Source organism: Antechinus flavipes, chromosome 3 (genome assembly GCF_016432865.1).
Source record: "Antechinus flavipes isolate AdamAnt ecotype Samford, QLD, Australia chromosome 3, AdamAnt_v2, whole genome shotgun sequence".
NCBI classification, from domain to species: domain Eukaryota; kingdom Metazoa; phylum Chordata; class Mammalia; order Dasyuromorphia; family Dasyuridae; genus Antechinus; species Antechinus flavipes.
The window spans coordinates 375,954,912-376,099,090 of NC_067400.1; positions in this window are offsets into that span (position 1 = coordinate 375,954,912).

Genomic DNA, 144,179 nt, shown 5'->3' on the forward strand with positions numbered 1-144,179 from the left:
ATTTAATTTTGAGTAAATTTGAGTAAATTGAGTAAACAAATATTTGAGCAAGCAAAGTTGTGGGTGATGTATAGTGTGGCAGAGATATATGGTAGGTGCAAGTAGGTTCTAGCATAACTCTTAACAATAATGGACAAGAAGAGGTGTAAGAGCTATCAACCACTTCACAAACATTATTAAGCACTAATAAAATCTATACATATGTGTATGAAATAGTATGTATATTTTGTTGTGTATATGTAGATACATATACACATATTCATATGTACACACAGAGACACACACCAACACACAGAGAAAGAGCCACATAGTGTTAATTCAGGTATTAATTTAAGAGGATGGATCCACAGACCTTTTCGGTCTGTTTCCACCTCCTCCATTGCTCTGCAATCAAAGCCAGAATTGGCTTCAGTTGGCCTCCTACCAGACCCACCCATGTAAAGGGAAGGGGCTTCAATGTACAGGATTATACCACTTTGTTGCTGTCCCCTAGGTGCCATACCCCAGAGAAATGGAACAAGATACTCAAATATGCATAATGTAAATTTACTCAAAGCAAAAATTTTGTATGTGCAACTGTGAATAGTTAGAAAGGTTTCTTATAAGAGATAGGATTTGAACAGAAGACAGGGAGACCAGGAGAAGGAAACAAGGAGAGACAGTATTCTAAATATAGGAAATAGCCAGTAATTGTAAGGAACTATAAGGAGGCCAGCGTCACTGAATTACAGGGTGGATGTACAGAGTCTTCATGTAAGAAGACTAGAAAGGTAGGAGGAAATCGGGTTATGAAGGACTTTGAACGTCAGATAGATGGATAGATAAATTATATATATTTGATCCTGGAAGTGATACAGGAAGTTGTCAAATTGAATTGAATTAAATAAATATAGGAGAGGGGAAATAGATTTTAGTATTGACACCATTTTTACCCTCAAAAACTTTATAGACCAACAGGAGCTAGATGGGAACTATGGATGAAGTTTTCTCCTATTGAAAAGAAGTTGCTTATGTTCTTGCTCCCTAGAGGAGGTGGGATTAGTACTGGTGCTGAGAAGATAAGCAGCTCCATCAAACTGAACATGAGCTTTGCATTGATGGGATCAATAATAGTATCTTTCTCCCACTGTTATAGTGGGAACCTGAAGTAGGACAAGCTTCTCTTCCACAGACAAGGTGATGATTGTAGCCTAGCAAATCAGAGCCATATCTCTTAGATCTGAGACTACTGTTGCTACTGCTGCTTCTACTATTTCTATTCTATTAATCTATATTCTATTCTACTATTTCTACCACTACTACTATGACTACTTCCACCACCACCACCACCATCACTACTAATATTACTACTACTGCTTCGAACACAATGACTTCTATTACTTCTATCAACATTACTATCACAACTACTACTATTACTTTCATCACTACTACTGTCAGCACTATGACTACTACAATTACTACTATGACTACTTGTTATTATTATCATTAATTTTAATTTTTTAGCTCTGCTCACATAATTCCTCATTATTTGACCTCTGCTTAGGTTATTTTTCCCTTAAATCATATTTTTATGAGTCACTAGTGCAGTTCTTTTTAACCTGGGGTTCATAGATGCCCTCAGTGAAGAGATTAACCTTCTCAATCATGTGACGTCCATGACAACTTCAATAGTGCACTTGGGTTAAGAGGCAAGCAGTACTCCAAAAGTGTTTTGGCTTCAATCCAAATCAGGCAATCACATCCTCCCTTGATATTCTTATCTGTTCTGCATTCTTCTTGCCTTCGTGTGTGGAAATCCTATTGGAAAATAGTAACGTCTGTGGTTACATACACAACACATTCTCCCACAGAAACAGATCCTCTTATGCAACAAGCTTTCAATGAGTACTTTCAATATGCCAAGTTCTGTGCTAAGCATTATGATTACAAAGGTAAAAAATGGTAACAATCAGTGCCAGGAAAAAAATTCATATTCTATTGAATGGATCATCTTCTTCCCTCTGTGTGTGGGAACCTTATTTGAAAGTGTTTTAAGACATTTGTGAACTTGAGACTTTTCTTATACTAAAAGTTGCATTTCAATAAAATTAGTTTCCTTTGTAATCCTGTGGGTTTTATGTTATGCATTTTAAAATATGCTAAGAAAGGGTGCATAGATTTACCAGACTACTCAAAGTGCCTATGCCACAAAAAAAAAAAAAAAAAAAAAAAAAAAAAAAAAAAAAAAAAAAGAATCTCTGGTTTAAAGATTATGTCAGGGCAACTAGCTAGTGCAGTGGATAGAGCACCAGCTCTGAAGTCACGAGGACCTGAGTTCAAATCCCATCTCAGACACTTAGTACCTCCTAGCTGTGTGACCCTGGGCAAGTCACTTGATCCCAATTGCCTCAGCAAATAATAATAATAATAATGAGATTATGTCACCTTCTTTATGAAACCTTCCCTGATCTCTCCAGCTATCAGATCCTTCTTCCCAATATCACTTTGTATCTATTTGTGTGTGCTTATATATAATTTGCTTCCCATGTCTATAACTTCCTTGAGGACTGACTATATTTGGCTTTGCCTTTGAATTCCCAGCATTTCACACAGTGCCTGGAATATGATAGATGTTCAATACATGCTTGTTAGCCATCTCCAGTGCTTTCTCTCTTTAAATATATTGAACAAAACAACCTCAATATTGTTAGAAGCAACTATGGACTTATTAAAGACTGACTTGTCATGCTTTTTTCCCTTTGAACTCTATAACATCAGTTATAACAAGGTTGACATCAGCATGGATTGGGGTGCAGGGAAGAAAAAGAAAGTAGGCTAGGTAATCAGAGTTTTCTAGCTTCTATTAAGTCTAGAGCTTTATTTTGTTTGACACAAACTCCTAGGGAAGCATTTTTCCAGATTATGTTAGACCCAGAACACATTTGGGCATGAAATATATTCCTAAAACAACACTTGCCTAAGGGGGACTAAAATATGAGATACACCTGGGAAAAAGGAGGCAGAAAATTTTAGAATAAAATATAAAAAAAAAGCCCATTGTCATACAAAAAAGTCTAAATGTTGAAACTCTTTTAAATGCATCATTTTGTATTTTAGAGGGAAAACCTCACTAGGCATTATTTTCAAATGGATCTATTCATATACTGTGGAATAATGCTTTTTAAACTATGGTCTCTGACCCTACCTGGGGTCACTTCACTGAATAGGGGTTATGAAAAATTATGAAACATTTGGCAACAGTAAAATATTAAATATTGTTAAATATTCTGCCAAGATTTAATTTTTTATGGAAAAATAAATCAGCTCTTTGCTTTTAACTTTAATACATGGTAAATTTATATATATACCAAAACCTTTTTAAAATAAATTTCCTTATGATTTATTTTCAGTAAATGTTTGATTTGTATACTTATTTTATATCTATGTACCTAGAGTCACATATAAATTTCTCTGCTAAAAAGAGTTGTGAGTGGAAAAAACTTTTAAGAAGCCTTAATGAGAGATCTAAAGAACACACAGTTTCTAAAATAGTGTGCTAGAGTATTAGATGTACTTTTCAAATGTGCAAATGTAATTCAGTTCAACACATATTTTCACTCCCCCACATCTTTGGGGCAGCTAGGTGGTACAGTGGATAGAGTACCAGGCCTGGAGTCAAGAAGACTCAAGTTCAACTCCAGCCTCTTATATTTACTACTTATGTGACTCTAGGCAAATCACTTACATTTTTTTGCCTTATTTTCCTCACAAATAAAAGGATCTGGGTAAGGATATGACAGACATTACAGTATCTTTGTCAAGAAAAGCCCAAATGTAGTCAGACAAGATTGAACAACAATTGTTTTCCCTTTATATTGTAAACTTCTAACATACAAAAATACTGGCTTTCATTTTATTAATTGTATTTTCAGTCCTTGGCACAGTGTCTAGCACATAGTTGGTACTTAATAATTGTTTACTGTGTTAGATTATCATTATGATCATTACTATTATTATTAACATCTATCCTGTGCAGTAATCCGAACTAGAACCATGGCCATGTGAAAAGAGACATCCATTGATTAATGGATTAATCAAACAATGTCTACTATTAGATATCTGCTATATGATAGGCACATAAGTTGTAAATATAAAGAACAAAATAATCCATACTCACAGTGAAAGTTAACAAAATTTCATTCTGATGTTCATTTCTTATAGAAATTTAAAAAAAAAAAAGCTAGCATGCAGCCTTAGGATAGTGTTGGTACCACAATTACTTGAAACTACACTAAGAACTAAGTATTCAAAGACAAAATTAAACAGGCTATATATCCCAAGAGAGCTTAGATTCTATCAGAAGAGAAAAGATGTGTGTTTGTGTGTGTGTGTGTGTGTGTGTGTGTGTGTGTGTATAACATTAAGATGTGTGTGTGTATATATATATATATATATATATATGTTAGGAAGTATTTTGAGGGGAGGTAGATGAGAGGAGAACATTGTAAAAGGTGGACTAGAAACATAAAGTCTTAAAAAGAAAGCATTGCAACAAGTTAACAAGTTTGGCAAAAAGATAAAGAGCAGGTCTGTGTGGGACAGGAAGACAAAAGTTTAAAAAGCAATCAGTCCTCTAGGAAGTTGCATTCAATTCAAATAAACTTTTTAGAGTCAATACAATGGATTCTGTGCTAAGTGCTGAGGATAGAAAAAATAAACAGGACCTGCCCTCAGAGAGTTTACAATCTGATGAGGGAAGACAACATACAAAAGGAAGCTGGAAAGGGGGGGTGAGAGTTATTGACAAGGAATATCATTTCCATGAAGTCTAAATCCAGCATAAGTATAGATTGAAAGTGAAAAATTAGCTGGAAAATCCAAGTTCAACCCTCCATAAAGGGCAACTTTATGCAAGAGGTTAATATTTCACCTTTCAATCCTTTAATCAGAATGAAAAGGAAGCTTCTACCCAAGGAATAAGTAAATACTTATACTATAACAGGGAATAAGGGAAATTTGAAGAGAGAAAAGAGCACTAGTACTGAGAGCTAATGAAAGTTTCCTGTAGGATAGGGTTCTGAACTGTTTTTATGTCAAATATTTGCAGCTTTCTGAAATCTATATATATTGGATCAAAATAAAAATATATATTCACGTGTGTGTATTATGTGTCATATATAATATATAAACATATAATTATATGTAATGCTTATATATTCATGTCTCAGAAAAAATGATGGCAAACGAGGTTTCAGACACTAAGAATGTTTGAAGAGGGAAAAAAAAGAGCCATCATGCTAATAGGTTATTAATAATTAACATTTAATAATTAACATTGGATAATCATGTACAAAGTGATACATGTTTGTATACTGATTATTCATGATTATACAGTATTTAAAATATAAATACATTTCAAAATAAATATGTACATTTATGTAGCTAATATACATATAATTTTAAATGCCTATGTATTTATAAATACATTTATATTTTATAAATTATACACTTATAAAACATTTCATTTAATATGTTTCATTGTGTTTTAAATAATATCCTTAATATGAGATTATATAGGCATATGTATATATACATACACACATAATACACACACATACACACACACACACACACACACACACACACACACACACACACATATATATATGAATAGAAGGAAATGATAGATTCCTGTTCAGGGCTTGTGAAACTAAAGATGTGAGTGTTTTGCCACCCAAAATCCAGTACATCAAACAAAAGTTGCACAAATAGAGTTGGGTAGAATAAAGTTTTCATATTGTGAGTTTAAATACTGTGGTAGGAATGATGATGATAATGATCATGATGATCATGATGGTGATAGATAGCATTTGGTAGTATTTTGAGGGTTTGCAAAGCACTATACAAATATTGTCTACTTTTTTTTTCTTTGCAATTCTGGAGGTCAATGATATTATTGTCCTCTTTTTTCAGGAGAGGAAACCGAGTTTGGAAAAAATTAACTGACTTGGCCAGGGAATTCAGATGTTCCTGATTTCAAAACCATTATCACCCACTTGGCCAATTCGTTTCACTGGTACCTACACAATGTCAAGAGTTGTAGAGAAAAGGCTCCAATAAATTGGGTAGGTATTCAATAAAATATATTTCAGAATGCATGGAAAAACTTATATAGGATTAGAGGAATCTAACGGATCCCACCTAAATGGATTACATTACACCATCTATTGGAGAGAATACCCATTTTGATGAGATAACAGAGCCATTGAAGTATTATGATTAATGTCTTATGTGCTCAAAATAGATTTATTTTTTTAAAAAATATTTTTTCCCACAAAGGTCATTTACAGTTAATAGAATAGGATACCTATCTATCCAGTCAGATTTGAAGAGCATCAGCTGAGGCTACTTAATAAAGCAAACCATACTCTGTGAATTGGTGTGGGAAAAGATGGAATTTGACCTGTGATTTCACTGGTGTTGAGAACTGCCATAATAACACCCCCTATATTTTTTAAATAACTTTTTATTGATAGAACGCATGCCAGGGTAATTTTTTTACAGCATTATCCCTTGCATTCACTTCTGTTCCGATTTTTCCCTTCCCTCCCTCCACCCCTTCCCCCAGATGGCAAGCAGTCCTTTACATGTTGAATGGGTTCAGTGTATCCTAGATACAATATATGTTTGCAGAACTGAACAGTTTTCTTGTTGCACAGGGAGAATTGAATTCAGAAGGTATAAATAACCCGGGAAAAAAAAACAAAAATGCAAGCAGTTTATATTCATTTCCCAGTGTTCTTTCTCTGGGTGTAGCTGCTTCTGTCCATCTTTGATCAATTAAGGCTCTCTTTATCGAAGAGATCCACTTCCATCAGAATACATCCTCAAACAGTATCGTTGTTGAGGTATATAATGATCTCTTGGTTCTGCTCATTTCACTCAGCATCAGTTCATGTAAGTCTCGCCAGTCCTCTCTGTATTCATCCTGCTGAACACCTCCTATATTGATGAAGATTAGCATCTACTTTTCAACTCAGAGTCTTAGAACTGCTTGGGGGACAAAGAGGTTGAGTGATTTGCCTGGCATCAAACAGCCAATCTGTGCTGAAGGCAAGACTTGACCTAGGGCATCGTGACTCTTAAATTATCTCTGGGTATGCTGTCTCCTCTTATCCCTCTTAGAGTGTCTGAAATCCTCAGAATTTACCATCATTTTTCTGAGTCACTAACTACAGACAAATGTTATAATATGTGAAGACCACGTTAGCACCCTGGATACCTTAGAATCAGCCAGAGTCAGGATAAGCAAAAGTCCTTGGTCTTTATTCTTGGTCTTTAGGGGTAGACGTGAAGGAAATGGACACAGGATCTCCGAGACTTTCCTTTTCCATCTCTACCACCAAAGTGACTCTGCCCCCTCATCCCACCTCCTAATCCTTCCCACAATTCTCTGCATACACCAAAAGATTGAACTAGCACAGAATAGTGGGAAGGGCCATTTTCCAAGCATATGCTAATAGAGTATTGTCCAATTGGTAGTTAGCCTCAAGTGCTCAGTTTTCCAATCTCAGTGCATCAACTCAGTTTTAGCCCTTTACAATAATATACATGTATACACATACACACACATACACACACATAATGTCTACATTTAATGTATATATACATAATAAATGTCTACATTTGTCCACAAACAGTAACATACATGTATGTATGTATATGTATATATGTATACATGTGTACAGTACACACATATACAGTGTGTGTTATTGTTCAATCATTCAATTGTATTCAGCTCTTTGTGACTCCGTGGACCATAGCATGCCAGTGTTGATCATGATGTTTTCTTGGCAATGCTACTAAAGTGATTTGCCATTTCCTTTTCCAATGGATTAAGGCAAACAGAGATTAAATACTGGGCCCAAGGTCACTTAGCTAGTTTCTGAGGCCACATTTGAATTCAGGTCTTCCCAATTATATATGTGTATAAGGAGTTATTTTTTAAAGTGTTGGTGGTAATATTCCCCCTCTCATTCTCTTGATTCACATATCCAAGCCTTTGACTATTTTGTTACTCATGACATTAACCCAGTGCAGATCTGTGAGCACTCAGAAGTGTGATTCAAGATGCCCAATGATTGGTTTTAGGCAAGCTTTGAGTAGGGACATATACCGCAGAACACTGGCTGTTTGGAAGAAGATATGATTAAGCCACATAAAGGAGAACATAAATGGCAAAAGACTGGCTCTAAAATGTTTGATCTATTTAATCATATTTTTTCTCTAACTATTCCTAAAGAAATTCAGTATTTTTGTACTCTGTCAGAAGCAAATCTTGTATGGACACAATCCCTGTGGAAGATATTTGTGACTAAATAGGAGGAATGAAGAAGGAGGAATATTGTTTATGCCACTCTTAATTATCTAGTACAGTGGTTCACATCCCCTCTCTGACACTTGATTCATGTGAGGCACTTAAGCAAGTTTCAAACCCCTGATAAGGGAATAATATTTCTGAGTGTCCAATGATCTGGTCCAGGGTGAATTTCCCCAATTCTTCCCTCTTGAATTCTTCCCTCATTCCCCTATTAATCACTTATCTACAAGACAAATCTATCAGGTTTTTCATATTCTTAATAAAATTATGTAAGCCAATTTCTATATATATAAAATGAAAATATTGGACTAGATGAGCTCTGAGGTCCCTTGTAATTCCAAATCTCTGATTCTCTTACTTATATGCATAATGGAGGTAAACATAAATGAAACCCTGTGTGCATTTCTTTTAAATATGTTCTTTTTCGTGAAGGATAATACAAAGCCATTTGTCAGACATCAAACACAAAAAGGGGAAAGAAGTTAAAGCAGCTACATAATCCTAAATTTTGCTTTAAAAAAAAAAGTCTTACTAATATGTTGTTGGTGGAGTTGTGAACTGATTCAACCATTCTGGAAAACAATTTGGAACTATGCCCTTTGATCCAGCAGTGTTTCTATGGGTCTTATATCCCAAAGAGATCATAAAGTAGGGAAAGGGACCCACATGTGCAAAAATATTTGTGGCAGCCCTTTTCGTAGTGGCAAGAAACTGGAAACTGAGTGGATGCCCATCAGGTGGGGAATAGCTGAATAAGTTATGGCACATGAATGTTATGGTATATTATTATTCTATAAGAAATGATCAGCAGGATAATTTCAGAGAGGCGTGAAAAGACTTATTTGAACTAATGCTAAGTGAAGTGAGCAGAACCAGGAGATCATTATACACAGCAACAGCAAGATTGTATGATGATCAATTCTGATGAACATGGCTGTTTTCAACAATGAAATGGTTCAGGCCAGTTCCAATAGTCTTGTGATTAAGAGAGCCATCTGCACCCAGAGAGAGGATTGTGCTAACTGAGTGTGGATCACAACATAGTATTTTCACTCTTTTTATTATTGTTTGCTTGTATTTTGTTTTCTTTCTCACTTTTTCCTTCTGGATCTGATTTTCTTGTGCAGCACGATAATTGTGGGAATATATGTTAAACATGTGCAATCTATACATATTTCCACAATTATGTATAGATTGCACATGTTTAACATATATTGGATTACTTGCCACCTAGGGTAGAAGGGAGGAAAAAAATTGGAACACAAGATTATGAAAGGTGAATGTTGAAAATTATCCAGGCATATGTTTTGAAAATAAAAAGCTTTACTAAAAAAGTTCTAGTTGCATGAACTGATGCTAAGTGAAATGAGCTTAACTAAGGTTTCATTGTAGATGGCAACAGCAAAATTATATGATGATCAATTCTCATTGATGTGGCTCTTCTCAACAATGAGACCATTAAGGCTAGCTCCAATGATCTTGTGATGAAAAGAATCTATACACACAGAGAGAACCATTGGAACTGAGTGTGGATCACATCATAGCATTTTTACTTTTAAAGAAAAAAAAACTCTTTAACATATAGTACTATAAGAAAAGTTACATAGAATCTTTCATCTCTAGATAATGATAGAGGTCCACAGATCAATTGGTTGCTTCATTAGCTAACTGACATAATTTCTTTTTTTTTTTTTTTTAATTTTTTGCTATCACATTATTCTCAGGGCACTTCAGTCCCATTTCCCAATAATGAAATATGAAGTACTAGGGCATTATTTCATGGAAAGCAGTAGGTTGATAGCCTTGGAAACTGCCTAAACAAAGGTGTGGCTGCCACCCACTCATAAAGTCTCAGAAGGAGAAGGGATCTTGGAAACCAACCCAATACACTCATCTTAAATCTGAAGAATTAAGACCTGCAGAGTTGCCTATTGTGGTTTGCCCAAGGTCATACAATGAATCATCCTAAGTAGCTCCTCTAACACCTGAAATAATTTCATCCTTCATCCTTCACCATACATAGCTTAAGTGCCTTTCAGAGCATGGGAGAGCAATAGAAGTGGGTTCTATAGGCAGAAACATTGCACCTATTGCAGACTCAGTTGGGGTACTGGTTAAAATTTTCCTCCTTCCTTGGTTTTGTTTTTTTTATCCTTGGTTATAAAAAAATAGCTCTCAAGGTAAAGGATAGAGAAAGAATACATATGAAATGTAAAGTGATATAAAAATAAAAATATTATTGCTATTGCTATTTATGGGGTGCAGGCTGAAGGATAGGATCTTTGCAGTGGTTTTACTTGAACACTAGACTATCTCTACCCATTATCAGCAGAAATATTGCAATATGGTCCTGATATATATCAGTCACCATTTCTATTTAATTTTAGTCCATGATTTCCTCCATTTTAGGAACATTTATGAAATTATAGATAATCTTAAAATCATAGATTTAGGGTTAAAATAATCTTCATATAATAACTACTCCAACCATTCCTCTTTGCAAATGAGGAAACTGACAAGTCCATGGAGATTTGGTCACTTGGCCAAGTTCACAAAGATGAGAAATAACAATGCCAGGAATCAATCTTGAAGGAAGCTGTATTTGCCGACTATAATATTATGTCATGATCCTGCCCTCCATTATCAGCTACTGAGAAAGAAATGCTAGCAGAAAGGAAATCAACCCAATGGCCAACTTGGACAAAGCTAAATCCTGGATCATATTAAACTGGGAAGGCTATGAGAAAAGTAATATATTGACATTCTTATGGTTTCATAACAAAACTATGAAAGCGTTAGTATGAAGAGAAACCCCATCACCCTCACTCTTATCTTTATTAAACATTCTTTGCCATTAATACCAAAAGGAACTCAGGAATGTTAATAAATTTAATTATTGATGTTTTATTTTAAATGTATTAATAATTTAGCAACAAGCAGATGAAAATAAAGGAATGATATCAGTGGAAATAATATTACTAGATACAAAATGTCACGTTCTCTCTTTAGGATTTCAAGTTTTGTAATTGAAATACAATAAAAAAAATCTTGTTTTAATCCAGCTCTATCGATTATTCTTATAATAATATTCGATTCTACTAGAGATGCTCTTTCCATGAAATGAGAATTTGGAACATGAAAAATGTCAAAAGTCAAAACCCTTATGACAATTATTCCCATTTAAATATCTAATAATCATAATTAGATAAGTAGCATTTATATAGCACTTTAAGATTCGCAAGACACTTTACAAGTATTATTGCATTCTGTCTTCATAAAAACCCTGGCAGATAGATATTGTTATTATCCTTATTTTACAGATGAGAAAATTGAGGCATTCAAAAGTTAAGTATCTAAAGTCACACAGTTAGCAACTATTAAAATTGTATTTGAACTCAGACCTTCCTCCAGATCCAGTATATTCAGTCTATCCCATGACACTGAGTTATTTCAAGGTTCTGATAAATCAAGTTACAATAATTTGAAGAGACAGAATTTTTGGTTCACCAATTCTTTTGATTGTCTTATATGTTGTGAATTAATCTTGAATTAGTATAAAAATATGTCAAATGTCATAATATATTTAATTATTCTCCATTTTTCTTAGATGCTTTGGAAGACCCTTGAGAATGTTATATTGCTTTGTTAATCAATTTGATTTGAGTACCCTTTGATGCATAGAATTTTGGGTAGTCTATGACAGTACAATTCAAAGAACCCTGGATTTGTTGAATGAATCACTTCATTTCTCCAGACATTTCTCCCTTTTATAAATAGAAAAATGATACTATGTATTGAGAAATAAGAATTAAATTAAAAAAACCTGAATTCAAATTCAACATCAGGAACTTAATGTGTGAACCAGGTCAAGTCACTTAGTGTGTCTGCCTCTGTTTCCTAAACAATAGATTTTTTTATATACCTTTTTATTGACAGAACCCATGCCTGGATAATTTTTTTTTACAACATTATCCCTTGCAATTACTTCTGTTCTGACTTTTCCCCTCCCTCCTTTCACCCCCTCCCACAGATGGCAAGCAGTCCTATACATGTTGAATATGTCACCATATATCCTAGATACAATATATGTGTGTAGAACTGAAGTTCTCTTGTTGCATAGGAACAATTAGATTCAGAAGGTAAAAAATAACCTGGGAAGAAAAACAAAAATGCAAACAGCCTAAACAATAGATTGAGGATAATAATACCATCAATCTCTCAGGATTATTGTGAGGATCAAATGAGATGGTGTTTATACTATACTATACTATAGTATAGTATAGTGTTTAGCACACAATAAGTGCTTCATAAATGTTCATTTCCTTCTAAATATGTATTTGTTTTAAAAAATCTTGTCCAATGCTTTGGACAAGATTATTTATGAGGTACAGTCTAATTGTGAATACTCTCATTGAGAAAACAAGCAATTATACATGTGAAGTCATGTACATTTTTTCCATATTAGCTATGTTGCAAAAAAGCAAGAATAATAAATTCAAAAAAATTTTACTTAAAAAAAAGCTGCTTTGGAAACATTTATAAATTCTAAGGCTTTTTATCTAAAACTCTGAGGACAGTTTTTCACTGCTGCTAAGGTATTCCAAATGTGAATCCAAATATCTTTTACTTTTTCACTGTTCTTTATCAGGAAAATACATTGATTCAGAATAAGTTGTTAGGCCCTTTATAGATGTGGCCAGCCTGTCACAAATACTTTCTTAACTCCATTTATCATCTATCAACATAGTGTTACTTCCCTAATTGAATAAATGTTTGTGTGTAGAAAATGTTCGGTAGGTAATTGATTTTATTGAGAATTAGAAGTCAGTACAATATGACTTTATACTTTTTTTTTTAATCCAAGGAGTTTTTCAATCTATTTATCAAATAAACTCTGTGTATGAGATTACATATTCAGAGTACCTTTTCTTGTTAGAGTCCCATTAGCTCTTCTTAGAACTAGTGATTGTGGATGTGGGTACCTTCTAACTCAGATAAGATATAACCTCTTTATTTTAGAGGATAGGTAGTCAGTAGAGGTCAAGACCTAAAGTCAAGAAGTTCAAATCCTGTCTCAAATATTTACTAACTGTATGGAGCTGGGCAAATAATTTAACTTCAATATGCCTCAGTTTCTTCATTTATATAATGGGGATAATAATAGCACCTTATTCACAAGTTTATTGTAAAGACCAAATGAAATTATATTGGTAATGTTCTTAGCACAATGCCTGGAACATAGTAGGCACTAAAAAAATATCATGATCAGCACCATCATTATTTTCCTTATTTTAAAGTCTTTTACAATCTTATCCCAATCTATCATTATATTTCATTACACTTCGCTCCTTTCCAAACAGTGAATTCTTTCTACTATTAACTCTCTCATATTTAACTACCTTCTACTTATTTGTATTTTCATATTTATTCTAAATGTATTGTTTATGTTAGAGGATAGTTTATCTCTCAGACTTGTGGAGGAGAAAGAAATGTATGACCAAAGATGAACTAGAGACCATTACTGATCACAAAGATGACAGGAAACAATAATGATGAATGTTGGAGGGGATGCGGGAAAAATGGGACACTAATGCATTGTTGGTGGAGTTGTGAACGAATCCAACCATTCTGGAGAGCAATCTGGAATTATGCCCCAAAAATTATCAAATTGTGCATACCCTTTGATCCAGCAGTGTTTCTATTGGGCTTATATCCCAAAGAAATACTAAAGAAGGGAAAGGGACCTGTATGTGCCAAAATGTTTGTAGCAGCCCTATTTGTAGTGGCTAGAAACTGGAAAATGAATGGATACCCATTAATTGGAGACTGGTTGGGTGAGTTGTGGTATATGAATGTTGTGGAATATTATTGTTCTGTAAGAAATGACCAGCAGGATGAATACAGAGAGGCTTGGAAAAAGTTACATGAACTGATGCTAAGTGAAATGAGCAGAACCAGGAGATCATTATACACTTCGACAACGATACTGTATGAGGATATATTCTGATGGAAATGGATATCTTCAACAAAGAGATCTAATTCAGTTCCAGTTGATCAATGGTGGACAGAATCAGCTACACCCAAAGAAAGAACACTGGGAAATGAATGTGAACTATTTGCATTTTTGTTTTTCTTCCCGGGTTATTTTTACCTTCTGAATCCAATTCTTCCTGTGCAACAAGAGAACTGTTCAGTTCTGCAAACATATATTGTATCTAGGATATACTGCAATATATCTAACATATATAGGATTGCTTGCCATCTAGGGGAGGGGGTGGAGAGAAGGAGGGGAAAAATCAGAACAGAAGCGAGTACAAGGGATAATGTTGTAAAAAAAAAAATTACCCTAGCATGGATTCTGTCAATATAAAGTTATTATTAAATAGAATATTTTAAAAAAATGTATTGTTTATGTATTTCATGTCTCTCTTCTTAAAATGGCAGCTCCTTGAGAGTAAAGATTATATCATTCTTTGTCTTTCCATAGTTCTTGGTAAATGTGAGGTACTCAACATATTTATTGATGAAAATTTACATATTATTCTATTCAAACTGGCATTCTTCTTGCATCCCTTAGTGCACAAACACAAATACAAACAAACAAACCAACAAACAAAAAACTCTAGGATAGGTTAGAAACATAGGAAAATGTAGAGAACAATAGTGAATATTGATCTCTCTATAAAACTGTCTAAATCTATCAGAATTTTTGATGCAAATTAGCAAATGACTATATTTTTTAAAAGAGCTCATTTTGATCTCCTTTTGTTTGTATGTCTTACTTGTATGCCAGGAACTTATGAAATTACAACTGATTTCAATTCTTCTGACAAGCATTTATGCATCTAACATATACTGGGGTATGGAGCCAAGATGGTGGAGAGGATACACACATCTATCTAAGCTCTTCCTTACCCTCAGACTACTTCTTTTATGCAATGGCATAAGTCAGAATTAGAGCTTGATTGTCAAAATCCACAAATATTGGGAGTACAACACCTTACCAACAGAAGATATTTTCAAACTTTGCCAGAAAAGGTCAGTTTTTGCTCATGAGCAGGGATGGTTAGACCAGGCACAGCATCAGGCAAGTACGTAGTGAGAGCATGGAAGGCAGCTCACACTGAGCAGACTGGAGGGGGGCAGGGTGTGGTCTCAGCCGGTGAAAAATCTGCAGGAAGAACTTGACCACAGTATGAGCTACTTTGCTCTGGCAGCAAACCAGTAAATCAGCAGAGAAGCAATAGACACAAAGCATAAAGACTACAACCCCAAAGTGCTAGTCTCTTCGGACTTGGCTATACACACCCAACTCCCGAAGTGACTCAGCAAGCTCTCAGAGTACAAATGCTGATCCCAGTGCAGCCATTGCTGTCCCACTGCTGCTTTGCTGCTACTTCCTGTTGCCTATAGAGTAAGCTTGGTAATTTCATACTGTCCCAAAAGCAGATTACAGTTTTTTTTTTTGTTTGTTTTTTTTTGTTGTTGTTGTTGTTGTTTTTGTTTGTTTTTGTTCTGTTTCTTTTTTGTCAAAATGAGTAAAAAGTTAAAGCAGGCTCTAACTATAGATAGCTTTTATACTGATAGAGAGCAGACTTCAAACTCTGAGGAGACTAAAAACAGATTGTCTCTAGATGAAACCCTAAAGGGGGATATGATCTGGTCCTCACTACATAAGGCTCTCATAGAAGATATTAAAAAGGTTATTACAAGAGAGCTACAAGAAAAATGGGAAAAGGAAAGGGAAGCTTTGCAAGAGGGTCTGGATAAGTTATCTTACTCATCATTACTCAAATAAAGTGGATAAATAAATCAACTCCCTGAAAAAGAGAATTAATGAATTGGAAAAAGAAAATAGCTCTCTAAAAAATAAAATTGGTGAAATGGGAAAAAAAATTCCATAGAACAAAACAACTCATTTAAAAACTCAATTGAACAACTCCAAAAATAAATTAAAAAGTAAATGAAGAAAATAATTCATTAAAAATCAGAATTGAACAAATGGAAATGAATGACTTGAAGAAACACCAAGAATCAATCAAGAAAAAACAAAAAAAAAAAAAAAGAAAAGAAATGTTTTCTTGGGAAAAAAACAGACTGGAAAATAGATCTAGGAGAGATAACATATATTGGAAAATATGGTACATGCTAAGGATACAGGCATGAAATAAGTGATACCTGCCCTTGAGGGATTTATATTTCACTGATTTATGGGTCATTTCTGAAGACTTCAATTAAAGATAAGCAAAAATATGGAATATGCTTTTAGAACCTAAAATCATAATGGATACTAATGAAATTTAGCATTTACAAAGTATTTTTTCATATATTATCTCCTTTGATCCTTGAGATGGTCCTTGAGATAGGTACTAACACATGGATCTCAATAAGTATATTTTATAGGTAAATAAGCTGAAATTCAGGGAGTTTGTAATGTGACCATAAGGACAAGTAGAAAGTACTATGGTAGGATGCCAACTCAGATTTCATTTGACTTCTTTAGTGCTCTTTTCAATATACAACATTGCCTCGTCAGCTTTATCTTTCAAAATATGGATGGAGCTTTCTATCTTTTCCCTGTATCTGGAATTGTCCAAAATAAGAATTCTTCTAAGGTCTCTTATTTTTGTGTTTGTTTGCATTCTAACTGAACCTAGAGTCTAATAGAGAATTTATGAATCTAACACAGTGAAATAAACCATGTGCAAAGTATGCTCCTAAATGGGATACAAAGAAAAGCAAAAATGGGCCTTGCCCTCAGGGAATAGACATTCTAATAGGGGAAGTAGTGTGTAATTAACTAAGTACATACAAGCAAAATAGATGAAAAATGAGGCAGGGAGAGAGAGGGAACAGATTTCAAAGCTGTTGATGGACTTGGTTCCAAAGAAGGCAAGATCTGAGCTGAATCTTAAAGGAAGCTGGGAAACTTAAGGGGCTAAAATAAGAGGTAGTAGATTTCAATCACGGGGTACATCATAGACAAAGGCAAGAAGAGATGAAATGCTGTGTGCAAGGAATTTTAGATAAGGCAATATAGCTGTACTGTGAAATACTCAGAGTAAATTATAGGAAGATGGGAAAGGAAGGAAGGAAGGAGGCTGTAAATGTGCATTTTTTGTTTGTTTTTATTTGTTTTGTTTTATTTGTTTGTTCTAAGAGTAGTTTGTATTGCATTATGAAGGTAATAGAAGCTACTAGAGCACACTGGGCAATTGGGTAATAGAATCATGAATGTCCTTTAGGAAAACTGGCTTGTAGAGGCATGAATAGAAGATGAATTGGAGGGGGAAGAAACTAAGGCAAGATGAGCAGTTAGAAGTTGTAGATCAATAGAACCAGTCCCTTAAGCCAGATTTATATCTATCATCTTTCTTATTAATCTTTAGTCTATGTTCTAATATAGTCCCTGGATGCCAATACCATTAATAAAGTGTTTTCCATAATAAAGATTCTACAAGTAGCAAGATAAGAATGACTTTTTATCATCAGAACCTAAAATAATGAGATCCTTTAGATAAGTAGGGGTAGGAGAATATTCTAATATTTTTATTAGACCCAATTCTATCAAAACTGAACCTAGATTTCTAGTTTATTATTCACATAAGAAGACATAACTGTCTAGAAATTTAAATCCATTGATTAAAGTCTTTGGCATTAGTCTGGATTCCCATTCAGATAGAAGGTTCATAGAGAACAGTCATTTCCTTTCTAAGTCTTTGGATATCTCCCTTGGCTCATAATATAGAGCTCTTTATACACTGAGTGGACAATAAATACTGCTGACTGGCAGGAAAGAAACCAAAATGATTAGAGAATTGAAAATCAATGAGAAAATATTAAAGGAATTGCAACTGACCCCAAAGAGAAGTGCACAAGTATCTGAAGGGCAAACAAGAGCAGTGATCAGATCTGCAACTATTCAAAGAAAGAAAACACTTGTTAAGGTACAGAAGTGGTTTAAATTACAGATGAAAAAGACAGATATATACAATTTATTTCTGAATGAATTGGCATGTTTGCATGTCTTTGTGTGTGTGACATTCTTAATTCACATATAACATACATTTTTAAATTAGACCAAAATGATGAGTTAACATAACTTTGGTTGTTTAAGGAGTAAATTAAATGATATTAGTCTAAAGACCATTAGTAAATATAATAGTTCTCTTTGCTATAATCTATGGAGAGACAAGGTTGGGAAAAGGACAAGAAGATATTAGGCAAAAGTAGGACTTTTGATTATTGTCCAATAAGATGTTCAAGAAATATTTTATGAATAAAATTAAATTGCACTTATCCAGTGAATGGATAACTTTATTAACTGTGCTGTAATGTTTTAAATGACTGAGGAAAATGAATGTGAATGTCTGTAATCATAATTAAAATTGTGCTATATTTACTAGGCATTAGCGTGACTTGCATGTCTTCCATGCAGTAATTGATCTAATTTATCACTGCATTTTGACTTGATGTTCTGGCTCAAGCCTCTGTAAATTTTTTGCCTCAAGAAGATGATGCACAGCCAGATTTTCAAAAGCTGATGTCATAGTTCATCAGTAAAGGCCTCTTAGCCTCTTTCAATTTGTTAGTATCCCTGTCACCCAACATTACTTCCCTCAAATCATCCTGCAAGGTGACACTCATCAAGGTTCTATTCTTCTGGGTATAAAAGTTCCGTTATAAAGTTTGGGAGCAAACACTCAATCCCTTTGCACAAATGAGGTACAGACTTGTATCCTGTGATGAATGACCATGGTACTGTACCTACCAGAATACCCTGAGGATACCACTTTAGAATAAGTTAAGGGAATATTCTATTCCTAATAGTTCATTTAACATGTCAGTCATGGAATTTACTAAAGTCCTTACTATATACCTTTAAATTTCAAACAGCTTGACAAGTGACCATTTTAATAAAACTAGTCTGACAGATGACACAATAGGTCTTTGACACTTTTTAGTGGATGGGCCTCCTTCTCATCACAGACCCTAAATGAAGTATTAGCTGAATATGTATTCTGCTCAGATGAGAACAAGGATTTTCTTGGAAGAGCTGGCTTATTGTTTGATTCAGACAAAGAGTCCTTTATCTGGTGAATGACTTGTCATCTTATGTCGATGTAAGCTATGTAAAGAATGACTTTTCATTTAAGCAACTTTAGCATATTTGCAGTTGCCTTGGTCAGAGAGAAAGTTTTCTGGCTCAAATGGTAGTATTATAGCCGGTGGTTTATGCAATTTAGAAGCTGAATCCGTGAGAGAAAGCAATAACACACACACACACACACACACACACACATACACACACAGTGTTCTGGCTTTTTTATCCCACAGGGGGCCAGCAAAATACCATCTGGAATGGAAGGAGAGGAGAGAAGAGAAAACCCTCCCTCTAGTGCTTCAAGAACAGCTCTAAATTGCATAATTCTGAAAAGGTTAATTTTTTAAAAATTTCTCAAACCTCTTTTGAAGGCTTTCCCCCTCAAAATAGAGGAAAAGGCAGTTTATGCTTAGCTTTTTCTTTCTCCCCCCTTCCATGCATCTAGTTTCCTGATGCTATACTTATTTTAAGATTTCTACAATGATCAGGAGATCCATAAAACACACCTCACCAATATATGATCTATCAAATTTACCTTATCCACATCCCTTTCCTGAAGAGCCTATTCTTTGCCCACCAAATCAAGAAAACTATACTAAAGTTTAATCCTCCCCTTTAACAGGTTTTTTTTTTGACAAATTAAATTTTCTTCTTTAAAAAAAAAAAAACTCTTAAAGAATAAACAATCCTAATGACTATACCTGATTACAGGATTCTTGAGTCTAAACTAATTTCTTAGCAGATTTTCAAATCATACCATCTAGGAAGTTATCTATATTATTACCTATGCCCTTACCTGGCATATAATTGTAAATAAGCCAATGTAAGCACACTCAAAATTCACTAGCATATTTTATTTCACTGAGTATTTTTGAGTCATTTTTAGTCATGTTTGATGCTTCATGACCACATTTGGAGCTTTTTGGCAAAGATACTGATATGGCTTACCATTTCGTTCTCCAGTTCATTTTACAGGTGAGCAACTGAAGCAACTAGAGCTCTATGCCAATAAAAGTAAATGTCTGAGGTCAGATTTGGACTCAGGGAGACAACTATTCCCAATTCTAGGACTGACATTCTAATGCTTCAAAATCTAGGTGACAGAGTAGAGAGGGCACTCAGAATCAGTAGGACTCATTATATTCATGAATTCAGAAACACAGTAGTTGTGTGACCCTTGGCAAGTCACTTGACCCTATTTCCTTCAGTTTCTCTTCGAACCACAGTATCTTTGCAAGAAAACCCTAAAGAAGGTCATGAAGAGTCAGACATAAGACTGAAACACTGAACAAGAACAATTTCATTCCACATATAATAAGGGAATAATAGTTTTTCTAAGATGATGGACTTCCATATCTACTCTTTGGGTGTAACCTTATGACTGAAATGATGTAGTCATACCTTCTGACTTAGAAGGACTTCAGGACCTGATTCTTTTAGCTAACCAGGAGAGAATAGCGCAAGGGATTTAGCTATAACATGAAATCTGATCTTTTTATATTTCAGTTTCAACTGTGAAATGTCATGTACAACATAGTAGATTATTTGGTCCACGTGGCCTAAGCCATAAATTTGTTCCTAAATACAAATCTTTGAGAAAGTGAAGATTTTTTTTTCTTCACTTTCTCTCTCTCTCCCACTCTCTCTAACACACACACACACACACACACACACACACACACACACACACACACAATTTAGCAGTAAAAAAAAAATCAAGGATTTATGGATTTCTTAATCTTCTTCCTCATGATACTTTCTCTAAGGTGAACAATTTGTTTCCAAATGTGTGATGCTTTGATTCAATTTGCCAGCATTAGCTATTTTTCATCATGGAGAGGCCTAGTTACAGGGATGATTGTGAAATCATTTGGAAAAGACTATCTTGTTTTTATTCTTCCTGTCAGCTATAATACTTTTAAGATTACACAGGCCCCTAAAAGGGAAAAAGACTGAAGATGATTGGGCAATACTTTAGTCATTCCCTTAGGCATCTTTCCCCTCTTCCCCCGCCCCCTTCAAACCTAACTGCCAAATTCCACATCTCCAGACATTTTCATCTCACGCATCTTTCAGAAGGCTGTTCATGTTGTACTTATCTGTCCACTTTATATTGTTGTATTGCAAAATCAATTCCCAACTTTTCATAATATTACTCACCATCCCTCAAAACTTATCCCCAAACTATACTGAATGTCAGCTACAGACACCTAAAAAAAAATCTTGGTCTTCTCAAATATGTCATCCTGAAGTGTCACACCAATGGTTAATAATGCAGCTGTAAATTAAACAATCTTTTCTCTGTAGGGGATGCTGCCCCCAAAGGAGTAGGAGGGAGCAATATTCTAGCCTTGCCTAATTCACATAAATACTTCTTAGAAAGCAAATTCAAATAATGAAATACTTTTTACACTATTTAGAGAAAAACTGCAGCAAATCACACAGGAAGTACAAATGCTGAATGAGTACCAAATGGGCAAAATAACCATATGGCATTGTATGTGTAGGCACTTCACTATACATGGTTTTGATATTTCCAAAACTGAAGTCATTATCTTCCTCACAAAATCTTCCTGTCTTCCCAACTTCCCATTTATATTAATGAAACCACAATTTCCCCTGTGACCACGGCTTTAAATCTGGTTGGGAATTCTCTTTGATTCTTCTCTCTCCCTCATCCCTGACATTCAAGTTATTGGAAAGTCCTATTGTTTTTTCTCTCCTAAATATTCCTCACATTTGTCACCTCTTCACTAGAAGTTCTAATATCCTGGATCATATTCTCATAGTTTCTTACCCAAAGTTGTTTTTCCCCCAACAGATTATAATCCATTTAAAAAATATTTTTTCTTTCTGTTCTATTTCCCTCATCCAAAAAGATAAAAAAAATCAAAAACTCCTATAATCCATACATACATACATATATATATATATATATACATATATATATATATGTATATATATATATATCCTCAAGTAAAACAAATTCCCATATTTACCACATACAAAAATGCATTTTGTGTATGTGTATTGAGATGATCATTTCTTTTCAGGACATGATGATGATCCATCATCAATATTCTAGAATCTAGAATCATAACTGACCTTGCTTCATCTCTCTTTAAGAAGCTCACAATTTAATTCATTTGCCATGAGTTATCTTTTTAAGGTGTAGTTCATACAGTGACACACCTTGATATTTGTACAAGCTATCCTAAAATACACTTCCCTCTCAGCTACGGTTGTTGAATTCCTTCTCATTCTTCAAAACTTAACTAAACACACCTGCCATTTTTCATCTTTGAATCTCCAGTATGTAATACTTTGATAATAGTAGATATTTATGGGTAACTGCATAGCATGATGGATAGAGTATGGGACTGGGAGTCAAGAATACTCTCTTCCTGAGTTTGAATCTGGTATAGGTGCTTAGAAGCCAGTGTTGGCAAGTTAAAAATAATAACAACAATAGAATAACAACAAGAGCGATGACCCTGGATATTTACATAATATTTTAAAGGCACTTTCCTTGACTATATAGTCCTTTCCTCAAAGAATTTACAGTCTATAAAGAAACTACAATGCAAAGTATAAATGAATTGGAGGGGTTAGAATAAGAGGAATAAGAAAATAAAAAAATAAAGAATCACTTCTCTTGATGAAAGGTGTAAGAATGGCATCATGGAAGAGTGAAATTCAAGCTGGACTTTCAAGAAAGGGAAGGATTCCAATAATAGAAATATGGCAGAAGAACATTCCATTCCAGGTACAGATACTTTTACCTTTCTAGGTATATGTAAATAGGAGTCAGTAGGAGAATATTTGAAAATGGCTAATAGTCTAATTTACTTGGAATATGGACTTTGAGATGGTAACTATGAGGGTGTGGGGGAACAGTTAAAAGTTTCAAGATAAACTGAAGAAAGATTATGGAAAGCTTTTAAGATTTTAATGACTCCACAGAAAAAGGTAGAGAAGTCTTAAATAGCCTTCTGACTCATAGGGTTATAACTGAAAGAAAATTTCTACCTCCAATAATGCCCAATGTCTAGAATGTATATTAATTAATCTAGCCAATAATGCCTTAAAGGAAATGACCAGGCTATCATTGTAAGTGAGCCTGGATCTTCTTCATTTTCAGAGATGACCTTTACAAATAGATTTCATATATTCATCTCTACCTACATCAAATTCATTTTCTCTCTCTAATATTTTTGTATTTTTATTTTTATTTTCTGTTTGAGCAATGTTTGACTTGAAATGGATGTTTTTGCAAACCAGTTAAAACTTCTTTCCATTCATAATTGACCTTTCTCCTCACAGCTACTGATTTGGTAATTATTCTATCTCAAGAACTAGACCATCTTCCCATGAGTAGGAGAATATAATAAATGTTCCAAAGAAGGTTTTTGCAAATCAGGATGGAAGGTCATCTAGAAACAATTTAGCATATTCAAACAATAAATGACATTACTTTACGACTGGGAGGCAGTAAAACTGTCCCTTTGTGCCTAGTAACTTCTATATATCATGTTCTCTCTAGGGAGTAGAACAATATGATGATTGTTTCAGACAGTACCCTGTATTGTTTCATAAAAATTGATTGCAAGTTATTTTTACAAACAATGCAGAAAGAAGTTGTATCTTTGAATATGAAAAAGAAATTCTCTCAAAATGAGCTAAGCAGATAATATCCTTAAGTTGTCATTTGAACTGCCAAGGAACCTATAGATAAGAAGCATTGTACCTTGGAACGACCAGGTTCTCTGCAACTGAAATAAGTGGGTGAGATTAGAACAGAATGTTTATAGCATCATAATTAAAAATAAGATCCCATTCAAGTTTAGAAATATACTTTCAGTTTTAAATTTTGGTATTTTTTCTGTCCAAATTTTAAATGTTTAAATTAATATTTTTAAGTTCAAAGCACTTCATAACACTGTATCAAGGTGTTAAGCATTATTATGTGTATATGTGTGTATGTTTTATTATAAGTTTAAGTTTTAACTTTCTAATTTTCATTTTAAGTTATTCTTTGATGTAACAATTAAATGTAATAGACCATCTAAAAAGATTTTTGTCAAAATGTCTTGATGCAATAATGCCTTCTGTTAATGATACATAATCACCAAAAAACTTTATCTTGCTATCTTTAACATAAGCAGTTTCCTTGCCTGCTGTGTAATGAAGTCATGGTATTCTATATCTGCTCATAGTGTATGAGCTCATCTTGAAGGAAGGCAATCATTATTTATAACATATAATGCTGAAGTCATTTTTTATAACTAGTAGTTAACAATGAATGAAAGGGCAAATGTATACTGAACATAAGTATATTCAATACTGTCTGAAACACTTCTATATTAGATAGTGGTCCAGAGAAGGAAGAGAACTATTTTTCCCTATAAAATTTTCTGAAATTAATGAAGGACAATTGAATGACTGTTTACAATTTCACTTTAGGTCCTAAAATTCAATCTTACTTCATAGGCAGAAAAAGGAAGGCTTTTGTGTGCTTTCACAAATTATCTCAGAAATTTAAATAAGAAAAAAGTATGTTTTTCCTTGCCACTCTTCTGACATGAAAATGCCCAGAAATATTAACTAATCAGTAAATATTTATTAAGCACTTACTATGCTCTGGAAACTGTGATAAGCATTGGGAATACAAAATAAAAATGTGAGAACAATTGCTGTCCTCAAAGAGCTTGCATTCTAAAAGAAGAGAGAATATAGAACAAAATAATTATATTCAAGCAGACTTATAGGGAAATGCTTGCCTTGTATATCCTCTAACAATGAAAACCCATGATGACCTTATTAAACAGTTAATGATCACAACTGGAATAGTATATACTATGTCAGATCATCTTTTGTATCCAGTCAGAATTATTATGACCTTGCTAACTTGCCTGCCTCTGTATTACACACACACACACACACACACACACACACACACACAAAATCTACTTCCACTTTTTGTATAAGTCCATACTGCCTCTCTTCCTGGGAAGAGAACATCCTAGGAACAATCATCATATTGTTCTACTCCCTAGAGAGAACATGATATATAGAAGTTACTAGGCACAAAGAGGCAGTTTTACTGCCTCCCAGTTGTAGTGTAATGTGAAATAATTTACTAATTCCCTTTCCTGGCCAACAATTTCATTTGATTGTATAGTCTCTCCTCATTAGAATAGTAGAATCATTTTATATTTTTTAAGGCCCATGACATGTGGAAATGGTTTGTTTTGCTTTTGTTGGCTATGTATATCTACTTGGATGGGTCTAGAAGTGACAAGAATAGTCAACTCTAGTTTCTCTTCCCTTTCCCCTCCTTTCTCCAAGAAAAGAAAGAAAGTAGGAAGTAGGGGCCAAAGGCTGGCCACTTCGCTGGACACTAATGTAGAAATTTTTCTTTCTCTTCCATCAAATATTGTTAGCCTAAAAATATAATTTTAGTAAGGCTGTATTAAAAATTACATATGTTTTGAAAATAAAAGGCTTTAATAAAAAATTTTAAGTAAAACAAGCATCTCTTTTCTGGTAACAAAATTTTGGAAATTTAGGAGATGCACATCAGCTGGGGAATGGCTGAACAAGCTGTAGTATATGTATGTAATGGAATAATATTGTACAATGAGAAACAATGACCTAGAAGAATTTCAGGGGAAAAAAAAAACTATAACTGGAAAGATTTATACAAATTGAAACAAAGTGAAATGAGCAGAAGCTGAAAAACATTGTACCCAATACCAGCAACATTGTGTGATGTGACTCAATACCTCTCAGCAACACAATAATTCAAGAGAAATACAAAGGAGTAACAGGAAAATTGTATCCATAACCAGATAAAAAACTGATGGACTCTGAATGCAGATCAAAGCATATTTTTTACTTATTTTAATTTTTTGTTTTTTTTCTTTATTATAATCTGTTTTGTCTTTACAACAGTGACTGTTATGGATATGTTTTACACAATAGCATATAGATTATAATCAAATAGCCTTCCTTCTTCAGGAGAGGGATGGGGAGGGAAAGAGGAAGAGGAAGGAAATCATTTTGGAACTCAAAATCTTGTTAAAATGATTGTGAAAATTTTCTTGTCATGTATGTGCGTAAAGATATAGGATACTATTATACACATATAAATAAATGTTAAATTTTTTCACATAAAAAGAATATAATTTTTAAATGTAAGTTTTAAACCTAAATTCCTATTTTTAATAGGGAAGAGTATATATCCAAGTTATATATCCAAAACTCGGTCCCCTTCCTACCAGATAATAGTTGAACAAGGAATACATAGCAAAAAAAAAATTATTTTCGAGTTGATAGCTAAATAAACTCAAATTGAAGGAGCCCTGTCTTTGGGAATGGGATTCAATAGAGAGTTCTATATCTCACTCCAAAAGAAATTCCTTGAAGTCTTTAGTGTACAATGATGGGAATAGGAACATGACTGAAGTGTTACATATTGGCTTGGCACAAACAACTTCATATGTAGCCAGCTGAAAGAAAACAAACCACATATAGCCTGTTTTCTACTATCAGCAATCATATCAAAATTCACCCCCTATGTGCTACTTGATTCACTAACAGCAATTTCCTCATTCCAAGTTCCAGGGTAAAATATATATTATAATACTTCTCCACAAATTAATAATGATACAATTAAATATAATCATTATGTATAATATGTTATATACCAATCAAAAATACATAAACATGTATGTAGGTATATATACACATATCATATGTGTATATATATATATATATATATATATACACATAGAGTATTATAGTTCATTGTGTGCAATTTATCTTACAGTATTATCAAATTTAATAATTCTGTTTATTCTGTTAAATACTGATCTTTACATAATTACCTAAGTTGATTAATTATACAGGACCACTGCAAGTACTACTAACTATTTTTTCCTTATCCTACTGTACTCTAAAATTTTGGTGCTATGTGGAAATGTTACTATCTCAGAGTTTAGTCTTAATCCCTTAAGGAATCCTTTTCATTTCTAGGCAAAGTTATCAAGTTTCTGTATGCAATTTGTGCTTTACTCAAAATCTTATTTCCTGAGGAACTCTCTTGAATGTGCATCAAGCCATATTTCCATGTCTCTAAGCTATTGTTTTGATGGATCAACTTCTTTTGAGCATTATTTAATGTTGGAATACATGGGAGAGCTGCTGAAATACATGGGAGCCACTTAACAGTAGCTATTGGAGGTCCAACCCAGAATGGATCTCCTCTTGTGAGAAGACGATATAAGGAGACTGAGAGGCAGTTGTTGTTCTCTGATCTCTCTGACTGAGAGGCTATTGTGTTGTCTGACTTCTCTCTTCTCTCTGCCTCCAATTTATCTCATTCCTAGTCCACAACACCTGTGTCAGCAAAGGCTGCCTTGCAACTTCTTCAGATGTTATGATCCACAGCTGTGGAGGCTCTCAGGAAATTGACCTGTCCCTTAACAATTTAATAGTTTATTTTTTTTTGGGGGGGGGTGTGCATCAAGGTGACAGTTTAGTTCAAACTAGCCAAATTCTAGGAAATACATACCTTAAGTTCTATTTCACTTTTCACTTTCTCCTTCTTCGATATCTCATATTCCAGTTTTTCTGCCTTGTTATCAACTCACTGTTTACTGTTTACTCACTGTTCCACATCTCTCCCATGTTTTCTGAACACACAATTTTGGGGGGCAGATTTTTTGTCATCTTGTTTCAGTTCTTGAAAACAATCTTGGCTTCATTTAAATATTTATTTCTCAATCCTGGCTCCTTGGGCATCAATTTCCTTTGAACCAAAGAACAATCCCTTTCTTAAGTGTACTTGACATATGCACGGCTAGGTCTCTAAATTTATAGCATAAATAGTTATGCTTCTCTAAATGTATCTTGATATGCCTTTAATCTTTATTAGATTGTTGTCCTCTGTTTGATTACAAGATCATGCTTATTCTTTAAAGTTCCAGAACAACTTTCATCTTTGTTCCCATCTTCATTTCCTTATGCTGAGTCTTAGAAACCAGATTTTCATATTTTGATTCTGCCTTCCTCTTTTGAGTTCATCACTTCTCTATCAAACCAGAATAACTGTACTTCTTAGCTTGTACTATATTTTTGTGTATGTGATTTTACTATAAAATAATGTTATCTCTGTTCTCTTGGTATTTTGTTCTCATGATGAGAATGATTTTGTCTATACCACTAATGCTCAGTACAATACCTGGCACATAGTAAATATTTAATAACTATTTTTCACATAGTTGATCTGTCACTAAAATTAGCAACAGTTTATTTAAAATGCGTGTGAACACAACCTATCTCCAACAAAACCAAATAACTGTCTATGACTTTCTAGACTCAGACCAAGTGTATGTGAAATCCCATTTTTCATGGATTGTCTATGCACAAAAGCAGTTCATCATATCTAGTGCCCAACCTTCTTATTTTGAGCTTCCCTTTACTTAACTAAGATGAATGAAAGACAAACAACTTATAAGTGAGCCCATGGACTCAAAGTCTTTACACTTTTGTAGGACCTATACCCTATTAACAGAGTCTTTGAGGACCTTGGATCACCTCCATGTCACAATAACATGGAGTGAAGGAAGAAATTATAGAAGACAGTAGAAAATATATAATTGATTTAGATAGACTATAGCATGTTAACCATGGCTTGCTTGTGAAAGTGTTAAGAAAAATACAATCAAGGATATATGTAAGAAGGAAAAGTCTGGATATATATTATGTAGCGAGAATGAGAACCATCAGGACAGTCTGAATGCTATATTAGAATTGTGCAAAATATAAAAGGAATCAGAAAATGATCTATATCATGGAAGATTTTTGCAGAGACCTTTATATAGGAATCACACAGGATGAGAAGCCACAGAAAGATTTTGATTGGTGTTGGAATCCTTACTAACTGCTAACTAATTAGAGTTGATCTAATCTTACAAGAAGATGTTTTGGCCAGAACCTGAAACAAGGTACTAAGTAGAACTAATCAAGACAAGGCTTGTGTTCCCACCTTTACTCATTGGAGTCCACAAGTATGCTAGCTTCACAAAGTAGACTTTCTAACTTCAAGGGAGTCCACACCTCCCTTAAAGCTCATTGGGCCAGAGAGCACTATGGGAGAAAACCCATAATCCCATTCTCTCAGAAGAGGCAGATAAAAGGCCAGCGATGAGGGATCTATGGCAGAATACATTTTTTCCTCTTGGCTGGCTGATCGCGCTGGACTCGAGAGGAACGACTCTGGTGCAGAGAACACTTTGACGGATTTCAGTGGAGCTACGCCAGAAGCCCTCTCTCCGCGGCAAGTTGGTGGCTGGGCTCCCCAGAAGGAGATAAGAGAGACCTTCCATATCTGTCTTGGTTGGAGGCAGAAGAAAGCAGAGGCAGAGGCTGAAGGACAGAACCTTTGGATTTGGAGACATCCAAAGGGCTCCAAGCCTCTAAACCGGCTTTGCCTTGAGAAGAACAGGAACTCCAACATTTGAACTCATAACAGATTGGTATCTGGAAAGGGAGTAGCGACAGTGAAGAAGCCACAGATGCATCAAAATATCAACATTAGCATATAAAATTTTATCTAAATGTAACCTGAAACATCTGGGATATTAAGTGATGGATAGAGCTTGAAAAGAGATTGTTCTTTGGGTCTGCTGAGTATCATTGTGTCAGTTCCTTTCCATCCAGCATCAATTACTTTTCACTTTCAGAATGTCTTAACACTAAAAAAAATTCAATTTCTAATTCTTTAAAAATCCACTTCTGCTTCTTTGAACATGCCAATAAGTATGTTTTCCATGGTCTGGTATTATGGCTTATACAATGGGATTGGAAAGAGTTCTGGGTCAAAGGTGAAATGCCAGAACTCTAGAATGGGTACTGATATTATCTAAGTGTGCAGTCTTGGGCAGTAAGTCATTTCAAATCTCTCAGCCTTAGTTCTCCCATTTTCAAATTATAATATTGGACTAGATAATCTGTAAAATACAGATGCAAATATTGACATCTATAAAGTCATGAATTCACAGATTTATAAATAGGAAATATCTTTGAAGGTCAACTAGAATAGGTATCTCCAAAGTAGGAGTCATGGGATAACTCCAAAGGGAGAATGGCTTGACCCCAAGGTGTGTGTGTGTCCAACTATTCATAGGATAGGAAGACAAATAAATCATCGATCAGCTCCTCCCTCTCCCCTATTCCAAAAGAAATATAACTTCTTTAACAAACATTATGCCCAATTCTCTTCAATCATGAGCCTTCCTGAGTGGTTGTCCTGTGGCATGGGCCACATGAATGAATGAAGAAAACTTGTATGAATTAATGTAAAGTTAGGAAAACCAAGAGAAAAATTCATACAATAAAAATAATAAACACCTTTCAAAGACTTAATGAACTTTGATCAACATAATGACCAACCATGATTTTAGTAATGAAACATATCTTGACAACAGATTCAGTAAGGATGTAGACTGAGACAAACATTTTTAGACATGGCCAATATGGGAATCTGTTCTGTTTGAGTATACATATTGGCTTCAAGAGTTTAATTTTCCTTTTTCTAATAGTAGAGTTGAAGTGGAAAGAAGAAAACTAAATTTTGTTAAATGAAAAGATTAAAATTTTATAAAGACAAGAAAATGGCTTGTGCAAACCTAAGGAAATATAATACATACAAGAAAATACAATGCAAAATTAAAAACTTTTTATTTCACTTACTGGACAAATCTAATGGCCTTTTTTTTTTAATTTCTCATTTTTCTTGTTCATCTTACAACATTTGGCAATATTGACAATCCTTTCTTTCCTCTCTTTCTGAATACTTAGTCCTATCTCCCTAATTGGTCATGATATTGATCTTTATTGGTTCACCTATGTACATAACCACCCTTTTTAGTCTTCATTACTAGAGCATCAACCATATTCTATGGCCTAACTGGGTGTATTCCTCAAGGCATTGTGTTGGTCACTCTTCTCACATCTTCAAATAATGAATTCATCAGCTCTCATTTAATTATCATCTCTATGCAGAAGATTCATGGATCTAAAGTCAAACTCTATTTTCGTCTGAACTCCAGTTCCAAATTACCCACTGTAAATTGTATACATAAGTCCCATTTCTTCCAGGAGGCCCTTACCAGTTCTTCTACATGACTTCCATTCTAAAGATACCTTTTTCTTTTCTTTTCTAGCCTTAATCATGGAATGGCATTGCTTCAGTCAAACCGAGAATTAGGAAAGACATTAGCTTAAAAAGGTCAAGGTTTGGGACAATGTCTAGTAACCTTTTTGTACACACACACACACACACAAACACACATATACATATATACATTCACACATATATGCACACACACACGCATATATATATGTATATGTATATGTATATGTATGTATGTATGTATGTATATCTTATCAGCAGGCTTAGATGATTCCAGAGGAGAAAATGAGGCACTGATTTTACACAGCCCTCTCTCACTTAAATTCAATTCACTTGCAAGTCTTCATGATGCCATAGACCTTTTCGAAAAGGAAAAGCAGATGACAACCATCTATTTACATTTATCTTATATCTACTGATTTATGTGTATGTTGTCTCCCTTATTAAAATGTAGTCTTGATGATTGGTGCCATTTTTGCTTTTTCTTTGAATTTCTAACATGTAGGACAGTATCTAGCAATATAACTTTTTAAATGTTGCCTGGTTGACATCCCATAGGCATCTCAAATTTAATAGGTCTGAACCAGAATTTATAACCTTTATCCTAAAAGCCATTCCTCTTCCAAACTTTTCTATTTCTACTATGGGATTCACCAATGTCTAGCCATCCAGATTTGTAATCTTATAATTATTCTTGGTTTCTTACTTTCTGTCATATTTAACCAGTTGCCAAATATTGTTTCTAACTTTATATGATGATGATAATTATGGAGATCATGATGATGATAGCTCTTACATAGTATCAGCTATGTAGCAGGCACTCTGATAAGTGCTTTTTTTAAAAAACAAATATCTTATTTGAGATTCACAGAAACTCTAAGAAGTAGGTGTTATTATTCTCATCATATCGTTGAGGAGACTAAAGCTAACAGAAGGAAATCACTTGTCAGAGATCTGAAAGTTGAATTTGAATTCATGCCTTCCTGATTCCAGGCCCAGTGCTCTATCCACTGCATTTACTGGCTGCTACAACACTCTTCTCATTTGTTTCCTTCTCTCTATTCATACCACATTAACCTTTTCAATTCTACCTTATTCCTTAAGCCCTCTTGCTTGTACTATTACAGTCACTTCATAATTGATCTCCCTGGCTTTTTTCATTAAACACCAATTCCTCCTAAAACTCAGTTCCCATATCATTCCCCTACTTACTAAATGAAAATTGTTCCCATTATTTCCATGATCAAATATCATTTCATCTTTATCTCATTCTTTTAAACATTAATCTTTCATATAATATTATACATAGTGGCATTGTAATATTTATAAGGAATTAAGCCTGTATATTTTAGATGTGTGTTTAATTTTTTTTTTCTTTTGTTTATCAGTGTTAGGTCTATGATTAAAAAAAAAAAAAGATATTTGGAGTCCACTGATTGAATCCTTCACTTTAGACAAGAGGAAATTGAGATCCAAAAAACTTAAGTGACTTGCCCACTTTTACATAATTGGTGAATGGGAAAGTTAGAATTTGAATCCAGGTCCTGGGATTACAAATCTAGTAGTCTTTCTGATTCAGCCACTAGATAGATAAAATACACAATTGTGTCACTAGTTTTTTTAAAATTCCAATCAGTGTTTTAGTATGATACACACACACACACACACACACACACACACACACACACCTATTAGTTTATTGGAATTATTCCTTCTAGTAACATAATCAAGCTGCTTGATCTAGAATAACTTGGTTTTCCCTTCTTTTCTTTGAAACATATTTTAGAAGATTAAGATTTGAAAATAGCACTTGCCAGAATGGAGAAATAAAACTGCATTGATTTTCTATTCATTCTTCATTCAGCAGACACTTCATAGAATCTCAGAACTGCAAGAGACCTCAGAGAGCACCTAGTCCCACCCACACCTCAACAATAATCCCATTTATAACATTGGACCAGTGTTGGACACACCTCCCTTAGAGACCTCCGATTAGGAAATACCACTGCCTTCCAAGGCATCCCATTATCCTTATGTTCTACTAACATTGTTAAGATTTTTTTCTGCACATAGAATCAAAAGCTGCTTCTTGGCAACTTCCATTATTAGTTCTTAGCTCTGCCCACTGGAGCCAAGCTGAACAAGTCTGCATTGTCCTTTGGAAAAACATCATAACACTATATAGAACTTTATGTTTTTCAAAAAGTGCTTTTATATCCTTTATCTTGATTGATCCTCTCAACAATTGAACCTCTCAACAGTGTGATAGAACAAGAAATATACTATCTCCATTTAATAAAAGAAGAAACTGGGGTTTAAAGATACTATGACTTTTCTGAGAGATGGAGAAGGCAGAATCAAAACTAGATCAACTTATTCCATTATGATATATCACATTCAAGGTATTATATCTGAGTATTCTATCTTCATAGTTTTCTAGAGGCAGCATGACATATCAGATAGAGAGCTATTCAGTTCTTGAAGCAAGGAAGAAGACTGTACTATCTTTCAATAACCACACAACATATCAGCAAATCCATATGAACCATTCATCTTTCCCAAAATGGGAAAGTCTAAACACACTACTTGTCAATAAGTAAAAAGTAATTTTTTTTATTCTTCATTTGTCTAAAGGTAAAATAGATATTAAATCATGTTCAACATTGTTTTATTGCTAAATGCTCTTTTTCATCGCAACAAAGTCTCACCCCCTATGGTAAGAAATTATTGGTTACATTTTTCTTTCTTTCAAGGAAAGAATTTCTTTTACAAAATAACTTTTTTTTCCTAAGTTTAAACACAAAAAGGGGAATTCCCATATGTAAATCAAAACAAGCAAAAAAAAAAAAAAAAAAAAAACAGAAAGACTGCAAATTAAACTATGAATTCTACTTCATACCAATTAGTTATAAATAATTTTATAAATTAATTTCAAAACAGTTTTGTTTGTCATATTACTAGTTGGACTTCCACTGTGTGGATTTAACATATTATAATGGCTCTTTAAAACATCATCATCATTATTATTGCATAACTAATTAATAACTTGTTAGTAATTCCATAAGCCATTTACCTTTCTCCTTCCCAAGTAAAAACACAAAAAAGGGAAGGGTAGAGAATTGTAGCAATCAAAATTAATCCACACAATGGCTATCTCTAAATATGAATGCTTCTTTTTTCCAATTTGTGTTTATTTCTTCTGTCTGAAGGAGGATAACACCTCCAGAATATTTCCAGGTCTTCTGGAAACTTGGTTATTTGATGGTATTTATAAGATTCAAAGTTGCTTCTCTTTACATTGTTATTTTACCAGTTTAAATTAATTTGATTCTGCTTACTTCACTTTCCATCTCTTTTGGTATTCCAAGATTTCCTTTCATTTATATTTGAAGGTTTGAAGTCTTGTGTGATTCTGACTGTACTTCCTTGATACTTTTACTGCTTCATTCTGGATTCTTGCAATATTTTCTCTTTGATATAAGAGTTCTGAATTTTGATTATTACATTCCTGGGAATTTTTATTTGGGGATTTATTTAAAAAGGTAACCTATAAATTCTCTCTATATTTATTCTCCATTTTTGTTCTAATAAATATGGGCAATTCTCATTTATGATTTCTTGAAATATAGCAAACAAGCTTTTTACTGTTTTCAAGGATATCAACAATTTTTTTTATTATTTCTTCTTGACCAGTTTTCTAATTCATTTGTTTTTTCTACTAGTTATCTTACATTTTCTTCTTTGACCTTATCAACAGGTCAACAATTATCAACAATTTCATTTTATTGTAACATTTCTTGTTGTTTCATGGATGCAATGGGCTGAAGCTCCAGTTGATGCACTGAGGACCTAAGCACGTGAGGTTAAATAGCAATTGGACGACACTCTATTAATATATGCTTGGAGAAAGAATGGCCCTGCCCACTCTTTGTGCAAGTTTTGATGTGTTTTATAGGAAATGACAAAGAAATGATTTGGGTGGGTGGAGAGAAAGGCAGAGAGACTGCTGGCTGGGTTCTTGTCATGGCTGCTCACATTCCTATTGCCATCTCCCTTGACCTCCACAAAGAATAAAGATCGAGAATTTTCCCTTAACCTGAATTCCTGACTCAGCTAATTTTAAAATACGCAGTCATCACATATGGAATCATTGATCTTTCCCAAAATGGGAAAGTCTAAACACACTACTTGTCAATAAGTAAAAAGTAATTTTTTTTATTCTTCATTTGTCTAAAGGTAAAATAGATATTAAATCATGTTCAACATTGTTTTATTGCTAAATGCTCTTTTTCATCGCAACAAAGTCTCACCCCCTATGGTAAGAAATTATTGGTTACATTTTTCTTTCTTTCAAGGAAAGAATTTCTTTTACAAAATAACTTTTTTTTCCTAAGTTTAAACACAAAAAAGGGGAATTCCCATATGTAAATCAAAACAAGCAAAAAAAAAAAAAAAAAAAAAACAGAAAGACTGCAAATTAAACTATGAATTCTACTTCATACCAATTAGTTATAAATAATTTTATAAATTAATTTCAAAACAGTTTTGTTTGTCATATTACTAGTTGGACTTCCACTGTGTGGATTTAACATATTATAATGGCTCTTTAAAACATCATCATCATTATTATTGCATAACTAATTAATAACTTGTTAGTAATTCCATAAGCCATTTACCTTTCTCCTTCCCAAGTAAAAACACAAAAAAGGGAAGGGTAGAGAATTGTAGCAATCAAAATTAATCTCTAAATATGAATGCTTCTTTTTTCCAATTTGTGTTTATTTCTTCTGTCTGAAGGAGGATAACACCTCCAGAATATTTCCAGGTCTTCTGGAAACTTGGTTATTTGATGGTATTTATAAGATTCAAAGTTGCTTCTCTTTACATTGTTATTTTGCCAGTTTAAATTAATTTGATTCTGCTTACTTCACTTTCCATCTCTTTTGGTATTCCAAGATTTCCTTTCATTTATATTTGAAGGTTTGAAGTCTTGTGTGATTCTGACTGTACTTCCTTGATACTTTTACTGCTTCATTCTGGATTCTTGCAATATTTTCTCTTTGATATAAGAGTTCTGAATTTTGATTATTACATTCCTGGGAATTTTTATTTGGGGATTTATTTAAAAAGGTAACCTATAAATTCTCTCTATATTTATTCTCCATTTTTGTTCTAATAAATATGGGCAATTCTCATTTATGATTTCTTGAAATATAGCAAACAAGCTTTTTACTGTTTTCAAGGATATCAACAATTTTTTTTATTATTTCTTCTTGACCAGTTTTCTAATTCATTTGTTTTTTCTACTAGTTATCTTACATTTTCTTCTTTGACCTTATCAACAGGTCAACAATTATCAACAATTTCATTTTATTGTAACATTTCTTGTTGTTTCATGGATGCAATGGGCTGAAGCTCCAGTTGATGCACTGAGGACCTAAGCACGTGAGGTTAAATAGCAATTGGACGACACTCTATTAATATATGCTTGGAGAAAGAATGGCCCTGCCCACTCTTTGTGCAAGTTTTGATGTGTTTTATAGGAAATGACAAAGAAATGATTTGGGTGGGTGGAGAGAAAGGCAGAGAGACTGCTGGCTGGGTTCTTGTCATGGCTGCTCACATTCCTATTGCCATCTCCCTTCACCTCCACAAAGAATAAAGATCGAGAATTTTCCCTTAACCTGAATTCCTGACTCAGCTAATTTTAAAATACGCAGTCATCACATATGGAATCATTGATTTTTGTTTAACTTATTATGGTTTTTAAGGAATCCATTTCTTTGATAAGGTTTACCACTTTTTCTTCTAAGCTATTTATTCTACTTGAATTTTTTTTTCCACTAGAATGTTTGTTTTTCTCTTCATTTCTTCAACAAATTTACATAGTCCTTGTGGAAAATCCTTTTTTGTCCCTTTTGAATCTATGTGTAAAATTGATATGGAGTTGCTTTCTGCTTCTTTTGGAGGGTCTCTAGATTTGATACAGGTTGATGTTTTCATATCTAATGGATTTCTTCCTCCTGATTTAGTTTCTGAATTTATTTTTTGTGCAAGGCCCAGATATATCCCCTATTTAGCTTTTGAGTGGGTTGAATGACCAGGTAGAATCTTTCTCTTGGTCCCTTGGGTTCTTGAACTAAATTCCACATCCTGAAATTAGTCCTCTTTGGATCTTCAAGGTTTAGAGCTGAACCCTCAGGGCCCTCTCAGGTTTCTCAGGACAGTTGTCAAGAAGTTCAGAAGCCCTGGGTCTGGGATATTCTGATATGATGACTGTTAATACTAACTACTTTAGGACTCTTAACACTTCCAAGTTCTCCATGATAGGTCTTTTGTAATTTAAAAAGTCCTTTTGCTTTTGCAGGCTACAATCTATAGTAATCCTAGATAAGGAGATTCAACCCTATTTTTTTGTTTGTTTTCAAATGCCCATTTTCTATTTCTTAGCTGTTTTGGTTTTTTTTCAGTTTTCAAATGAAAGAGGTAATCTTTATAGCTTCTCATTAGATTTCAAGGTGGAAAAGACTTTTAAGATTTGGAGAATAGATATAAAGGAGGTATGGGATCTGCCTTAAATCTCAAATTTTGAGCAGCTGATCCTAGATGATAACATGTTGGAAATAATGCAGTAGGAATTCTTGTTCAGAAATGAGCTAGTACAGCGGCCTCATAAAACTATAAGACTCTTGAACTTCTCAAAAAGAGTTACTCACAAAAATCCCATTTTTCACAGGAAAAGAATTTCTTAAGATGGTACTAAGACTTGAGAAAATTGAAACTACTTACAGAACTTTTGAAAGAGGGAAATAAAGGTAGAAATATTCAAAGATAGAAAAATGGATTAAGTCTATCTAGAAAAATAAAGAAAGAGTAAATAACAATTACATTTAATTGATGTAACAGTCAGTCCAATCAACTGATCCCATTCACATATGAAGATAATCAATGAAGATATAAGAGAAAATGTAGAATAGCAAAAAAATGTGCTGATCATAGATAAAATATAATGTACAAGACTTTTTTGAACTGACAAGCATATAACACCAAGAGCTTTTCCCAGTAGATATGAAGTCCAAGAATATAGTTTTTTTTAATGAAAAGTAAAAATTATGCTGAATTAAAAATTTTATCTGAAAAATTATTTCAATGAATCATCTCAAAATAAACTTTAAATCATTTATAGTTAACTGTAGATTTAAACATTTCTATAGTTTTACTGCATAGACTACAAACTAGCTAAGAAGATAATGATATACACTATATATACTTAACAGAAATATTGTTTTAAAAATAACCTTAAGCAATTAAGTCATTTTGGCTCTTAAAAATAGTGAAAATAACTACAAAGGACTTATGAAGGAAGACATACTAATAAATGGGTAAAATGATTTTACATACACACACACATACATACAGTGAAGGGGAACAGAGAAGAAAAAAATAGAAAAAAATTAAATGATAACTTTATTATATATTTAATAATAGCAAGCTGTACATAATAGCAATTTCATGTGCAATCACTTTCTTTCATTCTTTTTTTTATTCTCAAAATAATATTTTAATAGCATGAAATAAAATATTTAGAATTACAAAAGAAACTGATCATATCAAAATGTAGTCATCAAAAACAATTTCTTAAAGTCAAGGTCCCCAAATTATGAACTCATACAATAAGTATGTATTGAAATTTGTGCTGACTCAGGCTTAGGGTCATCACTTTATTTTTTATTTAGTATTATTAAAGCTTTTTATTTAGAAAACATAGGCATGGGTAATTTTTCAACATTGACCCTTGCAAAATCTTTTGTTCCAAATTTTCCCCTCCTTCCTCCCACTCCCTACTCTAACTGGCAGGTAGTCTAAAACATGTTAAATATGTTAAAATATATGTTAAATAGAATATATGCAGATATATATATATATTTATACAGTTATCTTGCTGCATAAGAAAAATCAGATCAAGAAGGAAGAAAAAAATGGAGAAAGAAAACAAAATGCAAGCAAACAACAAAAGAGAGAATGAGAATGCTATTTTATGGTCCACACTCAGTTCCCACAATCCTTTCTCTGGGTGTAGATGGCTCTCTTAATTACTAAACAAGTGGCACTAGTTTGAATCATCTCATTGTTGAAGAGAACCATGTCTATCAGAAGTAATCATTGTATAGCCTTGTTGTTGCCATGTAAAATGATCTTCTGATTCTGCTTATTTCACTTAGCATCAGTTCATCTAAGTCTCTCCAGGACTCTCTGAAATCATCCTGGTGGTCATTTCTTAAAAAAACAATAATATTCCATAACATTCATATACCATAATTTATTCAACCATTCGCCAATTGATGGGCATCCATTCTGTTTCTGGATTCTAGCCAGTACAAAAAGGGCTACCACAAACATTTTTGCACATGTGGGACTTTTTCCCTTCTTTAAGATTTCTTTGGGATATAATCCCAGTAGAAACACTGCTGGATAAAAGGATATGCACAGTTTAATAACTTTTCGAGCATAGTTCTAAATTGCTTTTTAGAATGGTTGGATCCATTCACAGTTCCAACAACAACGTATTAGTGTCCCAGTTTTCCCACATCCCCTTCAACATTGGTCATTATTGTTTCTTGTCATCTTAGCCAATCTGATAAATGTACAGTGGCATATCAAAGTTATTTTAACTTGCATTTCTCTGATCAATAGTGATTTGGATCACCTTTTAATAGGACTAAAAATAATTTCAATTTCTTCATCTGAAAATTTTCTGTTTCCTCTGACTATCAATTGGAGAAAAGCTTGAATGATTATAAATTTGAGTCAGTTCTCTATATATTTTAGAAATGAGGACTTTATCAGAACCTTTGAATGGAAAAATGTTTTCCCAGTTTATTGTTTCCCTTCTAATTTTGTCTACATTAGGTTTGTTTATCCAAAATTTTTTTAACTTAATATAATCAAAATTTTCCTCTTTGTGATCAATATTGATCTCTAGTTCTTCTTTAGTTGCAAATCCCTTCCTCCTCCACAGATCTGAGAGGTAAACTATCCTTTGTTTTTCTAATTTGTTTATAATGATATTATATTGTTTATATATATATATAATATATGTATATATAATATATATATTGTTTATAATATCATTCTTTATGTCTAGATCATGAACCCATTTTGACCTTACCTTGTTATACAATGTTATATGTAGGTCAGTGCCTACTTTCTGCCATACTAGTTTTCAATTTTCCCAGCAATATTTGTCAAATAGTGAATTCTTATCCCAAAAGTTGGAGTCTTTGGGTTTTCAAATACTAGATTGGTATATGACTAGACATGTCATATATGTCACATGCTATATTGTTATAACTAGACATGTTATATGACATGACAAAATATATGACTATTTATTCTGTGAACCTAATCTATTGCACTGATCAACTGCTCTTATTTCTTAGCCAGTAGTAAATGGCTTTGATGACTTCTGCTTTGTAATACAGTTTTAGATCCTGGTATAGGTAGGCCACCATCATTTGCATTTTTTTCATCAATTCCCTTGAAATTCTTGAATTTTTATACTTCTAGATAAATTTTGTTGTAATTTTTTTTTTCAGTCAGCAAGATAGTTTCTTGGGAGTTTGATTAGTATAGCACTAAATAAATAGAATAGTTTAGGTCAGTGGTTCTCAAACTTTTTTTCAGTATCTTTATGGTATTAACACCTATTGAGAACATGTTCAAAGAATTTTTGTTTATATGGGTTGCATAATAGATATTTATCATAAATAGAAAAAAAAAACTAATTTTGAATTTGTAGACCCTCTGAAAGGATTTCAGAGATCCTCCAGGATTCAATACACCACACCTTGAAAACCACTGGTTTAGGTAGTATTTTCATCTTTATTATATTTGCTTGACTTATCCAAGAGCACTTGATATTTTTCCAATTGCTTAGATCTAACTTTATTTGTGTGCAAAGTATTTTGTAGTTTTGCCCACATCATTCCGGGTGCTCCCTTGGCAGATCGAGTCCCAAATATTTTATATTATTGACAGTTATTTTAAATGGAATTTCTCTTATTATCTCTTGCTGTTTGATTTTGTTAGTGATGTATAAAAATGTTGATGACTTATGTGGATTTATTTTGTATCCTGAAACTTTGTTGAAGTTGTGGATTACTTCTCATAGTTTTTTTCATTGATTTTCTAGGGTTCTCTAAGTATACCATCCTATCATCTGCAAAGAGTGATAATTTGGTTTCCTTATTACCTACTCTAATTCCTTTAATCTCTTTTTCTTCTCTTATTGACAAAGCTAGCATTTCTAATATAATATAGAATAGTAATAGTGATAGTGTGCAATTTTCTTTCACCCTGATCTTATTTGGAATGGTTTCAGTTTTTTCCCATTACATATGATGCTTGTTGATGGTTTTAAAGAGATACTACTGATTCTTTGAATGAAAAGTCCATTTATTCTTATATTCTCTAGTGTTCTTAATAAGAATAGATGTTGGATTTTATCAAATGCTTTTTCTGCATCAATTGAGATAATTATATGATTTTTGTTAATTTGGTTATTGTTAATAGTTTTCCTAATATTGAACCAGTGCTGCATTCGTGGTATAAATCCTATTTGGCCATGGTGTATTATCCTGGGGATGATTTTCTGTAATCTCTTTGCATATATTTTATTTAAGAGTTTTGTATTATTATTCATTAGGGAGATTGGTCTGTAATTTTTTTCTCTGTTTTCATCCTACCTGGCAAAGTATCAGTACCATGTCTGTGTCATAAAAGTAATTTGGTAGGAGTCCTTCATTCCCTATTTTTTCAAATAATTTATATATTATTAGAATTTTTTTTTAAAAAATATTTGGCAGAATTCACACATAAATCCATCTGGTTCTGGGAATTTTTTCATAGAGAGTTGATTAATAGCTTGTTCCATTTCTTTTTCTAAAATGGAACTATTTAAGTAATGTATTTCTTCTCTTAATCTGGGCAATCTATATTTTTTTAGGTATTCCTCATTTCACTTAGGTTGTCAAATTTATTGGCATAAAGTTGGGCAAAGTAACTCCTGATAATTGCTCTAGTTTCCTCTTCATTGGTGAATAGTTCTCCCTTTTCATTTTTGAGACTAACAATTTGATTTTCCTCTTTCCTTTTTTCTAATGAAATTAACTAAAGTTTTATCTATTTTATTGTTTTTTTTTGTAAAACCAACTCTTACTTTAATTTATTAATTTAATAGTTTTTTTTTTAGTTTCCATTTTATTCATCTCTCCTTTTAATTTTAGAATTTCAAGTTTCATATTTGATTGGGGGGTTTAATTTGTTATTTTTTCTAGCTTTTTTAGTTGCAAGCCCAATTCATTGATCTTGTCTTTCTCTATTTTATGCAAGTAAACATCTAAAAATAAAAAATGTCCCCTTATTGCCACTTTGGCTATATCCCACAAATTTTGGTGTGTTGTTTCATTATTGTCATTCTCTTGAATGAAATTGTTGATTGTGTCTATGATTTGCTGTTTCACTCATTCATTCTTAGAATGAAATTATTTAGTTTCTAATTACTTTTTTAGTCTATTTTCCCCTGGCCATTTATTGAATATAATTTTTATTTAAAAAAATGAAAAAAATGAATTTGCTAGAACCAGGAGATCATTATACACTTCTATAACATTACTATATGAGGATTTATTCTGATGGAAGTGGATATCTTCAACAAAGAGAAGATCTAATTCAGTTCCAATTGATCAACAATGGACAGAATCAGCTACACCCAGAGAAGAAACACTGGGAAATGAATGTGAACTACTTGCATTTTTGTTTTTCTTCCCAGGTTATTTTATCTTCTGAATACAATTCTGCACACATATATTGTATCTAGGATATACTATAACATATTCAATATGTATAAGACTGCCACCATCTAGGGGACAGGGTGGAAGGAGACAAGGGAAAAGTCAGAACAGAAGTGAGTGCAAGGGATGAGGTTGTAAATAATTACCCATGTATATGTTTTGTCAATAAAAAGTTATCATAATAATAAAGTAAAAAAAATGAATTTGCTATTTCTGTCTTTCTACCTTTGGTTTTGAGGTCTTTATGTCCTAATATATGGTCAATTTTTATATAGGTTCCAAGAACTGCTGAGAAGAAAATGTATTCCTTTCTGTCTCCACTCAGTTTTCTCCAAAGATCTATCATACCTGACTTTTCTTTACTTTTAACTTCTTCCTTATTTATTTTGTGGTCTATTTTCCCCTGGCCATTTATTGAATATAATTTTTATTTTAAAAAATGAAAAAAAAATGAATTTGCTAGAACCAGGAGATCATTTTACACTTCAACAACAATACTGTATGAGGATTTATTCTGATGGAAGTGGATATGTTCAACAAAGAGAAGATCTAATTCAGTTCCAGTTGATCAACAATGGACAGAATCAGCTACACTCAGAGAAGGAAACCTGGGAAATGAATGTGAAATAGTTGCATTTTTGTTTTTCTTCCCAGGTTATTTTACCTTCTGAATACAATTCTTCTTGTGCAACAAGAGAACTGTATGGTTCTGCACACATATATTGTATCTAGGATATACTATAATATACTTAACATGTATAAGACTGACACCATCTAGGGGATGGGGTGGAGGGAGGGAAGGGAAAAGTCAGAACAGAAGTGAGTGCAAGGGATAATGTTGTAAATAATTACCCATGTATATGTTTTGTCAATAAAAAGTTATAATAATAATAATAAAATAAAAAAATGAATTTGCTATTTCTGCCTTTAGTTTTGAGGTCTTTATGTCCTAATATAAGGTCAATTTTTATATATGTTCCAAGAACTGCTGAGAAGAAAGTGTATTCCTTTCTGTCTCCACTCAGTTTTCCCCAAAGATCTATGATATCTGACTTTTCTTTACTTTTAACTTCTTCCTTATTTATTTTGTGGTTTGATTAATCTAGTTCTGCAAGTGCAAGGTTGATATCTTCCACTATTACAGTTTTGCTGTTTATTTTTTTCTTGCAACTCTCTTAACTTCTCCTTTAGGAATTTAGATGGTTCACCACTTGGTACACATATGTTTAATATTGATATTGCTTCATTATTTATGGTACCCTTTAGCAAGATATAGTTTGCTTCCTTATCTTTTTTAGTTAGATCAATTTTTGCTTCTGTTTGATCTTGGATACTCCTGCTTTTTTTGCTTCACCTGAAGCATAATAGATTCTGCTCCATCCTTTTATCTTTACTCTGTACGTATTGCTCTGCTTTAAATGTGTTTCTTGTAAACAACATATTGTAGGATTCTGGCTTTTAATCCAGTCTGCTATCCACTTATGCTTTATGGAAGAGTTCAGCCCATTCACATTTATGGTTAAAACTACTAATTCTGTATTTCCTGCTATCTTATTAACCCCAAATTACACTTTTCTTTTTTCTTTTCCCCTTTCCTTCCTCCTCAGTATCTTATTTATGAGCACTATTTGTCTCAAGCTCCTTTTAGAGACCCTTCCCCTTTCTTATACCTTTCCCCTAATATTTCTGTTATCTCTTCTATTTAGCCTACCTTTCATTTTTCCCCTTCCCCCTCTTGCTTTTCTCTAATATGAGAGAAGTTTCTTGGTGAAACCAGATATGTCTAATATTCTTTCTTTGGGCCAAATCTAATGAGAGTAAGATTCACACAATGTTCATCACACTCCCTTCTTTCCCTCAATTATAATAGCTTTTTTTTTTTTGTCTCTTCCTGAGATGTAATTTCTCTCATTTTGCCTCCATTTTCTCCTTTTTTCTGAAAAATTCCCCTTTCTACCTTTAGTTTCTTTTTCATATCAAAAAATAAAATCAGATTATACATGCACTCTTTAACAGAAATACAGTTCTCAAGAGTTCTTTTCTTTTTACCTTTTTATGTTTCTCTTACATTCTATATTTGGAGGTCAATTTTTTTTTGTTTGTTTAGCTCTAGTCTTTTCATCAGAAATAAATAGAATTCATCTGTTTCATTGAATGTCTTCTTCCCTGAAAGAAAATGCTCAGTTTAGCAAAGTAATTTATTATTGGCTGCATTCCAAGTTCCTTTGCTTTTTGGAAAAATCAGATTCCAGGCCCTTCAATCCTTTAAAGTGGAAGCTATTAGGTCCTGGGTGATCCTTATTGTGGTTTCTTGGTATTTGAATTGTTTCTTTCTGGCTGCTTGTAATATTTTCCCTTGGTTTGAGAGTCCTGAAATTTAGCCATGATATTCCTTGGGGTTTTAATTTTATGAGATGTTATTCTTTCAATGATTATTTTACCTTCTGATTCTATGAAATCTGGGCAGTTCTCTTTGATGATTTCCTGAAAAATAGTGTCTAGGCTCCTTTTTTCATCATATTTTCAGGGAATCCAATAATCCTTAGATTCTTACTCCTAGATCTATTTGCAAGGTCAGTTGTTTTCCCAATTAGGTATTTTACTTTTTTTTTTCTTTTTTTTTTTTTTTTTCTTTTTGGTTTTGGAATTATTTTCTTTGTTTCACAAATTCTGTTTTTCTGGAAGTTGTTTTCTTTTTTTTTTCCCATTTTATAAAATCTATCTTTTAATGAGTCATTTGGCTTTTCCAAACCCTTCTGAAAAGTTTTCATTTCCTTTCCTCATTTTTCTTCTAGCTCTCTTTTAAGATCTTTTTAAATTTCATCTAAGAGAGCCTTGTGTGAGGGGGACCAGGTTATATCACCTTTGGTGCTTCATCTGGAAACGATTTGTTTTTAGTTTCAAGGTTTGAAATTTATTCATCTCTTTCACCATAAAAAATGTCTATTGTCAGAGTTCTCTGCTTTTTTACTCATTTTTTTTAATGTTAAGATCTGCTTTTAGAGCAGGGGAGGTTTTTCAAGTTTCCTCTACAAGTGGCAGCTTTCTCTATAAGCCGCCATGACTGGGCTAGGCCAGTGCTGACTCACTCCTGGTATTGGGTAGACATGGCCAAGTCCTGTGAGATTCTGGCATTTTGAGGTTCACAATTTACCTTTTGAGTTTATGTTGGATGTTTTATAACTTCTCTGTTGATCTACTGTCTTGTAACCAGGGCAGAGTAGCCAGAACTACTGCTGTAGATTCCTCCCTGTAGATTCTCTGCCACTCAGAGTCTGTACTGCCTTCCCCAATTTGGAGTCTGCAATGTCCTGAGACTCTGTGCTGTCTATGTGTCTGGGCTCAGCCTGCTTATGCTTGGCTGCCTCTCTCTGTTTCCAATTAAAACAGACCTTTTCTAGTGATCTTTGAAATTATCTTCTGCTGGTAATTTGTTGCACTATCAATAGTCATGGATTCTGCTGATCCAGAGCTAATTCAGAGGCTGGATTTGCTAATTGGCTTGAGGGATATAAGAGAAGGTCAGAAAGAAATGTGTGTCTTTTCCACCATATTGGCTCCCCACTTTCTTATATTCTAATATGTTATGGAAATGCTTGTTTCACTTTATAATTTGAGAATAAAACAAATTTTTGAAAAAAGAGATAAATGAAGACCAAAATATGCATGGCATCAGTCATTTTAGTAATATGTGTACCCACTGATTGCAGCATAGCAGTTGATTATAAATATATAGGCAGCATATTTTTGTGGATAGAGAGTTAGTTTCTGAGTCCCAAAGAACCAGATTTAAGTCCTCCCTTTGATACCTTTCACTAGTAGAACAGATTTATTCAAAGAGGTATTTCTTATAAAAATTAAAATGTAGCGAGTCATCATACCTTTATGAATTCAATGGAAAAGGATTGTGTAGAAATTATAAATATAATGGCTCCAGAGAAATATGGAAAATTGTATAATTCTAGATGAAATAAGCAGAATCAAAAGAATAATGTTTACAATAACTTCATCAATATAAATGAAAAGATTGCTGAGGGGAAACTCAACATTGAGTAACTAAGGGAAAAAAGTAGGCTCTAGATTACATATAATAAAACATTCATCCCTTCATAACAGAGATTTGGAGGATCACAAGAGAAGAATGCCAGATGAAGTGTAGCAGGTATTTTTATCCAATTTTTTTTTCTTTATTACAATAAATCTTTTAATCTAAGCCAGTAAGGGATTGGAAATATGAGGAGGGTCTTCTTTTTTTTCCCAAAAAGCGAGTTTGATGTCAGGTCAACTAGCATTTATATGCCAGAGACTTGCTAAATGTTTAGGATTTTAAAAAAAAAATATTTTTCTCTCAAAGAACCCCCAATCTAACAAGGGAAACAACTTACAAATAACTATATGTGAACAATATATATATATATATATATATATATATATATATATATATATATATATATATATATATATATATATATATTAAGGTAAATTAGAAATAATCATGGATGGCAGTTATTAACATTAAAGGGGACTAGAAAAGGCTTCTTGCAGAAGGTAGAAATTTAGATGAGATTTTTTTAGGAAGACAGCCTGCACTAGGTAGAAAAGAGGAGAAAGAGCAAGAAATGGGAGGAGGCCATGCAAAATTCCATGGAGTGGATGTGTCTTGCATGGAGATGGAATATCTTGAGTAAAATAAATAAAATGAAATGTATATTTTAACTTTATTAATAAACCATATGACCAACTTCAGTTGAAACTTCCTTTGAGATGTTTTCCTTAATACCACCACACCCCAATTAAACATGATATTTCTATATCCCAAACTCCCTAGAATAGTTTTTTTTTTCCTTTTATGGTCCTTAATATTTGTCATATGTCATAATTTTATAGTATTTTCCCTTCTATGCTGTAGGTTTTTTGTGTCTGCGATTATGTTTTATTCATTTATATCCCCTATAATCCTGCTACATAGCCATATTTTATGAATAAATCATGCATGAATAGTAAAATTTCAGGTGCATTACAGAATCTTCAATTGAGAAACTGGATTTGAAAACGGAAATTAAATTCCAAATGAAAAAATTAATTGAAAAATGTTGTTCAACATTAAGGTAAACCAAAAAGATTAGTGCTGAAGGGACTGTTCCAGAAAAACTTAGGAAAAATTCTTTGAACTGACACAAAACAAAATAAAAAGAACCAACAAAATGATAGCAACAATATGTGATGGCATAACAGTATAAATGAAAAGATCACCAAAAAGGAAGTTAAACTATAAATAATGGAAAACTCAATAAAGGTCCCAGAAAAGAGAAAATGAAATATATCACTCTTTTATGGAAAAGAAATGCAGGACTAAGAGAATACAAAGTTATCACATTTTATTGTCACACATAATCTCTATCTCACATGTCTTTGCACATTTTTTCCCCTGTAGCTGGAGGAAGTATGCAATTTGGAAATAAAGTGATAAATGAATAATACACAAAATCAAAAATTATCAGTAAGGTTTTGTTGTTGTTATCATTATTGTTATTCAGAATCACCTACAATGGAACATTCCAATTCAGCTTGCCAAAATAAAGAATGAAGTATGTAGGATTGGCATTGAAACATGAAGCAATCTGTTTTCTTTCATGCATGATTATTACTTTGCTTAGGAAAGAAGTAGCCTCTGAATGCTGTGACCATATAATTTTGGTTTATGATATATTACAAAAGGAACTGTGGTGGCCCTTACCAATATATGTTTATTTACCAATTAAGCATCAGCCCACAAAATGTTATGAATCACGTTGTGGAAATTGAGGTTTACTATCACAAAAAAGAAGGGCACAACTGGGGAGGGTGGAGAAAAGTATACATAACTGCCAGTTTCCTTCTAAATTCACACCAAAAATTATAGTTTTCATAAAGAAAGTGCACAGAATCCTCAGAAATCAGTGGCCTTGGCAAGCAAGATTTATTCTCTATGTGCCAGACAAACCATCCTAGCAAGAATTCCCCTCCAAGCTGGAATTGGAGTTTATATTTGCATTTTCTCTAACTTAGGAGAAGGCTACCAGATTTTTCCTTTGGAAATCCAGAGATACATATTCACATGTTATTTTACATAAATACATTTTTCTGGTTTGCATAAATTTGCATTCAACAATCCAAAAGCCTTATTTCTTAATGTGTAAAATAAACTAATCCATACCATTTTATGCAATTGTATTCAAATCCAATCTGCAAGGGCTTAAAAAATGGACAAACAAACAAACAAACAAAAAGAAAGCCTGAAGAAATTTGTCTTCCAGAGTTGTCCACTTCTAATCCAGGATAGTTTTTTTGAAAATCAAAAATATGTGTATGATATAACAAACCAAAAACCAGATGACCTGAGCCAGTGTTATTCCAAGAAAAATAAACATGTTTTAGCTCTAATTTAAGAGAGATTCAACCTCCTGAAATCTGTAAGATTTCAAGATTTTTGTGCTATCTGGCCAAAATGGACATTAAGAGTGTTGCGAAAGAATAACATCCGAGAAATTAATTAAATGCAGCCAGCAAACCACATTCAAATAAGCTCTGATCATAATAAAGGCATGGGGTATTTGGCAAAACTCATTTGGGATTAACATTTTTGAATTGTCTTGTCATGTATCCAATCCTGAGTCAACTCAATTCTTACTAGGATGAATTTTCTGTCATGTAGACAAGATCTAAAGAAAGCAAAAGGACTATATCTCAGCTCTCTAAAACCAGAATATTTTAACAATGTGAAACTGCCAATCATTAACAATATTTTCTTTTTATAGCTAGATGGCAGTGGTATTACATTTAAATGCTGACACCCCCACAAACACACACACATATATATATACCCTAAAAAAATTCAAAAATGACCCATTCCTTTTTATGAATTGGAAAAAAAAATAAATAGAAGAGTTTTTATCCTTTCTTTTGTGTGTCCAGCCAGAAATGTGGGAACTTTATCATCTTTTGTGAAACATTGGCAATTCAGTGATATTTTTTCTTATCCGCATTTATGAGAATTGAATTAAATTTTCATCAAATGCAGTCCAATTTTGCAAGACACTACAGTTTACTGGACCAAGTTATAGATTGAGAATTAGAACATCTGGGCACCAATTTAATTTTTGCTATTAACTATCTGTGTGACCTTGGGCACATCATTTAAATTTTATCTGAACTTTTGTTTCTTCAACTATAAAACAAGAGGGTCAAATAGATAATTTCTAGGGTCACTTCCAGTTTTAATGTTCCATGATAATATGATCACAAGTACTTACTTCAATATTCTAAGATCATCGAAGACTTACTTTAGCTTTTAAAGCCCTTCCCAACATTGGTCACCAAAATCTTACTAGCCTGTCTATGATAGAGTAAATATTACATTTCTTGCATTCTAGTATTTAATCAAACTGGGCTTTTCTCTGTTCCTTACACATAGCACTCAATTCTCCATCTCTATCTCTTTGGAATTTTATTCCCCAACTTTGAAATACATACCTTCTTCATCTTCACCTCCTTGAAACCATTACTTTTTTAAGATTCAGCTGAAGTATAGGAAGCATAATCCCCTCACTTGGTGACTATTCTCTTTCTCAAACTACCTCATATTGAATAAATTTATATCTATTGTTTTTGTACATATATACAAACACAAGTACATGTATGTGTGTAAATGTAAAAATAAATTAAATAAATACATAAATATAAACATATTTGCATAAAAAGAATCAATATATGTACAAATATACACATATGTACATGTGCATGTGCACATGTGTCCTTTTTGTATCTTCCATTAGAACATAATCTTCTTGAGACTATGAATTTTATTCCAAAAGCTTGGCACAGTGCCTGGAACATAACAGATATTTAATAAATATCTATCTGTGGTACTGTTGATAAAATAAAACAAAAAATAAAAACAAACAAGACATATGGAAGAATCAAGAACCCAAGTCCTGAGATTTGATGGTGAACAAAAGTGAGTATACATCTGGCTTGTGTCATCACAAGTGATTCAGATTGTTATTTTAATTTTTTCAACAAATAATTATTAAGTATCTGCTATGTGCAAAGCATTATGCCCCCAGGGACTTTATATTTTACTAAGGAGATAAAATATGTACAGAGATAAATCATACTGATACACACACACACATTAAAATCATTGCTAATTTGGCCATTACCTGAGATTTGTGCTATGAAATATGGACCCTTTAAGAAATCTTGGCAAATGCAGATTCTCTTAGAGTGAAAAGGTTTTCATTCATTCTCTATTCCTAGGCCTAGGACTTGAAGAAGGTATATGCACAAGAAGGGTATTTCGTGAAATATTCATTTTAATTCATTCTCTAATTCCTAAGTGGCCCAATTTTATTGAATTCAATTCAAATGACATTTATTAAGCTTTTGCCATGTTCAACTTCTAAATGTAATCAGATTCCAGTGAGCAAATGACATACAATAGTAATCTGACCCAATGCATTCCAATGTCATGAACCCTCTTCTCCTCTGTGTGGAATTAAAAAAGTACATTCCTGATTGGGGTGGAGTAAAATAATATTTTTTCTTTAATCCTTTCCTCATGCCACCTTCATTACTCTATTCCAAATTATATTTCCCACCTGAGAGGAAGGAAGTAGGCTTCTGGGAGGCTTTTAGAGACTCTGGCTTCCTCTCCCAAGTCACAGAATGGTCTACTTCTCCAAAAGGAAAGTGTTTTGAAGGCCAGTCCTCTAACATTTAGGTCAGAGAATAGTCATACCAATAGTCATTATCATCATCTGGAAGATTAAAAAAACTACATCTGGAAATTTTGTGGGGAGAGTGGATCCCCATGAGCAGATTTACTTGTTTAAATACAAAAGTAAGGACACTGAAATATAACTGACCATCAAAATAATTTCAGAGTAGAGACCCTCTATTTTCCCATGTACTAAATGAATATTTGAACATTTAGAAATTCAAGTTAAAAATCCGTAGCTATTTATTGTGCTGACAAATAGATTGGATTTATGAATGGGTAAGATTATGTTCATTCAGATATTAATGGACACCTGAAGAAAGAGAGGAAAAATCTTCCTAAAATTCAAAATTGATTGTATTTATAGGCATGTTGACCTCTGCTCATGTCTTCTAGTTTTTGAAAACCCACTTTCCTCTTCTTTTTTCTAATCTACATTATGGATCACATAGCTAACAGCTGTTATTTAGGTGGCCTCTTATGCTATGAAATCCAAGCCCTCATCTTATCTCCTTCCTCTGCAGGAAAAATTGCAACATCTCACACCCAAGCTCCAGCTGTCAGATGCACACAACATTTCTATTTCAATGACTAGAATAATCCCTTTACTCCCTTGTTTTCATAGAACAGGAATGTACTAGCTTAAAATAAAGGAGCAGGGAAAGGGCATTTGTCTATACTCAAATGCTCACGGGGGTAAATACTGCTTGGGTAAATGTAACTTCAGTTATAGTCATCTTGCATTTGAAACACAATTTTCAAGAAAACACACATAAATCTACAAATACAGCTTTACATGAAATTTATCTTTGTGACTCAGAGCAAGCACACACACACATACACACACACACACACACACACACACACACACACACACACATCAGGGAGCTAGATGCTGTGAACATATCTATAGCAACCGTGCTTCAGTTTTAAAAAATTCAGTCTATCTGGACCATTAAGATATGACACTCTACATACCAATTAGTTTCCAAATCTTGCCATTTCAAACTTCATAACATTTCTGGCATCTACTCACTTCTCACATCTCATACTATCATCATCTTAATTCAGGCCTTATATCTTTTTGCCATAACTTTGGCAATAGCATCCTCCCCATTGGTTTTCCTGTTTCAAGGCTCTTACCAAATAATCTATCCTGGACACAGGTGACAAGGTGATTTTTTAAAACACAGATGTGTCTGTAATCCGGTTATGCTGCTTAACAAAATTCTCCCTATTGCTTCTAAAATGGAATAGCAATTCATCTGTTTAGCTTATAAAACCCTTCACAAATTTGCCTTTTGCTGCCCCTTTTCTGCATTCTATGATCCAAGCAATTGGTCTTCTTACTTTGCTCCTCACACAAACCACTTCATCTCTTGTCATTATTTTTTTTGCACTAGTTATCCTTCATGTCTAGAACTCTTGCCTCTTTCAGCTCCTCTCTTCCTTTTAAATATATTTCAAGACACATCTTCTACATGAAGTAATTCTTGATTTTCCCAACTGCTAAAACCCTCCTTACCCACTCAATTAGTATTTAAAAACAATTCTTTTTATGTTTATTCTATGCCAAACAGGCATGCATAAATGCTTAAAGACTTAATTTTTAGAGAATAGAAAACTTGTGATTGGAAGTTCAGCCCCTGTTTTGCCTAAATGAGAAGGGAAGACCAAGGCTATGCTGTCAAAGAGAATGCAGGCTTAGGCTTTCATGAATGGGCTTCAATTGTGTGGATTGGAGGGAGAATGCAAAAGGAAAGGAGCTCAGAGCAACTGTTGTTCCTTCTTAGATTAGGGTAAAATGGAAAGAAAACATATTACTAGTTTCTCTGAGCCAGTTGCTCCATTATTTCTTATCTCTTACAATACCAGATTGTTTGCCTTCTCCCTCAGCCTGACATCGTAGATGTCATTCCTAGATTTACACATCTGTCTGGATGATGCCTTAAGAGAACTCTACTTTAAGACTAAACTCTAGGCATGATTCAGAACTGGATCCACAATAACTATCATAATTCCCAATTATTGTACTGAATTAGAATATAAATGGAATACATCTGTTTTTCCACTAAGGCAATCAGGATAAAGTGACTTTTGCAGAGTTATACAACTACTAAGTATCAAGGGTCTGAGAACAGATTTGAACTCAGATCTTTCTAACTCCAAAGCAATGCTTTATCCACTGAGCTATCTAACTATCCTTCATTCTTTTTCCAAAATATTTTTTAATTGTCAGGATTCCCACATTTCAATCTTATCTCTACACACATATTAGTGATTCTGAAGGTCCAATTATCATTATTAAAACAGCTCTCTCAGTTTTCCTTTCCATATTAACCACTCCCTTATTCTCATCTCTATTAATACATCCTCCCCTTCCCATCCCATCCTGAAGCTACCCATTCCACCCACCATTATCTCTGGAATGTCTTTCATCTTCATCAATATTTTCATCCTAAACCTTTTTTTTTCTTTTCTCACTCTTCCCATCCTAATGACAAACTGGTCCCTCATTTAAGCATTGGCTATACGTTCACTCATTCCTTTCATTTACTGGGTCATAGTAAAGAGCTGAAATACTCCTTATTCCCCATTGGGGGGTTTCCCTTTCGGTATTTCCCTTTACAGTTATCACTCAATTATCTTTCCAGTTCATTCAATCCACATTTGTTTCCCATTCAAAATTCTTTTAAACCATATATGCTCTTACAATGCCAGATTGTTTGCCTTCTCCCTCAGTCTGACATCATATATGTCATTCCTAGATTTACACATCTGTAAAGATGTGTAAAGATACCTTTCCTGAGTTTAATGCCTAGCTAACAGATTTTTTTTTATCTCCTCCTTATTCCTGCCTTTATACTAGGAAACTTTAGTATACATGATAATATTCCTTCAGATAGACATCCTAATCTTCCAGTTCCTCCTTTTACTCATTTCTCATGATCTACTCCTTTACTTTACATAAAAGTTCTAGTTCTAGTTATATCATGTTCCATTTCTGTGTTCATGAACTAGGAAATCCTATAGTTGATTATAATGTATTGTCATTTCATGTCTCCCTCTGCCTTGTAATGTCTGTCTTTATCCTTCATTCTCAAAGTGACCTCAAATTTCACTACTCCTCAATTTTTTCCAAGGATATCACTTTTTATATTACATTACATATTACATTCTCCTCCTTTCCTCATCTTGATGCCTTGTTGAATTAGTTTAACTCCACAGTACCTTTTTCTTGAATCCTTTGCACTTGAGCTATTACCAATCTTGCCTTAGGAAGCCTCAATAATTGAATTACTCTTAGAATTCACTTTCTTTGTTTCTATTCATGTGCTGCTACGTGAAACCTGAGAAAATCATGAAACCTTGATTACTACACTACAAATTAATGTTATATCTTCTTGAATGGGGATCTGTACTTGAGAAGACATATTTTGGTAACTGTATAGATGATACTTTAGAATACATCAAGGACTGAGGTAGACAGAGCAATTGGGATGTTTTTGTAGTAATAGTCCACTTGATAGGTGATGAGGGCTGTATATTAAGAATGATAGCAACTTTGGTACCATGATTTTCTATCTTCATCATTTCCTTTCCAGAATTGTCTATAACTCCTCAATAGGGGATTTACCAATTATGATGAGATCTCATCTTTGATTCTCTTAATATCATTGTTCAACTGGGAAACTCATCTACCATCTCTCATTTTTACTACATGAAGGTGTTGCATTTTCAGACTTTGATAATATTTTTACACTATTTCTTTGTACAAAACAAGTCATTTTTGATAACATATTGTAACCCAATTACATCCACAGATTTTTATTGTCTTTTGATCTATTTGTACCTTTTAATTCTTCTGAAATAACTGTGTTCCATAGTGTGGAGCCATATGCTAGTATTTTTATTCAACAAGCATAATTGAAAACACTATAAAAAATTCTCAAATGTGACTTATGTGAGTAACCTTTCTCTCAAAACTACCTTGTATTTATTTTCTGTGTTTTCTGAATATACTCACATATAATATTATTTCCCAAATTAGAATATAAGTTTCCTGAGATCAAAGCCCTTTTAATTTTTGTCTTAGTATTCCTGATATCTAGCATAGTATATGGCATATAGTAAATACTTAATACATATCTCATAATTGATGGATTGTTCTAATAAAATCTCTTCATACAACTCCATTCTGGGTCCAGATCCTTAGTCATAAGCCAGTCATAAGTGCCAATCCTTATTAGAGAACTTTTTTCTCTCTAATCTCTTTAGTTCTTTTTATGGACTAAGTATCTTTATGGCTAGCAAGACAAAGAGTAAGTCTAATCATAAGTGACTCTAATACTGTGCTTGACAGATATACTTCAGATTAAATCCATTTCTTAATATTCTTCTCTTTTTACCTATCTTTTTACCCCTTATTTTTTCTCCCTCTGTGATGATGTTGGTACTAATGATTCCTATAGGCAGAGCTTCTTTTCTGGGATGGAAAAAGAGCAAATGAGTTTCAGTACTAGCAATAAAGTTAGAATTCTTATGATGTATTTTGAACATAATACTATCTTAGATGCCTATTTGGGACCTGAAGGAGATCATAATTATTTAGGAGAAATGATATTGTTGTTTTTCTGCAGTAATCATTCTTGTATGTTCAGTATGATGAAAGTCAGAAGGACCAATGTAATATAGGCTGTGAGAAATTCTTCCCATTACTACAGGTGTTTTCACTAAAAAATGGATGGAGAAAACACATTGTTTCATGGAATATATATATGTGTGTGTGTGTGTGTGTGTGTGTGTGTGTGTGTGAGTGTGCTGTGTCTGCATGTGTGTGTATAATTATATTTATATTTATTGCATATATTACATATATACAAATTAAATATATATCTGAAATTGTATATAATTATATAGGGACACATACACATATATGTAAAATCAACTCTGAAAATTGGAACCTTAATTTTTCTTTCATCTAATCAAATAAGGAAACATTTACCTTCATTATGGACCAGATAAAATCCTAGAATTCTAAAATCTAAGCTTTAAACACATTTTCAAACAGTTAGCATTTTCACTTTAAGGTGGTTTGCCAATTTCAGAAAACAACTTCAATTCTACAAACAGATGGCTAGGCCACCTTTAAAAACATTAAACACATTAAAATAGATACAAACTGAGCACTCTGCTCCTGATAAATGCAGCTATGGACAACTGAATGCCTCCCCTCCTGTTTCAGTAATAAATCATCTTCCTGACGTGAGTTAGTAATGAGATTTTTAATCATGTGGATTGAACATATCCTCCAGTTAATAAAAAAGTATAACCTCCTTTTTATCTTTAATAAAAGATTTGTACACTGCTCAAATGATTGGTATTACATTTTTAAAGAACCTGAGATTGATGTTTTTCAATTCTCCTTCCCATTTTTCTGGGCTTTTATAATTCAAAGGTAATATGCCCTGTAGTTAATAATTCATAAGGTAATTTTAAGGCTTTTATTCAGAAACCTCTTTCCTATTGACTTTAGAATGTGTCATAAAAAAATGCAGGTATTAATATCCTGGCAATTTGCAGCTTTCTACTGACAGGGTCCTTGAATTTAAACAACGCAAGAATTGTGCTTCAAAAGTCAGAAGACATAATTTTGAGCCTTTAGGTAGAGAGAGAAGACAAATATCTCTAAAGAACTATTTAGACCATTATATTTCTCTTGTCTGACAATTAACTATAGTCAGATTTCTTTTGTTATTCTGGTAATTCTGTAGTTTTACCTTCAGAGAATTATTTTAAGAGATAAATCAGGGCAAACAATTCCATCTAAAAATCTTTTTTAAAAAATTAATGCATTTAGAGTGCATTTAGTTTCTAGAACTTGATCAAGAGAAAGTTCTAACATTATGAAAGATAAGTTCAGAGTCTTCTTTGGTATCAGATAATTTTATTTGGTTATAAACTGTAAAAAAAAAAAGTGATGGCATATTGGGGTGAGATCAAGGAGCAGGAGCTCTAAAATAAAAAAAAGATACTTTCCTATAGTTTTGGAAACTCTCATCTAGTTAGACTTGATCCAGTTACTGTTAAACTTACATAACTGCGAAAATACTGTTTCTGTGATACCAAGGATATAGGCTTATTGGGAGTACTGGGCAGTTTATGTCTGTCTGTTCCCACAGGTTTTCATACAACTTGCAAATGCAGATGTATTCAGCCCAAGTCCACTGCTAATAGCAGAAAAACAACTCAAAAGAGTACCATTAGCATCATATTTGCATATACAGGATACATTGCTGTCAAAGTAATAAAGTACCAGAAGTTCAGAAAACTGTGGCTAACAGCCAGTGTTTTTCAACCTGTGGGATTCCTAACTAGCGATTTTTGGCAACCAAGCAAATCTGTTGTGAGGGGGCAGGGGGCAGGGGATTGTTGTTCACCAGGATTATGAGCTTCCTATTTTAAATATTATTTTTCTTGTACACTAGGTACTACCTTATCTGTTTCTATGCTGTAAAAGAGCATGGAAATACCATTGATTTCCTCTACATTTTTGTGTCCTGGGCAAAAACCTCTCAACAACCTTCCCTTGTTTTGAATATTTAAGTTACCCTTTGGGAGGGAAGAGGGATTAGGGATGTATTTGCTGTAAGGTACCTTATTGATCCATATACACACAAAAATATCTTTTATCATTATGTTTTCTCAATAAATCAATAGGTCTATCCATAGGGAAAATGTTTTTTATATTTTAAAAAGTGTTGTAGTTCACTGATGTTTGGGAAACATTGACTTATATAGTAAACTGTATTATACTGGAAAAGTTGCTTTTCTTCTTTGTATGTCAATTTCTTAATCTCAAAGATAACATTCCTTATTTCTAACCTAATTTCCTAATCCTGGAACCTATTTACTCTTTTATATCATATGAAAGGATAACATCAGTCATAACCTCCTTTACAAGAGTGTTGTAAAAATAATTTAGATGGGATCTGAGAATAGCACCAGATAAATTCAAGATGGTATGTAGTAATTACTGTTAAAGAGGTCCACTCAATAAACTACAGCTTCATAAAAGAATTGCTTCTTATCAATATACAATAGGTGCTGTCTTGATTTTTAAGTCTTTTGGAGTGAAAAAAAATGTATCAAAAGAGAGTGGCTTGAAGGCCATGTGAAAAAATGGAAGAGTACTATTTCTGGAGGTAGAGGTCTTGGGTTTAAATTCTACCCCTCAAGTCTCTATGAGGGTTCTAGATTAAAAACCTCAGACATCACTTTCAGTTATAAGTCTATAATGATGTTATGATCTTCATTACTGAAATCCAGGTCATACTGATCGAAAAAGAACCTGGAATGTTTTGTACTAAAATATCATACCTGAGATGTTAGCCCCAGAAGGGTCCCAGCTAATGAGACTAAAAGAAGAGTCTTCCTTTCTGAGGTTCATATAACTTGGTTTCCAATGAAAGGAGAAGAGAGCAGAGTACAACCTTGGTGACAAATATTCATTTGTCTCAGGAGTTCTGAACTAAAGTAGAACTAAAGTAAAGAGCATATTATGCACAAAGTATGACACCACTTTGGTGAGACCTCAAGATCAGGAGGTCACCAGGTAGTCTAAGGAGGGGCAGAGACAGAGTAGAACTGAACTTCTGTTCTGATAAACAGTGGAAACAGCCCTGTGACTTTTAGGCAGGGTGAGTGAAGGATGGGGACAGAGATGGAGATGGAGAAGGAGGAAAGGAGGGAAGGAAGAAAGGATGGAAGGATAGAGGGAGGGAGAAAGGGAAAAAGGGAGGAAGGGAGGAGGTATTTGTCTGGGAACAGATAAGAGAGTAATGATAGTGTCCTCCAAAGGAATTCCCACCTTTCTTATACCCACAACATACCACAAAGGGTAGGACCCTAGGCAATATCTATATTATTTCTATCTCCCATAAATAAACTTTTGCAACCTAAGCCCATTTTTGGTACTATTTTAATGTTAATTTCTTACAACCCAGAGATTACTGATTTATTGATACTCTTTAGGAAAAGAGAAGTCAATTTGAGGAGCTTCAAAATAAAGCAAAGCATTCCTGGCCAGATGTAATAGGATAGGAGAGAAGAAAGGAAATTATCCTCATGAATTTTCATATCCTGACCTGTAAAATGGGGAAAAAATCTGGTCACTGATAAAAAATAAATGCTCTACTGGCAACCCCAAAATCTGTAGTTTATTCAGATATGGCCAAAAGAGAACCACCAGAGAGTCATTCTGAATAATTGAGTGCCAGTGTATGTACTAAAAGTCTCCCAAAATGAAGAAAGAAAAGACCATCTATGTGAACTGTGAGGTATAAACCACTATCACTTGTCTTCTTCCTCAGGGAGCCATTATTGTCAGAAAGTACATCATAAAGCTGTATTGGGCATCTGTAGATTGCATTTTCAGGGTACATTTAGTCCTTCAGTTTATAAGAGAACATGGAAACTGACATTTCATAGCTATAACCATATTATATGTGTGTGTATGTATATATATATATATATATATCTGCAAATTTTGAAAATCTCTGTCCTACCCACTTCCATCCTGCCCTACCCAATTCACTTCTTCCAATCACACCCCCAAAGTACTCACTAGGGGCAGGTAAAATAATCGAATTTCTTGTTTTAGCAGGGTGGCTCTATATTGTGTCACAGGAGTCACCTGGCAGTGGCTGTTGGAGATCCAACCCAGACCTGCAGAATGGATCTCCTCATATGAAAGGTTGATACAAGGAGACTGAGAGGCCATTGTATTCTCTGACCTCTCCACTGAGATGCTATTTGCATTGTCTAACCTCTCTCCTTTTCCCTCTGCCCCCAATTTATCTCATTTCCAGTCCACAACACCTGTGTCAGCAAAGGCTGCCCTGCAATTCCTTCAGCTGCTATGAGCCACCACTATAGGGGCTCTCAGAGAATTGACCTGCCTCTTAACAGCTCTAGATTACAATTTTTGAGGGAATTAAGGGAAGAACCAACCCAAAAGACTCAGTTTATAATGTGTTAGTGTCTGGTAACATGCAGAATTTCCAGATCTGTATTCTTCCAGGTAAGAGCTGCCTTAGGAAATATATTCCTGTAAAGGGCTGAAACTCTGATTGATTTAAACAAGGAGTTAAATCAGTGGAATTGATAGGACAATGGTTATCTAGTTTAGTGTGATGATTAATAGTTCTCTAGTTCAGTATGATTGAATTACTCTTACAACAAATAATGGTTCCCTAGTGATATTATGATTGGCTTATACTCAGTATGATGAATGAATTTAATTGTAATAGAGTATTTAAGAGGCCAGAGTCAGACATAGAGGGGGACTGGAACAGATTCGGGGAAGACAAAGGACTGGAAGCTGGAACACAAGCTCCCGGACTCAGGGAAACTTCAAGACAGAGACCATCCTGGTGGTCCTCCTGCCTTACCCACAGAAACCAAGAAACATTCTGGAGGACCTCCAGAAAGCTAGTCCAGGCTCCAGGCAAGGAGACAAGACTGTGAAGGAGACAATAAAGATTTTTGGACTGACTATACTCAGATTACTCTGCTAAAATGAAGGCTGGTCCAGAGACCTCCAGAAAACTAACCAAAACATTACATATTTCAAGTTTGGGGATGAGAAGTTGGCACCTTCTCCATCCCTAGCAAGTCAAATCTGATAATGACCTATACTTTACATTGAAAGGTTGTCTCTCATCTAGATGTCAATTAACCCTTGATAAGACAATAGGTGATAAATTTTAGTAGACCCAAAGAAATATTTAAGGAGGCTAGGGAGTGGGAAGGTATAGGAAGGATTTTTTAAGATCCAAAGGGAATAAATAATAATGCAAAATAATAATTATCTCTGGGGAAGTAGATAAAGCTTATGGATAGAGCACTAGGCCTGGAATTCAGAACAGAGTTTAAATATGACCACAGACACTTAATGGCTGGGTGAACCTTGGCAAGTTAGTTAACCCTATTTACTTCAGTTTCCTCATCTGTAAAAAGAGAGAGAAAGAAATGGCAAATTATTCTAATAATTCTGCCAAAAACCACAAAAGGGGTCACAAAGAGTGAGATTTGACTAAAAAGACTGAACAACAATAAAAACCTTTTAATTCATGAGAGCTATTCATTATGTCTTCCAGTAGGAAGCCACGATCCAAAGATACAAGCCAGAATTTGTATACTGATTTGTCACTGTTCAATCATTTTAAAATTATATTCTACTCTTCCTGACCCCATTTGAGATTTTCTTAGAAACACACTAAAGTAGTTTATCATTTTCTTCTCTGGCTCATTTCACAGATGAAGAAGGTGAAGCCAACAAATTTAAATAATTTGCCTAGGGTTACATAACTAGAAAGAGACTGAGGCTAGATTTGAATTCAGGAAAATGAGTCTTTCTAAATCTAGGCCTGGTACTCTATCCACTTTGCTACGTAACCATTTCTGATTTAGGTACCTACTTACCATTACTGTTCCCTGGTAATAATTTTTTTTTCAAGTAGCTATCAATTATACTAAAAAGTTATATTTAAAAGTGACTGCTGAAATGTAATGATAATAATCACACACACGTGTGTGTGTGTATATATATATATATATATATATATACATACATATATACATACATATATACACATAATAGATAAGTATATATGTATATGTCTGTCTGTATGTGTATATACATATACACAAATATGTATATATACACATACATGCATACACACATACATATGGCTTAAAAGTACTTCCTTAGAAAAATAAAATAAGAAGTTCAAATATTATTATCCCTATTTTTCTAAGAAAGAAATTGAACAATTGCTCATGGCCAAACAATAAGCTTGAGAGCCCAGATTTAAACACAGATTTCATTCCTTTAAATCCTATACTTTCTTCAGTATGCTATTTTGTATGTATGTGTTTGTGTGAGTGCACGTATACATGCTCTGCCCTCCAACTACTCCTCTTTTAGCTATAGGGAGTCAAAGAACTTAAAACCCAGTCAGTTTGCTGTAACCCAGGGTGCAACACTTGTATCAGCCATTACATGGTAATCAATCGGAGCTATTCCTTCAGGGTGTGAGCTACATAGGATATTTAACCTTTTCCTTCTTACCATTCCCAATGGCTACACTAGCTCGGAGTCTGAGCTATTTCCTTACATGATTGTCTATTATTCTTCACTTTTCACTTATCTATTTAGCAAATGTATTTGCTCCCTAGACATTATACCGCTTCTCAAATTCTAATCTGGATATTAGAATATTAAAAACATAATTTGCAATAATTGTCTTGGCTCTGCCTCTATCACTGTGGAAAATTCATTTTATCAGTATCTTCTTTCTATACTCAAATAATTTAAACAAAATGACATAAATTCCTACAGTTATACTGTATCTGAAATTAAAGGTAATACCAACATGCTCTCCTGATCCCAGGAGAGATATATGTTATCTCTTCCCTCCCCACCTTTCCCTTCTCCTTCTTCATTAGCATGAAATTGTTCATGCATTACCATGCTTCAAAATATGGGGGAAGGGAAGAATTTATACAATTTCCTTAGTAAAAAAAAAGACACACTACCTAACTCAATTTACTCAATAAGGATAATTTATCATTGTTCACTATCTGCAGTAGCCTCTGAACACAACTGTCCTTGTCATAGTCTATCTTTTGATGAGTTGTTCCTTTTTGGAACTGGTTTGATATTATCAAAACACTGCCTTCAAGTAAAAATAAAAACAAAACACAGAGTAATAAATATAGTTACTTCCCTTTTAATATTTTTAATAAATATAATTTAATATTTATTAATTTAAATTAATTTAATAAATTCATTAAATCAAATTATTTATTATTATTTATTATATAGTGTATTATATGTATTATATAATTATTAATAAATTAAATAAAAATAAAATAAATTAAATTAATAATAATTAATTTAAATAAAATTTAATTATTTTAATAAATATAATTCTTGCCTTTTATTATTCTATTTATTGTACAGGAATTTATTATTAATATGTCCAAAGAGTCCTTTACTGCTCAGAAGGTTCGTAATTTTTTTTTGTCTTGCCCTTCTTCACCAATATTTCCTGTATTTATGGGATAACTTAAAAGATAGAGACAATGAGATAAAATTCTTTCAGATCTTATATCATACTGCAATATGATACAGTACCTTATAGCAAAATTATACTATAGAAATCACATAATTAACATTTGGGGATTATAAAATAGCCCGACATCCATGACATCCATTCATAAATTTTACAAAATGAATAATTGCAAGAATTTAATGAATATGCTAATGTGAACTTATTAAATCATTCTATTAGGTTAAGTTTCTTCACCTGTAAAATAAAAGATATAGACAACACCATCTTCAAATTCCTGTACACTAAATCCTTTGAATCTCTATCAATTTGTGAGAGAGCAAATTGAATATGTTTGTTTTTCTCAGTGCTACAAATTTCAATTAGAAAAATCAATTCATTGTCATATCTAAGTTCTTTCTGGGATGTACATTTTTCCTTCCCTGCAAAATAAGTCATACTTAAATAGCTTTTCTTACTATATGTATATATGTATATGTGTGTGTGTGTGTGTGTGTGTGTGTGTGTGTGTGTATATACACACACACACATACACACAGAGGGGGGTGGGGTATGAATTTGTGTGTCTTCTTGCCTCTCCTCCTTCTTTGCCACTACTTCCAATTTGCTATTTCTGCTTTGATTTTTAGGTTTTTTTTTTTTTAAATACTTCATTGTCTTTCACTTATTTTCAGTTTTCCTTTTTTTCATATTTCTATTTCTCCCTGATCACAAAATCCAAAAATTATGAAAGATACTTGAAAGATCACCTAGTCTAATCTTCTCTTTAAAAAAAAAATAGAAGACTGTCAGGGATTCCAGTTGATTAAGGATAGTTAGGACCACTTAATAGAAACTAGGATCTTGACTTTCCTGCTGTCTGACAATTCACTGCTTCTCCACTATATCTTATTGCTTCTTTTATCTATAGCAGAGATTCCTAAACTTTTGGGGGATCATAAAACCCTTTAGTTGTCATAGTAAAGCTCATGAATCCTCAGAATAATCTTTTTAAAGCTTAAAATTTTTAAAGGAAAACAAATGGTAGTAAAAACAGAAGTGGATTTTTTTTAACCATCCAAGTTCACAGACCCCAGAAAATCCATTCACAAAACTCCTTACTTCTTTGACATATGGTTATCTCCCTTTCTTTCTTCCAACTACATGTCGTTTCTCTATATTCTGGTTGCTTCTTTACTTCTTATGGTAGTAGAATGCTACATGCAATTTCTCACTTCATAATTAAGAAGGATTTCTTCCTATTGGTATATACTAATAAAAGTGTGAAAAAATTTTGATAACTTTCTTTAAATATCAAATATGCACACCAAATACATGCCTTGAAAAGTTAAGTAATTAAAAGCATTGTATTCTATGGTGTTTCACAACACATATCTTTTTTTTTCCCTTAATTCTCAACATCTACAACTTAAAAAATGAATGGCTAGAACAAGTGCCAACTTTTATGGTAAGGCTATCAGTGACACCTTAGATCCAGGACAAAGCAACAGCTAAAGTCTGAGGCTTGGTGAAAGCCAGCATGAAGGCACAGTGCTGGAATAGAAGTCAACTCTTACATAAAAATACAAAGTCGACAAAAGAAACAGAAAAAAAGGGAGCAGAAAAAAATTAATAATTTGACTATAGAAAGTTACTATGGTACTATGTCTCAATGAATAAATACTATGGTCTCAGATGAAGAAATTAAAACTATTTATAGCCATATGAAAAAATGCACCAAATCATTATTAATCAGAGAAATGCAAATTAAGACATCTCTGAGTTACCACTACACACCTGTCAGATTGGCTAAAATGATAGGGAAAGATAATGCGGAATGTTGGAGGGGATGTGAGAAAACAGGGACACTGATACATTGTTGGTGGAATTGTGAATTCATTCAGCCATTCTAAAGAGCAATTAGAAACTATGTTCAAAAAGTTATCAAACTGTGCATACCCTTTGATCCAGCAGTGTTTCTACTGGGCTTATACCCCAAAGAGATACTAGAGAAGGGAAAGGGACCTGTATGTGCCAAAATGACAGCCCTGTTTGTAGGGACTAGAAACTGGAAAATTAATGAATGCCCATCAATTGGAGAATGGTTGAGTAAATTGTGGTATATGAATGTTATGGAATATTATTGTTCTGTAAGAAATGACCAGCAGGATGAATACAGAGAGGTTTGGAGAGACTTACATGAACTGATGCTGATGAAATGAGTAGAACCAGATCACTATATACTTCAACAACGATACTGTATAAGGATGTATTCTGATGGAAGTGGATTTCTTTGACAAAGAGATCTAACTCAGTTTCAATTGATCAAGGATGGACAGAAGCAGCTACACCCAAAGAAAGAACACTGGGAAATGAATATAAACTGCTTGCATTTTTGTTTTTCTTCCTGGGTTATTTATACCTTCTGAATCCAATTCTCCCTGTGCAACAAGAGAACAGTTTGGTTCTGCACACATATATTGTATCTAGGATATGCTATAACCTATTTAACATGTATAGGACTGCTTGCTATCTGGGGGAGGGGGTGAAGGGAGGGAGGGGGAAAATCAGAACAGAAGTGAGTACAAGGGATAATGTTGTAAAAAAAAATTACCCTGACATGGGTTCTGTCAATAAAAAGTTATTTAAAATAAAAAAAATAAATAAAGGATTTTGAAAAACAAATAAGAGAAGCAGAAGAAAACTTGGGAAAAGAAATGATAGAATTACAAAAGTATCATGGAGGTAAAAGAGCCAAAAGCTTGGTAAAAGCAATTAAAAATGAAAAAGGAAGTATAAAAATTTATTACAGAAAACAACTACTCAAAAAGTAGAATTAACCAAATGGAAAAAGAGAAACAAAAGGTCATCAAAAAAATGTTTTAAATAGAATTTGGCAAATTTAAGTTAATGAATCCATAAGATGTCAACAAATAATTAAAAAAATACATAGAAAGAGAAGATGGAAAATGTGAAGTTGCTAATTGGAGAAATAAATGAGCTGGGAAATCAATACATGAGAGATAATTTAAGACATTTCCCCATCTAAAAGTCATTATCAAAGAAAAACCCTAGACATCATATTTCAAGAAATTATCATGGAAAACTACCCTGTTATCTTGGAACCAGAGAACAAAATTGAAATTAAAGAAATACAACAATTACCAACTGAAAAAAATATGAAAATAAAAACTCCCAGAAATATCATAATCAATTCCAGAGCACCCAGGCCAAAAAAGAAAATACTGCAAGCAGCCAAACAGAAACAATTCAAATATCAAGGGGTTACCATAAAGATTACAAGACATTTAGCAGCTTTTACATTACATTAAAGAATTGGAAAGCCTGAAATATATTTTAGAAGGCAAAAGAGTTAGGATTACAATACATGAATCACTTACTTAGCAAAGCTTGTATATAATCTTTCAAGACAGAAAAATTGATATTTAATGAAATAGAGGACATTTAAGCATTCTGAATTAAATGGAAGCTGATTTTTTTTCAAAATCTACAAATACAAAATATAAGAGAAACATTAAAAAATGAAAAAAGAAACATGAAAGAAAAACATGAGTGACTAAGTTTCAACTTGATATTTCTCATTTTTAAGAATTGTAGAGGCAGAGCCAATTTGGCAGAGAAGACACACCCTTCATTCTAAGTTCCTCTTCTACCCTCACTATTAATTACCAAATTCAGCCTCAGAAACAATGCTTGACTGCTAAAATCCCCGAATACCAGCTGAAGATAATCTGGAAAATTGTCAGAAAAGGTTTGTCCTGAAAAGGGGTGGGGGAGGAAGCCAGCACAGGCAGGGAGGCAGAACACAGAGGCTAGTACATGGAATGGACCAAGACAGGGGTGGTCTCTGTGGGGGGAGATTTTTTTTTATGCAGGGAGGACTCTACCACAGGTTGGCTGCTCTGCTTTGGTTGCAAAGCAGTAGATCAGCAGAGAAATTATAAAAAGGGTAAAGGTAGAATGTACTCCAAAAAAACGCCAGAATCTAACAGGATCTGGCTACAGCCGCGCAGCACTGGAACTAAGTGAATCAGCACAGACCACAGCACAGCCATGCAGCTGCATTCTGCAGCCTGGAGTTTTACCTAGGGCAATCACACTTCTGATCAGCAGGGGAGCTCTGCCTGGAACAGCCACATATCTGTAGAGGGGAGAAGTCTGCCTGAGTCAATAGAACTTCCTGCAGTGGGGACCTCGCTTCCCAAGACAGTGACACTTTCACTCCTCAGCTGCTAGTCCCAGGGAAGTTGCTAATCTTCACAGCAGGGGGCTCTACCCAGGGCAGTCACAAATCTGCACAGCAGGAGGGCTCTTCCTGGGGCAACAGAACTTCCACAGCCCAGCCTGTTTTCCAGTGCAGAGAGACTTCCAGTGTGGGGCTCTTCCCAGAGCACTTCCACAGCTCTGCCGCTCTTAGCAGCCCATCTATTCCTGCTCTGCAGAGGAAGCTGGTAACCCCCTTGCCCTTAGGGCTCAAAAAAATGAGTAAGAACGCCAAGCAAAGGCTAACAATTGATACATTCTATACAGAAAGAGAGCAGGTTTTCAGTCCCTAGGAAACTAATAGCCAACAGTCTCTGGATAAAACCCCAAAGGGGAATGTAACCTGGCCCCCAACACAAGGCTCTCTTAGAATAAACTATAAAAAAAAATTTAAAAGAGAGCTAGAAGGAAAATGGGGAAAGGAAAGAGAAGCTATGCAAGAGAGTATAGAAAAGGCATATAACTAAATTAAAGAAAAATTTGATAAAGTGGAAAAAGAAAACAAATTCCTGAAATATGCATTGGAAAATGTAAAGAACTCCCAGAGAAACAAAATTTGTGAATAGGAAAAAGAAAATAACTCAGTAAAAAAAAAAAAAAAAAAAAATTAGTGAAGTGGAAAAAAATTCCATAGAGCAAAACAACTCATTTAAAATCTCAATTGGACATATACAAAAAGAAGTTTTAAAAAAAGCTAATGAAGAAAACTATTCATTAAAAATCAGAACTGAACAAATAGAAATGAATGCTTCATTGAGACATCAAGAATCAGTCAAGCAAAACCAAAAAAAAAAAAAAATTGAAAAATAGGAAAATAGAAAAAAATGTCAAATATCTACTTGGAAAAAGAACAGACATGGAAAATAGATCTAGGAGAGAGAATCTGAAGATTATTGGACTTCCTGAAAAATTATGAAAAAAAGAACCCAGACACTATTTTACAGGAAATAATCAAAGAGAACTGTCCAGATATAATAGAATCAGAAGATAAAATAGGCATTGAAAGAATTCATCGACCACCTTCTGAAAGAGACCCTAAAATAAAAACTCCAAGGAATATTGTGGCTAAATTTCAGAACTATCAGACTAAGGAAAAAAATATAACAAGCAGCCAGGAAAAAAAAATTCAAATACAGAGGATCCATAATAAGGATCACTCAGAATCTAGCTACTTCCACCAATTAAAGGAACAAAGGGAATCTGATATTCTGAAAGGCAAAAGAACCTGGAATGCAGCCAAGAATAAACTACTCAATTAAGCTGAGCATTTGCTTCCAGGAAACAAGATGGGCATTTAATGAAACAGGTAGATTTCATTTGTTTCTAATGAAAAAAACCAGAACTAAACAGAAAATTTGACCTTCAACTATAGGACTCAAGAAAAGAAGAAAAAGATAAAAAGAACTCTTGAGAACTGTATTTCTGTTATGGACATACATAAAGAGTTCATGTATAATTTGATTTTACTGATATAATATAAAAAAGGGAAGTAGAAATGGAAAGAGGGTAGTATCAGAAAAATGAAAAAAGGGAGATAAAAAGAGGGAAACTACATCCCACAATGAGTCAAAGGAAACCTATCATATCTGAGGGATTTTAGAGATGGGGAGAAACATTGTGAGAATTTTACTCTCATCAGATTTTGCTCAAAGAGAAAATAATGGACATATTTGGTTTACAGAGAAACTTCTCTCACCTCACAGAAAGGTGGGAGAGGAAAAGGGAAAAAGAAAAGAGTAATAAGGGAAAAGTGTAAGAAAAGGGAAGGGAACCAAAGGAGGTAGGAGGGATTCTAAAGAGGGAGAGCTGTGTGAGACAAGTGGTGCCCATAGGTTTCATACTGGGGAGGGTAGGGAGGGGAAAAAGAAAAAGAAAAGCATAATCTGGGGATAAAAAGATGGCAAGAAATATAGAATTAGTAATTTTAATTGTAAATATGATGGGATGAACTCTCCCATAAGTGGAGGGGGATAGCAGACTGGATCAAAAGCCAGAACCCTACAAAATGTTCTTTACAGGAAACACATTTAAAGCAGGGAGATACATACAGAATATAGGTAAAAGGCTGGAGCAGAATTTATTATGCTTCAGATGAAGTCAAAAAAGCAGGGGCAGCCATATTTATCTCAGATTAAGCAAAAGCAAAAATTGATCTAATTAAATGAGAGAAGGAAGGAAACTGTATCTTACTAAAGGGTAGCATAGATAACGAAGCAATATCAATACTAAAGATATATGCACCAAGTGATATAGCATCTAACTTCTTAAAGGAGAAGTTAAGAGAGTTGCAAGAAAAAATAGACAGCAAAACTATAATAGTGGGAGATCTCAACCTTGAACTCTCAGAATTAGATAAATCAAATCACAAAACAAATAAGAAAGAAATTAAAGAGGTAAATAGAATATTAGAAAAAAAAGTAGGTATGATAGATCTTTGGAGAAAACTGAATGGTGACAGAAAGGAATATACTTTCTTCTCAGTAGTTCATGGAAACTATACAAAAATTGACCATATATTAGGATATAAAGACCTCAAAATTAAATGCAGGAAGCAGAAATATTAAATGATTTCTTTTCAGATCACAATGCAATAAAAACTACATTCAACAAAAAGCTCAGGATAAATATGTTGGAATCCTTACTAACTGCTAAGTAATTAGAGTTGATCTAATCTTACAAGAAGTTGTTTTGGCCAGAACCTGAAACAAGGTACTAAGTAGAACTAATCAAGACAAGGCTTGTGTTCCCACCTTTACTCATTGGACTCCACAAGTATGCTAGCTTCAAAAAGTACACTTCCTACACCACACCTTAAAGCTCTTTGGGCCAGAGAGCACTATGGGAGAAAACCCATAATCCCATTCTCTCAGAAGGTTCACATATAAGGCGAGACAGCCATTCCAGAATACATTTTTTCCTCTTGGCTGGCTGATCGCGCTAGACTCGAGAGAAACGACTCTGCTGCAGAGAACACTTTTGACGGATTTCAGTGGAGCTACGCCAGAAGCCATCTCTGTTGGAGGCAGAAGAAAGCAGAGGCAGAGGCTGAAGGACAGAACCTTTGGATTTGGAGACATCCGAAGGGCTCTAAGCCTCTAAACCGGCTGTGCCCTGAGAAGAACAAACTCCAACATTTGAACTCTAACATAAATAGACCAAAAAATAATTGGAAACCAATCTCATCCTAAAGAATAATTGGGTGAAACAGGAAATCATAGACACAATTAATAATTTCACCCAAGAAAATGATAACAATGAGACATCATACCAAAATTTCTGGGATGCAGCCAAAGTGTTAATAAGGGGAAATTTTATATTTTTAGAGGCTTTTTGAATAAAATAGAGAAAGAGAAGCTCAATGAATTGAGCTTGCAACTTAAAAAGCTAGAAAAAGATCAAATTAAAACTCCCCAATCAAATACTAAACTTGAAACTCTAAAATTAAAAAGAGAAATTAATAATATTGAAAGTAAAAAAAAAACTCAAATTAAGAAATAAAACTAAGAATTGGTTTTATGAAAAAAAATCAATAAAATAGATAAACCTTTGGTAACTCTGATTAGAAAGGGAAAGAGGAAAATCAGATTGTTAGTCTTAAAAATGAAAAGGGAGAACTTTCCACCAATGAAGAGGAAATTAGAGCAATAATAAGGAGTTACTTTGCCCAACTTTATGCCAATAAATTTGATAACCTAAGTGAAATAGGAAGCCAAAAATATGGGCTTCCCAGATTAACAGAGGAGAAAGTAAATTGCCTAAGTAGTCCCATTTCAGAAAAAGAAATAGAACAAGCTATTAATCAACTCCCTAAGAAAAAATCCCCAGGACCAGATGAATTGATATGTGAATTCTACCAAACATTTCAAGAACAATGAACTCCAATGTTAAATAAACTATTTGAAAAAATAAGGAATGAAGGACTCCTACCAAATTCCTTTTATGACACAGACATAGTACTGATACCTAAACCAGGTAGGTTTAAAACACAGAAAAAAAATTATAGACCAATCTCCTTAATGAATATTGGTGCTAAAATCTTAAATAAAATATTAGCAAAAAATTACAGAAAATCACCCCCTGGATAATACACCATGATCAAGTAGGATTTATACCAGAAATGCAGGGCTGGTTCAATATTACGAAAACTATCAGTATAATTGGCCATATTAATAACCAAATTAACAAAAACCATATGATCATCTCAATAGATGCAGAAAAAGCATTTGATAAAATCCAACATCCATTCCTATTAAAAAGACTTGAGAGGATAGGAGTAAATGGACTTTTCCTTAAAATAATCAGCAGCATCTATTTAAAACCATCAGTAAGCAACATATGTAATGGGGAAAAACTGGAATCATTCCCAATAAGATCATGAGTCATACAAGGTTGCCCCTTTCACCATTATTATTCAATATCATATTAGAAATTCTAGCTTTGGCAATAAAAGTTGAGAAAGAGATTAAAGGAATTACAGTAGATAATAAGGAAACCAAATTATCACTCTTTGCAGATGATATGATATACTTAGAGAACCCCAGAGATTCTACAAAAAAACTATTAAAAATAATGCACACCTTTTGCAAAGTTGCAGGATACAAAATAAACCCACATAAGTCATCAGTATTCTTACATATCACTAACAAAATCCAACAGTTAGAGTTACAAAGAGAAATTCCATTTAAAGTAACTGCTAATAGTATAAATTATTTGGGAATCTATCTACCAAGAGAAAGTCAAGAACTATATGAGCAAAACTACAAAACACTTTCCACACAAATTAAATCAGATCTAACCAATTGGAAAAAATAATAAGTGCTCTTGGATAGAGCGAGCAAATATAATAAAGATGACAATACTACCAAAAGTAATCTATTTATTTAGTGCTATACCAATCGGACTCCCAAAAACAATTTTAATGATCTAGAAAAAATAACAACAAAATTCATCTGGAAGAACAAAATGTCAAGACTTTCAAGGGAACTAATGGGGAAAAAAATCAAGTGAAGGTGGCCTAGCTGTACCAGATCTAAAATTATATTTTAAAGCAGCAGTTACCAAAACCATTTGGTATTGGCTAAGAAATAGACTAGTTGTTCAGTGGAATGAGTTAGATTCAAATGACAAAATAGTCAATAACTTCAATAATCTACTGTTTGAAAAACCCAAAGACCCTGGGTTTTGGGAAAAGAATTCACTGTGTGATAAAAACTCCTGGGAAAATTGAAAATTAGTATGGCAGAATCTAGGCATTGGCCTACACTTACCATTGTATACCAAGATAAGGTCAAAATGGGTTCATGATTTAGGCATAAAGAATAAGGTTACAAATAAATTATAAGAACATAGGATAGTTTACCTAATAGGCCTGTGGAGGAGGAAGGAATTTGTGACCAAAGAAGAACTAGAGATCATTATTGATCACAAAATAAAAAATTTTGATTATATCAAATTGAAAAGCTTTTGTACAAATAAAACTAATTCAGGCAAGATTAGAAGAGAAGCAATAAAATGGAAAAAACATTTTTACAGTCAGTGTTTCTGATAAAGGACTCATTTCCAAAATATAAAGAGAATAGATTCTGATTTATGAGAAATAAAGCCATTGTCCAATTGATAAATGGTCAAAGGATATGAACAGACAATTCTCAGTTGAAGAAATTGAAATTATTCTACATGAAAAGATGCTCCAAGTCATTATTAATCAGATAAATATGCAAATTAAGACAATTCTGAGTTACCACTACACACCTGTCAGATTGTCTAGAATGACAGGGAAAGATAATGCAAAATGTTGGAGGGGATGTGGATAAACTGGGACACTGATACATTGTTGATGGAATCGCAAATTAATTCAGCCATTCTGAAGAGCAATTTGGAACCATGCTCAAAAAGTTATCAAATTGCGCATACCCTTTGATCCATTATTGATATTACTGGGCTTATATCCCAAAGAGATCTCAAAGAAGGGAAAGGGACCTATATGTGCCAAAATGTTTGTGGCAGTCCTCTTTGTAGTGGCCAGAAATTGGAAACTGAGTGGATGCCCATCAATTGGAGAATGGCTGAATAAAATGTGGCATATGAATGTTATGGAATATTATTGTTCAGTAAGAAATGAACAGCAGGATGATTTCTGAAAGGCCTTGAGAGACTTACATGAACTGATGCTGAGTAAAATGTGCAGGGCCAGGAGATCATTATATACTTCAACAACAATACTATATGATCATCAATTCTGATGGACATGGCTCTCTTCAACAATGAGATGAACCCAATCAGCTCTATTTATTCAATAATGAATAGAACTAGCTATACCCAGTGAAAGAACTCTGGGAAATAAGTGTGAAACACTACATAGCATTCCTATTCCCTCTATTTTTGTCTGCCTGCATTTTTTATTTCCTTCCCAGGTTAATTGTACATTATTTCAAAGTCCAATCCTTCTTGTGCAACCAAATAACTATATGGATTTGTATACATATGTTGTATTTAACATATACTTTAACACATTTAACATATATTTGTCTACCTGCCATCTGATGGGTGGGGGAAAGAAGGGGAAAAATTGGAACAAAAGGTTTTGCAATTGTCAGTGCTGAAAAATTACCCATTCATATGTCTTGTAAATAAAAAGCTATAATAAAAAAATGATAAAAAGTCAAAAAGAAGAAAAAAACTGTATCACTACAAGAGCAATTAGGAGGATACATAAACAAAAGGTGTAGGCATAAGGTGACTTTAATGGAATTAGGGATAAGGTAAAAGGTGAACTAGAAAAGGAAAAACAAGAGGAAAATAAGATGGGGGAAAGGTATACATAGTTATGACTATATGTGTGAATGGGAATAACTCATTTATAAAACTGCAGTGGATAGCAGAATCCTACATTATATTATTTATAAGAAATACATTTGAAACATAGACACACAGAGTAAAGGTAAAGAACTTGAACCTATTCTATTATTCTTCGTGGAAGTGAAAAAAAAATGAGGGATAGCAATAATGATGTTAGAAAAAGAAAATCTGAAAATAGTTCTAATTAAAATGTATAGAAGGTGACTGTATTTTGCTAAAAATCATGAGAGACAAGGGAATAATACCATTAACAAAAATATCTGCACTAAATGACATAGCATTTTTAAAGGAGAATTTAAATGAGGTTAATAGAAGGTAATAGAACAATCCTACTGGGAGATTTCAACTTTCCCTTCTCAGAACTATATAAATCTAAATAAATTTTTAAAAAGAAGTTAAGAAGGTTAATAGAATTCTTTATTTTTTAAACAAAAAACACATATGATAAATCTCTGGAAAACAATGAATAGGAATAGAAAGCAATATATCTTTCAATCAACAGTATACAATACCTACACACACACACACACAAAATTTTATTAGAACATAAAACCCTCACAATAAAATGCAGAGAAGCAGATGTATTAAATGTGTCCTATTCATATCATAATGCAAATTATATTCAATAAAGGAAAGTAATAAGAATGATTAAAATTAATTTGAAACTAAATAAAATTTTAAAGAATAAATGGGTCAAAAAACAAATCATGGAAATAATCAAAATCTCATTAAAGAGAATGAAAACAATGAAACAAAAATTTATGGAGTGCAGCCAAAGGAGTACTTAGGGAAATTTTATATTTCTAAACGTTTACATCAAAAGAACAGAGCAACAAATTGGGCATAAAAAAAATCCCCAATTAAACTCTAAATTGGAAATCTTAAAAACTAAAGGAGATGTTAAAAAATAAAACAGTAAAAACCATTGAGCTAATATAAATAAAACTAAAAGGTGGTTTTATGGGAGGAAATAAATTATTGATTAATTTGATTTTAAAAAGTAAAGAAAAAATCAAAATCCTAATATCAAAAATGAAAAGGATGATTTCACCATCAATGGGTAAAAAATTATTAGGAATCTTATTATTATTATTAAATGCCAAAAAATCTGACAATCTAAATGAAATACATGAATATCTACAAAAATATAAAATGTCCAGATTAAGGAAAGGGGAGTTAGAAAACTTAAATAACTTAATCTTAGAAAAAGAAAATGAACAAGCCACTCTTACAATCAAATGAATTCACAAGCAAATTCTCCCAACATTTAAAGAATAAATAATTCCAATAATATATAAAATATTTGTAAAAACAGATGAAGAAGGAATCATACGCAATTGTTTTGACAGTACAAATATTGTGCTAATACCTGAATCAGAAAGAACAAAAAATACTATAGAACAATTTCCCTAATGAATATTGAAGCAGAAATACTAGCAGTATAATAATAAAAATATATAATTAATATTATATGCTACAATCAAGTGGGATTTAAATAAAAAATTCAGGGTTACTTCAATATTAGAAAAACTACTGGAACAATTGACCATATTAGAAACAAAAGCAATAGAAATCATATGATTATACCAATACATGCAGAAAAACCTATGACAAAATATACCTATTCCTATTATTAACGTTAGTCATCACAACAACAAATGGAACTTACCTTAAAATGATAAGTAACAATAAAAATATCACCAAGCATTATCTGTAAGAGAGATGAGCTAGAAGTCTCCCAATGTAATGAGGTATGAAATAAGGATATCCATCTTCACCACTATTATTCAATATTATTCTAGAAATGCTAGTTGTAGTAATAAGAGAAGAAAAGAAATTGAAAATTAGGACAGGCAATGAGAAAACAAAATTATCACTCTTTGCGGATGATTTTGATGGTATACTTAGAGAATCCTAGGGAGTTAACTACAAAGCTAATTTAAATAATTAACAATTTTAGCAGAGTTGCATGATACAAAATAAACTCACATAAATCATCAACATTCCTATATATTACCAACAAATTTCAATGCTAAAAATATAAAAAGAAATTTCATTTAAAATAACTATAAACAATATAAAGTACTTGGGAGTTTACTTGCCAAAACAAATCCAGGAACTATATGAAAATAATTATAAAATAATTTTTACACAAATAAAATCAGATCTGAGCAATTGGAAAAATATTAATTTCTCATGGGTAGGCAGAATTAATATAATAAAAAAATGACAAACTTATCTAAATCAATTTAGTTATTCACTGACTAACCAAACTATCCCCAAAAATATTTTTAAAAGCTAAAAATAAAATACTAATGAAATTCATCTAAAAGAACAAAAGGTCAAGAATGTCAAAGGAATTATTTTTTTTTAATGTGAAGGTAGCCAAGATATACCAGATTTCAAACTATATTATAAACTGGTACTTATCAAAACAATATGGTTTTGGCTAAGGAAGAGTCCTCAATTAGAGTGTTATAGATTAAGTATACAATACATTGTAGCAAATGATTACAGTAATTTAGTGTGTGATAAATCGAAATACCCACATTTTTGGAGCAAAAACATATTATTTGATCAAAACTGCTAGGAAAACTGGAAAACATTATGACATAAACTATATATAGCTCAACATCTCATACCATACATCAAGTTAATGTCAAAATGTATAAATGCTTTAGAGTGATACCAGCAGCAAACTGGGAGAATAAGTAATTGTTTAGTCATCAGATATATGAAAAATGGAAGAAATTTTGATTAAACAAGAAATAGAGAAATTGCAAGGTGTAAAATGAATAATTTTGATTATATAATATTCAAAAGTTTTTTGCAGAAACAAAATCAATACAACCAAAATTAAAAGGAAATCAGAAAATTGGGAGGAAAAAACCTGTACATCAAGTATCTCTAATAAATGCCTTATTTATAAAAAATTATAAAGTAATTGGTTAAATTTAAAAGTATAAAAGTCATTCCCTAATTGATATTTGGTCAGAGGATATGAATATGCAATTTTCATACAAAGAAAACAAAGGTATGTATAGTTACATAAAAATGTTCTGAATCATTATAGATAAATCAATAATCATTTTAGTTAGAGAAATGAAAGTTAAAACAACTATGAGATACTATCTTACACCTATTAGAACAGCTGATATGCCAAAAATAAAAGGAAAATGATAAATGCTGAAAGGGATATCGAAAAACAGGGACACTACTTCAGTAAGGGTTGAATTCTAAACTGATCCAATCATTTTGAAGAGCAAAGTACTACAAAACTGGACATACCTTTCCATCCAGCAATTCCACTGCTAGACTTATATGCCAAAAAGAACCAAGAAAATGGAAGGATCTATATGTACAAAAAAATTTATAGTAGTTCTTTTTGTATGGCAAATAGTTGGATGGCCATCAATTGGGGAATTGCTACATAAGTTATGGTATTTAATTATAATGGGAAAGTATCATATTATCAAAAACAAGAGAGCAGGATGATTTCAGAGAAACACAGAAAACGTTATATGAACTGATACTTAGTGAAGTGGGCAGAACCAGAAGTACATTGAACACAGTAACAGCAATAGTGTACACTGAAGAATTGTGAATGACTTAGTTCTTCTCAGTTATACAATGATCCAAGACAATCGTAAAGGACATATTCATGAAATATGGTGTCCACCTTCACAGAAAGAATAGGTATTGTCTGAATACAAATAAAAGCATAGTCTTTTTCTCATTCTTTTATTCTCATTTTTTTCTCTTTTTCAAGTTTTCTTTTATAAAATGAAACATTTTGCATGAATGCATGCATACAGCCTATATCAAGGGAAGGAAAAAGGGACAGATTTAAGAGAGAAAATTTGGAACTCAAAACTTAAAAACTTGTTTAAATTTTTAAAATATAAGTATGGAAAATATTTTAAAGTAATAGCTAATATTTATATAGTAGTCTACATATTGCAAATCTCTTTTAAAGGAATCCTCACAGTAACACCAGAAATTGGATGCTATCATTATTTTTATTTCACAGGTAAGTAAACTGAGGTGCTGAGAATAAATGGCTTTCCCAGCATTATATAATTATTCAGTGTCTCTGTAAAGTCATATTTTCCTGTCTGCAAGTCAAATATTCCATATACTAATCATCCATCATTCCTACACATTCTCATTCTATATTAAAAAATTTTATATGAAAATTGGGGGGGGGGGGTAGAGTCAAGATGGCATAGAGTAGACAGATCTTTTTTTGAGCTCTTCCTGGTTTCTCTCAGATCAACACCAGATTAAGTTTTGGAGTGACAAAACCTACAGATATTTGAAGTGTAACAAATTTCTGAGTTTTGGAGTGACAAAACCTACAGATATTTGAAGTGTAACAAATTTCCAACAGAAGATATTTCAGAAGAATTTCAGAAAAGCTCTGTCTCAATCAGGTAGGGGTTCAGTATGGGGGGGTATAGCACAAGTGCAGTGTAGCATATGGAAGCCCGGGTCTGAAAGGCCTTCCTGTGCCAGAGGAATCTAGTGGGAAGCATTTAGTGAAAATACTGCAGCATTTGCTACTCTGTCCTATACAGCAACTTTCAAGAAATCATCAAAGAACACTTCCTTGAAGTCTTAGAACCAGACAGCTTTGAAAGAATCTACCTATTACCTCCTCAAAGAGACCCCGAAAAGAAAACTCCAAGGAATATTATAGCAAATAGGAGTGTTATTAAAGCAAGGAAAAAATACTGCAAGCAGTCAAAAAGAAGCAAATCAAATATGGAAGATTCACAATCAGGATTGTCCAGGACCTAGTAGCTTTTACTTTAAAGTATTGAAGGTCTCTGAAATTGATATGCTGGAAAGGAAAGAAATTTGTACTACAGCCAAGAATCAACTCACCCAGCAAAATTAAGCATTACCTTTCAGGGGGAAAGATGGACATTTAGTGAAATAGAGATTTTTCTTTTTTGATGAGGATGAACAGAAAATTTGATCTTAAAATACAGAACTCAAGAGAAGCATAAAAGGGTAAAAAGGGAAGAAAAAAACTATGTTCTTTTAAAGGTTAAAAGTTTAAAGACTGGGGCAGCTAGGTGGTGCAGTGGATAGAACACGAGCTCTGAAGTCAGGAGGACATGAGTTCAAATATGGTCTCAGACACTTAACACTTCTTAGCTGTGTGACCGGGAAAATCACTTAACCCCAATTGCCTCAGCAAATAAATAGAAGGAGAGAGAGAGAGAGAGAGAGAGAGAGAGAGAGAGAGAGAGAGATGAATGGATGAATAAATAAACAAATAGATGAATAAATAGATAAATAGAGATAAATACATAAACAAATAAACAAATAGATGGATAGATAGATAAATGAATAAATAAATAAATGGATGGATGGATGGATGAATGAATGAATAAAGAAAGAAGTGAATAAATAAATAAACAAAGAAACAAACAAGCAAATAAATAAGGTGAAAGTTTAAAATGTTTACATTCCTATATAAGGAAATTATATGTTTAATTCTTGAGCGCTGAGCTCTTTGTTAGGGGTATGCTTAAAGGGCATAGGTACAATTTAACTTTATTATGTAATATATATATATATTACCATAGTAATATATATATATATATATATATATATATATACATGTATATAAAATAAACATATATATTATAAATATTATATTCAACATATAATATATATATATATATATATACATATACATATATATATAAACCTAGAGTGGAAAAAGGATTCTACTGGAATAAGAGGAAAAGGGAGGTTAAATGGGGTAAATTACATCATATGAAGAGTGAAAAAAGATCTACTGCGTTGAAGGAAAGAGCAGAATCTATTATGCTTTAGCTGAAATAAAAAAAAAATGCAGGGGTAGCAATACTTATCTAAGATAAAACAAAAGCAAAAATAGATCTAATTTAAAAAGATAAGGAAGGAAATTATATCTTGCTAAAAGGTACCATAGATAATGAAGAAATATCAATACTAAACATATATGCACTAAGTGGTATTGCAAACAAATCTTTAGAGGAAAAGTTAAGAGAGCTGCAAAAAGAAATAGACAGAAAAACGTTACTAGTAGATAATTTCAATATCACTTTATCATAACTAGATAAATTGAACCACAAAATAAAAAAGAAAGAAGTAAAGGACGTAAATAGAATTTTAGAAAATTTAGGTATGATAGACCTTTGGAGAAAATGGAATGGTGACAGAAAGGAATATGCTTTTTCTTAGTACATGGAACATACACAAAAACTGACCATATACTAGGATTTAAAAACCTGAAAATCAAATGCAGAAAGAAAGAAATAGTAAATGCATCTTTTTCAAATCATGACACAATAAAAATTACATGTTATAAAGGGCCAGGGGAAAATGGACCAAAAATCAAGTGGAAACAAAATAATGTAATCCTAAAGAATGAGTGGGTGAAACAACAAATTATAGACACAATTGAGAATTTTATCCAAAACAATGACAATAATGAGACAACATATCAAAATTTATGGGATTAATTAGTCAGAGAAATGAAAATTAAGACAACTCTGAGATACCACTACACACCTCTGAGATTGTTTAGGATGACACGAAAAAATAATGATTACTGTTGAAGGGCATGTGGAAAAACTGGGACACTGATACATGGTTGGTGGAATTGTGAATGCATCCCCATTCTGGAGAGCAATCTGGAATTATGCTCAAAAAGTTATCAAACTGCATACTCTTTGATCCAGCAGTATTACTACTGAGCTTATATCCCAATGAGATCTTAAAGAAGGGAAAGGGATTTATATTTGCAAAACTGTTTGTGGCAGCTCTTTTTGTAGTGGCTAGAAAATTGAAAGTGAAAGGATATCTATCAATTGGAGAATGGCTGAATAAATTGTGGTTTATGAATATGAGGGAATATTATTGTTCTGTAAGAAATAACCAATAGGATGATTTTAGAAAGGTCTGGAATGACTTACATGAACTGGTGCTAAGTGAAATGAGCAAAACCAGGAGATCATTATACACTTCAACAACAATACTATATGATGATCAATTCTGATGGGCATGGTTCTCTTCAAAAATGAAATGAACCAAATCAGTTCCAATTGTTCAGTAATGAAGAGAACCAGCTATCCCCAACGAAAGAGCTATGGAATAAGAGTGTGGACCACAACATAGCATTTCCACTCCTTCTGTTGTCATTTGCATTTTTGTTTTCCTTCTCAGTTTATTTTTACCTTATTTCTAAATCTTATTTTTCTTGTATAGCAAGATAACTATATAAATATGTATACATATATAATATTTAACATATACTTTAACATATTAACATGTATTGGTCTACCTGCCATCTAGGGGAGGGGGTGGGGTGAAGGAGGGGGAAAAGTTGCAACAGAAGGTTTTGCAAGGGTCAATAATGAAAAATTATCCATGCATATGTCTTGTAAATAAAAAGCTAAAAAAAACAAAACAAAACAAAAGTTCATGTGAAAGAACAAAAGATCAAGAATTTCAAGAGAATTAAAGAAATAAATTCAAATGCAGGTGGCCTAGCTGTACCAGACCTAAAACTATATTATGAAGCAGTAGTCATCAAAATTGTTTGGTACTAACAAGAAATACAGTAGTTGATCAGTGGAATAAATGAATGAAATTCACAAGATTCAATAGTCAATAACTATAGTAATCTAGTGTTTGATAAACCCAAAGACCCCAGCTTCTGGGATAAAAACTCACTATTTGAAATTGTTGAGAAAATTGGAAAATAGTATGGCAGAAACTAGGCATTAACCAATATTTAATACTCTATAGTAAGAAAAAGACAAAATGAGTGATATTATAAGCAAATTAGAAGAAAGGATAGTTTACCTCTCAGATCTGTGAAGAAGGAATGATTTTATGGCTAAAGAAAAACTAGAGTGTTCTGTGAAATTCAAAATGTATAAATTTGATTATATTAAATTAAAAAGGTTTTGTATTTACAAGACCAATGCAGATAAGACTAGAATGGAAGCAGGAAAATGGGGGAATTTTTTTATATATAAGGACTCTGATAAAGGCCTCATTCCTAAATATATAGAGAATTGACTCAAATTTACAAGAATGCAAGTCATTCTCCAATTGATAAATAATCAAAGGATATGAACAGACAATTTTCAGATGAAGAAATCAAAACCATTTCTAGACATATAGAAAAAAGCTCTAGATCACAACTGATCAGGGAAATTAAGACTAGTCTGAGATATAACCATACAGGAAAAAATAATGATAAATGTTGGAGGCGATGTGGGAAAACTAGACATTAATCCATTGTTGGTGGAGTTGTAAACTGATCCAACTATTCTGGAGAGCAATTGGGAACTACACCCCAAAACATAAAACTGTACTCTTTTTGATTCAGCAGTGTCTCTAACTGGTCTGTAACCCAAAGAGATCACAAAAAAAGGGAAAAGTACCCACATATGTAAAAAAGTTTGTAGCAGCCTTTTTTGTAGTAGAAAGGAACTAGAAACTAAGCGGTAGTAAGTAGATGCCCACCAGTTAGAGAATGGCTGAATAAGTTACAATATATGAATATTATGGAATATTATTGTTCTATAGGAAATAATCAGCAGTATAATTTCATAAAGTCTGGAAAGACTTACATGAACTGATGGTAAATGAAGTGAGTAGAAACCAAGAGAATATTGTGCACAGTAACAATAAGATTATGTGATGATCAATTCTGTTGGATGTGGCTCTTTTCAACAGTGGGGTGATTCAGATCAGTTCTAATGGGCTTGTGATGGAGAGAGCCATCTGCACCTAGGAATTGAATGTACCTCACAAATAGTATTATCACATTTTTTTGTTGTTATTTAATTTCATTTTGTTTCCTTTCTCTTTTTTTTTCCTTTTTGATCTAATTTTTCCTGTGCAGCATGATGAATATGGAAATATGTACAGAAGAATTGCACATGTTTAACCTATATTGGATTACTTGATGTCTATGGGAGAGAGTGGGGAGAAGGGAGGGAGAAAAATTTAGAACACAGTGTTTTGCAAAGATGAATGTTGAAAACTATCTTTTCATGTATTATGAGAATTAAAAGCTATTATTTTAAAAATGTGAAAACTAAGATAATAAAGCAAACAAAAAATCCATTTGAAGCATTTTCCTTTTAACAGTTTTCTTCAGTTCAAAATCAGATTCTTTCCATAGTTTCCTAATCCTAGTTTTATCACCACCTTTCCATTGCCCTTCTGGAACAAAGACTGCTTTTGTTTTTGTTTTGTTTTGTTTATCCTTTCTTTGTATGCCCAGTGCTTAGCATAGTGCTTGGCACACAGTTGTCACTTAATAAATGCTTGTTGATTTTCTTTCTCAACATCATGCTTTCTCTACCCTGTTCTTCCCACCTCTCACCCCATTTTCTTTTCTCTAGAATAACCAGACCTCTCAGGCAGACACTTCCTTGCTCTTTTCTTGAACACAATGGGGACTGTCAAATGAACAGATTGAAGAAAGACCTCATCAGCTGCTGTAAAGAAGCTTCCAAGTGGAGAAAGATGGAGAGGTCCGATCTAGAGGTTAGTTAATTCCAACAGATAGGACAATAGGACAGCTAATAAGTACTTAGACATGTCATTCCAATTTGTCATTTTTCTCAGTGCCCCACTCTAGTGAATTCAAGTATATATTGGGAAAATGTTGAAGCCTCTCAACTTCATCACCTGCTATTTAAACCCAAGGGAAAAGAAAAGAAAAGGAAAAAAAAATCAGAAATCACTCTGTAACATATAACTTCAGCCAAGAGGAAACAAAAGAAGTTCAAAAACCTTGCAGACCTCAGGTAACTAATTGGTTTTCCAAGCTAAAACTTGGCCAGGCAGCCTGACCCTTCTTAATTAGGTGTAGCCCTTTCTTTCATCATTCCTGATTGAATCCAGCTGCAAGTTAATTGCCGGCTGTTCTCTTATCCCCAGGTCAGGACCTTCTTAAGGCCAAGTCAGGGACTCCTGGTGAGTACTATATAATGTCCCAGGCCCTTGGTGTACTCTGATTTGTCATGGTGCCCATTAAGTGGATATGTAACAGATGGGATCTTGCTTTAGTTAAAGATGAGTAGGTGAGAAATTGTCTGGCTACGTTTTTAAATTTTTATTTCAAAAAAAATGAGAAAAATAATCTGCAGCTGGTATGTCTTTTTAGCCTCGTGAACATGGTTTTCTTTCATTCAATAACAAAAACATCTCTTAGGAAATGGCATGACTATGTTATATTCTGAACAAAACTAAGTCAATTTTGTCATGGCTTTATAGTTGGATAGGCAATTATTTACAAGGAAGTAAAAAAAAAAAGGAAAAAAACAACAACTTATATGTATGTATACATTATCAGATTAGAAGGTTCAAAAACTAGCTCCTGGACCTAGAACCTTTTTTAAAAAATAGTAAAATACTTTTATGTGGACATTTTCACCTCAAAAAAACTTGTATGTGTGACAGAGCATGTGCCATGGTGATATGATTGCTCCACCCTGCCCCACCCTTCCCGGCTAGTGCCCAGTCAAGAGTTGAATGGATCTTTCTATGAGCTGGAGTACAGGGATGATCCATTTGGTGTAAAAGACTTGCCAAGGCAATGCATTGACTTGAACTACAATAAGAAAATTTCAGATCAACCCTTTTGGTTGCCAGTAAATGAGGATTTCTGAGAGGGTGGAACATGTTCATATTTCCTTAGTTTTTTGTCAACAACTGAACAGCTGTGTTCCGAATGGACTGAAGTTAAGCCAAAATATCGTCTGGCAGCCCAGCAAACAGAATCTGACAATAATTGGTTCTCAGAGCTGCTTCCAATATCAATCCCAACATTCCATATTCTGGGGGCAAGGAAACAGAAATGGACCGTAATTCTATTTAATTTGTATTACAGAAATCTGAAGAGATTTTGTTCTTTACTATGTTCCATTTCTTTTTTCCCCCTGAGGCAATTGGGATTAAGTGATATGCCTAGGGTTAAACAGCTAGGAAGTATTATGTATCTAAATCCAGATTTGAACGTAGGTCCTCCTGATTTCAGAGCTGTTGCTCTAATCTACTGCATCACCTAGCTGTGCCTATGTTCCATTTCTTAAAACATTCAAGGAATTGAAACTAGCTAAAATATTCATCATGGAAACCTAGATGAAACTAAGTTAGTTTTTCTACATAGAAGTTTTCTTCTAAATCAGAAAAGACCTAAAGCACTATGTGACTATATCGACATTGTCTTTTTCTGTGCCTTGCTAGAGACTTCCTAACATTTTAATGTCAGTTTTTTTTCCTAATATAGGAATGTTGCCAAGGATTTGTCATTTATATACTTTTGGGGGAAATCCACTATTCTTAAGGGTATTTGTGTTATGTAGACAAGACACTAGTCCGAGAGTCAGAAGCCTGAATTTGGATATTATCTCTTCTTTTAATTGACCACAAGAATTAACCACTTGTACAGGTTCATTAAAATTTCTGGTAATGTTTTTTAGGAGAGTGCTGGAGCTACCTTAGAATTGGGTTACAAGAACTAATTGTTAAAATTTACATCTCTGAAATAGACAAATGTTACACAAATCGGAACTTAATTTATCTTTGTATTGATTTCGAGAATTAAAAAATATTGGAGAAAACATTAATGTAGATTAAATTTGAAAGTGTGGCAAATGTGTGTACATATGTGTGTGTTTATATATGAGAGCCAAGTAAACATTTACTAGTACACCACTATATTTCTTTATCTACAAAATAAAAAAGAATGGACTAGGTGATTTCTGAAATTTCTTCCAGCTCTGATTTCTTGATTTTATGTTTTATGCTAAGAAGAATATACATATATATATATATATATATATATATATACACACACACTTTTTTTTCTGATCAGCTAAATCCTGAATAACATTTTTTCCCTTCTAAATGCCATCCAGACTTTTGAAAGTATTGTGGAAATAGAAAGTATTAGTTACATTATTTAATGTTTCAATGTGGTAAAAAGGAAATGCAATTTACAACACAAGATAAACATTGGAGCAAGGTACAGGCCATGCCAAACCAACCTTGCCACGCTGAGGTTTGGCTGACTTCAAGATATATCTCTGAGTGGACTTGAATTTCAACTCTATTTCTTTGGCTCTTGAGGTCATGGCTTATTAATAAAAATAAATTTTATTTCCTCAACAAACAGTAGGAGAAGATTTTATTTAAAAGCAGAATCTTTTTTTTTTCATAGATTCAGAGATTGAAGAGAAAAAAAAATCATCCAATGCAATCTCCTCATTTTACAGATTGAGAATATCAAGACCGGAAAGATTAAGTGATTTTATAGTATCATTTATATAATATATAACATATATTAATAATAACATAATATCTTATACATTATATAATTCATAATATCATTTAGTTGCTATGTAGAAGAACCAGAATTTGAACCAAATTCACAGAATCACATAATTCCAGAACTGGAATAATAATAGTCATCTTAATCCCAGACTGAAAAAGTAATTCTCTCCCAAATTCATCTTAAAGATCAACAACAAGGAGAAATCTTCTGAGAGTATTATATTAGCAATTTCCCCTATGCATCAGACCTGAATTTACTTCTTTGTGGCTTCTACTCATAAGTCACTAAACCCTCTGGCAAGTAGACCTTCATATACTTCATATACTTTAAGGTCCCTTAAGATTTCTCTTCTTTTGGATAAACCTCCTCACTTCTTTCAACCAATCCTTATATAGAATCTAACTCAGGCCTTTATCACCACTTTTAATGATCTTACTGCCTCTTGTAGTATCCTACAGTTTCTATGTTCAAAATGCTGCAATATTATGGTCCTAAATTCCCAACAGCAACACTCCCATGCCCTTAACTTTTCTCTCCTTGTTATTCCAAAACCATTTAATTCATGATTTATACTCAAATGTGTGTGTATGTTAGAGTTGTGTTGCCCAAATGTTTTAGTTCTCATAGAAAAAACTGAGTTCCTGGGTGGTAATCCAACCAATTCTGATTTAATCTTTGAAACAACTATTTAGGCACCTTGGTCATAGAGGCAAATTTTGTATAGATTCTTCTATTCTTATGGAATCTGTCTTTTACTCATCCAAAGAGAGAGCAGGAAAATATATTACTGAAATATTAATGAATTAGCATAAGAAAATATACAGGAGGCAGATACTATCCCCTGGGGACACAAAAAAGGATAAAAACATCTCTATCCTCAAGCAACTCACATTCTTTTTTTTTTTTTCAAGCAACTCACATTCTAATGGGGAAGATGACATGTTAAAAAAGGTACATATAAGACATATTTTCCATGCTCATAGTTTGTGTACATAAAAGTAAGCATGTATATTTGTTTTCCCTTAGGTTTCCTTTCATTTATGTCATGTGTGTTTATATGTATATGTGTGTGTGTGTATATATATATACATATATATGCATTTTGTATATACTTGACAAAAATGCACAAGATCAACTATAGAATAGAATATTTGAACTGAATCTTGAAGGAAGCCAAGGAAGACAAGAGTCAGAGGTAAAGAGTAAATGTATATAAATATACATTTATAGATATAGCCAATGAAAAGGTATTGACTTGGAGTGTCATGTGAGATAAAAACAAAAATCTTAACAGGGTTGTATCATAGACCACCAAGAGTAAATTTAAGAATAGGAAAACTATTAAAAGGATGAAAAATCACTAGCAATAAATTCATAATTTACAAATATTTGATGATGGAATATATAAATTTAAAGCTAGAAGAGAGAATTTAGACATCATGTAGTTGGACCTCTTCATTACAGAAAAGAAAAAGTTGAGGCCCAGAGAAGTAATTTGCTCAAAGTCATGTAGTATTCTGATGCCAGGTATCCTCCCAGGGTTCCCTGATACGCTGCCTCCAAATCTAGTGTTCATTGCTCTCACAGCTGCTGGTTTGGAATGGTTAGCTTTCAGTTGGGATCAGAATTATTGGCCAAGAAAGTAAAATATTATTGTTGTTCCCCTAAAGAGAAAAGATATCCTGTGCCATCATCACTTAATTTTCTCATCTCCATTTCCTAAGGACACTAGATCTCACAGTTGATATTTCACAGATCAGGGTGGCTTCTTTTGAGAATTCATTTCAAGAATTCTGCCTGATAATTCAGAGCATCTGATCATCTGATTAGTGACTCTGTAGGGGTTATGTTTTCCATATTTCCATATTTTAAATCATGGCCTAACATTCAAAATTTGTTGTTTCTAGAAGCACTATTTGGTTGCAGATACAATATAAATATTGTACTTGAACTATTAGGAAAAAAAAAGAAATGGTAACCCTGGCATGGCTCACAATTATAATTCCTTCTCATACTCTAGTCCAGCCATACTGGTCTTCTTGCTATTCTTCATGCATGATACTCCACCAACCATGTTCATGAATTTTACTGGCCACTCAGAGTATTTAGAATGTATCTGCTTTATATTCTTCAAAACTCTGTTAAAGATTCCTCTTCTACAGAAACATTTTTGATCCTTCTGGCTGCCACCTTGCTTCCTAAAACAAACTATATTTTATTTTACATATATTTAGCATATATTCATTCATGTACTTTTAATTTCATCCAACAGAGAACAGAGGCATTTCCTGGGACTTCAGCACCATCCTTAACTTATTCTGGAGCAGCTCACAAAATCTGGAACATTTTCACTCTGGCCAGAATGATTTGAGTTTAAGACATGGTCCTCAAGAAAGAAATCTAGATTCATATCCCAAGATATATTGAAAAGTTTTAGCTATAAAAAAATTAAATTTACTTGGGCAGAGCATCCACAGTTAAGTGTATGTTGCCCTATGAATAAATAAATGAGAGAGAGAGAGAGAGAGAGAGAGAGTATGTGTGTGCGTGTGTGTGTATATATGTTAGAGTTGTGTTGCACAGCTGATCAGTTCATCTAGGTACCCAGTCAGGAAGCTCTACTCATATTGTGGTTTGTCCTTCATTCTGGAAAAGGACCACGGCATCAAGGAAGTGAAGCCATGACATGCAAGTAACTTAGATTTGACTTTGGGTAATTTGTTCAGGATTTAACTCTTTGTGTGTTTATTGTCTTCCCCCATTGGATTCAAAGCTCTTTGAGGGCAGGGACTATCTTTTGCCATTTTTATATCCCAGAAACTTGATACAGTACCTGATACCTTATAGGTACTTAAATAAAAGAGGACTGATTCTGACTCCAGAACCAATAGACTTTCTATAATAGCACACTGCTGCCTATTAAATGTTTAGACTCTAGGTTAGTCAGTTGTGGTCCTGTGGAATTTAGTCTCATTATCAGAGTCCCTTAATATGACTTTTGTGAACCAAAATTACAAATTACATTTATGACAAAAATCATCATTCCTCCACTCCAAAAGAAAAAAAAAAGACTATCAACAAAATAGGAAAACAGAAATCAGCGACCTGTGACCCATGAAGTATGAGTACCTCACTCTGAAGTATCTCACATATTCTTTTTATTATTATTATTCTTGACTTTCCTTTTTAAGCTTTGATTTTCAACCAATTAAGAGTACCAGGAGACAAAGGCAGACCCAAAATGATCTAGAAAATTAGAGCAATTACTAGCAGCAAACAATAGAAGGAAACACAGATAGACAAATAAGGAAGTCCAACAAAAAGTGGCAATTAGATGGATGTTTTGGGTACTGGGCAGAGATCATGGTGTCAGTGGAGTCTGGCAGCAGATAATCAATAGGCAGAGTTCCAGAAAGATGCTTTAACATCTGAGGTATCTGGCAGCTGAAATGGGTCCTAGTCATAGGATCTGGCAGGTTAGGAGTTGTACTCCATTTTCTAAAAAGAATAAGAGGGAGCAAAGAATTTCTACGTTCTTGGGCAGAAGAGGATAAATTTATGACTAAGACACAGGGACCAAGTCAAAAAAGTATACATTAGAATGTTTAGTTCAAATCAGTGTCTTAGTCATGGAGAAATAAATAAGTTAAATAATGAAATTAGGTTTCAGATTAATATAGAATCAACAACAAAAGCATTGTTCCTCATTGGAGTGGTTATGGATTAAAAAAACTTAATATTTTCTTTGCCAACAGACTGACATTATAGGTGAGGGTTGGATGGAATCCTTTATGTGAGTTAAAGTAAAGAAGGTGAAAGAAGGAGAAGAGAGCAGAAGGGAGCTGCATAGTCTTTTTAATTTTTTGAAAAAAATATTCTGAACTATACAACAATCAGAATGAGAAGCTTCATATATATAGCCCAACAAAAGAAGAGTATTGTATGTGAAACACCAGGTCTCCATTGTGTCCAACTTGCTTTTGTAAGGTATAGTCTTAGTCACAGAGAGAGAATGACAAAAAGTTGAAATAAAAATCCTAAATTTGAAAAAAAATCACTGGACAAATTTGACCTCACAGGAATCATTGAGATTTGGTGAGTTAAAATTCATGCCTAGAATATGGATATAGAAAAATTAACCTTAAAAAGAAGAGAATAGTTTGTAATTATATTACAAATACTCTAAATCACTATTTATTAGAGAAATACAAATTACAATAGCTCTGAGGTACCACCTCACATCTATCATATTAGCTAAAATGACAGAAAAAAATAAATATTGGAAGGGATGTGGGAAAACTGGGACACTAATGCATTCATTTTGATGGAATTGTGAACTAATTCAACCACTCTGAAGAGAAATGTGGAATATACCCAAAGGGCCCCCAAACTGTGCTTACCCTTTGATCCAGCAGTGACACTAGTGGGTCTGTATCCTAAAAAGATCATAAAAGAGAAAAAAGGACCCACACATGAAAAAAAATGTCTATATCAGCTGTTTTTGTAGTGTCAAGAAATTGGAAATAGAGTAGATGCCCATTAATTGGGTATGGCAGAATAAGTTGTGGGACTTGGGATGAAAAATGTGGTTTAAAGCATACTATTTTCACCTTTATTTTGTTTTGATTTTTCTTTCACAACATGACTAATACAAAAATTATGTTGAAAATGATTATACATGTATAACCTATATCATGTTGCTTACTCTCTTGGGGAAGGGAGAGGAAAGCAAGGGAGGGAGGAAAAATAAGATAAATGTTGAAAACTATTTTTACATGTAATTGGAAAAAATAAAAGATTATTAAGTCAAAAACTAATTTAATTTCATTTTTTAAAGAAAAGAATAGATGGATAAAAAAGGAGAGGTAATATTGTCTATTAGAAAAATACTTTCATTTGAAAAAATTTGGGAACCAAGAGGAAGTGGGAACATGATGGGGAATACATAATTGAAAATTGATGGAAGTAGAAACATAAGTGATATTGTCATTGGGGAATGCTATAGACCACTTGGGGGAAATGAAGAAGTAGATGGAAGGAAATCACAAATCTTTTATAAATACATAATAAAAATAGTTATGAAGGACTTTAGCTGTTGTCCTAAAAAATTAAGGGTGGAAGGATGAGAGAATGGATTCTGCAAACTATGGTTCATTCTGTCAGAATTCTAGAATATGTATTAAAATGGTGGTTAATAAATGTTTAGAAAAGAAAGCAATAATCACAAATTATTGGCATAATTTCATCAAAAACAGGTCATGCTACAATAAACTCACTTTCTTTTTTGGATGAATTGCTATATGGAGTATGCAGTAGATATATTTTACCTAGCTAAGCATATGAAAAATATTTTTTTTATTAAACTGATGGAAAAAATAAAGAGATATGGTAGATAATAGTATATTTGCAGGGATTGGGAAGTAAAGGGCCAAATCTATATTATAAATTTACATATTAAGAATTAGATTAATCTTTTCAGATTGTTTACATCAATTCTTTAATTTTACCAAAGTTGGAATTTGTCCAAATTGTTGGAATTTGATAGTAGTATTCAAAAAATACTACTATAGATAGGATTCCAATTGAGATGCTCTGACTCCAAAGCCCTTAACATTTTCAGAATACTATAAATGTCCATAGTTGTTAAAGATTATCAAATATTTCAGAAGGAATCACAAGTATATAGATCTAGGGAACAATGTTTAACCCTGTGTTGTTTCATATTACTTAAATGAAGGGATATATGACATATTTATCAAATTTTCAAATTATATAAAGCTAGAGAAAATATACAAAATGCTGGATAATAACATCAAAATTCACAGAGATCTCACAGCTTACATCTTTAAGTTGATTGATATAAATGAAAATTCTTATACATGTTCAAAAATAAACTTGTTGAGTATCAAATGGGATAGGCATAAAAATCAGTTCATCTGAAAAAGCTCTGGGAATTTTCATGTCTCCAAGTTCAATATGAATCAATAGGATGATATGGATAACAAAGAAAATTATTGAAATCTTTGACTGAATCAATAATATCTGACATTTACATGCATTTTAAAGGGTACACAGTGCTTTACCTAAGCTGTCATTCCTGAGAACCATAATAATCTGTGGTATAAGTTATACTGATATTAATTTTGGAGAAAGAACTAAGGTTCAGAGAGCTTAAGTAATTTGCTCATGGTAATACAGAACTTTTCAGAAGGGTGATTTGAATCCAAATCATCCTGACTTTTAAGTTCAATAATCTAATCTTAGTTCATTTAAGAAAAATTGTTCCTCACATTTTTGTTCACAGTGTAATATAACAGATAAAAAAACTAATACAATTATAGGTTGCATTAAGAAAAAGTATCCAGAATAGGAAACACTATACTCAGGTAACTCTACCACTGAAATACAATGTTTGGTGTTGAGCATCACATTTCAGGAAAAACATTAATAAGGTGACAGAAAAGAGATCGTTGAAGAGCCTTCATGTGGGTCATGTCATGTGAGCATCAACTGAAGAAATTAAGGACATTCATCCTGAAAAAGAAAAGACTTAGAACATTCATAACAATTATCTTGAGGTACTCAAAGAATTGTCATGAGAAAGAAATATTTTCTTTGTTCAGTTTAGCTCAAAAGACTGAATTAAGATCAATGGGAAGAAGTTGTCAAAAAAGAAAGTTTAGATTTGGTATATCAATAACAATAAAACTTCTATTAAATAAAGGAATCCCAAAATGTAATGCCATGGGGTATGGTGGGTTCTACTGGCAAGCTGATCAGCTTAGGACTATACGGTAGAGGAAATTATTATTCAGGTAAGGATTGTCCTCTGAGAGTTTTTCTACTCTGATTCTGTGATTTAATTTGACTAGCAAAAAGTCAGCATCAAGGAATAAAAAGAAACAATTAGTTATTTCCAGTCATTACTTCAATCCCTATGGGCTGAATGAGAATTCATTTTCATTAAATAAACATAATCTCAAAGAACTTCATTTGGAAAATTCTGAAGAGGTCATTTCATGTGGCCTATCTGGACAATAATCTCCACTTTTATTAGCCATAGTAAACTGATAACCAGCTTCTGATCAAATACCGCCTTAGGTGGCAAACTCACAATCTCATCAGGCAGAATCTTTGACTCTTGGAGAATGCTAAGTTTTTGGAGAATGATTAAAAAGTTTTTCCTTCATTCATGCTTTCCCTCAGCAACTTCCACCTATTTCTTTGAGGTCTTTTCTCTGGGAACAAGAACTCAATTAAAATTTCTTTTCCACATGATGGCCATTATAGTGTTTTGAGCCAGGATCATACTCTTCTATTTCAGAAGTCTCTCTCTGGGATAAAACAATCTGGACAATAATAACAATAACCAAAAAAATTTGGTTTTCCCCTAGTGTTCAATTCATATGTGGTTTAGAATTCTGTTACCACCTTAGTTGCCTTTCACTGAAATTTTTCTAGTTTAACAAAATTCTTCATATAATAAGGTATCTGCATTGGTAGAGGAAATTTCTGTCCTAAACCTCTCTATGTTGATGAAATCACAGATCCCATCAAAACAAAATAATTTTAAAAAATAGAATCATATAATATTAGTGATGAAAAAATGTCAGAAGTCATTAAGTCTAATCCATACCAGAGTGAGAATACCCTAAATACTGTCTATGACAACATATCCACCCAACTGTGCTTAATGACCTCTTGTGATGTGAAATCATATAATCGTATTGATTATAATTAGATTTGTATAATGACAAAATCCAGAATATTAAATAGATACCTTTAGAAGCTGATGAAAACATGCTTCTGTCCTTAGAAAGCAGCCATCATACCAAAAATATAAAAAAAAAATTCTGAAAGATCTTCCAGTAAAGATTTTATAAACTACTTCAATAATTCATTCTTGTGTAACCTATGGCCCAGTACCACAATTTCTGGGTTTGTAAATATAGGATTTAATTTTAAGGGACTGTCCCCATTCATAGCTCTTTAACTAAAGTTGCCTACACCCAAAATTGTCTCTTCAAAATCGTATTCTTACAATTCCATAGATTAATTGATGAGTCTCTAGATTCCATTCAAGTACTCAAAATAACAAAGCTTATGGGAAACAAGGCACTTTATTATACTATGCAGAAAACACAAAAATAATCCAAGCAATATCTCATAAAAACACAAAGTTTTTGTTTTATTTCATAACCTTTCTTTTTATAGATGAAGAAATTCATTCCCAGAAGGGTTAAGAGATTTGCCCAGTTATACATGTACTACTACTGTAGCTAAAATTCCTTTAAATGACTTCAAAACCCATGATTTTTCCACAATATTGTAATGACAACATTCATTAAGATTTACCAGATATCTCAGAGGGTGAACTCCATCTCCAGGGATTCTCACTTCCTTCTTCTTGTTCCCTCTCTGCCTATATGGGTTCCAAGGAATCATCCAGACTCAGAAAATCCCAGTGTTTTAGACTTTATTTATTAGGAAATATACCTGTGGTGGCTAAAATGTATCTCTTGAAATTCTGGGATACCCCTTACTTCCAGGGACCCATACCAATCTACCTCATAGTGCTATCATATAGACAATCCCAAGGTGGGGAAACACTTGGGTCTGTTAGAAAGGCAACCCCTTTCCTATCAAATTTTTAGCATCAGAATAACATGCTTATAGCGGAGGGCAACATCTAAATCTAAATCTTTTGTTGCCCCATGTCCTGGCTTACTTTGTTATTACCTTCCAATTAGAGAGAGATGCAACTATTGTCTGTGCTGAAAGAAGTTATCATTATCCAGAAAATTCTCCCTTTCTCACTAAAAGTTTGCTTTCTAAGATGCTCATTTATCGAAGAAGAGTTTCCAAAAATTCCTCTTTCTGTAAAGTAGCATCTTGAAATTCTCAAGCTTGCATAAGAAGCAATTGCATAACTAGCACTTCTCAGGAAACCCTTTTTATTTTCTTTCTAGGAGGCTATGATTGAAGAACATCAACATCCTGGCCACATGGTTCCCATTTTGTGGGACCACATAATTGAAAGCATGCAAAACTGAAACTTGTTTCTCCTACTGCCTCTCTAGTGCTGGATCCAGGAAATCAGTGTCCAAATACTCTTGCTAGCTGAGCATTACTCCAGCTTCTGTAATTTCTTCAGTCCAGTAAACTTCCATCACTTAGTGAAAATGCATGTCCCTCAGGGTCTCTGCTAACATTCTCTCTCTCTCTCTCTCTCTCTCTCTCTCTCTCTCTCTCTCTCTTTCTCTCTCTCAAAAAAAATCTTTTTTCATATATCAGATTTTTCTCTTGTAATGTTTTCATTTTTGCATTTAGATAGACCTTTTCAAGTCATTCATAGGATGGCGCAATGTCCTATTTGAAGATTTGCAAGTGACAGATGAATGCCTTTACCCCTGAAATATTTGTATATGTGTCCTATACCTACTGCTGCCCACTCACCACCATTCATATAAAATTCATGCATATAAAACTGAAGTCCACATCCTCTGCTAAGCAATTTTCACCAATAATGAAGAATATTATTGTTACCTTTCCCCCTTCTCTTCTCAAGGGCACTTTATTCTCCCAGCCAAGACTATTGCCAATTGTCTTGACTTACATCTTGCCACTGGACTCTGATGACTGGAGGAGAAAGTAAGACTTTTTTTTTTTTGCACTTTGATTTTGCACAGCTCTGCATCACTTAAATCCAATTTACATTCAAATCAAGACATCATCCTCCTGATCTCATTGGTCTTCTTCAACAAAATGAAGGATGAACAGCAACAAGAAACTAAGCCAATCTTTTTTTCCAGATCTTATCCACCATCCTCTCTATGTCTCCTTGGTTAAAAGATCTAAAATACACTAGTATTTCTGCCTTGTTTTTGTCAAAGTTCTAATATATTGGCATTAGACTTCCCAAATGTATTACATCCTAAATAAAAGATCCATTGTCATGGAAGTGGTCAGAAAGTAAGAAGCTATGCATTAGAAAAAGGAGGCATGGTTTGCAATGGAAACACGAGTGATTAATAGGATGTAATGTGGTTATGACATGTTTATATATAAATGCTGCAATATTGGAGCATTGATTCACATGAAAAGTTTGAGACTATCTCCCCATCACAAACTTGATTTTATTGGGAAGAGTTAATGCCCTTCTTCAAGTGTCACTATTAAATAAATGCTGGCTATGAACTATTTTTTATTACATCCATATCATTCTCAGGCTGTTTCTTTCCAGGAATTTTGAGAATTCCAGAGGACTCAAAACAGATTCAATAAAATAGAGAATAAGAAAATACCACTATTGCAATAATTCTTTTCTTCTAAAATCTTTTTCATATTCATATCCACTTTGTATTTATTGTTTCACTAATTCTCATAACAACACTCTATGAGATGGACAGGAGGAGGAGTAATACTATCCCTTATTCCACAATGGGGAAAAGCCTTCCAAAGGTTTCATGGCAAGTCCATAGGCTACAGGTTTCTTCCTTTGATCCTGCACCTATGTTCTTCACAATTAAAAGCCTAGGTGGGAATGGAAACCTTTGTAATGAAAGGCAGAGAGGCAGAGTGGGGAAGGAGGGAGAGAGATGGGGGTGGGGTGGGGGAAGAGAAAGAGAGAGAGAGAGAGAGAGAGAGAGAGAGAGAGAGAGGGGGGGGGGAAGGGAGGAAGGAAAGAGGAACCAAGGGAGGAAGAGGAAGAGGGTGGGGGGGAATGGGAAGCATGAGGAGAGGAAGAGAATAGTCCTTTCTTTTAGCAATGAAGGGACAAGAGTGGTTTGAATAGGTAAGAAAATAAATTAAAAGTGATAATTGTCTTAGCTCCACACATATGAAGACAAGGACTCTTGAAAGGAGATAGCGTGAATGCATGTGTGTGTGTGTGTGTGTGTGTGTGTGTGTGTGTGTGTGTATGTGTGCAAGAGAGAGACAGAGAAACAGAGTCAGAGACAGAGTGACAGAGATATATGGAACCAGAGCCAGAGCCAGAGCCAGATACAGAGAGAGCCAGATACATAGAGAGACACACAGAGAGAAACAAAGAAAGATTTTTAAGCTAGCTAAAAACTAAAAATAATTGTAGAAAGAATAATCCACAGGTTTAGGTGAGCAATGTTCCAAGAAGCCCTGTCCCCTACAGTCACATGAGCATATTCAGGCCTGATCAAATGAAGCTAATCTTAGTGAACAGGTGGAAGCTCAGGCAAAAGCAGCTCAGTCAAATGAGGGGAGACAATGCCAAGGACCTTGGAAAAAATCAAAAGAAGAAATTCAAGAATCAATAAAAGCAATTTAATAAGGAACTTGTGTAAAGGTTGTGAATGTGAGTAATTTGTCATGACCACCTGTAAGAGAAAGAGCCAAAACGGCTGTCGGAATGGGGTACAAAGGGGACAGAAAGGGGAGGGAAGAAAAACCTGTTTCCTGGTTCTAATACAAACAATGGGCCCTGAATATCAATCCAGCCAACACGCTGAAAGCAGTTTCTCAAAACAGGAAAATACATGACCCCAGGTCCTAGACAATTTGGCCAAAACAAAAGAGAAAAACCAAAAAGAGAGTCAGCATTTCTTAAAAACATGTTCATTCAAATACCTGGCTTCAATTCTAGTATGGGGAAAAAACACTCTGAATTTGGAGGAAAAAGCTCTGAGTGGGCTCAAATCCTTATTTTATACTTATTCCCTATATGACCTTAAGGCAAAACATTTAATCTTTTTTAGGTTCAATTTGTTCATCTCAATGAAACAACTGAACAAAATGGCATCCATGGTGCCTTCCAGTTCTCCATCCATGAGAATGTAACTTTAATTCAGAATGCTAGCCATAGAATAATAGAAAAGTCCTGGGCACCTAGAGCCCACAAGTCATTTCTCCTCCCAGGCTCTATTCACTCTTTTGTAAAATGAGGATTAGAGGGGATGATGGGGATGACCTCTTAAATCCCATACAGCTGACATTCTCTGAATTTGTGATTCCAATTGTGGTAAAAACAAACACACACACAATCATAATGAAGAAAATTGAATCAAATAAACAGTTATGAAAGGAAAAGACTTTATGATTTAACTTACCTTACTTGGGGAAAAAATGTGTTTTTGCCACTGGACCTAATTCTTACCTTTTCAGTTCATTCAAATGTGATCTTAAAGATTTTCCTTTCTCTCTCTGTCTCTCTCTCTCTCTCTCTCTGTCTCTTTCCTCTCTATTTCTCTCTCTCTCTCTCTCTCTCTCTCTCTCTCTCTCTCTCTCTCTCTCTCTCTCTCTCTCTCTCTCTCTCTCTCTCTCTTTCACACACACACACACACACACACACACAGGCTAGATATAACTTCACAATTTGAGATCTAAATAACTTTCCATTCTTATTTTCATAAAACCTGCCTTTATGCATATTCTATTCTAGGCAAAAAAAAATAATTGCTTTTCATCACAAATGACAATCTATCTCCTCTTGTCTTGACTTTTACACAGGTGGTCCCCTATTCCTGGAATGCTCTTCCCCTTACTTTCCTCTCAGAATCCCTAGCTTCCTTCCAGGGAGCCAGTGCAGGTGCTCCCTCCTACACAAGGCCTATCCTGTTGCCTGTGTTGTTGGTATTCTCTCCTCCTAAAATTAGGTTTACATTTACTTTGTATATTTATTTAATCTATGTACACTGGAATTTAGAATTATAAGGGCCATGAGGAGGTTTTAATTCCTCATTTCACAAATGACAAAACTGAGTTTCAGCAAGGTAAAAGAAGCAATCTGTGGTCACACAGCTAGTAAGTTTCTGATATAGGATTTGTACCTATTTTATCCTCCCACAGCCATAGATTATAAGCTTTTTGAAGTCCTATTTTCTTTTTGTCTCTGTAACTATCTCTACTGTCAATAAATAGAAGGAACTTAATTCATGTTTACTGAATTGGATTAAAATGATTTTATCTGAGAAAGGTCATTTAGTCTAAGCCATACAGAGTTGTACCTACATCTTTGTAGGAAGATAGAAATGCATCTTGTAGATAAAGGTGGATGAACTTGCTGGTGAGGTAAATAAAAGTGTTGGATTAGAAGGTCAGGAAGGCTTTCATTCAAATCCTGCCTCAAATACTTACTGTGTGACCCTGAGCAAGTAACTTAACTTTCATTTGTGCCAATGTTTTTTTTTTTTTTCCATGATTCTACAAATTCTTGTGCTCAGGAGTTCACTTTTTCTTTAACATATGTGTAGTATTTAATTGTTTAGTGCATATTATGAAAACACTATCACCATTCAGCTTTGCAGCTATTCCACACATATATCTAGAAAAAGATGCTTTGATAAAGGAAAAAACAAAAACCTTTCATCCTACAATTTAGAAACATTGTGTGATGATACTCTAAAAATTGAAATGTGTAGGTAAGTAGCTGAATGATGATTGAAGAGATGTTAAATGAATTTTTAACAGCATTTACTAAGCATCTAAGTGGCATATACTGATTACAAATGCAAAATTAGACTGCATCTGCCTTATGAAACTTAAGTTCTTTTTTTCCACTTAATATAATTTTATTTTTTCCAATTACATATATAGTTTTCAACATTCATTTTTATAAGATTTTAAATTCCAAACTTTTCTTCTACCCTCTCCCTTCACCACCTTCCTGAAGACAGAAAGAAATCTGATATAAGTTATACATGAAGAATCATGTTAAAACATATTTCCAAATTAGACATGTGAAAAGTGAATCAGAGCAACAGGGAAAAAACAAGAGAAAGGAAATAAAAAAGAAAATAGTATGCTTCAATCTGCATTGACTCTATAATTCTTTCTCTGGTTATGGATTATATTTTTCATCATGAGTCTTTTAGAATTGTGTTGCATCATTATATTGTTGAGAAGAGCTAAGTATACCATAATTGATCACTGCTCAGTGTTTCTCTTCTTGTGTTCTCCCAATTCTTGATTTTCCAGGTTTTTCTGAAATCTTCCAGCTTATCATTTCTAATAACACATGAATATTTCATTATATTCTACTACAACTTGTTCAGCCATTCTACATTTGATGTATATTTACTCAGTTTTCAATTCCTTGCAGACACAAAAAGAGCTGCTTTAAATATGTTATACCTATTTTTATGATCTCTTTAGGATACAGATATAGTAGTGATATTGCTAGATCAAAGGATATGCACACTTTAGCTGCCTTTTGGGCATAGTTCCAAATTGTTCTCCAGAATGGTTGGATCAATTCACAACTCCACCAATAATGATTAGTGTTCCAATTTTCCAACATTTTCTCCAATATTTATCATTTTCCTTTTCAGTCATATTCCCCAATGTGATAACTATGTGTTGGTACCTCATAGTTGTTTTAATCTGTATTTTTCTAATCAATAGTGAGAGTATTCTTTATATGACTATAGATAGTTTTAGTTTCTCTATCTGAAAATTACATGTTTATATTCTTAGACCATTTATCAATAGGTAATGACTTGTATTCTATTAAATTTGATTCAATTCTCTAGATATATTTTAAAATAGTGCCTTTATTGGAAAAAAAAAAAACTGGCTGCAATTCCCCAATTCTCCCTTCTGCCCCCCCCCCCCAGCTTTCTGCTTTCCTTTCAATCTTAGATTGAATCAGTTTTTTTGTGTGTGGAATTTTTAAAAATTTAATATAATCAAAATTATCCATTCTCTATCTTGTATTTGCTCATAAATTCTTCCCTTCTCCACACTCTTCCTTGCTCTCCTAAATTGCTTATGTTATAAAATTTTTATATTCAGATCATGCACTCATTTTGACATGCTCTTAGTATACAGAGTGAGATATTGGTTTATGCATAGTTTCTGCCATATTATTTTCTGGTTTTCCCAGCAGCTTTTGTCAAATAATTAATTCTTATCCCAGACATTAGACCTTTTTGTTTCATCAAATAGTCATTTACTATTGTGTCTTGTGTACCTAACTTATCCCACTGATCCACTACTCTATTTCTTAGCCAGTACCAATTAGTTCTGATGACTGATGCTTTAAAACATAGTTTTAGATCTGGTACAAATAGGCCAATTTTGCATTTTTTTCATTAATTCATTTGATATTCTTGAGTTTTATTTCTTCTGCAAGTAATATTTCTAATTCCATCAAATGATTTTTGTTAGTTTGATTGGTATAGCATGAATAAATTGTCATTTTTTTAGTGACTTGAGCAAATATTTTTCCAGTTGTTTAAATCTGACTTTATTTGTGTGAAAAATGTGGTGAAATTGTGTGCCTGATTTATCTTAACAGATAGACTCTAAAATATTTTACATTTTACACAGCTCTTTGAGATTGAATTTCTCTTTCTATCTCTTGTGGCTGGACTTTGTTAGTAATATATAATAGTAATGCAGATGATTTGTGTGAGTTTATTTTATATCTTGCAATTTTGCTAAAGTTGTTTATTATTTCAAGTAGTTTTTTGGTTGATTATGATTTTCTAAGCACAACATCATATTACCTGCCATGAGTAGTAGTTTTCTTTCATTGTTGTCTAGTCTAATTTCTTTGATTTCTTTTTCTTTTATTGCTATAACTACCATTTCCAGCACAATATTGAATAATAGTGGTGATAATGGGCTTTGGTTCACCTGTGATCTTATTTGGAAGCTTCTAGCTTATCCTCCTTTCTTGTAATACTTGCTCATCATTTTAGATACATTCTGCTTTACATTTTAAGGAAAATTCCATTTATTCTTATAATCTCCAATGTTTTTAATAAGAATGGGTATTGCAGTTTGTCAAAGATTTTTTTTTTGCATCTATTGAGATAATTACGTGATTTCTATATTTTGTTATGGTCAATTATAATGAGAATTTTTCTAATATTAAACTAGACCTGTAGTCATGTGTATTATCCTGATGATAAATTTCTGTAATTGTTTGCTAATATTTTATTTAAAATTTCTGCATTAGTATCCATTAGGAAAAGTTATCTATAGTTTTATTTTACTGTTTTGGATCTCCCTTATTTAGTCTCAGCTCCATATTTATGTGATAAAAAGATTTTGGTTGGACTCCTCCACCTATTTTTCCCAAATAGTTTATATAGTATTGAAAATCATTGTCCTAAGCTATTAATCAACTCTCTAAGACAAAAATCCCCAGGACCAGATGGATTGACATGTGAATTCTACCAAACATTTAAAGAACAATTAGCCCCAATACTATATAAACTACTTGAAAAAATAGGGAATGAAGGAGTCCTATCAATTCCTTTTATGACATAGACATGATACTGATACCTAAACCAGGTAGATTGAAAACAAAGAAAGAAAATTACAGACCAATCTCCCTAATGAATATTGATGCTAAAATCTTAAATAAGATATTAGCAAAAAGACTACAGAAAATCATCCCCAGGATAATACCTATGATCAAGGATTTATACCAGGAATGCAGGGCTGCTCAATATTAGGAAAACTATCAGTATAATTGGCCATATTAATAATCAAATTAAGAAAAACCATATGATCATATCAATAGATGCAGAAAAAATATTTGATAAAATCCAACATCCATTCCTATTAAAAACACTTGAGAGTATAGGAATAAATGGACTTTTCCTTAAAATAATCAGTAGCATCTATTTAAAACCAACAGTAAGTATCGTATGCAATGGGGACAAACTGCAACCATTCCCAATAAGACCAGGAGTGAAACAAGGTTGTCCCTATTACCATTACTATTCAATATTGTATTAGAAATGCTATCTTTGACAATAAGAGTTGAGAAAGAGGTTAAAGAAATTAAAGTAGGTATTGAGAAAACCAAATTATAACTCTTTGCTGATGATATAATGGTATACTTAGAGAACCCCAGAGATTCTACTAAAAAGTTATTAGAAATAAGTCATACCTTTAGGAAAGTTGCAGGATACAAAATAAACCCACGTAAGTCATTAGCATTCCTATATATCACTAACAAAGTCCAACAGTTAGAGTTATAAAGAGAAATTCCATTTAAAGTAACTACTGATGGTATAAAATATTTAGGAATCTATCTGCCAAGGGAAAATCAAAAACTTTATGAGTAAAACTACAAAACACTTTCCATACAAATTAAGTCTGATCTAACCAATTGGAAAAAAAAATATTGAATGCTCTTGGATAGGGTGAGCAAATATAATAAAGATGACAATACTACCTAAACTAATTTATTTATTAGCACTATACCAATCAGACTCCCAAAAAACTATTTTAATGACTTAGAAAAAATAAAAACAAAGTTCATATGGAAAAACAAAAGGTCAAGAATTTCAAGGAAATTAATGAAAAAAAAAATCAAATGAAGGTGACCTAGCTATACCAGATCTAAAATTATATTATAAAGCAACAGTTACCAAAACATTTGGTATTGGCTAAGAATAGTGGAATAGGTTAGGTTCAAAGAACAAAACAGTCAATAACTTTGATGCTTTAGTGTTTGACAAACCCAAAGACCCCAGCTTTGGGGATAAGAACTCACTATTTGACAAAAATTGCTGGGAAAACTGGAAACTAGTATGGCAGAAAATAGGCATTGACCCACACTTAACACCATACATCAAGATATGGTCAAAATGGGTTCATGATCTAGGCATAAAGAATGAGATTATAAATAAATTAGAGGAACATAGAATAGTTTACCTCTCAGACCTGCGGAAGAGGAAGGAATTTATGACCAAAGAAGAACTAGAGAGTATTAGTGATCACAAAATAGAAAATTTTGATCATATCAAATTGAAAAATTTTTGTAGAAACAAAATTAATGAAGACATGATTAGAAGTGAAGCAATAAACTGGGAAAACATTTTTACAGTCAAAGGTTCTGATAAAGGCCTCATTTCCATAATATATAAAGAATTGACTCCAATTTATAAGAAATCAAGCCATTCTCCAATTGATAAATGGTCAAAGGATATGAACAGACAATTTTCATTTGAAGAAATTGAAACTATTTCTACTCATATGAAAGGGTGTTCCAAATCACTATTGATCAGAGAAATGCAAATTAAGACAACTCTGAGATACCACTACACACCTGTCAGATTGGCTAAGATGACAAGAAAAGATAGTAACAAATGTTGGAGGGGATGCAGGAAAACTAGGATACTGATACATTGTTGGAGTTGTGAATGGATGCAGCCATTCTGGAAAGCAATTTGGAATTATTCTCAGAAAGTTATCAAACTGTGCATACCCTTTGATCCAGCACTGTTACTACTGGGCCTATAACCCAAAGAGAATTTAAAGAAGGGAAAGGGTCCTGTATGTGCAAGAATGTTTGTGGCAGCCCTCTTTGTAGTGGCCAGAAACTGGAAACTGAGTGGATGTCAGTCAATTGGAGAACGGCTGAATAAATTGTGGTATATGAATATTATGGAATATTATTGTTCAGTAAGAAATGACCAACAGGATGATTTCAGAAAGGCCTGGAGAGACTTATATAAACTGATGCTGAGTGAAATGAGCAGGACCAAGAGATCATTATATACTTCAACAACAATACTATATGATGATCAATTCTGATGGACCTGGCCCACTTCAGCAATGAGATGAACTCAATCAGTTCCAATGGAGAAGGAATGAATTGAACCAGCTACACCCAGCGAAAGAACTCTGGGAGAGGACTAAGAACTATGGTATTCTCCTTTTTTTTTGTATAATATATGATGGTTCTCTGGGAGCAGGTTTCTTGGGGAGGTTTTCTGGAGGCAGCCTTAATTTCAGTTCAAAGTAATTATCACTTCAAATGCAGCCAGCTGATAAAATCCAAACATTTATTTTCTCCTTCCAAGTCTTATCTCTTTCCTTGGGTCTGGTTAGCTTTCTTAGAGGCCTCTCTACCTCCTTGGTTCCAAGAACTCTTGAAGCTTGTCTTTTAGCTCATTCACCTTCTGCCTCTAGCTCAACTCCTACTCGTGGCTTCTCAATCTCCAACTGATGCTCCCTTCTCAATCTTTTCAATTGAATTGACTGACTGAAGCTCTGAGAGCTTCTTATATATGATCTCGTAAAAATGTGAACCCAAAGATTGACTCCTCCTCTGAGAGAGTGGGATTGTGGGTTTCTGACTTGTGAATCTCCCGAATTTGTGAACTCCAATGTGTGAGCTAATGTGTGAACTTTCAAAGGTGTTAACTTAAGCATTGTTTCTATCAACTTTAGTAACTTAACACCTTGTAAGGATTTTCTCTAATGTGTGAACCAACAAGCATTGTATCAATTCCATTGAGTTAACACTAGGATTCTAACAAAGTACCATTACATAGAATTCCCAATTCCTCTATTTTTGTCTACCTGCATTTTTGATGTCCTTCACAGGCTAATTGTATGCTGTTTTAGAGTCCGATTCTTTTGTACAGAAAAATAACTGTTTGGACATGTATACTTATTGTGTACCTAATTTATACTTTAATAGATTTAACATCTACTGATCATCCTGCCATCTGGGGGAGAGAGTGGAGGGAAGGAGGGGAAAAATTGGAACAAGAGGTTTGGCAATTATCAATGCTGTAAAGTTACCCATACATATAACTTGTAAATAAAAGGCTATTAAAATTAAAAAAAAAAATTGTAGCCTCTAACACATATCAGGTTTTTAAGGAATTTCAAGAGCAAGTGAGAAACCATCCAGGTAAAGATTATATATTGCATGTCTACTGTCATATGAGACTCCCAGGTCCCATTTTTTATGGAAACTCAAAGACAGATCACCTTCTCACCATGTTAGCTAACACTCCTCTATTTCAGGCAGCCCAAGAATCTCATTCTAAATATCATTAGGCTGCATGAGCTTTACATCTGCAGTTTGGGATAACAAAAGAGGAATCTAGGAGCATAGTAAAAGCTTGTACAGCTTGCCTTCTTTTCATGCTCCTACACTCCCTCCAGGGAAGAACTCTAGTGGTTTAAGACCCAGTAAAATTTGGCAAGTGGATGTGACTCATTATAAGTCTTTTGGTCCTTTGTCTTTTAGCCATGTTGTTATGGACACATTTTCAGGATTTACTTTTGTAGTACTAGCAGCAAAAGAGGCATCCCAGGTGGTCACTGAATTCCTTATACAGGCTTTTGCAATTATGGGTGTGCCACAAGCAATAAAAACAGATAATGGACCTCCATATACTTCTAAACATTTCACACACTTTTGTCCCCAGTTTCAGATTTCACACACTACTAGCATACCTTTCAATCCTTTAGGACAGGTAATTGTAGAGAGGAATAACTGAGACATCAAGACTCTCCTCCAAAAAAACAAAAGAAAGGGGGAGCGATAGGTAATCCTAGAGAACATCTAAACTTAGCCCTTTATACTATTAATTTTTTGCTTTTTGGTGGAGATGCATTGGCTCCAGCAGACAGGTTTTATAACCTGCCAGAATGGCAGTGTCCAGTGAGAGCAGCTCCAGTATCTTTAATCTAAATCAGTGGAGAGATCCAGAGAGAGGTGAATGGAAGGAACCAGACAGGTTGACTGTTGGGGCAGAGGGTTTGCTTGTTTTGCTTCTTTCATTTTATGGAAGAGTTTGTCACATTCACATTCACAGTTATTATTACTAACCATATTTTCCTCCATACTTTTTTCTGTGTTTATATTTTTCTTTCTCCTTTCACCCTATTTTCTGAACATTGCTTCCCTCAATCTATCCTCCTTGCCATCATCCCCTCCTTTTCCTTTTTTTTTTTCCTTTCCCCTCCTATTTCCCTATAGGGTAAGATATATTTCTATACCCTACTGAAAGCAACATTCACACAATGCTCACTCTTTGCTTTCTTTCCTTCTTCTGTGGCAGGTCTTTTGTACCTCTTTCTGTGAAGGATTTTATGACCATTTGGGTCACTGACTGTGAAAGCTTGCCCCATTTCTTCCTACCTAACCTAAGAAGTCTGTCTATCATGCCTAGACACATTCATTGTTTTATCCAACTCGTGAACTTGCTGAGTATCTTGTTCATTTTAGTTCACACATTATATGTCAATTGATGGAATTATTCTGTATTTTGTATAGTTGTTCTTGAATGTAAAGTTATCTAGCTCTATAAAACAGGGCCTTGGGAGGAGGGGGCATTTCAGATCATGAGGAAAATCTGAGGTCCATGTAATTAGAGGGGACCATCAATCATTTAATAAAGTGCCATTGGTTCAGAGCTCTGCCTCAGTCTCTTGGGACAATTTTTAATCTCTACAGTCAATTTCTCCTTACAAATAAGTAAATTACTTGTCACACAGCTAATAAGTGTTGGAGGCCAAATCAGAATTCATAAAGCTATATTCCTGATTCCAATCCTGGATGATGTTGGTTGCTTGTCTTTTGTTCTGGAAGAAGACCATGACATCAGGGAGGTGATGCCATGATATACAAATAAATTGGATTTAAGTGAGGGAGGGCTGTGAAGGATCACCTCCCTTACTTTCCATAGCCATATCTGTCCAATGGCCAGATATAGATGAAGATGACCAGACATGGTTCAGGATGAAGTGAGTCACCTGGACCTTTTGAAGCTAAGGTCTTCAACAGGTCTCAGGCTGAGGCTGTATACATTCAGTGATTAAGGCTAGAAAGCAATCAAGGCAAAAAAATCTCCTCTTTCACCTAATAAAAAAATCTAAATAAATAAATCTGACCTTCAGGCCAAAGCAGAAATGATTGCTATTTATATTCAATTTGAATCCATCAGGATTATGGCACTCTTCACAGCCCCTCCTAGCTGCTTTGTTTTATCCTCTTGTTCTTATTCTGTATATATTTACCTATGTGCTTCTTACATTCCCCATTAGAGTGTAAGCTTCTTAAAAAGAAGGTTTGATTCTTTTTAAATATATGTGTCACCAGCATGTCTCTCTGCCTAACATGTAGTAGATGCTTATTGGTTGTTTGATTCCAAGCTGATTTCACCTTTAGAAAATATTTATAGTACTGAGAACAAGACTGAGTTATTCATTCTGGGCTTAACTTTTTCTAGAGATAGTCCTGGCTGTGTAGTCCTTATAATAGATCTGCCAGTGTAATACTGATTAGAAAACTATGTAACCCAAAGAAGGGACACTGGGAAATGAATATAAACTGCTTGCATTTTTGTTTTTCTTCCTGGGTTATTTACACCTTCTGAATCCAATTCTCTCTGTGCAACAAGAGAACTGTTTGGTTCTGCTCACATATATTATATCTAGGATACACTGTAACCTATTTAACATGTATAGGACTGCTTGCCATCTGGGGGAGGGGGTGGAGGGAGGGAGGGGAAAAATCGGAACAGAAGAGAGTGCAAGGGATAATGTTGTAAAAATTTACCCTGGCATGGGTTCTATCAATAAAAAGTTTTTTAAAAATAAATAAATAAAAATAAATTTCCCATTAAAAAAAAAAGAAAAGAAAAGAAAACTGTGGAAGTAGTTAGAACTCTTTCCGGAATTCATTCATAAGCCAAGGTCAATCAAATCTAGACTGGGGAAGAGCCTCTGAATTTAGCTGGGATAGTCTTTGAAGAATAAACATATTAGAAAATACTGAGCCCTTTCTGAAAGTTTGGGGGTAAATTTTCTGACCTAGCTTTCAAAACTCAGTCATTTCTAGCTATGTTAAACAAGTACTTCAGTGACAAAGAAGAAAAAATAAAATCAAAATCAGAGATTTTCAGCAAAACAAGATAAGGAAAATCCTAGTTACAAATAAACTAGGTAGCTAAGTAGAACAATGTATATAGAGTATTGAACTTGGAATCATGAGTTCAAATCTGACCTCAAATACTTATTATCTTGTGTGCCCCTGGTTAAGTCATTTAATTCTCAGTTTGCCTCATTTGCAAAATGAACCAAAGAAGGAAATGGCAAGTTACTCTAGTATCTCTGCCAAGTAAATCCCTAAAAGATCGCAGGGTAGTACACAAATGAACAACAAAAGTTAAAAATTCACACACACACACACACACACACAGAGAAATACATATAGAAACACCATTTAGCATTATCACCAAGACCAAGCATTGCAGAAGGAAAAGTCTCATCATTTGCTTTGTAAAAGTGCTTTGGTTCTATGAAATCTGCCCTCAGAAAATTAATTTAATTGTAATTCTGTGTTTAATGATCCTCAAAACAAACATTTCAATATAGAACAAGAAAGAAGATTCCATATGAAACTATGATCTTCTGTTCATGAAGTTTCTATTCTTTGAAAGTATATATTCACAATAGAAATACAGTTCTCAAGAGTTCCTTTTACCTTTTTCTACTTCTCTTGATTCCTGTTGTTGAAGATCAAATTTTTTGTTTAAGTCTGGTTTTTTCCTTAGAAACAGATGGAATTCCTCTATTTCATTAAATGTCCATCTTCTTCCATGGAAAAAAATACTCAGCTTCGCTGGATAGTTTATTCTTGGCTGCATTCCAAGTTCTTTTGCCTTTTGGAATATCTGATTCCAGGCCCTTCGATCCTTTAATGTTGAGGCAGTCAGATCTTGTGTGACCCTTATTGTTGCATCTCGGTATTTGAACTGTTTTTTCTTGGCTGCTTGTAAAATTTTTTCTTTAGTCTGGAAATTCTGAAGTTTGGCCACAATATTCCTTGGAGTCTTTATTTTAGGGTCTTTTTCAGAAGGTGTTCGATGAATTCTTTCAATGCCTATTTTCCCTTCCGGTTCTATTACTTCTGGGCAGTTCTCTTTGATGATTTCCTGTAAAATAGTATCTAGGCTCTTTTTTTCATCATAATTTTCTGGTAGTCCGATGATCCTCAGGTTATCTCTCCTAGATCTATTTTCCAGGTCTGTTGTTTTTCCAAGTAAATATTTGACATTTTTTTCCAATCTTTCATTTTTTTGGTTTTGCTTGACTGATTCTTGATGTCTCAATGAATCAGTCATTTCTATTTGTTCAGTTCTAATTTTTAGTGAGTTATTTTCTTCGTTAGCTTTTTTTTACTTCTTTTTGTATATGTCCAATTGAGTTGTTTTGCTCTATGGAATTTTTTTTTCCATTTCACTAATTTTTTTTTTTTAGTGAGTCATTTTCTTTTTCCAATTCGCAAACTCTGTTTTTTACCTTTTCCAATTCACATTCAAATTTTTCTTTTAGTGAGTTATGTGTCTTTCCCCATTTCTCTTCTAGCTCTCTTTTAAGGTTTTGAATAGTCTGTTCTAGGAGAGCCTTTTGTATTGGAGACCAACAATCGTCTGGAGACTGTCTGCTATTAGTCTCTTCAGGGTTGAAAAGCTGTTTTCTTTCTGTGTAGAAACTATCAATCATTCTTTTGATTTTTTTACTCATTTTGTTAAAGCCTGTAAGGTCTGCCTTCAGAGCCAGGAGGTTACCAGCTTCCTCTGCAGAGCAGTGAAAGGTATATGGACCCGTAGTTGTCCTGCCCACCGGCTACAAAAAGCAGCAAGGTACTGGAGTGCTCTGGGAAAGAGTTCCCCACCTGAAAGTAACTCAGGCCTGCAGGGCCAGGTTGGGAAAGTGCCTTTCAAAGAACCTCAGCTGTGTGAGATAACGACTGCCCTGGGGCTAGACACTTAGCAGTGAGGGTTTCACTGCCCTAAACCAAACCCTGCCCTGGGGCTATGGGTATTAGCAGCTGAGCAGTGAATGGATTTGCAGGGACCGGAAGTGTCTGCCCGGGAAGCGCAGTCAGCTGGGGGGGTTCTATTGCCCCAGGCCAAGCCCCCCACTCTGCCGATTAGAGGCTGCCCCGGCTGTGCCCCCTTACTGTGCAGGTTAGTCTCTGCCCCCGCAAAAGCCCCGAACTGCCAGATGTGACCACAGGGCTGCGGTAAAGTCTGCCTGAGTCACTTCCGGGTTTGAGGGGTTACAGCCAGATCTCGTTAGGTTCTGGCATTTTTTAGAGGACCCTGTGTTTTAGGTTTTAATTTCTCTGCCAGTTTACTGCTTTGTAATCAAGGCAGAGCAGTTAGCCTATAGTAGAGTGGTCCCTATAACTTCTCTAGCCACAGAGATCACCCCCACCCCTGGTCTGCTCAGGATGCTAGCCTCTCGCTGCCTGTGCTAGTCTGTTCCTGGCCCCTCAGGACAAACCTTTCCTGGCGAGCTTCGATCGGCTGGTAAATTGTAGTGCTTCTTATCTTCATGAATTTAAGCAGTGAAGAGTTGTTTTTGAGGCTGGATTAAATAGTTGGTTATGAGGGTAATGAGAGGAGCTTAGAGAGTTGTGTGTGCCTGCTCCGCCATCTTGGCAATAATGCACAATGCAATAAAACTACATTCAACAAAAAGTTAGGTGTAAATAGACCAAAAAGTAATTGGAAACTAAATAATCTCATCTTAAAGAATGATTGGGTGAAACAGCAAATTATAGACACAATTAATAATTTCACTCAAGATAGTGACAACAATGAGACATCATATCAAAATTTATGGGATGCAGTCAAAGCAGTAATAAGGGGAAATTTTATATCCTTAGAGGCTTACTTGAATAAAATAGAAAAAGAGAAGATCAATGAATTGAGCCTGGAATTTAAAAAGTTAGAAAAAGACCAAATTAAAAACCCCCAATCAATTACTAAACTTGAAATTCTAAAATTAAAAGGAGAAATTAATAATATAGAAAGTAAAAAAAACTATTGAAGTAATAAATAAAACTAAGAGTTGGTTTTATGAAAAAACCAATAAAATTGATAAACCTTTGGTAAATCTGATTAGAAAAAGGAGAGAGGGAAATCAAATTGGCAGTCTTAAAAATGAAAAAGGAGAACTTACCACTGATGGAGAGGAAATTAAAGAAATAATAAGGGGTTACTTTGCCCAACTTTATGCCAATAAATTTGATAACCTAAGCAAAATGGATGACTACCTCCAAAAATATAGGCTTCCCAGATTATCAGAGGAGGAAGTAAATTGCTTAAATAGTCCCATTTCAGAAAAAGAAATAGAACAAGCTATTAATCAACTCCCTAAAAAAAAATCCCCGGGACCAGATGGATTTACATGTGAATTCTACCAAACATTCAAAGAACAATTAGCCCCAATACTTTATAAACTATTTGAAAAAATAGGGAATGAAGGTGTCCTACCAAACTCCTTTTATGACACAGACATGGTACTGATACCTAAACCAGGTAGGTTGAAAACAGAGAAAGAAAATTATAGACCGATCTCCCTAATGAATATTGATGCTAAAATCTTAAATAAGATATTAGCAAAAAGACTACAGAAAATCATCCCCAGGATAATACATCATGATCAAGTAGGATTTATACCAGGAATGCAGGGCTGGTTCAATATTAGGAAAACTATAAATATAATTGGCCATATTAATAATCAAATTAACAAAAACCATATGATCATCTCAATAGATGCAGAAAAAGCATCCATTCCTATTAAAAACTCTTGAGAGTATAGGAATAAATGGACTTTTCCTTAAAATAATCAGTAGCATCTATTTAAAACCAGCAGTAAGCATTATATGTAATGGGGACAAACTGCAACCATTCCCAATAAGATCAGGAGTAAAATAAGGTTGCCCACTATCACCGTTACTATTTAATATTGTATTAGAAATGCTAGCTTTGGCAATAAGAGTTGAGAAAGAGATTAAAGGAATAAGAATAGGCAATGAGGAAACCAAATTATCACTCTTTGCTGATGATATGATGGTATACTTAGAGAACCCCAGAGATTCTACCAAAACGTTATCAGAAACAATCTACACCTTCAGCAAAGTTGCAGGATATAAAATAAACCCACATAAGTCATCAGCATTCTTATATATCACTAACAAAACCCAACAGTTAGAGTTACAAAAAGAAATTCCATTTGAAGTAACTACTGATTGTATAAAATATTTAGGAACCTATCTACCAAGGGAAAATCAGAAACTTTATGAGCAAAACTACAAAACACTTTCCACACAAATTAAGTCTGATCTAACCAACTGGAAAAATATTAAATGCTCTTGGATTGGACGAGCAAATATAATAAAGATGACCATATTCCCTAAATTAATCTACTTATTTAACGCTATACCAATCAGACTCCTAAAAAACTACTTTGATGAATTAGAAAAAATAACAACAAAGTTCATATGGAAAAACAAAAGGTCAAGAATTTCAAGGGAATTAATGAAAAAAAAAATCAAATGAAGGTGGCCTAGCTGTACCAGATCTAAAATTATATTATAAAGCAGCAGTTACTAAAACCATCTGGTATTGGCTAAGAAATAGACTAGTTGATCAATGGAATAGGTTAGGTTCAAAGGACAAAACAGCCAATAACTTTAACAATATAGTGTTTGACAAACCCAAAGACACCAATTTCTGGGATAAGAATGCATTATTTGACAAAAATTGCTGGGAAAACTGGAAATCAGTATGGCAGAAACTAGGCATTGACCCACACTTAACACCGTACACCAAGATAAGGTCAAAATGGGTTCATGATCTAGGCATAAAGAATGAGATAATAAATAAATTGGAAGAGCATAGGATAGTTTACCTCTCAGACCTGTGGAAGAGGGAGGAATTTATGACCAAAGAAGAACTAGAGATCACTATTGACCACAACATAGAAAATTTTGATTATATCAAATTGAAAAGTTTTTGTACAAACAAAACAAATGCATACAAGATTAGAAGGGAAACAATAAACTGGGAAAACATTTTTACAATCAAAGGTTCTGATAAAGGCCTCATTTCCAAAATATATAGAGAATTGACTCTAATCTATAAGAAATCAAACCATTCTCCAATTGATAAATGGTCAAAGGATATGAACAGACAATTCTCAGATGAAGAAATTGAAACTATTTATAGACATATGAAAATATGCTCCAAATCATTATTAATCAGAGAAATGCAAATTAAGACAACTCTGAGATACCACTACACACCTGTCAGATTAGCTAGAATGACAGGGAAAGATAATGGGGAATGTTGGAGGGGATGTGGGAAAACAGGGACACTGATACATTGTTGGTGGAATTGTGAACACATCCAGCCATTCTGGAGAGCAATTTGGAACTATGCTCAAAAAGTTATCAAACTGTGCATACCCTTTGCTCCAGCAGTGTTTCTACTGGGCTTATACCCCAAAGAGATACTAAAGAAAGGAAAGGGACCTGTATGTGCCAAAATGTTTGTAGCAGCTCTGTTTGTAGTGGCTAGAAGCTGGAAAATGAAAGGATGTCCATCAATTGGAGAATGGTTGAGTAAATTGTGGTATATGAATGTTATGGAATATTATTGTTCTGTAAGGAATGACCAGCAGGATGAACACAGAGAGGACTGGCGAGACTTACATGAACTGATGCTGAGTGAAATGACCAGGAGATCATTATATACCTCAACAACGATACTGTTTGAGGATGTATTCTGATGGAAGTGGACCTCTTCGATAAAGAGAGCCCTAATTGATCAAAGATGGACAGAAGCAGCTACACCCAGAGAAAGATCACTGGGAAATGAATATAAACTGCTTGCATTTTTGTTTTTCTTCCCGGGTTATTTATACCTTCTGAATTCAATTCTCCCTGTGCAACAAGAAAATTGTTCGGTTCTGCACACATATATTGCATCTAGGATATACTGCAACCCATTCAATATGTAAAGGACTCTTGCCATCTGGGGGAAAGGGTGGAGGGAGGGAGGGGAATAATCGCAACAGAAGTGAATGCAAGGGATAATGCTGTAAAAAATTACCCTGGCATGCGTTCTATCAATAAAAAGTTATTAAAAAAAAAAAGAAAGTATATATTAAATTTGATAAGATAGTAAGAAAATTGACCTGTTTTATGCCCCCTTCTGAACTTCTATTAATTTAATACATTAAAGGCAGTCCAAGATGTTCTCAAGGATATACACCAGGAGATAGGTAAATACTTAAGAAGTGGAATAATTATATGCAAATCTGTTAAAAATAAAACCCCATATTTCTCTCAATCTCCTATTATGACTTCTGAGTTCTCCACTGATGCTTCATCTGATGTTTCTAAATGTCCCTTCTGACTCTTAGAGCCACAGTGTTTACATCTAAATGAGAAAATTTGTCCATTTGTTTTGTCTCCATGTTTGTTAGAGACATTTTTCACAGAAGTGAGCTATTCCTTGAGCTGTTCCTTTTCTCCAGGAACTTCCAGTTTATGTTAATAAACTTGAAGCACTCATTTCATTGATAAATCTATTTGCTCAGCAGGATTCTGCTCTTTCTTTTGGACTTAGCAGATATTCAGTATATTTAGAGAAGTTTACCCCAAGGTACAGATTATGCCTTACCAAATATTAGGTAAACAACAGCTAACTAATGCTGACAAACAGGGCCTACTTTTTTTTTTTTTGATGGCAAGTATTCCTTCTAGCTAGGGGTCATTTGGGTAATGGGCAAAAAAATAAATTTGGCAGGTTGAGCCCCATTAAATAAACATGTAGTTTGACTCAAGGGAAAAAGAAAAATTTAATAAGAACAAGGAGAAATATTCAGTTAAGTAACAAATATTTTAATATTCTCAATGCATGTAAGTTGGAGAATGTTAATCCTTTATAACAGTCTTCTATTAATTAACAAGCATTTATTGAACACATATGCTAGGCACTGTTTTAAGTCATAGAGACACAGTAAGATAGAGACAAGTATGGAAATGTCCCTGTTCTCACAGTCTGCAATTTAATTGAGGGTGGGGAAAGGGAAACAGGCATCATACACTAATATTGATACATATATGTTTTTGACTCCTTGATTAGCATCTCTCGAACTCAGTTTCCAGGCCAGTAAACTGAATAAATTAGGTTAAAGCATCTGTGAGGAAAATCCCTTTCAGCTCTAAATCCATAATCTTAAAATTAGAATCCTTAATATTCAGATTTTGTGCATTTTAAGCTCTGAAGGTAAAGCTTGGAGGTCAGCAGAACTGATACTGTTCTCTAAGAGACAAGGCAAATTTTAATTAAGGAATTCCAGCCCTTGCCTCTCCAGTATGAGCTCAGGATTCTCTTTACCATCCTAAAACCTCACCAAGTACTGGCTCTTTTTCCCAGAGCCTCATTTGAGCTCTGAAATTCATTCATTAGAAGTACCATGAATCCTTGAGGCCTTTCCCTCTGATCAGATGGTTCTTCCAAGAATCTTTATTTAAGAAGGTGGTGCAGGTCAAATCTGTCTCACTTCTCTCCAGGCTATACTCTCAATTTATTTGACCATATTTCCTTTACCTTCACTCCTCCTCCCCCACCCCAATTCCTTTTCAGCCTGCATTTATGTTTTGTCTCTCTTGTCACTAGAATATAAACTCCTTGAGAGAAGAGGCTACCTTTCTTTCTGCTTATATCCCCAGAGCTTGATATATAGCAAGTGCCTAAAAATACTAATAGGCTGACTATTAACAAAAATATATCTCCTCAATCCAATCATTAAATCCCATGATTCTTGGGACCCACTTTCCTGAGACTTATTGCTCAGATTAAAATTAAATAGACAAAGGGCAAATTGTTGGGCTCTGCCCACATATATTATTCTAAGCTAAAAGAAGTCATTTATTGTTCATGATGGCTAACCAAGCTAGATCACAAGAGAAACAGGGTGCTGTGGTGACTTCTGGCTCCTTTAAAGAGGGAATGGGAGTTAGAGTCTTGCTCAAGGGTGCCATTTATGCTCAAGGACATATAGTGTTCCAAGGCAATGTCTAATTTCCAAATGTTTTATGTTCAATGTCCCTAGAAAAAATATCTTTAGTACTGGTAGTTTTCCTAGAGAGAACAAGAAATTAGCCACCTAGAAATTCACCCTAAATCATGTACAATTTTGCTGGTGGCATGAGGATTATGAAATACAAATCTTTTGAGAGTTTTTTTTTTTGACTTCCAGATTTGTGTATCTACTTGCTTCCCTTGGAGAAGACAGAATACTTGAACAGCTACAAGAGAAGCTTAAAACGCTTGGGATTGGGGATGGGGGGAAATGGGATAGTGGATGAGAGTGGCTGGAGTCCCATTCTGATTCCATACTCAAACACATAAAATAACATTAATGCTACAATATTTCCTTTCTACTGAGTCCAATGAGGAAAAATTTAAAGATTGGATCTTTAAAATCTTTAAATCTTTAAAAAAAACATGAAGTAAAGAAAACTTTTCTTATGAAATGAGGGAACACATATCTGTTTTCTTCCCTTGTCTTCTAGTTTCAGGAATTTCATAGTAGGTTTCCTGGAACCTCAGGGCCAGGCAGGATGACAGTGGGCCAGTCTGGAGCTAGCCTGCTTTTTAATCTCAATCATTCTTTCCTGTCAAAAAGCAACATTGTTTTTACTGGAATATTTTGTGCATTAACTATATTGAACATTATAAAGTGGATGGCAGACTCAGAGTCTAGTTTGGCTCAGTCCTTAACTGAGTAATTTTATGCAAGTCATTTTAACTCTCTGTCCCTCAGTTTTCTTTTAAGTTAAATAAGGAAATTTGATTAGATTTTCTTTAAGGTCCATCTTAGGTACCTGTTTCTATACCATCTGGTAATAGCATTCTATCAAAAGCCATGTTTTCATATAAAGATTTTATTTTCTTGTAGTCTCAGAGGTTTTAGTGGACTGCAAGGACAATATGAGTTAGCAAAATGATGCATCTCCCAAAACAGATAATGCATCCTTAGGTTGTATTATGAGTCATAGTGCCCAGGAGCAAGGAGAAGATAGCCTTGAGGTCCTCCATTCTAATCAAACAGCATGAAGAATTAAATGTGTTCAGTTCTGGGCATTACATTTTAGTAAGAATTTATTTTGTTTTTACTTAATTGTTTTCATGTTCCTTCATTGTTCACTGTTTCATGCAAACCCTGAAGAACACCCAGAGTGGAGCAATCAAGATGCAAATGAGTTTCAAGATCATACCATATTAAAAAAAAAAAATCAAAGAATTGGGAATATATACCCTGGAGAAGAAAAGTCATAGCTGCTTTCAAGTGTTTTGGAAAGTTACCACAGTGAAATGGAATTAGATTCATTCTGTTTGTTCCCAGAGGACAGAATGAGAAGTAAGGATAGAAATTACAAACAAGAAGAATTGGGCTTGTTAAAGATGAAAAAATCCTTATAATTGGAATTTAAACAAAATAGAATAGGTTGTACTAAGAGGTAGTGGGTTCTTCATGTTAAGTGGAAGGTAGGGGTTATAAATAGGTGGCTTCTGGATCATTATACTTTTAGATTCTGTGATAGTTAAATATTTTATACTTAATTTTATTTTTCAGAGTTTTTTAGAGTTTACAAACCAGTCTCCAAACCTGTTAGTTTTACCTGGGTTTTTAATCCAGGTGGCTTGATCTAGAGCCAGGAAATCCTAAATTCAAATCTGACTTTTGATACTTAATAGCTGTGTGACTTGGTCAAGTCACTTAATCTTGATTTGCCTTGGTTATTTCAAATGTAAAATAAGGATAGTGGTACTTCCCTCACTTAGTTGTTATGAGGATAAAATGAGATAATACTTGTGAAATGTTTTGTACAATATCTGGAACATAGAGTTATATAAATGCTAATTATCATTATTATTAAAATAAACTTTTTGGCATCTTGAGTAAATAATCTTTCTGAGGTGGGTTGTATATCAGATATGAATCTTATACTTAGAGAAGAAGAGCCTTAGAAATTTAGCTGTCACAGACCCAGAGTGCTAATTTTATACCACTTCTTTCCCATGATTCTTCTTTGTTTCTGTCCCAGGGAGTCCTAGTCATCTACCTTTGAATTCAATTCATTTTACTTCAATTTAATTCACAAAATCATAGAATAATAGTTTTGGATTGGGATGAGGCTTTGCCATAGATTCCATTTTAGAGATGAAGCTAAGACATAGAGAATTTACATGAGTTCCTTGAAGTCACGTACCTGATAAGTGTCTGAGTTAAATTGTGAACTCAAGTTTCCTTAAATCCAAGTCCAATGCTCATACACTATACTGATTCAATTCAATTTTAAAAAATATATACTTTATAATTCTTATATTCAAAACATTGTGCTAAGCACTGTGACATCAAAGGGAAAAAAATTTATAATAGCACCTGTTCTCAAGGAGTTACCATTACTTTAGGAATGAAAGTGGATATCATTAATATAAATGAAAAAAATTAAATATAAAATAATTTGAGGAAAGAAAATGTATTGACAATTGAGTGGAATGACAAGAAGCATCCATTAACTAATCTTTTTTTTTTTTTATTAGATTTTGAAGAGCAGGAATGAAGAGAGAGTAAATTCTAGGCACAGGATACAAAACCAGTTCAAATACAAGGATGTGAGAAATGGAATGTTGAGTTCAAGGAACAAGAAGTTCAGTTTGACTGGAACAAAGGGTACATGAAGGATATTATTGTGAAATAAGTCTGGAAAAGGAGGCTGGAGCCAAAATGTGGAAATACTTAAATTCAAGTAGAAGAATTTATATTTTATCCCAGAGACAATAAAGCTACCTGAAATAAAAGTCTGAATGTTTGAAATGAAGACTTAGTGGAGAGAATGAAGGCAGATATAAATGCTGCCCTGCTTTTGAATTGAAAAGACTTGTCAAGTTCTGAAATGAAAAGGGAGAAGGAAAAGACAAGGATGAATTTGAAGTTACTAATATGGGTGACTGTGTAAACATGGCAGGGTCAAAAACTATGATAGGGAAATTTAGAGGATTGATAAATTCATAGGGAAGATAATGCATTCCATTTTGGACATGTAGAATTAAAGAAGCTAACAGGACAATGAGATGTAAAAAAAGGAGGAGAAAAAAAAGAAAAAAAAGAGAACAACAACTAATATAAGAGAGTGACAAGTATTGCATATTTCAATTTAGGGATCATCCTAGCAGAGATAATTGAAATCATGGGAAGAATAATATCAAGGAATTACAGGATCAATAACTTATTAACTTTATTTATTAGACACTTACTGTATGTCAGGTACTGTTCTAAATACTGGGGCTACAAAGAAAAGTAAAAGACAAAAGATATATAGTCTCCGCTCTTACAGAGATCATAGTCTAATAAATGAGGTATGTCAACAATTATGTTCAAATAAGTTACAAGATAAATTGGAGATGACAAACAGAGAAAAGCCATTACCAAACATCAAGGGGTTTTGGAAAAGATTTTTTCGTAGAAGGTTAGGATTTTAGTTATGACTTAAAGAAAATCAAAAGACAAAGATGAAGAATAAAAAAATTTTAGGCATGTGCTGAGGGAGGGAGAGGTGCAGCAAATAAAAATAAATAAATTAGCAGATTGAAGGCCTTCTGCAAGGAATTAGAAGGCAAGTATCACTGGATCACAGAGCATGTGAGACTGAAGAAAGTATAGTAAGACTAGAAAATTTGGGGGAAGTACAGGTTATAAAGAATTTGAAAATCAATGAATATTATATTTGATCCTGAAGATGATAAAATTTATTGAGTAGGGAAGTGACCTGGTTATGTCTGCATTTTAGGAAGATCACTTAGACAAATATTTAGATTTATTTGAATCAGGAGAAAAATTTTGAAAGGAAACCAAGCAGCAGGGTATTTCAATGGTTCAGATATACAGGCCTCCACTAGGATGATGGCAGTATTAGGTATAGAAATGATAGAGAAGTAGGCAAGATGACGGAGAGGACACACACATTTCTCTAAGCTCCTTCTTGCCCTTAAAATACTTTTTTTTTTCATGACAAGCCCTCAGAATTAGTGCTTGACTGAAAAAAAACACAAATAATTAACAACAGAAGATATCCTTGAAATTCACCAGAAAAGGTCTGTTTTTGTTCGAGAGCACAGACAGTTAGATCAGGCACAGACTGCAGGCAGGCAGCAGGAGCACAGCAGACAGGGAGAGCATGGCAGACAGCTCACACTGAGCAAACCTGAGTGGGTTGTGGTGTGATTCAGCCGTTTCTGCAGGGAGAATTTTACTACAGTGTGGATACTTTGCCTTAGCAGCAAGTCAGTAGATCAGCAGAGACGCTATAAACACAGGGGGTAAAGAATATAATCCCGAAAAGCTAGGATCTCTCTGGACCTGGCCACACCCACTCAGAGTGACTCAGCACGCTCTCTGAGTCTCAGAGTACAGATACAGCGCAACCATTGCTGTCCTGCTAGTGTCTCACTGCTGCCCCTTGCAGTCTGTAGAGGAAGCCCGGTAATACCATCCACTCCCTCCCCACTGTACCCCCCCCCCCAAAAAAAAAAAAAGCAGACCACATTTGCTTTTTTTTTTTGTTAGTTTGTTTTCTTTGATTCTTTGACAAAATGAGCAAAAAATTAAAGCAGGCTCTAACTATAGATAGCTTCTATACAGATAGAGAGCACTGAGGAGTGCCCTGAGGAGACTAAAAACAGACTGTTTCTAGATGAATCCCCAAAGGGGAATATGATCTAGTCCTCAACACACAAGACTCTCATAGAAGAAATTAAAAAGGCTCTCAGAAGAGAGTTAAAAGAAAAATGGGAAAAGTAAAGGGAAACTTGGCAAGAGGGTCTGGATAAGTTATCCCACTCATTTAAAGATAGAGTGGATAAAAAAATCAAATCCTTGAAAAACAGAATTAGTGAATTGGAAAAAGTAAACAATTCCAAGGAAAATAGAATTAGTGAATTGGAAAAAGAAAATGCACTCTAAAAAATAAAATTGGCAAAATGGAAAAAAATTCCATAGAAAAAAACAGCTCACTTAAAAACTCAATTGGACAATTACAAAAAGAAATAAAAAAGGAAATGAAGAAAATAATTCATTAGACATCAGAATTGAACAAATGGAAATGAATGACTTAAGGAGAATAAGTCAAGAATCAGCCAAGCAAAACAAAAGAAATGAATCAATGGGAAAAATATTCAAATACCTTCTTGGGAAAACAACAGACGTGGAAAATAGATCTAGGAGAGATAATCTGAGAATTATTGGACTTCCTGAAAAATATGATGAAAAAAAGACCCTATTTCCGGCCAAGATAGTAGAGAGGAGGCACACAGCTGTGTAAGCTCCACATTTTCTCTCACTATCCATTTCATTACAAGCCTCTGAATTAATGCTTGACTGAAAAAAAAAAAAACCCATATATAGTTACCAAGAGAAGCCATCCTTGAAATTCGCCAAGAAAGGTCTGTTTTTGCTTGAGGGTGGGGACGGTTTTAGATCAGGTGCAGGCTGAAGGCAGCAGCGGCAGTGAGAGCACAGGAAGCAGGTCATAGCCGAGCAGACAGGAGAGGGGGTGGGGTGTGATCTCATTCATCTCTGTGGGGAGAGCTTTGCTACAGGATTGGATACTTTGCCCTGGCAGCAAGCCAGCAGCCCAGCAGAGAAGCTAAAAACACCTGGTGGGGGGGGGAAGAATACAACCCCAAACAGCAGGAGTCTCTCAAGACCTGGCCACCCCTCCCCCACAGTGTCTCAGCACGCTCTTAGAGTCTCAGAGCACAGGCACAGCACAGTCGGGCTAGTGCCTTGCTGCTGCCACCACAGTCTGTAGAGGAAGCTCGGTAACACCCCCCAGCCCCACCCCCCAAAAAAACAGACTCCATTTAGGGTTTTTTCTTTTTTTTTTCTTTGCTAGTTTGTCTTTGATTCTTTGACAAAATGAGCAAAAAATTGAAGAGGAGTTAAACCCTTGACAATTTCTATACAGATAGAGAGAGACTCTAAATCCTGAGGAGACTAAAAACAGACTGTCCCCAGGTGAGTCCCCAAAGGAGGAGATCATCTGTTCCTCAGCACAAATGAACCTCATAGAAGAAATTAAAAAAGGATCTCACAAAAGAGCTAGAAGAAAAATGGGAAAAGGAGAGGGAGGCTTGGCAAGAGAGGCTGGAGAAGTCATCTCAGTCATTTAAAGACAGAGTGGAAAAAGAAATAAAATCCTTGAAAAATAGGATTAATGAACTGGAAACAGAAAATAGCTCTCTAAAACACAAAATTGGCGAAATGGAAAAAAATTCCATAGAACAAAAGAACTCAATTGGACAATTAGAAAAAGATATTTAAAAAGTGAGTGAAGAAAATACTTCATTGAAAATCAGAATTGAACAAATGGAATTGAATGACTCAAGGAAACAAGAAGAATCAGTCAAGCAAATCCAAAAAAATCAAACAATGGAAAAGAATGTGAAATACCTTCGGGGGAAAACAACAAACCTGAAAAACAGATCCAGGAGAGACAATCTGAGAATCATTGGACTCCCAGAAAAGCATGATGAAAAAAAGAGCCTGGATACTATTTTCCAGGAAATTATCAAAGAGAACTGCCCAGAAGTCATAGAAACAGAGGGTAAAATAGACATTGAAAGAATTCATTGATCCCCTACTGAAAGGGATCCTAAAATCAAAACACCAAGAAATATAGTGGCCAAATGCCAGAACCCTCAGACAAAGGAAAAAATACTGCAAGCAGCTAGAAAAACCCAATTCAAGTATCAAGGAGCCACAATAAGGATCACCAAGGATCTAGCAGCATCCACATTAAAGAATCAAAGGGCCTAGAATATGATATTCCAAAAGGCTAAGGAACTTGGTATGCAACCAAAAATAACTTACCCAGCTGGAATGAGCATCTTTTTCCAGGGAAGAAGATGGACATTCAACGAAGTAAGCGAATTTCACCTATTTTTGATGAAAAAGCCAGAACTTAACAAAAAGTTTGATCTACAAATATAAAACTCAAGAGAGATCTAAAAAGGTAAAGATTAATCTTGGGAACTATATTTCGGCTATAAAGATGTATAAAAAATAACGTATACCTTGTTCTAGAAACTAGATGTGGAAAGGACATTGTACCAGAAAAAGGGTATAGTGGGAGTACTACATCTCATGAAGAGGCAAAGGAAACCTATTATATGTGAGAGAAAGAATGGAGGGGGATGAATATAGTGGGTATCTTACTGCCTTCAGAATTGGCTTTAAGAGAAAAATTTTAGACATATTCAATTTATGGTGAAACTTCTCCCACCTCATTGAAAAGTGAGAAGGGAAAAGTGAAAAGGGAAGGAATAAGCTAAGAGGAAAGGAATACGGAAACTGGGAGGGAAAGGGGTAAGATAGGGGAGGAACTCTAAGGCGGGGGGAGGGATACTAAAAAAGGAGGGCTATGAGAAGCAAGTGGTGCTCACAAGCTTAATACTGGGAAGGCGGGCAAGCGGGAAAGAAGGGAGAAAAGCATAAACCGGGGTTAACAAGATGGCAAATAATACAGAATTGGTCATTTTAACCATAAATGTGAATGGGGTAAACTCCCCCATAAAGAGGAAGTAGTTAGCAAAATGGATTAAAAGCCATAATCCTACAATATGTTGTTTACAGGAAACACACCTGAAGTGGGGAGATACATGCAGGTTAAAGGTAAAAGGTTGGAGCAAAATCTACTATGCTTCAGGTGAAGTCAAAAAAGCAGGGGTAGCCATCCTGATCTCAGATCAAGCTAAAGCAAAAATTGGTCTAATTAAAAGAGATAAGAAAGGGCACTATATCTTGCTAAAGGATAGCATGGATAATGAGGCAATGTCAATATTAAACATATCCACACCAAGTGGTGTAGCATCTAAATTCTTAAAAGAGAAATTAAGAGAGCTGCAAGAAGAAATAGACAGCAAAACTATAATAGTGGGAGAGCTCAACCTTGCACTCTCAGAATTAGATAAATCAAACCACAAAATAAATAAGAAAGAAGTCAAAGAGGTAAATAGAATACTAGAAAAGTTAGGCATGATAGATCTTTGAAGAAAACTAAATGGAGATAGAAAGGAGTACACTTTCTTTTTCAGCAGTTCATGGAACCTATACAAAAATTGACCATATATTAGGACATAAAAACCTCAAACTCAAATGCAGTAAGGTAGAAATAGTAAATTCATCCTTTTCAGACCATGATGCAATGAAAATTACATTCAACAAAAAGCCAGGGGAAAGTAGACCAAAACATAATTGGAAACTAAATAATCTCATACTAAAGAATGATTGGTTGAAACAGCAAATCATAGACATAATTAATAACTGCACCCAAGAAAACGATAATAATGAGACATCATACCAAAATGTATGGGATGCAGGCAAAGCGGTAATAAGGGGAAATTTCATATCTCTAGAGGCCTATTTGTATAAAATAGAGAAAGAGAAGGTCAATGAATTGGGTTTGCAACTAAAAATACTAGAAAAGGAACAAATTAAAAACCCCCAGTCAAACACTAAACTTGAAATTCTAAAAATAAAAGGAGAGACCAATAAAATTGAAAGTAAAAAAAAAAAAAAACTATTGAATTAATTAATAAAATTAAGAGTTGGTTCTATGAAAAAACCAACAAAATAGACAAACCCTTAGTAAATCTGATTTAAAAAAGGAAAGAGGAAATTCAAATTGTTAGTCTTAAAAATGAAAAGGGAGAACTTGCCACTAACAAAGAGGAAATTAGAGCCATAATTAGGAGTTACTTTGCCCAACTTTATGCCAATAAATTCAACAACTTAAATGAAATAGAAGAATACATCCAAAAATATAGCTTGCCCAAATTAATAGAGGAAGACGTAAATATCCTAAACAGTCCCATCTCAGAAAATGAAATAGAACAAATTATCATCCAACTCCCTAAGAAAAAATCCCCAGAATCAGATGGATGTACATGGGAATTCTACAAAACATTTAAAGAACAATTAACTCCAATGCTAAATAAACTATTTGAAAAAATAGGGATTGAAGGAGTCCTACCAAACTCCTTTTATGACACAGACATGGTACTGATACCTAAACCAGGTAGGCTGAAAACAGAGAAAGAAAATTATACACCCACAAATAAAGTCAGACTTAAATAACTGGAAAAATATTAAGTGTTCTTGGGTAGGCCGAGCAAATATAATAAAGATAACAATACTCCCTAAACTAATCTATTTATTTACTGCTATACCAATCAGACTTCCAAGAAAATATTTTAATGATCTAGAAAAAATAACAGAATTCATATGGAACAATTAAAAAGTCAAGAATCTCAAGGGAATTTAAGGGAAAAAAATCAAATGAATGTGGCCTAGCTGTACCTGATCTAAAATCATATTATAAAGCAGCAGTCACCAAAACCATTTGGTATTGGCTAAGAAATAGATTAGTTGATCAGTGGAAAAGGTTAGGTTCACAAGACAGAATAGTCAACTATAGCAATCTAGTGTTTGACAAATCCAAAGATCCTAACTTTTGGGATAAGAATTCATTATTTGATAAAAACTGCTGGGATAACTGGAAATTGGCATGGCAGAAATTAGGCATGAACCCACACTTAACACCATATGCCAAGATAAGATCAAAATGGGTCCATGACCTAGGCATAAAGAATGAGATTATAAATAAATTAGAGGAACATAGGATAGTTTATCTCTCAGACTTGTGGAGAAGAAAGAAATTTGTGACCAAAGATGAACTAGAAACCATTAATGATCACAAAATAGAAAATTTTGATTATATCAAAATTAAAAGCCTTTGTACAAACAAAACTAATGCAAACAAGATTAGAAGGGAAGCAACAAACTGGGAAAACATCTTCACAGTTAAAGGTCCTGATAAAAGCCTCATTTCCAAAATATATAGAGAACTGACTCAAATTTATAAGAAATCAAGCCATTCTCCAATTGATAAATGGTCAAAGGATATGAACAGACAATTTTCAGATGATGAAATTGAAACTATTACCATTCATATGAAAGAGTGTTCCAAATCACTATTGATCAGAGAAATGCAAATTAAGACAACTCTGAGATACCACTACACACCTGTCAGATTGGCTAAGATGACAGGAAAAAATAATGATGAATGTTGGAGGGGATGCGGGAAAACTGGGACACTGATGCATTGTTGGTGGAGTTGTGAACGAATCCAACCATTCTGGAGAGCAATCTGGAATTATGCCCAAAAAGTTATCAAACTGTGCCTACCCTTTGATCCAGCAGTGTTTCTACTGGGCTTATACCTCAAAGAGATACTAAAGAAGGGAAAGGGACTTGTATGTGCCAAAATATTTGTGGCAGCCCTGTTTGTAGTGGCTAGAAACTGGAAATTGAATGGATGCCCATCAATTGGAGAATGGCTGGGTAAATTGTGGTCTATGAATGTTATGGAATATTATTTTTCTGTAAGAAATGACCAGCAGGATGAATACAGAGAGGCTTGGAGAGACTTACATGAACTGATGCTAAGTGAAATGAGCAGAACAAGGAGATCATTATACACTTCGACACCGATATTTTATGAGGATGTATTCTGATGGAAGTGGATTTCTTTGACAAAGAGACCTGAGTTTCAATTGATAAATGATGGACACAAGCAGCTACACCCAAAGAAAGAACACTGGGAAACGAATGTGAACTATTTGCATTTTTGTTTTTCTTCCCATGTTATTTTTACTTTCTGAATCCAATTCTCCCTGTGCAACAAGAGAACTGTTAGGTTCTGCAAACATATATTGTATCTAGGATATATTGCAACATATCTAACTTATATAGGACTGCTTGCCATCTAGGGGAGGGGGTAGAGGGAGGGAGGGGAAAAATCGGAACAGAAGCAAGTGCAATGGATAATGTTGTAAAAAAAAAATTACCCTGGCATGGATTCTGTCAATATAAAGTTATTATTAAATAAAATAAAAATTTAAAAAATAGCCTAGACACTATTTTCCGGGACATTACCAAAGAGAACTGCCCAGATGTTATAGAAACAGAGGATAAAATAGACACTGAAAGAATTCATCAATCATCTACCGAAAGGGACCCTAAAATCAAAACTCCAAGAAATATCATTGCTAAATTACAGAACTATCAGACCAAGGGAAAAAAATACTACAAGCAGTTAGGAAATTCAAATATAGAGGAGCCACTAATAAGGATTACTCAGGATCTACCAGCATCCTCATTAAAAGATTCAAGGGCCTGGAATCTGATATTCTGAAAGGCTAAGGAACTTGGTATGCAGCCAAGAATAACATACTCAGCCAAAATGAGCATATTTTACCAGGAAAGAAGCTGGACAGTCAATGAAATAGTTGAATTTCTCTATTTCTGATGAAAAAAATGGAACTAAACAAAAAGTTTGATCTCCAAATATAGGACTTAAGAGAAACATAAAAAGGTAAAAAGAAATCTTGGAAACTATATTTCTGTTATAAATATACATAAAGAATACATGTATAAATTGTTCTAGAAACTAGAGGTGGAAAGGAAATTATACCAGAAAAAGGGTAAAATGGGGATAGTACATCTCATGAAGAGGCAAAGGAAACCTATTATATCGGAGGGAAAGAAAGGAGGGGGATAAACATAGTGTATATCTTACTCTCATAAGAGTTGGCTTAAAGAGAAAAATATTAGACATACTCAATTTATGGAGAAACTACTTCCACCTCATTGAAAACTGGGAGAGGAAAAATGAAAAGGGAAGAAGTAAGCCAAGTGGAAGGGAATACAGAAGTTGAGAGGAAAAGGGGTAAGAAAGGGGGAGGAACTCTACCATGGTGGGGATCCTAAAAAGAGAAGACTGTGAGAAGCAAGTGGTGCTCACAAGTTTAATACTGGGGAAGGGGGAAGGATGAAGGAAAGGAGAAAAGCATAAGCAGGAGTTAACAAGATTGAAAGTAATACAGAATTAGTAATTTTAACCGTAAGAGTGAATGGGGTAAACTCCCTCATAAAGCAGAAGCAGACAGCAGACTGAATTAAAAGCCAGAATCCTACAATATGTTGTTTACAGGAAACACACTTGAAGCAGGGCAATACATACAGAGTTAAGGTAAAAGACTGGAGCAGAATCTACTATACTTCAGGTGAAGTCAAAAAAGCAGGGGTAGCCATACTGATCCTAGATCAAGCAAAAGCAAAAAATTGACCTAATTAAAAGAGATAAGGAAGGCACTATACCTTGCTAAAGGATAGCATAGATAATATTAAACATATATGCACCAAGTGGTGTAGCATCTGAATTCTTAAAAGAGAAATTAAGAGAGCCACAAGAAGAAATAGACAGCAAAACTACAATAATGAGAGATCTCTACCTTGTACTCTCATAATTAGACAAATCAAACTACAAAATAAATAAGAAAGAAGTCAAAGAGGTAAATACAATACTAGGCATGATAGATCTTTGGAGAAAACTAAATGGAGACAGAAAGGGGTATACTTTCTTCTCAGCAGTTCACAGGACCTATACAAAAATTGACACATATTAGGACATAAAAACCTCAAATTCAAATGCAGAAAGGGAGAAATAATCAAGGCATCCTTTTCAGATCATTATGCAATGAAAATTACATTCAATAAAAAGCCAGGGGAAAATAGAACAAAAAAAAATCATTGGAAACCAAATAATCTCAAACTAAAGAATAATTGAGTAAAACAGCAAATCATAGACATAATTCATAACTTCACTCAAGAAAATGACAATAATGAGATGTCATACCAAAATATGTGGGATGCAACCAAAGCAGTAATAAGGGGAAATTTTATCTCTCTAGAGATCTACTTGCATAAAATAGAGAAAGAGAAGGTCAGTGTTTTGGGTTTGCAACTGAAAAAAACTAGAAAAGGAACAAATTAAAAAACCCGTTAAACACTAAACTTGGAACTCTAAAAAATAAAAGGCAAGATTAATAAAATGGGAACTAAAAAAAAAAACACTATTGAATTAATAAAACTAAGAGTTGGTTCTATGAAAAAATCAACAAAATAGATAAACCCTTAGTAAATCTGATTAAAAAAAAGGAAAGAGGAAAATCAAATTGTTAGTCTTAAAAATGAAAAGGGAGAACTCACCACTAATTAAGAGGAAATTGGAGCAATAATTAGAAGTTACTTTGCCCAACTTTATGCTAATAAATTCAATAACTTAAATGAAGTGGAAGAATACCTTCCAAAATATAGCTTGTCCAGATTAACAGAGGAACAAGTAAATTGGTTGAACAGTTCCATCTTAGAAAAAGAAATAGAGCAAGCTATTAATCAACTCCCTAAGAAAAAATCCCAAGGACCAGATGGATTTATATGTGAATTCTACCAAACATTTAAAGAACAATTAACTCCAATGCTATATATTTGAAAAAATAGGAATTGACGGAGTCCTACCAAATTCCTTTTATGACATAGAAATGGTACTGATACCTAAACCAGGTAGGTTGAAAACAGAGAAAGAAAAATACAGATCAATATCCCTAAGGAATATTGATGCTAAAATCTTAAATAAAATATTAGCAAAAAGATTACAGAAAATCATCTCCAAGATAAGACACTATGACCAAGTAGGACTTATACCATGAATACATGGCTGGTTCAATATTAGGAAAACTATTAACATAATTGACTATATCAATAACCAGACCACAAAAATCATATGATCATCTCAATAGATATAGAAAAAGCATTTTATGAAATCCAACATCCATTCCTAATAAAAACACTTGAGAGTATAGGAATAAATGGACTCTTTCTTTAAAATAGTCAGTATCATCTATTTAAAATCATCAGCAAGCATCAGATGTAATGGAGATAAGCTGGAACAATTCCCAGTAAGATCAGGAGTGAAACAAGGTTGCCCACTATCACCATTATTATTTAATATTGTATTACAAATGTTAGCTTTAGCAATAAGAGTTGAAAAAGAGAATAAAGAAATTAGAATAGATAATAAGAAAACCAAATTATCACTCTTGGAAGATGATATTATGGTATACTTAGAGAACCCCCGAGATTCTACTAAAAAGCTATTAGAAAAATTCACAACTTTAGCAGAGTTGCAGGATACAAAACAAATCCACATAAATGCTCAGCATTTTATACATCACCAACAAAATCCAACAGTAAGAGATATAAAGAGAAATGTCATTCAAAACAACTGTTGATGGCATAAAATATTTGAAAATAATTGTCGATAGCATAAAATATTTGGGAATCTATCAAAGGAAAGTCAGGAATTATATGAGCAAAATTACAAAACACCTTCCACTCAAATAAAGTCAGATTTAAATAATTGGGAAAATATTAAGTGTTCTTGGATAGGCTGACAATATTCCCTAAACTAATCTATTTATTTAGTGCTATATCAATCAGACTCCCAAGAAAATATTTTAATGACCTAGAAAAAAATAACAACAAAATTTATACGTAAGAACAAAAGCTCAAGTATTTCAAGGGAAGTAATGGAAAAAAAAATCAAATGAAGGCAGCCTAACTATCTGATCTAAAACTATATTATAAGGAAGCAGTCACCAAAACCATTTTGTATTAGCTAAGAAATAGATTAGTTGATCAGTGGAATAGGTTAGGTTCACAGGACAAAATAGTCAATAACTATAGCAATCTAGTGTTTGACAAACCCAGAGATCCCAACTTTTGGGATAAGAATTCACTATTTGACAAAAACTGCTGGGAAAACTGGAAATAAGTATGGCAGAAAATAGGCATGGACACACACTTAACACTGTACACCAAGAGAAGGTCAAAATGGGTCCATGATTTAGGCATAAAGAATGAGATTATAAATAAATTAGAGGAACATAGCATAGTTTACCTCTCAGACTTGTGGAGGAGGAAGGAATTTGTGACCAAAGAAGAACTAGAGATCTTTATTGACCCCAAAATAGAAATTTTTGATTATATCAAATGAAAAAGCCTTTGTACAAACAAAATGAATGCAAACAAGATTAGAAGGGAAGCAACAAACTGGGAAAACATTTTCATAGTTAAAGGTTCTGATAAAGCCTCATTTCCAAAAATATATAGAATTGACTCTAATTTATAAGAAATCAAGCCATTCTCCAATTGATAAATGGTCAAAGGATATAAACAGACAATTTTCATTTGATGAAATTGAAATTATTTCTACTCATATGAAAGGGTGTTCCAAATCAGTATTGATCAGAGAAATGAAAATTAAGACAACTCTAAGATACCATCTCACACCTGTCAGATTGGCTAAGATAACAGGAAAAGATAGTGACGAATGTTGAAGGGGATGCAGGAAAACTAGAATGCTGATACATTGTTGGTGGAGTTGTGAATGGATGCAGCCATTCTGGAAAGCAATTTGGAATTATGCTCAAAAAGTTATCAAACTGTGCATACCCTTTGATCCAGCAGTATTATTACTCAGCTTATATCCCAAAGAGATATTAAAGAAGGAAAAGGGATCTGTATGTACCAAAATGTTTGTGGCATCCCTTTTTGTAGTGGGTAGAAACTGGAAAATGAATGGATGCCCATCAATTGGAGAATGGTTGGGTAAATTGTGGTCTATGAATGTTATGGAATATTATTGTTCTGTAAGAAATGACCAGCAGTATGAATAGAGAGAAGCTTGTAGAGACTTATATGAACTGATGCTGAGTGAAATGAGCAGAAATAGGAAATTATTATACATTTCAACAATACTGTATGAGGATGTATTCTGATGGGAGAGTATATCTTCAACAAAGATAAGATCTAATTCAGTCCTAATTCATCAATGATGGACAGAATCAGCTACACCCAGAGAAAGAACTCTTGGAAATGAATATGGACTACTTGCATTTTTCTTTTTCTTTGCAGGTTATTTTTGCCTTCTGAATCCAATTCTTCTTGTGTAACAAGAGGACTATATAGATCTGCACACATAATTGTATCTAAGATATACTTTAACATATTTAACATATATAAGACTGCCTGCCATCTAGAAGAGGGGGTGGAAAGAGGCAAAGGAAAAGTCAGAACAGAAGTGAGTGCATGGGACAATGTTGTAAAAAATTACCCATGCATATGTTCTGTCAATAAAAAGCTATAATTAAAAAAAGAAATGATAGAGAATATGCAAGAGATGTTATGAAACTAAAATCAAAAGAACATGACAATAGATTGGACAAAGGAGGGTGAGAATAAGAAAGGAGTTGAAGATGACATCTAGGTTATAAGCCTAAGGGATTGGGAAAATAGTGATACGTTGATAATAGTACTGAATTTGGAAAAGGAGGAGATTGTAGAGAGGTGTTTATGTTGGAGAGAGGAAAAATAATTAATTCAACTTTAGCCATGTTAAGTTGAGGATATCTTCAGGATATTCAATTCAAGATTTCCTGTAAGCAGTTGAAGATCTGAAGCTGGGGTTCAGCAGAGAGGTTAGGATTAGATAGCTAAAATTATGTTTATTCAGTATTGAGCTAATAATTGAATCCATGAGAACTGGTGATATTACCAAATGAAATACTATAGAAAGAAAAGAAAAATGAACCCAATATAGAAACCTTGGGGAGGACATTAAGGTATAAGTGGTGAGTTCTCACTTAATAGATTCAGCAAAAAAGACTGAGAAGAAACAGTCTATCCTATAGGAAGAGAAACAGGAGGAAGTAGTCATGAACACCTAAAGAGAAGGGACTATCAAAAAGAAGATCCTCAATAGCATCAAAGGCTGCAGAGTAATCAAGAAGGATGATCATTTAGCAAATAAGGGATCATTGGTAACTTCTGATTACCAATTACAATCAAGTTGATTACATTCAACTTGAGTTGAATGATGAGATTGGAAATCAGAGCATACAGAGTTAAAAAGACAATAAGAAGAAAATGGAGGCATTGATTACACAGCATTCTTCACATAAGGGAAGAAATTATGTGATGATAGCTAGTAAGGATAGATGGATGAATAGATGGATGGATGGATGGATGGATAGATAGATGGATGGATGGATGGGATGAGTATTTTTTTGAAGATGTGGGGGGGGGCATGGGCTTTTTTGTTGCTGGTAGGGATGCAACTACCAGACAGAGAAATTGGAAATTAAATAATGAAAGAGTGGGGGTTATTAAAAAAATGCAATTTACCGGAGGAAACCAGAGGAATGGGATTACTTGTGCATGTACCAGAGGCTAACCTTGGAAAGAAGAAGGACCATTCCTTTATATAAGATAGAATAAAGAAGAAATTGAGGCAGAAGGTTCCTAATTAAATGTGGGGAAAAAAGAATGAAAGAAGAAGTACCTTTCAGTAAATGACTTCATTTGTTTTTCAACAAAATGTGAATATAGCAAGATTTTTAGCTTAGAAGTATGAACATAGCAAGGTTTTTAAGCTTAGAAATAGCCATTGGAAGCTTAAAGAAGCATAAATAGGCTTGGGAAAGCTAAGTGTGTGGAAAAATGATTCAATTGAGGAGGTACAAAAAGATTGCCTTGCTGCATTCAAGAAAGCCCAATTAAAATTATAAAATTTAATTTCAATGCATGCAATCAGCATGTTTTCCAGATTTTCTTCAGTTTCATTCAGCATTCAGTAAATAGGATCATAGATAACAGATGACAAGAATCATCCAAGAGGATTCTGGGAAGATGACTGAATAGGTCAGAAAATCTCAAGTTCTCTAGATTTCCCTCACAAACCAGACAAATTGTGTCTCAGTGCAAATGTAAAGTGGTAAAAACTAATAAGAAGTGGGGCTGATGAGTCCACTTGGAACAACCAGAAAACATCCAAAGAAAGATATCAGGAATGAAGTTTAGCTTGATTGAAGTATAAATACCTTCAGGCTAGTTCTGCTGAACTAGCAAGTGTGATCCCTAGGGCTAGCTTCTTTGGAAAGTAGCCCTGGCCTCAGCCACAGGAATTTTTCCTGTCTCCTTGGGACAGCATGGGGAATCTGAGTCAAGGAAAATTGGGAGCATTCACTGATAAAGGACAGTAATAACAAGTTGCGTAAGTGGAGCAGGGACACTGTTGCTGTGGGCACTTATGGAAGCATAGAATTCTTGGTTTCTGGTTTCAGGCTAGAAGGGAGAATTAAAATAGGACCTGAGGATAGAGCAAGTTCCCCATAGCCTAGGAACAGAGGTGATTATATTAAAAGGTTCCAATAAATAAAATTTTAAAAATGAATGGTCAAAGGAGAAAAAACTCAACCATAGAAAGTTTTTATGGGAATAGAGAAGACTAGTATTTTTCTTCAGAGGATTATGCCAAAGTAAAAAAGAGCTCTCCCTACTCCAAAGAATAATATCAAACAGTTACTTGTCTGAAAAGAATTTATATAAGAACTCAAGAAAGATTTTAAAAATCAAATGCAAGATTGAGGAAATTTAAAAAGAAAATAAGAAAATCCAAGAAAAAAACTTTGGTCAGAAAAGGAGGTCCAGAATGTGAAGGAATAAAATGATTCCTTAGAAACCAGAATTGGGCAAGGGAAAATCAGCAAAATTATGAGACCAAGAAATAATTAAACAAAATATAAAGAAGGAAAAAATGGATGAGAATGTGAGATATCTCATAAGAAAAACAACTGATCTGGAGAACAGTTCAAGAAGAAAAAACATAAGAATAGAGGATTATCTGAAAGCTATGATCAAAACAAAATCTTGATACAATAATAAAATACATAATTAAGGGAAAAAATGTCCTGAATCATTAGAACAAGAGGGAAAAGTAGAAAAAAATTAAACCCACTGCTCATTATTTGAAAGAGATCCTATGAGGAAAACATAAGAACATCACAGCCAAATTCAGAAATACTACCCCCTTCCCTTCCCGGCAAAGAACATTATAAGCAACAAGAAAAAAAAATTCAAATGCAAGGAAGCCATAGTTATAGTCACATACTACCTAGCAGCAGCTACATTAAAGACTTCAGGTCTTGGAACAATATATATGAAAGAGCAAAATAACTGGGATTGCGGCCAGAAATATCATACCCAGCAAAGTTAAGCATAAGTCTGAATGAAAAAAAAAAAGACAGGGAATTCCCAAAATTTGAGGACTTTTTTGCAACTCAATAGAAAATTTGACATGCAAGATCCAAGAGAAATATAAGGTAAACACCAAAAGCTAACTTCAAGAGGCTCAATGAAAGCAAACAGTTTATATTCTATATATGAAAATGTAAACTGTATGTCAATCTGTCATTAGTAATTGTGTAGTTCAAAAGAAAAATTGTGGTAAAACTGAGTGTGATGTAATTTTAAAAAACAAAACTTTATAGGAAATACAGACGAATTAGAGAGTTAGTTTTGGATCTCTAGCTCATTGTAAATGGGATTAAGAGGAAACAATACATATATATCTAGAAGTATATAAAATTTAAAATCAGAAAGAAATAAAATGGAAAGGAGGAGAGAATAAAAACATAGGAAGAGACTGTTATTGAGGCAATTGGGGTTAAGTGACTTGCCCAGGGTTACACAGCTATGAAATGTTAAGTGTCTGAGGCCATATTTGAACTCGGGTCCTTCTGACTTCAGGGCTGGTGTTCTATTCACTGTGCCACCTAGCTAGCTGCCCCATAGGAAGAGATTTTTAGAGGGAATCCAACTCAATTCAGATCAGGGTTAAAAAGAGAATGACATATACATTTAGAAGAGAATAAAAGCCTTCTAAATTCATAAAGAAATAAGAGGGTAGGGAACAGGATAAGGGGTGGTAAACATGTATAGGTTGGGGATAAGGGTAAGAGGAGAGGATAAGAGAAAGACCCTTGGTGAAGGGGTAGGTTAAGTAATAAAGAGCCAAGATAGCAGGTAAAAATAAAGCAAAGGAGTCAGGAAGGATAAGAAACAAGAGATACATACAAACAAACAAAAAAGATCAGTAGAAATTATTAGGTTAAAAAAAAAGAAGGGATAGTAATCATGATTTCAGACTTTAACTTTGTCGGTAAATAAATAAATGTAATCAAAAGAGAAAAAAATACTATATGTAAGCCATGGTAATCAATATTGGTGTTGACTATTAAAATAACTAGACAGGATAAGGTTGAAATATTTCTTTGCATAGGAAATGATGAGTTAGTGAAACTAGAAAAATATGGTCTTTTGAAGGAAGTCATTATCCACCCACCTACAGAGAAAAAGACAACAAATAAGCATAGTATGGTCTTACATAGATATACATGAATGTATATACATTTAAATGTGTATTGTTATATATATATATGTGTGTGTATGTGTGTATATATATGTATATATACATATTCACACTTAATTGTAGTATTCTTGGGGAAGGGGACAAAAAAGAATAAAGTAAAAATGTACAAAAGTGAACAAAAAAATTTAAGAAAACAAAGAAAAGATGAACAGATCGGAACACAATGTGTTATACATGCTTCTTGAAATAGAAATTTATTGCTTTGGACTTTGAATCTTTTCTTATGTGAACATGACTTTTTTTTTTCATTTTCTACATTGTATTTAGATTTTAAATTAATCAATTCATTGTTATTGTTGTTGTTGGTTTTGTTTTTAATTTTTATTTAATGATTACTTTATATTGACAACATTATCCCTTGGACTCGTTTCTTTTCTGATTTTTTCTCCTCCCTCCCTCCACCCCCTCCCCTAGATGGCAAGCAGTCCTTTATATGTTGGATATGTTGCAGTATATCCTAGATACAATATATGTTTGCAGAACCGAACAGTTCTCTTGTTGCATAGGGAGAATTGGATTCAGAAGGTATAAATAACCCGGGAAGAAAAACAAAAATGCAGATAGTTCACATTCGTTTCCCAGTGTTTGTTCTTTGGGTGTAGCTGCTTTTGTCCGTCATTTATCAATTGAAACTTAGTTAGGTCTCTTTGTCAAAGAAATCCACTTCCATCAAAATATGTCCTCATACAATATCGTTGTCGAAGTGTATAATGATCTCCTGGTTCTGCTCATTTCACTTAGCATCAGTTCATGTAAGTCTCTCTAAGCCTCTCTGTATTCATCCTGCTGGTCATTTCTTACAGAACAATAATATTCCATAACATTCATAGACCACAATTTACCCAGCCATTCTCCAATTGATGGGCATCCATTCATTTTCCAGTTTCTAGCCACTACAAATAGGGCTGCTACAAACATTTTGGCACATACAGGTCCCTTTCCCTTCTTTAGTATTTCTTTGGGATATAAGCCCAATAGAAACACTGCTGGATCAAAGGGTATGCACAATTTGATAATTTTTTGGGCATAATTCCAGATTGCTCTCCAGAATGGTTGGATTCGTTCACAACTCCACCAACAATGCATTAGTGTCCCAGTTTTCCCACATCCCCTCCAACATTCATCATTATTTTTTCCTGTCATCTTAGCCAATCTGACAGATGTGTAGTGGTATCTCAGAGTTGTCTTAATTTGCATTTCTCTGATCAATAATGATTTGGAACACTCTTTCATATGAGTGGTAATAGTTTCAATTTCATCCTCTGAAAATTGTCTGTTCAGATCCTTTGACCATTTATCAATTGGAGAATGGCTTGATTTTTTATAAATTTGAGTCAGTTCTCTATATATTTTAGAAATGAGGCCTTTATCAGAACCTTTAACTGTGAAGATGTTTTCCAGTTTGTTGCTTCCCTTCTAATCTTGTTTGCATTAGTTTTGTTTGTACAAAGGCTTTTTAATTTGATGTAATCAAAATTTTCTATTTTGTGATCAGTAATGGTCTCTAATTCATCTTTGGTCACAAATTTCTTTCTCCTCCACAAATCTGAAAGATAAACTATCCTATGTTCCTCTAATTTATTTATAATCTCGTTCTTTATGCCTAGGTCATGGACCCATTTTGATCTTATCTTGGTATGTGGTGTTAAGTGTGGGTCCATGCCTAATTTCTGCCATACTAATTTCCAATTATCCCAGCAGTTTTTATCAAATAATGAATTCTTTTCCCAGAAGTTAGGGGCTTTGGGTTTGTCAAACACTAGATTGCTTTAGTTGACTATTCTGTCTTGTGAACCTAACCTTTTCCACTGATCCACTAATCTATTTCTTAGCCAATACCAAATGGTTTTGGTGACTGCTGCTTTATAATATAATTTTAGATCAGGTACAGCTAGGCCACCTTCATTTGATTTTTTTTTTCATTAATTCCCTTGAGATTCTCGACTTTTTATTGTTCCATATGAATTTTGTTGTTATTTTTTCTAGATCATTAAAATATTTTCTTGGAAGTCTGATTGGTATAGCACTAAATAAATAGATTAGTTTAGGGAGTATTGTCATCTTTATTATGTTCGCTCAGCCGATCCAAGAGCACTTAATATTTTTCCAATTATTTAAGTCTGACTTTATTTGTGTGGAGACTTTTTTATAATTTTGCTCATATAATTCCTGACTTTCCTTTGGTAGATAGATTCCCAAATATTTTATGGTATCAACAGTTATTCTGAATGGAATTTCTCTTTGTATCTTTTGCTATTGAGTTTTGTTGGAGATGTATAAAAATGCTGAGGATTTATGGGGATTTATTTTGTAGCCAGCTACTTTGCTAAAATTATGAATTATTTCTAATAGCTTTTTAGTAGAATCTCTGGGGTTCTCTAGGTATACCATCATATCATCTGCAAAGAGTGATAGTTTGGTTTCTTCATTGCCTACTCTAATTCCTTTAATATCTTTCTCGACTCTTATTGCCGAGGCTAGTGTTTCTAATACGATATTAAATAATAATGGTGATAGAGGGCAACCTTGCTTCACTCCAGATCTTACTGGGAAAGATTCCAGTTTTTCCCCATTGCATATGATGCTTACTGATGGTTTTAAATATATGCTCCTGACGATTTTAAGGAAAAGTCCATTTATTCCTATGCTCTCAAGTGTTTTTTATTAGGAATGGATGTTGGATTTTATCAAATGCTTTTTCTGCATCTATTGAGATGATCATATGGTTTTTGTTTGTTTGGTTATTGATATATTCAATTATGCAAATAGTTTTCCTAATATTGAACCAGCCCTGCATTCCTGGTATAAATCCTACTTGGTCATAGTGTATTATCCTGGGGATGATTTTCTGTAATCTTTTTGCTAATATTTTATTTAAGATTATAGCATCAATATTCATTAGGGAGATTGGTCTATAATTTTCTTTCTCTGTTTTCAGCCTACCTGATTTAGGTATCAGTAATATGTCTGTGTCATAAAAGGAGTTTGGTAGGACTCCTTCAATCCCTATTTTTTCAAATAGTTTATTTAGCATTGGAGTTAATTGTTCTTTAAATGTTTGGTAGAATTCACATGTAAATCCATCTGGTCCTGGGGATTTTTTTTAGGGAGTTGATTGATAGTTTGTTCTATTTCTTTTTCTGAGATGGGACTGTTTAGGATATTTACTTCTTCCTCTGTTAGTTTGGGCAAGCTATATTTTTGGAGGTATTTTTCTATTTCATTTAAGTTGTCGAATTTATTGGCATAAAGTTGAGCAAAGTAACTCCTAATTATAGCTCTAATTTCCTCTTCGTTACTGGTGAGTTCTCCCTTTTCATTTTTAAGACTAACAATTTGATTTTCCTCTTTCCTTTTTTAATCAGATTTACTAAGGGTTTGTCTATTTTGTTGGTTTTTTCATAGAACCAACTCTTAGTTTTATTAATCAATTCAATAGTTTTTTTACTTTCAATTTTATTGATCTCTCCTTTTATTTTTAGAATTTCAAGTTTAGTGTTTGACTAGGGGTTTTTAATTTGTTCCTTTTCTAGCATTTTTAGTTGCAAGCCCAATTCATTGACCTTCTCTTTCTCTATTTTATACAAATAGGCCTCTAGAGATATGAAATTTCCCCTTATTACCGCTTTGGCTGCATCCCATACATTTTGGTATGATGTCTCATTATTATCGTTTTCTTGGGTGAAGTTATTAATTATGTCTATGATTTGCTGTTTCACCCAATCATTCTTTAGTATGAGATTATTTAGTTTCCAATTATTTTTTTGGTCTACTTCCCCCTGGTTTTTTGTTGAATGTAATTTTCATTGCATCGTGGTCTGAAAAGGATGCATTTACTATTTCTGCCTTACTGCATTTGAGTTTGAGGTTTTTATGTCCTAATATATGGTCAATTTTTGTATAGGTTCCATGAACTGCTGAAAAAAAAGTGTATTCCTTTCTGTCTCCACTATATTTTCTCCAGAGATCTATCATATCTAATTTTTCTAGTATTCTAGTAGAGGTAAATAGAATACCTCTTTGACTTCTTTCTTATTTATTTTGTGGTTTGATTTATCTAATTCTGAGAGTGCAAGGTTTGAAATCTCACACTATTATAGTTTTGCTGTCTATTTCTTCTTGCAGCTCTCTTAATTTCTCTTTTAAGAATTTAGATGCTACCCCACTTGGTGCATATATGTTTAATATAGATAGTGCTTCATTATCCATGCTACCCTTTAGCAAGATATAGTGCCCTTCCTTATCTCTTTTAATTAGATCAATTTTTGCTTTAGCTTGATCTGAGATCAGGATGGCTACCCCTGCTTTTTTGACTTCACCTGAAGCATAGTAGATTTTGCCCCAACCTTTTACCTTTAACCTGCATGTATCTCCCCGCTTCAGGTGTGTTTCCTGTAAACAACATATTGTAGGATTCTGGCTTTTAATCCATTCTGCTAACCGCTTCCTCTTTATGGGGGAGTTTACCCCGTTCACATTTATGGTTAGAATGACCAATTCTGTATTACTTGCCATCTTGTTAACCCAGGTTTATGCTTTTCTCCCTTCTTTCCCCTTTCCCCCCCTTCCCAGTATTAAGCTTGTGAGCACCACTTGCTTCTCACAGCCTTCCCTTTTTAGTATCCCTCCCCCCGCCTTAGAGTTCCTCCCCCTATCTTACCCCTTTCCCTCGCAATTCCCGTATTCCCTTCCGCTTAGCTTATTCCTTCCCTTTTCACTTTTCCCTTCTCACTTTTCAATGAGGTGGGAGAAGTTTCACCATAGATTGAATATGTCTTAAGATTTTTCACTTAAAGCCAATTCTGAAGGCAGTAAGATACCCACTATATTCATCCCCCTCCCTTCTTTCTCTCAGATATAATAGGTTTCCTATGCCTCTTCATGAGATGTACTACCCCCACTTTACCCTTTTTCTGGTACAATGTCCTTTCCACATCAATTTCTAGAACAAGGTATACATGTATTCTTTATACATCTATATAGTCAAAATATAGTTCCCAAGATTAATCTTTACCTTTTTAGATTTCTCTTGAGTTCTATATTTGTAGATCAAACTTTTTGTTAAGTTCTGGCTTTTTCATCAGAAATAGATGAAATTCGCTTACTTCGTTGAATGTCCATCTTCTTCCCTGGAAAAAGATGCTCATTCTCGCTGGGTAAGTTATTTTTGGTTGCATACCAAGTTCCTTAGCCTTTCGGAATATCATATTCCAGGCCCTTCAATCTTTTAATGTGGATGCTGCCAGATCCTGGGTGATCCTTATTGTGGCTCCTTGATACTTGAATTGGGTTTTTCTAGCTGCTTGCAGTATTTTTTCCTTCGTCTGAGGGTTCTGGCATTTGGCCACTATATTCCTTGGTGTTTTGATTTTAGGATCCCTTTCAGGGGTGATCGATGAATCCTTTCAATGTTTATTTTTTCCTCTGTTCCTATGACTTCTGG